General features: G+C 39.3%; 8 protein-coding genes across 9 annotated transcripts in view; 4 read left to right on the top strand and 4 right to left on the bottom strand.

The window, feature by feature from the left end:
• The first annotated feature begins 36,865 nt into the window (after positions 1 to 36,865).
• Positions 36,866 to 53,444, top strand: eya2 (EYA transcriptional coactivator and phosphatase 2). Its single transcript, XM_080495570.1, has 14 exons — positions 36,866 to 36,913; positions 37,181 to 37,292; positions 38,044 to 38,160; positions 42,167 to 42,243; positions 42,364 to 42,547; positions 42,873 to 43,009; positions 43,161 to 43,244; positions 47,844 to 47,933; positions 49,998 to 50,056; positions 50,853 to 51,013; positions 51,396 to 51,510; positions 51,651 to 51,772; positions 51,909 to 52,009; positions 52,474 to 53,444. The coding sequence occupies exons 2-14, from the start codon at positions 37,190 to 37,192 to the stop codon at positions 52,552 to 52,554; spliced, it is 1,431 nt and encodes a 476-aa protein (XP_080351696.1). The 5' UTR covers positions 36,866 to 36,913; positions 37,181 to 37,189; the 3' UTR covers positions 52,555 to 53,444.
• Positions 53,445 to 54,933: 1,489 nt separating this feature from the next.
• On the bottom strand, positions 54,934 to 60,659 carry tgm5l (transglutaminase 5, like). Its single transcript, XM_080495750.1, has 14 exons — positions 60,611 to 60,659; positions 60,276 to 60,458; positions 59,948 to 60,181; positions 59,672 to 59,790; positions 58,806 to 58,934; positions 58,236 to 58,413; positions 57,627 to 57,762; positions 57,405 to 57,508; positions 57,059 to 57,298; positions 56,900 to 56,962; positions 56,602 to 56,811; positions 56,347 to 56,504; positions 56,027 to 56,163; positions 54,934 to 55,448 (listed from the first exon to the last, which is right to left on the bottom strand). Exons 1-14 carry the CDS (start codon positions 60,615 to 60,617, stop codon positions 55,295 to 55,297), a joined length of 2,052 nt encoding a protein of 683 aa, XP_080351876.1. The 5' UTR covers positions 60,618 to 60,659; the 3' UTR covers positions 54,934 to 55,294.
• Positions 60,660 to 62,923: 2,264 nt separating this feature from the next.
• pxmp4 (peroxisomal membrane protein 4) lies at positions 62,924 to 64,812 on the bottom strand. The gene is made up of 4 exons (XM_080495534.1): positions 64,689 to 64,812; positions 64,446 to 64,508; positions 64,119 to 64,317; positions 62,924 to 63,482 (listed from the first exon to the last, which is right to left on the bottom strand). The coding sequence occupies exons 1-4, from the start codon at positions 64,799 to 64,801 to the stop codon at positions 63,219 to 63,221; spliced, it is 639 nt and encodes a 212-aa protein (XP_080351660.1). The 5' UTR covers positions 64,802 to 64,812; the 3' UTR covers positions 62,924 to 63,218.
• A 1,859-nt stretch (positions 64,813 to 66,671) lies between these two features.
• On the bottom strand, positions 66,672 to 82,007 carry itcha (itchy E3 ubiquitin protein ligase a). Its single transcript, XM_080494934.1, has 24 exons — positions 81,920 to 82,007; positions 80,917 to 80,975; positions 80,336 to 80,477; positions 78,956 to 79,080; positions 77,155 to 77,286; positions 76,574 to 76,622; positions 76,258 to 76,433; positions 75,575 to 75,833; positions 75,387 to 75,482; positions 74,979 to 75,153; positions 74,697 to 74,766; positions 74,494 to 74,578; positions 73,655 to 73,783; positions 73,099 to 73,171; positions 72,867 to 72,938; positions 72,681 to 72,769; positions 72,255 to 72,414; positions 71,987 to 72,120; positions 71,332 to 71,472; positions 70,942 to 71,062; positions 70,663 to 70,767; positions 70,365 to 70,461; positions 70,164 to 70,236; positions 66,672 to 69,230 (listed from the first exon to the last, which is right to left on the bottom strand). The coding sequence occupies exons 2-24, from the start codon at positions 80,939 to 80,941 to the stop codon at positions 69,131 to 69,133; spliced, it is 2,628 nt and encodes an 875-aa protein (XP_080351060.1). The 5' UTR covers positions 80,942 to 80,975; positions 81,920 to 82,007; the 3' UTR covers positions 66,672 to 69,130.
• A 618-nt stretch (positions 82,008 to 82,625) lies between these two features.
• Positions 82,626 to 85,935, top strand: bloc1s1 (biogenesis of lysosomal organelles complex-1, subunit 1). Of its 2 annotated transcripts, none has more exons than XM_080494612.1 (4): positions 82,626 to 82,778; positions 82,949 to 83,021; positions 83,532 to 83,664; positions 85,253 to 85,935. In XM_080494612.1, exons 1-4 carry the CDS (start codon positions 82,718 to 82,720, stop codon positions 85,361 to 85,363), a joined length of 378 nt encoding a protein of 125 aa, XP_080350738.1. In that variant the 5' UTR covers positions 82,626 to 82,717; the 3' UTR covers positions 85,364 to 85,935. The 2 variants fall into 2 exon arrangements, with proteins under 2 accessions (XP_080350738.1, XP_080350737.1); XM_080494611.1 differs by lacking the exon at positions 85,253 to 85,935 and adding an exon at positions 83,919 to 84,232.
• Positions 85,936 to 88,404: 2,469 nt separating this feature from the next.
• rdh5 (retinol dehydrogenase 5 (11-cis/9-cis)) lies at positions 88,405 to 90,846 on the top strand (the record flags this gene model as incomplete). Its single annotated transcript, XM_080495531.1, has 5 exons — positions 88,405 to 88,510; positions 89,367 to 89,689; positions 89,794 to 90,052; positions 90,384 to 90,547; positions 90,626 to 90,846. Exons 1-5 carry the CDS (start codon positions 88,410 to 88,412, stop codon positions 90,844 to 90,846), a joined length of 1,068 nt encoding a protein of 355 aa, XP_080351657.1. The 5' UTR covers positions 88,405 to 88,409.
• Positions 90,847 to 92,803: 1,957 nt separating this feature from the next.
• gls2b (glutaminase 2b (liver, mitochondrial)) lies at positions 92,804 to 105,109 on the top strand. The gene is made up of 18 exons (XM_080494457.1): positions 92,804 to 93,072; positions 93,666 to 93,765; positions 94,552 to 94,673; positions 96,240 to 96,369; positions 96,807 to 96,886; positions 97,262 to 97,425; positions 98,187 to 98,245; positions 98,876 to 98,908; positions 99,033 to 99,091; positions 99,225 to 99,291; positions 99,600 to 99,650; positions 99,748 to 99,924; positions 100,024 to 100,155; positions 100,668 to 100,760; positions 100,840 to 100,901; positions 101,534 to 101,610; positions 103,223 to 103,286; positions 104,153 to 105,109. The coding sequence occupies exons 1-18, from the start codon at positions 92,894 to 92,896 to the stop codon at positions 104,307 to 104,309; spliced, it is 1,806 nt and encodes a 601-aa protein (XP_080350583.1). The 5' UTR covers positions 92,804 to 92,893; the 3' UTR covers positions 104,310 to 105,109.
• A 3,345-nt stretch (positions 105,110 to 108,454) lies between these two features.
• LOC308129455 (elastase-1-like) overlaps positions 108,455 to 108,593 on the bottom strand; it is a gene marked incomplete at its 3' end in the record, with an annotated part of 2,571 nt that continues 2,432 nt past the window's right edge. The window contains exon 8 of the mRNA XM_080495399.1: positions 108,455 to 108,466. Coding sequence (XP_080351525.1) covers positions 108,455 to 108,466 — 12 coding nt within the window. The remainder of the gene's footprint in view (positions 108,467 to 108,593) is intronic.

Raw genomic sequence — 108,593 nt, 5'->3', positions numbered from 1 at the left:
GGATGGAAATCTATCTCTTTTATTTATTAGACTATTTATCAGTGTGACTTTTGCCACATTGTCTTGACTTTTCTAAATCTTCTAAACTTACGTGTGAGTGTGTGTCACTATTTGTTTTAAAATGTATGTAGTTAATTCAAAAATAGTATACCCTATTTTCCTATGTTGAGTTCAATAAAACACACATGCATACATAAAAAAAAAACTAAGTAATTTCACTTTAAAAGATGTTTTGGAAGTTGGGACATGAACACTGTTCATAAAGTAAAGGTCACTTCTTCATAAAGTAAAAAAAAAAAAAAAAAAAAAAAAATTGCAACATACTTCCAGAAGGAAGTACGACCTGGCTGCCCAAAATAAAGCACTGGTTAATAAACGCCACTCTTCATCATTCTTCAGTCCATCACTCACAAACGGGATTTTACATTGTCTAACTGTGCCAGAGACCAGGGTCCAAACCCATCTGACATTTCTACAGTTGCCCTTGAAGCAGAAGCAGCAGCCTCCCAAACAGACGTCACTTCCAATCACCATCACAGCCTCAACGGCCTCTGAAAACAAGCAACCTTCTCCAGTTACTCCTTCAAAACCCCATCAGCCGCTTTTGTATTCCCTCTGACCTGCAGCGTCTTCTTCATGTCACCCCAACAATAGCTGAAAAACAGAGAGAAATCACTCTGCTGTGTGTGTGTGTGTGTGTGTGTGTGTGTGTGCGTGTGTGCGTGCGTGCGTGCGTGCGTGCGTGTGCATGCTCGTGTTTTTTATAAGCCATTATCTTTTTTTGATGGGCAATTGACTTTGGGAATTTGGGCGGTGGAGTTCGGCTGCGCTTGCCAGTAAGAGCTCCAGGGCCTCCTGTCCTGTTCTGCTGTGATGCCTGTGTGCTGAGTTTGGCTTGGCTTAAATCTCTGCACTTGATGGTTTATTCATATTCAGCGGTGCAGGACGCCGTGCCATGAGGTTCCTCTCACATTCAATATGTCTGCTGAGAAGTGACAGAGTGGTCTGAGCCTCAGTTTTGCTGTTTGGGTGTTTGAAATGTTTAGCTCTCATCTTCAGACAAGAGCAATAATCATTTTCCTTACTCAGCCAATACCACTACCAATAGACTTCACGATTTCCCTCCAGAAATGGAGATGTTTTACAGCAGTAGAACAACTACGTACATGTATCACATGTAGTCGGGTCATGTCTGCTTGAATCTGCTCTATTCCTTTTGGGTTTTTCCTCCTCTGTGTTTATATTATTTTCTTTATTTCCATCCTTTTCTATTCCTCCATAGTGACATCTTTTTCAGCATCTAACCCATGAATTCCTGTGGCTTTTTGAGACTCCCTTTTGAGCGTCAAACAGACTGAGAAAAGGGAGTTGTTCCCTAATAGAGCCGGTGTTCATCTCACATCAAAGTACATCAGAAGCAACACCGATGAAAAGTTTGGCATTCTCGGAAAAAAAATAAATATTTGTATATGTTACAACCTCCCACATAGTGATCAGCCACGCTTACAAGCACATACTGTACCAGCTCATGGTGACTGCACACAACTACACAAACAGATAAACACTACAGCTACTAAAGTGTCTCATCTGAGCTCGGTCATTATCTCTGTGGATTGTATTCATCAATTAACAGGCCACTTGCCATTCAAAAACAAACAACATCTACTTCCCCTGAAAAGCCCAGTCAAAACAAGCAGCAGAGGCTGGCTTGTCCACACTGCCCCTCTTAATCAAACCCAGATGTCTCCTCAAAAACTATTTCTCTCTTTTCCTCACTGCACCCCTCTCTCCAATCTCTCACTCCCCATCTCTCTCTCCCCCCACATTCCCTTTCCTGTCAGAGATTGTGTTCACCGCCGGTCCCGAGCAGTCGTGATTTTGGCACTCCGGTCAGCTTTCTGTCTTTTTTTTCCCTCCCTCCGTCTTGAGCTTTCCCCTTCCTTTCCCCTCTCTTTAACTATGCTGCCTCTTGAATCAGCATCTTGTCAAGCAGGCATGGGCCTACAATGAACCATCGCAGGATTCACAATCATTCAAGGTGAAAAATTGGACCCACATGGCAGATGTCGCCAAAGAAGTGCCTCTCGCTGAATAACTTCCACTTGATCTGCCAGCATATTTGATGTCGCAGTGATTTTGAAACACATGCCACAGCCCGCCTGTCCGACTAAGCTCTAGACTTGTTTCTGTTTACTTAAGCACCAGCCATGTCCCTTTAGTTACTGCTCTTTGAAGAGAGCAATCTTGTGGCTGTCAACACACCATTTTCAGTTTGTCGAGGCCAGAGCCAGGAACTGAGTGAACGCTAATTTACTTTTCCACCTCAGTGCCGAGAGAAAACACACTTTCCGGGAGATGCTAAACAATATAGGCAGTTCCATTCTGTTAACTGCTCTTTAGGGGAGAAACCTCTGGAGCGGGTCCTCCTACTACCGCTGCTTTCAGCTGGCTATCTCCCTCTGCCTCTTTAATCTGAGAAGCAAATAGCCCCCAGTGTTGTCCTTAGAGCTCAGGCACAGCTCCGAACAGCTCAATGGGTCCTTGGAGAAAAGCAACAAAGGCACAAGTCGGTTTGTTTGAAGTCTGGCTTGTGATTGGCACTAATTTACTGACTCTTTACCCCCCGCCTTTGTACTTTTGTATTACATTATGTTGTAATGCCTTATAGAATTAGCCGTGATTTATCCTGTTCTGGTAAAACAGGAACTGCAATGTCAAAAGTGTCACATACTCTGCTTAGTTAAACTCCTTAGAGTCATACATTATGGAAACCACTGATGAGTTCCAAAAATAAAAAGCGTCTGGAATTCTGATTTTGCTTCTTTCATTTCTTCACAGTAGTTCAACAGTAAATTAAAGAACAAATTTAATTAGGGTCCTTTTTTTTTTTTTTAAATATACAAATAGTCAGTCAGCATTATACAAGACCTCAGCTAAGCACATAACCTGTGCCCATATTCACAAAGCATCCTAAGGCTAAAAGTAGCTCTTAGTGATGTCAGTCTTAAAAAAAAATCTTAGAACTTTAAGATTTTTCTCGGAATTTTAAGCCCTTAAGAGAGCTCCGAAGGTGGAAAACCGTTAAAAGGAGTGAGGAGGACTTTTAAGAAGTCTAAGAGTTTCTTAAAGAGACAAAATGGTGGAAAGACAAAGAGAAAAGAAAGATGTTCTCTGTATGTTTAACAACAACAATTTAATGACACGCTACAGGAATAATGTTTGTGGTCGACCTCATCAGGGATGTGCTAACAGCACTGTTCTTCTGTCCAGTTGAGATTTCTAATACTTTTTTTGGTTTCCATTCCATTTGTTGTTTTCATCATTCCGCCAAATCAAATCTCTTTTTATAAGGGCTCCACCATTCACAGGAATTGGTGACCAAGATATTTGATCGGATCATTTTATTCTCCATTAATTACTCGGAGCACAGAGCGCTTTTTTTCTTTCTTCCTTTCTCAAACAACCCATCACAGCTTTCAGCAGACTGCATCATACGTAGCAACGGGGTCAACTACACCTCCTCACTAAGATAAAAGTTTCTGTCAACTCCTTGCTAAGAGTTACTCTCAGAAACTTAATGAATCACTTTGAAAAAGAAGTAGATGGGAACTATTGACAACAAACTCAAGTCTGGCTTCTTTTAACATTTGCAGCCGCTTTTGTTAGTCCTAGGTGACCTTGCAACCAAAATTACTTACAACATATAACTTTGTTAAAAAATCAGAAGAAAGATATTAGAATCACCTGCATAAACATAGGAAAATCATATCTTTGTAAGTTTGTTGATTAAAGCTACTTAACATGCGCACTGTTCTCATCCTGGCTCTTATCAGGGTGGACTGCATGCCTGACTTGCGAGCAGTGAACGTTGCTTCACTACCTCGGCGTACTGAGAGGATGGAGGAAGGGGCAGCGGATTCTTGAAGGGGACACTTGTGGGAAGGAAAAGGGTCTCATTGCGAGAGATCAGCTTGTGTAAACATTCAGGTTAATGAAGCTCAGTGGGCCTAATCCTCAGCCCTCTTTCTCACTCTCCCTCACCCTGGCCTCAAACCCTATCACCCCTACTTGGACCCCCGGCCCCTTCTACCCCCCATTTTCCACTATAATCCCTTGCAGGAGCAGGCACTGTCAATCAAAAGGACCGCAGGGAGGAAAAAAAAAAAAAGCAGGGGAAGTCATGAGCATGCACTTGTGTGTGTGTGTGTGTGTGTGTGTGTGTGTGTGTGTGTGTGTGTGTGTGTGTGTGTGTGTGTGTGTGTGTGTGTGTGTGTGTGTGTGTGTGTGTGTGTGTGTGTGTGTGTGTGTGTGTGTGTGTGTGTGTGTGTGTGTGTTGGAGGGCACGGGTTTATGTTTGCATGTGTTCACATTTGGGGATGGCTATATGCTTGCATGTATACAAACCACAAGCTTCATCTACCTATACAAACCCATGTGGGTGCTGGGTGCATGATGTAGGTGGGAGTCAGTTGGGGGATTTCCAGTGAGGGAGCCGCTGTGCTTCAAACCGTATGAATGGAAACAGTGGAAGCTCTGGGTCCAGACTTGGACTTTGGGGTAATCAGCAACACATGAACAATAGATGGGGAAGGAGGGAAAGGGGGATGAAGGAGGGAAGTATCGAAAGGCAGTAGGTTTTTCTCGCCTAATATCTCCAAACACTGACGTCACACATTGTGGTCAGGCTATCAGGCAAATGCAGACAAAGGAGAATACTTGGAGGAACATCACAGGAACATGATGTGATGGGTGGTGAAGACATGAGACAACTGTGTGCCAATGGTGCTCATTTATAAGACGACGGCTTATAGATGACATGTTGCAGATGTAAATGAGCAATACTTGGCAGACTTTATGTTTATTTATGTATAGCAAGTTTGATTAGATTTGGATGACTCTCCACGCAAAAGCATTGCTTTGTTATGTGAGTAGTGTTTTGAATACGCGGATTTCCAGAGTTTTAAAAGTTTAAAGGGATGAACGAAACGAGAAATGCTCAACACTGTTTGTCTGAATGATCATTGGCCTGTACAACAACCTGCATAAGTAATTGAGCCTTACATCTCGAGAAAATAGTTCGTATTTCATTTCAGCTGTGGATAAAAAGGCACTGCTTGGAATTTCCCTGTATGTAAGCAGCGTTGTTGGTACCTGAGACTGTGGAGTTGCCCTGAGGAACTATAAACAGCATTAACAAACTAACACCTTCTCCAAGGCTCTTACTGAGTGATTACAAACCAGCTGGATAGTGGCCGCTACGTCAGGAAATAGATACCAGCAAACAATGAACGCATGAGATTGCAGGCTTTCAGGTAGCGAGCGCATGCCAAGAAATGCCGTTTTAACTTCCTCGCAGAGCTCCTGCTACCGTCAGCAGAAAAACAATACAATCTCAGCCATAAGGCAGAGCCTGATAGAGCTATGGACATCAGTCAGAGAAACAGTAAATATTTACCCTCTGCTCACAGCAACTTTTGCTTAGTTTTCTTTGCTTGAAAATGTTTGCTTTTACTGGCATGGTTGTGGGTTCAATCATTTAAAACTTCATGTCTCTTCGTAACCACAATAAATTTTGTGAATGACTCACTGATGCACTGTTAAAAAAAAAAACTAATGAAAAAAGTTGTGGTGTAAATGACAGTTGAAATCTTTAAAACATGGACTGGTGATATATCTGCACATTGTAAATTAGGCAATCTCATTTCAAACACAGGAGGGTCAAAACCATGTTCCACTTTAGAAGATGGGATTGGAGGGTAAATTTGAAAGGCCATAGATGGCATGACTAATCATAAAAGTATTAGCTTACTGGTCATATTTGGTCCTTGGTCGTACTGCTTTTTCTCACAGTTCTCGTTTTCCTGTCGTCTTTAAGGATTTTCCCAACAAAAGGATTGGCCGCTGTTTTATGATAGTGCAGTTATTTGTGATGACGATGATTTATGCGGTAATACGCTTCTGTCTCATTCATTTCTATTCCCTGGGTTCTCATAAATCAATGCATATATGGAGCTGAGCTTGATGCCTCATGGGACAAGAACATACAGGGGCATGAAAGAAAAATCTAACGGTACCTGAATACTATCGTCATCCAACCATTTTTCTAGATTAAGCTCAATGACAGCTGCCATGATCTTTTTTCTGCTCTTCCCATGAAAAATATAAAATGGTCAAAGAAAGGGTAAAAAAAAACTATCTGCTTGAATCCAACTATTTATTGGCAAGTTTCTGCAGTGAGATAAGGAATTTAAATGAAAAAAAAAAAGCTCTGTTAATGCCTCATGGATCATTATGGCTGAGCTGCCTGAGCACTTCTGTCAGAGGTCTGTTCACTGAGGCCAGATGGCAGAAAGAGTGAAGGGGGAGAGAGAGCGACAGATGAGAGAAAAGGCAAAAAAAAGAGCGAGGTGGGAGAAGGACAAGATGAAATACTGGGTGGTTTGGGGTTTCCCTGGCATAGTGGGTTAAGCTAGGAACCCAAACCACACACACACACACACACACACACACACACACACACACACACACACACACACACACACACACACACACACACACACACACACACACACACACACACACACACACACACACACACACACACACACACACACACACACACACAAATACTTAAATACTGAAGTATTCAGTCCAGACTCAAGAGTGCAACTCCTGGCTCTGATCCAACATTAACATTAACAGTCCATGGCCACGTGTGGCAGCGTGGAGCAAAACTACCTCGTCCTGCCAACTTTCTTCTTCTGTGGCAAATCCAAAGTGTGGAACCAATGAATGATGCCAGCAACGTCCCACCACCTCTGCCAAGCCCTCTCTCTTTTTTTTCCCCCTTCTTCTTCTTCTTCTTCTTCTTTTTTTGTGGTGGTGAGACTGGTGTAGTGCGGTGAGCAGGGCAACCCGGGATACGGGCCCCTCCACTTCACTGCATTGTCTCATCAGAGTCCTTTTATTATGAACTCAGCAGGCTTATTATTTTTATTATTAACTGCCTGTGTTTTCATCCTCAGGATGCCAGGCTTCGGTGCACACAGCTGTTTCTCCTCAACTCCTATGTTTTCTTAACTTAAGAGGTGCTTTTGCAAAATACCGTTCACATATTTTTCTTCAACATCCCCCACCCCATGCCTATCTTTTCACTGGTCTGGCATTTTTTTTTTTTCCTGTTCCAAAGCCAGGATTAGGCCAAGTTGAACAGTCATGTCTTCGGGATGGAGTGACAAGCTCGTGAAATTATGTTGAGTACAGCGAGCCAGATAATCATTAAAGTATGAAATAATAAATCCATGTTAGCCTGGTTTGTCTCAACTAAGGCATGTCAATGTTATTGAGCATTCAAAGTGACAAAAGGAAAATAAAGCCTGTGTCTCTCCACAGAATCAGTCAAACCTTTGGTGTGAATAATGTGTCGAATTTGCAATAATGATGAAATATAAATCATGAAAGGAGAATATCTATTTCCAAAAATCTAGATAAATAAGTTACCGGTAACAAGCAATATTTAATATGGATGCACCTACTTTTGTTTGAAATGCAAAATTCTATAGTGAAGATTTATTTGGTATAGTTTGTTATATCTATCATTCATCACACCCCCCACTTCTTTTAGGAGTGGGTCATAAAGTGAATGTGGAGACATCAGGCTGCTGGCTAACAACCTGGAAGTCTGATCAATAGCACAGCTCAGGTTTCCCAGCTGCATCACAGAGAGAAAGTGAAGCAGCAGCTGTTTAGAGGCTCGATCCTGATATGAAGTGCAAAGCTCACACCGAGCAGAAAGGCTTCCTCATTCCTCAGTGGGGTCAAACATATGTATACTTTGCAAATTTAGAAAGAGAGAAAAAAAATCTGCAACATGAAAGACATTCACCAAAAACTGTTTGAGGAAAAAGCTATATCTGGCCTGAATACAGACATTCATCTGCTGGATTATCTCAACTGTTGAATGTCTTTAGATTTGGTGAAAAAATGAAATCTTAAAGATATTTTGAGAATTTTCCTATGAAATATTGAAGCATGTTTACAAGCTAAACCACATTTATGTAATGAAAACAAATGAATATCAAGTAAACAGGTTGTTTTTTTGTCACTGTAAGGTAAAAATAAATTGAATTATATGAGGATGAAAAGCAGTGATTTGTTTGTTAGAAAAAAGCCTGTGTGGTTTATGTGGTTCATACAGGTTGAGATTATTGTTGTTAACTATTGATAAATAAGCGATCATGCAGAGATTCATTGATTAGAAGCATTTAAAAGTAAAACAAAAAACAAAACACATATTACTACACATTTCTACCAGAGTATTGATGATTCAGATGGATTTAACTCATTTCATAGAACAAAATCATATTAATTCAAAGCAGATGAGGAGGTTGAGTAAAACTTGAAAAGTGACATGAAAACAGTGTTGATATTTTACAGGTGTTACAAAGAAGGCAATCTGCCACAAAGAAAGGATTAAAAAAAAACCAAGAAAAGAGAAAAGTTTCCTGTGACCCATGAACACCACATGGAGACTATGATAAAGACAGAGACTACCAGAAACATTTCACACAAATTCAACCCATACAGTGAAGCTCAAGCTGTGTTCAGAAGCAGACAACATGATTCACACATTGAGACATGCAGACAACCCCACAGCCGTCAGGTTTTATGGATCCCAAAAGGCCTGTAATCACAAAACGCCCAGCCAGAAACAAGCAATATTCCTTAAAGCTTCGTCACTACAGGTCCAGTCCGGCTGTTTCATAGTCCTTATACTGTACTCCTAAAACTGCACATTGAAATCTCTGTGTCGCTCCATCACATTCTTATTGTAGCACTGATTGACAATGCAGAATAGAAAAAGTGGAAAAAAAGGGGTTGAAATCTCATGTTTTGTTCACTAATGAGGTTTATCCTGTCTTCAGATGTTATACGAGTCACACATCAACACTTGCTCCCATGCAGTGATCAGTTTTTTTTATCTTGTTTTTATAGATTGTCAATGTTTTAGGGATTGTATTTCCTTTCTTCAAATGGTTCACTTCGACTGGCAAAGACTTTCCCGTCTCCTAAGCGTGATGGCTGTAAGACTAGACTTGGCCAAGCTTGAAGAGGGGGGATGGTCAGAATGGATGATCTGTCACACTGGTGGAAAAAAAACAAAAAACACTCTTAGCATCCATCAGTTGTGCTCCCGAGACAATTGGCTTACTCTCCATCCTGGTGCTTTATCAATAAAGTGATAACCTCGAGAGAAAGAACAGCGCCTCTTAAAAGCCTGGTTACTAGTGAGATAATTAAATCAGCCGATTGAAAACATGTTCCTGATCAGATATGTGAATTATTGATAAGTCGGTTGAATCTTTAGGAGGACTCTTGGGGTTATTAATAATTGATACACTCCATCTGGATTAGTGTGAGATAGTTTTGTTAACGTGAGAAGAATTTAACCTGTTTTTCATCAGTTCGTTCATCACGCAGTATCCGTCGTGCCCCCAGGACTTTGGGAGACCTGCCGCGGCGGCACGGAGAAGCAAAGTGCAGCAACCATGACCGTAAATGCTTGTAGGAACTTTGATTGCATGAACATTTTCCCTCAGTTGTGTGCTGCGTTATTAAAAATCGAGCCTTGCATCCCTCAGTACCCAGTCTGAGTAATAACAGGGTAATGCAGTAAGTCAAACGGTCTTGTTCTAATTAGGTGTGGTTGTGTGCAGCGTTCCTGTGCCTGTCGACTGCTCACAGACGTGACCATAAACACATCGGCCCGCCGAGCTCTGCGGATTCACAGCGCTGTTCGCAAGACTTGGATGGATCCAATAAAACTTTCTCTGTAGTCATTCCTCTTTGGAGAGGCCAACAGAAAGCACAACAATCACGAGGAAAAATGTTGGTACGAAATCAAAGAGGCACACAAAAGTTACACAGCGTGGATGTAAAGAGCGACGAAGCCAAATGTTTCAAGTCACAGGAACACTAACGTGACGTTTTGATCATTCAGTCACTGGATTTAGTGTGTGAAAAAAAAAGAAGAAAGAAAGAACAATTGCAAATCTTTGGAAGAAAATTCTTCACTTTTACTATCTGGTCGTACAGACGATGGAAATTCAAGAAATCACAGTGATTTCATGCAACTGGAGCTCAGCTACGACCGTTGACTGGTGTCTTTTCAGGATTTGTGGTATCTTTGACTGGTGTGGTTTTGGTTTTCATGTGGTCTCCAAAATGACAAAATAACACGGTGGGCTGGAGCTTTGAACTGACATGATGACAAACTGCCCACGGGCCATGTTTAGTTTACAATCATAAAACATTTGTTACATCCTCATATTTAGCAGAATGGATCAGGTTTTATCAAATAAAGACATTTCATTGATGTCTGGAGACGTTTCAGTCATTGGAGTTTTACATTATTCTGACATTTAAAAAGGAAATGTATATTTGACCGAATGATTTAGAGGCTAAATTGTTTAATTTAAACCGCACGGTCATTGTTTAAAAAGTCTAATGAGAAAACATGTGTCTGATTCGTGATATAATACATCAAAGAATTTAAAAGCCTTTCAACAGAATAGAAAAAGCTTGTTTCTGGTTGTTACAATTGAGTAAAATCAATTATGCTTTACATGGGTATAACAAAGCATTTCCCATTAAATTCTAGTAAAATACGTAAGTACATTAAATCTCAAGTACTTACCTATAAAGCCATTGAGGCCCAGCCAGGTATCAGCCGCTTATTGCTGTAATAAATATCTTGCTTGCAGTTCCTTCATAGCTTTAAAAGAGGAAATATAATGGAAGTCACTCTGGAACAGATTATAGGTAAATATGTGACGCTAGAAAATATTTAGCTTGCTGCAGAAAGATCATTCTAAACATGGTACTTTGAAGCAGAAGACCTGTGCATGCATGTGTGTGCATATACACACACTGTACATGCCCTGTTTGTCTTTTTACTTCTGGTTCAGTTTGCTTAACAGTGTCTAAATGTGCAGCTTTTGTTTTACACCACATCAGCATTTTAAACGTTCACGTTAGAAAACTATAAATTAAAAAAGCATTTCACCTGATTGCGTCAATCTGCACCTTCTTGGGTTAAATGTAAAAAAAAAACAATCATCTTTATGATATAAAGTTGCAATACAATATCTATCTATCTATCTATCTATCTATCTATCTATCTATCTATCTATCTATCTATCTATCTATCTCTGTCAGTGTATCAGCATGGCACCAAATCATTAAAGCTTAATTTCCCCCCAAAAACTGTGCTGTTATGATTTGTGGCTTGTTCTTTACTCATTTGTTATTGACTACTGAGTATTTTTGTGTACTTGTGTACTAGAAAGTGTGGACTTAGACCTCATTGCCCTCCCCTTTTTGTGCCTGTAGCTTGTTGTGGGTGGAGTTTTCACACACTCTGCAGGGACAAGACAATGTGGATGGAGGTGAGGCTCTGGTAAAAATCCACTGCCTGAAGCCACCAAGCAGAGAGGAGAGGAAATGAACACGTTCCTTCTTCTTTTCTTTTTTTTTCCACACCTTTACCTTTACCCCTGCCTGTTCCTGCCTCTCTTCTCCCTCTCTCTCTCTCTCTCTCTCTCTCTCTCTCTCTCTCTCTCACCCACCCCAGGCACTGAACTGATAATCCAAAAGGTCACCTGTGGCCTCCTTCTCTCACTCCTCCCTTCCTTCTCTTGGTATTACACAATGAGAAAAAAACGAGAAAACCACCCCGAGGGAGTTTCTCTCCAGATCACCCCAGGCAGGTAACTCAGGGAGTCAAACAAGAGTCTCATCTTCTCATTGTAATTTTCTCCCACACAAATTCCTTGTTTAGTACGCTCGCTTTATTCATTCATGAAGGTGAGAAGGTCACAGAGGTTGTTCAGCGGCTATATTATGCTGCTCATCAACTCAGACAGTCAAAGAGTGGTTTCTTCGTTTGCGTGGAATAAGCACAACTGCCTCTTGTAACATTTGCACATGATGCAAAAAGGAAGACAAGCGTTTGGCAGATTTAACATTTTTTTAAGAATTGCCTAAAATTATGTACTGATCATTGCTAATCAATTTAGTGATGTTATACATCAAACAACAGAACTTTGGTTCAGGATATAGAGTAAAAGCCCTTTGCAAATGCGTCAAACAAAACTCCAACAGCAACTAAATTTATAAACCGGAGAGTAATTCTATCAACCCACTTGTCAAATTTCATATGCTGGCACTTTTTACCACACAAACTACCCAACTAATGCAACCCAACACACAATTATAAACCCATAAGCAAATGAGCTGCTGTTTGACTCCATAAAGCCAAATATCTGCAGTCACTTCTCAAATGATCTTCAGATATCAATTCTATGACTGTGTCTCAGCATTGAGTGGCATGGATGAAAGATCAAAGGTCAAGGGGAAGTCGCCATCCTTCCACACTTAATTCCGAATAAATCAATATCTCCCAACAGATGGGTTTACCCACAACAGCAATTTGTCCCTGTTAGTTTTTTTCCTTCTTGGCAATAATCAATTGAAGGAACCTCTTGATGATACATGACATGTCAAATGTGAAATGTCACAGTTACGAGTTATGTAAATTACGTAAGTAGTGTGGGAAAAAAAGCTTTCATTGAGATTGGAGCAGGGTTTTTATCATCCATTTTCAAAATAGGCTTTTTGAATGCATATTTGTTTGATAAACTGCTAAATTGTACTACATTGTTCAGAGCTTCTCTATTGGCATTTTTATTGGGTATACATTTATTTAGCTCATATACCAAGAAAAAAAAGCTCGTTGACGTTAAACCTCTACATATTTAGCAGGAAAGACAGTATGCATGAGACTTTGTAAGCTTAAATGTTTGTTTTGATTTAGTATGCTGCCCAAATAATATCCAAGTCGATAGTAGAAAAAGTGCTTCAGAGCATTTCTCTGATTCCATCTTACTTCTGGATCTGTTCTACATTTTGGGAAAACAGTTCCACTGTAACTGAAGAATTCATATATTTGAATGAATGCATTTTGAATGCATCCATTCAGAAAAATCCCGATATCGTCTTTTAGTTTGTTGCCTTTCACCGTCTCTCTGTCTGAGCTACCTCATTGGACTTACCCAAAGTTGTCCCCATATAAGACAAAAAGATAAACTCCTTTGTTTTTCTTTCTTTCTTTTTTTTTTTCACTAACATTCAGGGAGGATGTGAAGTGTCCCAAATTGACAATTTATAGGGCTCAGTACTTGCTGGTGGAAGATTATGGTGAAATTTAACAGACTGTTTCTATCATTTCTCTTTTCTACTGACGTCAGCTCATTCTCTAACCTTAATGCTCTTTTTGGTTCATAATTTCCCAGATAGTTCCAATTTTTTTTTTTTTTTTTTTTAGTTCCTTCATTCTTTCTTGTCGTCTGTCCTGATCTTATTACTCTTTCACCCCGACAGCTCACTTCCTTTTCCTGACAGTGATTAAAACTTTTGCCTTGCCTTCCAAACCAGGGCAGAATACACACAGACATGCACACACAGGTCATGTAATGAAATCTTGCTGCCTTTAGCTTTGCAGTCATGGGAATCCAGCACAACATAGGCAGCAATGACATCATGCAGCCCTCCGCAGGTCATGTAGAATCACTTATCATCAGCATGCACAAACTGAACAAAAAAATGTTTGGTTTTACTTCACTGTGTAATTGATCAAGAAGAGCACTTAATTCTTACGAGCAGAATAAATACATTGTAAACGTAACTCATGCTTGTACTTATGAGTTTTCCGTCCGGAGTGAATGCTGATGCTCACGTGTTGTGATGTTTGATGTTTGTCGTCAGAGATCTATTTTGTTCCGCATATAGGAAATCCCCTCTTCTGATTGCTTTGTTCTGTTGAGTTGCCACAACGCCGGTACGCAGCCGCCCATTGGTACTGTCGCCAGAAGTTGTTGGGGTTTTTTTTGGTGGGGGGGGTTTCAAAGCAGATGCGATGTGATTGCACTTGGCAGTGCTTTATGTTGTATTATGAAGTGATGAGTAAGACGAGAACAAATAAAGAAGTTGCCCTTTTGACATATTGAGATGCCACGGGGTGAATTCACTTTAGAGCAATTATAAATACGGCGCATTATGAAACAGAATATTTGTGAGATATGTGATAAAAGAGTGACTGAAGAGGTCAAACTGATTTTACATTGAGTGATAATGAACTTCTGTGCCGGAACAAAGGAGGCTCCTTGTGCTGAGCGACCACAGATCTCATGAATCACACACGGATGGATGCAGTTATGGATTAACGTTTCTGATGCCAGAGGACCGCATGTTTTGTTTTCTGGTCAACATGGCCAACATGCTATAATCCTGCTGTTTATATGTTGTTTATTTACAGTGAAAATACTTTTGTGTGCTTGTGATGATTACTTTACCCAGTTTCCAGTTCCTATTGCTACTTTTTCCACATTCAGCTGCTCTGTGCTGATTTTCCCGTGTCCAACAATGACATTTTTATTTTTTTTTCATTGAGAAGAAATGGCCATATTGTGCTTGTCTGTACAATTGACTCAATGGTTTCTGTTCCTCTTAGAAGAGGAGTACAATGGTTTCAGTGATGTGTAATGATGCGCTTTGGTTCCATTTTACCCTACATAGACGTTAAACTCTGGCAGGCAGATTCCAAATGCATCTGGTCAATGTGGAAAGTTGTGTCCATATAAGACCTGCAAGCCTGACAGACAACGAATAATCAGTTGGTTCAATGAAGCAGTGGTTTGCACTGTTACCTCACAACCGTGTTGGTACGTTTGCTCTCTCTTCCTCCAACAGTCAAAAGACATGCTTTTTTAGTTAATTGATCGCCCTAAATTGTTTGCAGGTGTCAATGTGAGTCTGAGTTATTTCACACTCAGTTTTATGGATAATAGACAAATTATGATTATTTTTATTTTATGTAAAACTTAAAATATTGAAACCTGCAAACACTGATTTTATAATTGTATTTGTACAAGAGCAATTTCTTATGAAACACATAATTTTTCATTGAAGATGGTGTGGATGTATTTTCAATCATTTATAATAATTCTAATTAATATGTTGCCTGATTGGACATATTATGAAACATACTTTTGATCATCAAAAAGACTGAATTTACATATTCATTTGACAGAACAAAACGCATCAATCAACTAAACAACTAACAAGTGAGACAATCTGTCATCACTGGCCAGTTTTCAATATGATCAACCCGAATTTAAAGTGGAGTCGAATACAAACAATATATACATGAACCAACTAAATAGAATCCAATACCTTGACTAAATCAATACACACCCACCGACACTAATAGCCTATTAAAAGTAAAAAAAAAGAAAATAATAAAGAGAAAACATTAAATAGCAAAATTAAATGAATACATATCAACACAAGGCATTAAAAATAATTGGTAAGAAGAATAAAACCATATATCAAATAAGTCAAAGCATTAGAAATACACTTAGTTAAGCAAAAGCAAAAAGGATGGCAACAACAGAAAACAAATTACTATAAAGCAGCTTTTCTTGACTGTTAACAAATTGTTGGAGAAATTCTTATACTGTTTGCAGGAAGTCCACTCTATTATAGCTTATCCTACAAAACATGCTAACTTACACAAAGTTATTATTTGAATATGATTATTACAATATCCAGGGATACTTTACCTTTATTCTGTTTGCATGAATAATTCACTCGACAAACATGGTGAGCAAATGTATGGGAGTTTGCATTTTTCAAAACAAGAATATCCTTGTATTCCTGTTGAATTTGCAACACTGACACACTTAAAATACATTAACCCCTAAAGGTATCATGTATACATTCAGATTAGTATTACAATTTTTCTAAGGGAAAGTATCCGTACACAGATTTAACATTGCTATGAATGCTGGCACCCAGAAGTGGTGATAAGGAAACACATTTTTAACTCAGTTTCTCGTTTTACTGAGTTCCTGTCTGTATTCTTCACAATGGTTCCCTCTCTTAACAAAGTGAAAGCACAGTCCTTGCTGTCCTTCACAAAATCATTACTGAAAGGAAATACAATCAGAGTTGGATCATCACAGCTCAACAGTATCACCCCCAGCTATTCAAAAAATCTTTTAAAAAAAAAATGGGTTTATTATAAAGGCAAACAAAAGGATGTTTTGTTGTGAAACTATTTCACACCATTCCTGAAGTCACATGCACAGAACAGAAATGTAATACTCTCAACACGCCTCTTCTTTGTCGGAGAAAAAGAGGGAGGGGGCGTTTGAAAAAAAAAAAATCCCTACGCTTTCAAACACGGACCCAAAAGTCTGATGCTTTCTTTACCGTCATGGGAATTTGAAAGGGTACGTGTAAACGAGTCTGTCTCACCTCTGAGTCCGCGTTCAGGAAATGGAGAAGCTGAAAGTGTGTTTTTGTGTGTCTGTTCAGAGTGCGGGTGGAGGATTTCAAAAAGAAAAAATAGGTTGCAGAACTCTCTCAGGAGGTCATCCATCATGTGAAAGTGTGGGACTGCCTGAGGTTTTGCTTTATTTGCATTCATGGGGGAATTATAAATCACCATAAGTGAGAATAAGTGTCAATCGTCTCAGCTGACATTTAAACACGAACTGCATTTCAGGCATATTTGTAGTTTGTTTTTTTGGGGAATTATGATAATTTCATGTTGATTCATTGTGGTTTCAGTCGTTGTCTTAAGCCGGCTGCAAACGGCGCAATTTTAACAATCTCACAAGTTCACAGGTAAGCCACAGTGTATGACATGGAACTAATACATTTTGGGCACGACATGAAGTTTCCTGTGTGCAGGTTGCAAGCTGAATCGTAGCCCACGATGCATGTGTGGCGACAGGCCTGCGCAAGAATAAAACATCATAAGCGTGCGCCATCCATTTGTAAAAAAGAAACTAGAGAAAAATGAATGGAGCCTTCGCCCCTTGTGGCATGTATGTGTTTGGAGCAAAATCCCCAGAAAGTTTTTGTTTACATCCCACATATTGTCTTGGAGCCACAAAGCATCTGGGTTTAGCGCGTTGCTCAGTAAGTCAGTTCATACTCCATTTCTATTGGTTAGTAAGTTATAGCAGCCATCATGATCACCCTGAATTTGTGACACAGAATTTTATAGATAACGACAACAGCCGTGCCTGAACCGGTCTCACAGTGCAACAGGAGCATTGATTTAGAGCCAAGACCAAAGACATCACCACCATTCTTCTCACGATTGTTATCTTCCATCTGGGACGGCTGAGTAGCGACCTTTTGAGAATTTTCCTTAATGGTTTTGGTAGATGATGAAAGTTGTGCTGATCCTGCGTTGACTCACATGCCATGTAATACATGCAGCAGAAATGTAAGCTATTTTCACACAAGTTGACAGAGCGGCAGATGTGTTTGTACACATGGGAAAACACAAGAGGGGTAAAACGAATACCTGGCCTGAGGATGTTCAATTCGAGGTATCCGCTGAGACATTCCTTTCAAACTATAAGGCAGTGTACTACAGTAGCTGTGTTTGGTGAGAGAATAGTTACAACCAAACGCTTTCCCACGGTCCATCCGTGACTCCAAAGGCTGGCACGGAGGACGAGTAAAAGTAGTAAGCAAAGGTAAATCAACAGAGACTGATAATGATCAGAAATTAAATTTCCTCAGATATCTTGAAGTATTTTACTGCCTGTGAAAGAGGATTTCCACTTACTGTAACAATAACAATAATATATATATATATATATATGTATATATATATATCACAGAGAGATCGACACACATTTTCACATTGACTCTTCAAGGTCACATAATACATTTAAATGCCTGTTTTCTAACTATAGGAGTACACCAGAGTACTTAAAGGCAATCCACATACCCACAGAAAAGACCCGGACTACAATGACTCTACAAACACTACTCTATATAATACAACACTGCTATATACCACAATGCACAGGCACAGAGCACCTAAAATGAATCATCCTCTCCTTGGCACAAACACGGCATTTATTGTATGGTTGTTTAAATTGTTTGCCATGTCCCATCTGTACTTCATTTATATTATTGTGTATATATCATATTCATAATTTGAGGTCTGTATTATGAAAGGAGTTACTGTTGAGCTCCAAGTTTCTTCAGTTAAATGCAACAATGACACAAGCTGTTTAGAAATCTTTTGTATACTAGTAAATATGTCGACTGTGGGTTTTTTTTTTCTTCAGTTTTATATGTACATTTCTAGCACTGGTTCTCATGCTATACAAACATTAGTCATTTCATACAGTATATCAGACCTGTGGGCGGCTCCTGCAGGCTGAGGTTTCATCCCGCTGTGGAACCAACTCTGTCTGAGGCTTACGGCCTGAAACATCTGTTGTAATTTCTGTCAAATTGAACTTTTATTACCTGGTCATTAAAGCCTCAGCAATGGCAAAACCAGATGGGTTCTTGCTGACCTTACAACTGCTTCTTTTTTATGGTGTTGGTGAAAATTGAACCAAAGGAAGCCGTGTGCTTTATAAAATTAAGGCAATCATTCCCACATTCCTGAGACATGGGGGGCACAGAGGAGGGCGAAGAGGGGTGCACAACAGCAATGAAGAAGTGAAGGGGGGGGGGGGGGGGGGGGGTTATATTCACATGTGTATAATACAGAAATCTATTTTTTATGGCAATATTCTTGTGCATTGAAAAAAGTAATCTCATAACATTGATAATGATAATCATACTCCCATAGCAGCCGATGACTAGCTAATATCAAAAGTTGAAAACAAAGTACTTTTTAAGACCTCACTTCATACGATGTACTTCATTCAATTGAATGGCTTCATGAAAAGCATCAATATTGTACCACACCTTACATTTGGAAAACAACCTCCTTTGGCCCTGCACATGCGTGTGTTCCCGGGGGCCTCTGGTCAGAGGCCAGGGCCGGTTAAATAACACGCACAGCGTACGAGCAGCCTGGGTGAAAAGCTGTCTCATTGGGACTGAACACAGCTCCATCACTGGTCCCAGTGGGGAGGAATGGAGGGATGCTGGGCGTGTATATTAGAGACAGAGGGAACGAGAAAAGGCTCTCGAAGAAGTGAAGTGAGATTTGTCTCCTGTTCTCTAAAAAACACGTGAAGTCCGTTACCTCCAACGCTTTTGACCATTCATGTCGACAGCAGTTCAAACTTTATATACTTTGCATCTGATTGATTGAAAACGGGTGCATACTAAATAGATTAGAAAATGATGTGGCTTTGCTGAAGATGGTCTAAAGCAGTCCAAGGTTATACCCTTAAAGTACAGGATGGTGACTGAGGAAAAAGCTGTATAAATGACTGGAAAACACAATGAATCCAGATGCTTCCACACAGGGTACAAAGGGTCACTGGATGTTTTGTCACGTGAATCATCTGCTTCAGTATTCACAGTCACAGCACTTCCAGCGAACTGAAGTACTGAAGATGGGGTAAATCACATATGTCATCTTTATCAGAAAGTATATTTTCATCTCTTGTGTTGCGAATATTCTAGCAAGAACAAGGCTTTCTGGTGGTTTTCTTTGGAAAAATATGGTAGCCTACAATATAGTGTTGCATTTGTGATCAACCTTTATTTTAAAAGTCGTTTGGCATCAAAAATTATTATCCACAGAGACTGAAGGCTATTCATCTAAAATGTTATTAAAACACCTTAAAGAATCAAAGCAATTTTTTTTTTCCCCCAGCAGAAGAAATTATTGCATTTGCATGGCTGCAAAAACTGGAACGACCGAATTTAATAATATGACTTTCTTGATGATGACAATATGCCAATCACACCCAATTTCCGAGGTGAGAAAGTACACGTGCTTTTATTTGTATAATTAAAACCTCTTTTTGCATGGCCACATTTATGACATTTCAAGTGAAAATCCAGAAGCAATTCCATTAAAACTTTTGAAGAAATAGTCTGTATGATTGTTCTCATTTTTAACAACCACTTTTTAAAACAGCCAGAGTTTTATTCTGACTCCAAGTGTGTCTGTTTGGAACAAGTTATAAACACTTCCTTCTGCCAGTTTTGCTGGTTGCTCTCTTTGCCACATCTTTATGTGCCTGTTTGTCTGTCTAAACTATGTTTGGGATGAGGTTTTACACCCCTGAAAGGTGGTTGAGGATGGAGAATTTAGTCAAGGGCAAACCCCCACAGAAAGTAAAAAAAAAAAAAAAAAAAATCTATTATTGTGGCCTGGATATGATCACTGCCATGTGAAGCTGGAACTTTGAGAAAAAACATAGGAAGTTGGATGTGATGCCATTAATTTGCCTCATTTGTTTCAAAGCAAATTCAATCAGGTCAAATTGACTTGGTCATATGTCATTGAAGACATTTCACCCCGTATTCCAGTGGCTTCATCGGTTCATGCTGTTCTTTGACTGGGCTGGTTTGTCTGGTAGTTTATGCTATGCCTGTCAGACAGCTGACATTTAAATGCAAATCCATAGACATTTCTCTTCTTGCCTCTTGATGGAATTGACACACTCCCATGAGAAACTTCTATCTCATCTTCAAATATTCTGTTTTTCAGCAGTAAACATTTTAACACGGTTTACCAGATGTCATCACGCAAGCAACATTGTATAGGACTTCATTACATTGTGCCAGATCCTGACGTTAAAAACACTTGAATCTGCTGAGAAAAAAAAAAATAGTTTCCTGGTGTTTTGGATGAAATTGGAGAAAGACATGAATTTTTTTTTTTTTTTTTTGTGGGGGAACTCAAGTGAATGTCCCCTCTTGACAGGCACTTCTTCCTGCAAGTACACATCTCTGACATGATTTCTGTGTTATATTTAGATCATCATACACACACACACACACACACACACACACACACACACACACACACACACACACACACACACACACACACACACACACACACACACACACACTACAATAAACAAACAGGATGCACAAAGTGTTTTTGACGGCGAAATTCACCACAAGAGAGGCACGGAAATCCTCGTGGGATCTTAATAAAGTTCTCCTTTCGAGCGTGTTGTCATGCGTCTGTGTTGGAATTCTCCTACACAACAGAGAGAATTAATAAACACATAGAATCCAGAAGCATCCCCTTGACCAACATGACGGGAGGAATGCCGATGACACACTGTGACCGTCACTGTGTGTCAGCAGATAGTGTGACAGCCAACAGAGGCTATCAGAGGAAGACAGAGACAATAGCCTTTATTTATCCACCACACATTCCAGTTAAAGAAAAGATTGCTGCCTGTTGTTTGAACCACCAGCAGCGGTTCATCATGTCTGGGTCACAGTACTTTCCATCTGCCATGGCCAGCTTGTGACTCTTTGTACTGTCATAATAATTTTCCATTATGTCTTCATCCATCTATTCATTTATTTCACGTGTTATTCTCTTATTGAGTCAACATCACATTACCACGTTATTTGTTAATTATTTGTCGATGATGATGGATTACAAAGAATGTGATAAAACTAGAAAGGTTCCTGTGACTCACCTGGATCAACTTATCATGAAAGTTTGCTCTTTTGTCTGAAATACAAACTAAATTACATGGACTTCACTCCATGATCACTAATGGGCTCTCGCTTATCAGATATTTTTTGGACGGCAAACATCTTATACAATTATGTTGTGAATTCTGTTTTAACATGCACAAATTACACAGATACTTTTTTTCTTTCCTCGTTCAGACGGTGTCGTCATACAAAGTCGTAACAGGCGCAAAAGGCCAACCCCCCCTTTTTCCTAACAGCACACCTTTGTAAAGGTAAAGAAAACAGCAGAGTCTCAATGTCAGAGCGAAGTTTCAAACCAGATGATGTCCACCGGTTACATCTAAATTATATTGAAATAATGTCATGTAAGACAAATTTATTTCATATAACTTATCTCTTTTTAATGTATCTAAAAAGGAAAAAAAAACGATACAAAACACAAAGAACTGTGCATATTTCAGAAAATTCATAATTAACTTGCGACTTGTCTTTGAAAGCACTGTGTGACTCTCACGATAAAATCCAACAACATAGTTACTCATCAGGTTCAGCTAAAGTTACATCAGTGAGTTGGAAAAAATAATGAAAGTTCGAGGGTTATGAAAGAAAGAAAAAAATAAAGTAATGACACTCAGATGAAGCTGTAAACAAAGCAGCTGGGATAAACAAGTAGATGGCAGCAGACAGCTGCTCAAGGCAAGATCATGTTCATGTAATGCTACTAAGTAGTGTGACTACAGTTGGACAATATTGTTACTATCACTGATATTACAGCCACATAGAAGAGAAGGCAAATGTAAAAAAAAAAATGTCCTGGTGTCTTTGGGTGTACACCATGGCTTTATGCATTTGTGAATAGAAATCATCATTGTGCTGTGCACTCCAAGGAAGTGTTTCATTAAATACATATTCAGCTTTATGGAAAATAAATAACCGTGTAACTTAAAGTGGAAACGTTTAACATCTAGGGGGTGGAGGGTGCAAACTCTGAGTTTTTGTAGTAAAAGCTGACACTGAATTGAGGTTTATCAGTGGTCAAATATCAAAAAAGGATCATGGGAAATGTTTCTGTGCAGCTCTAAAGGACAAACATGCAGCGCCAGACAGGAACTCCTGTACAACTGGAGTCCCGAAGAAAAGCCCATAATCCAAACCCCGGCCTACTCCAAAAAAAATTAATAAAACATTGGTTTCACATGTTAACAACAGAGGAAAGTCCTTTTAACCACATTCAAATCTCATTTCTGATATAGTCTTGAATTACAGTACGGTACTCGACGCTGAATCTGATATATCTTTGTGGTTGATGTACTCGGTGACAATTTGGCGTGCTGTCAGCGAAGACGAGTTGTTTGTGGTTGAATTTGCCCATCCCTGCGCTGAACGTCGACGTTGAATAACTATAACTACAGGTTTTTAAATGACTTTACAATGAAAGAATGGATGAATGAATGTGTCTCTTTCAGCTCATTATTGCTGTCACTCATTGCACACAGCTGAGATACCAGTTCCTCCATTGACAGCAGCAGTGTCATGAGACAGAAGGATCTGGATTCGTCCTATGAGTAGTGCTGTGTGTGGAGGGAAAGCCGTAAATGATCATCACAGCTTACGTTCTGGTTTCCTTCTCACTGTCATTATCCCCGTTCACATGTTCTCAACGCAGCAGGTTCAGGCTCATGCGGAAAATTACCATATGATGTATTTCTTGATAAGCAGCATTACAGAAAATTAAAAGAGCCGATGATATGAAAATAAAATAAGTCCTTTAAATTTATTTCAATTTTATGTCAATCTTTAAATCCTGTTTTTGTTTTGTTTTGTGTGTAACCAACTAGTTCAACACGTTTGATTGTATATATGACTGAATAAATACAATGTGGTAGAAATAATAAAGTTCTAACAGTTTCTTACAGCTTTTCTTTTTCACCCATGTGTTTCTTGCATTTTCAGTCATTTTACCCTCAAGAATGGAATTTTTTTTTTTTTTTTGTTGGAAAGGTCAGCAATGCCAACATTAGTTCAGACGCAACACAAACCTCCTCCAGGTGCCGTCTCGTATCCATGTCTGTGGGTTTGAAAATGGCGTCAGCGGGCACATCCTGTTGCTCGGCTCAGGAGAACCTGTTTCCTTCTGGGCCGCGGCTCACAGCTCCAGCCCCGCCGTCCTTATGTTACTAAATACACACGGAAACAATGGCACATAAGTTGGACACACATGCAGGCACAAACTCACACATGAAGTACCCTTGTCATCTCAAACAAACAGACAGGCGGAGGGTAAAACCCACGCTTCGAACTTCCTGGGCATCGGGGAAAATTAACGGGTGACGCTGATATCGCACTGGGACGACGCAGTCAGATGTTGTTTTGTCTTAGTTCAGCAGGTGTTGTGAAGACTACACATCCTCATGACCTGTTTTGGTAACCTTGAAAGATGTCTGACATGTTCTTTGGACACAAGTAGAGCCAGGTGATATGCTCCTGGCCTTTGAGGCAAAAAAAAAAAAAAAAAAAGAAGAAGAAGAAGAAAAAGAAAAAAAACTGAATTCATATTTAAAGAAACTGATTTATTAGGGGAAAATCTAAGAAGGATGAAATGGAAAAGAAATCTGCAATATCATTTTTTATAATATTTGAAATAAAGGAATGAAAATATTTCTTGCAATAAATCTGAGTTATTACAGCTCTGAAACTTAATATCAGATTTTATAAAGTGATCTCTGTGACAGTTGTGCGTCATATAAATATCTGTAGACAACACATACTCATCCCACTTAATGTACATCTGTTTTATCCGTGCTTGTGTCACAGAAGGCTTGTATTGAGTCTATGCCAGCCAATAATGCAGTGAGGAAGTACACCATGGTTAGGATGATCATTACAGCACTGCGGTATTTACACACTAAAAGGACAATGTACAACGCTTTACATAACACATGGGTAGCTGGTGGCCACATTTAACTCCCAAGAGATCATTTCCAAATATGAAGAAGGTCCATTAAGTACATTTGAAGCTGACTGGAATTAAGCCTGGCAATATGATCACATTCACACAGGCATGTGTCATAAAATGCTTAGAAACGACATTGATAGAAAATTAAAACATTAAGTTTAAAGAGACTGACAGTAGCTTATATAAATCTGTAAATTCATATTTTTATAATTTAGGTATTATGTTCAGCTCACTGACTTTAAAACTGTATCTAAAAGAGCAAAATAGTTATTTAAACTAACTCCTGATACAACGAGATAACCTGAAGTTATTTACTCACAAACAAATCTTCACATCTGGAGTGCAGAGAGACTCTGAATACTGTGAGGGTCGGTGTGTAAACAAATGTGTAGAAAGGCTATTGACCAAACAAATACTTTAAAGCACAGAAAGAGGAGTGAAGCCATTCTTCTGCAGAGGAGGGCTGCGATAAGAGTGGTGGTGGTGGGAGGGGGGGTGGAGCGCGCGCGCGCACGCACGCACGCAAGAGCGCACAAACACAAACACACGTGTTCGGGCCGTGTGCGCGCGCCCCTCTCAGGAGGAGGAACTAGGAATCTTCGCTCGTTTACTTAACATCACTTCCCCACCGCCGGGAAAGCAAACACGCTCCCGAAGCTGCACGGGAACAGAAGTGAGATCGATGTGAGAGCGAGTGTGTGCAGCGAGCTGTCACCTGGAGCTTCTCCTTCCTCCTCCTTCCTCCTGCTCCTCCTTCCTCCTCCTCCTCCTCCTCCAGGAGCTACGACCTCTCAGGAGCGCTCACTTCAGCCCGGATTCTGCCGGGAAGTCTGAGTCCGCACGGCCTCCTCTGGGCATGGAGAGCCAACTATCTGACTGATAATCGGACTTTTTCCTGAATTATGGTGAGTGACTTCCGATAAATTCACCAGAGGAGGACGGTGCCGCTGATTATTCATCTTGTGCGTCTTTCGGTGGTTTTTAGATAAATACACCGACTTCAGAAAAACACTATCGAAAGTAATTCGGCTTATTCTGATCAGTAACAAACCAATGCAGTTGTCTTAAAACGAAAGCAATATTAAAAGTTGATTTCTCTGACAAAGTATTATTTTATTATTTTTATTATTATTATTTTATTATTATTACTATTACTATTGTTATTATTATTATTTCTTTTCTCTCCTTTGATCGTTTCTGTGGTAATTTTACACACACACACACACACATATATATATATATATATTCAGACATACATCTTGATTAATGTCACGTTCATGACGTTTATGATAAAGTCTGACACATTTTACTTAAAAACTTTAATTAAAAAAAAAGAAAAGAAAGGTTTTTTATTATATTTTGAAATTTATCAGAACATTTTCTTTTCATTTGAGCGAGTGATTTGCAAGAGCAGGAAAAAAAGGTAAACATTCACAGTCATATAAGTGTGTATTTTTGTCTCCTTGGACTATCTGTGGTAGACGTGTGTGAGCTGCCTTCTAGTTAGATTGAGCCTCTTTTTTGTTTTTCTTGGTGCTGGTTGAATCCATGCAACACTCCCCCCCCCCCCCCCCCCCCCCCCCCCCCCTTGGGCTTAAGTACAGAAGATTACACCAAAATCACTGACACCCCTTCAGCAGTCATGCAGGGACCCTCATTACCTAAATTAGGGGAGCCTCGCTAAGCATTTTTCAAAGGCGGGTATTCATATTTTTCAAGGATCCCTTCATGGCTCCAGACTAAGCAGTGACTCCCTGTGTTTTGCCAGCCATTTAAATCTCATTTAAACATTTCTATCCGCTACACAGTCAGGGGAGCAATTATTAATGGGGTTCTTTGGTTTTTAAGGGACCTTCTAAATATATACACTCTAACCAAATAAATTCTGACATATATTTTTGTTAGTTTTTACAATCTTGCTTTTATTTGTGTCAGGGTTTCCAAATATGTGGTAATTCATTATTGAGTTTTAAATGAAGTTAAAACTACGGTAGTTTTAATTACTACACACCTTCTAATATTGACTGTTATTACTTTTACCATCTTGAATAACAAGCCACATGTTTTTTTTTTTCCTTGCACCATCTCTGAACTGTCAGTCCACTTTTTAGATTTTTGAGTAATAACTGGACATGTCTCGCCTTGTCAGCATCAATTACATTTGAAACAAACCTGGAGAGGTACTGGCCAGTCGGTGTGGGACTCTTATTTTAGATCGTTGCTGTATCAGATTCAGATCCTTGACATATTGTAAATCCCTGCAAATCTTCTGATATAGCTGGGATTTTTTTTTTTTTTTACCTCTCACAAATAACATCCAGGGGTCTGACAGAGGTGGCTGGGAGGTGTTTCTCAGTCCACATAGCAAAAGGTGTGTGCTGGAGCGTGTTTGATTTAACACTGTGGTTCGTCCCCTAAAAACATTAGGTCTTGTTTCTCGGATTGCTCTCCACAGCTGACCTGAGACCCTCTCAGTATTTCTACCTACTCACTCCTCAGCCTTCATGGTTCTTATTACTAGCCCTAATAAATTGTGAATAAACAACAGCCCCCCCCCCCCCCTCCCCCCGTCCTCCAAAAAAAAAAAAAATCCTGGGTTGTGGAGAATTCTCCATCCTGTAGCGTAAGGCACCCCCCTCTTAAGAAAACACAAATTAATTCCAAACCCTTCTGTAGCCAAACGTTTCTGGAATGATAAATATTTTCATAGGAAGCTCTGCTCTTCCTGACTTTATCAGCTCCAATTTTATTATATTTCGTCGCGACTGCAAGGCTCTTGATGTCTTTTAGCTTCTGTGCATGCGTTTCTCTCGCTCTCTCTCTCTATCTATCTATCTGGGAGTCAAACTGTTGACTTGAATTTAATGTTACAGCTGAACTCACATTTTGACCCCAAGCTGTATTTCCAGCACACCTCTGCATTGTGAAACCATCTCAAAAAGTAAAAGCCAGTTGATCAATGTGTCTTTTGTTACTCGCTGCTCTGGAGTCATTATTACTCAAAAAATAGTTTCAGTCTGTGGTTTGTCGCGACATAGACGCTATTGTATTTATTGACAGAGCGTCTGTGTCTTTACTCATCGTTCTGCACAGATTTAGGCTTGTCTGTATATAGACGGGTTTATTATCGTCTGCCCGTCTCAAAGAGGAAATATTTACATGCTACAACACTTTGGACTTGTTTGACAAGACAAAGAGGTGACAAGTACTGTCATATATTAGTCTGTCCTGGTTTTGATAACAAGTAAAAAAAAACACGTTGGCTGATATATATATATATATATATATTTAATGAGCTTTATTTGACAGTATAATATTGTTATTGCTGTAAGATTAAATCCTTAATATGAATAACTAATATCTTTCTCTGTATTCCACAGTGTGTTTTCTTGAATTTAGTCTATTTGATTACAATTTAGTCTGCACGTATACACAGTAGAGGCTTGAACACCCCGGTTGGAGAGATATTCCTTCTTTAAAAAAAAAAAAAAAAAAAGTTTACACGCGTGTTGGAAGTGTTTGTACAAAACTGCACATTCTCCTCATGGTGTACAAATGCCAGTCTTTCCATTGGATTATGTGTTAGCCCTGAAACAATTTAAGGTTATCAAGCTTCCTCCTAAATGTCTTCCCCTCTGCTGCCCTTCCCTCCTTTTCTAATTCCCTTAAGTCCCAGAAAACTCCCGAGGAGACTGTGTGGTGATTTGTGCATAGGTCTGTGTGTGTGTGTGTGTGTGTGTGTGTGTGTGTGTGTGTGTGTGTGTGTGTGTGTGTGTGTGTGTGTGTGTGTGTGTGTGTGTGTGTGTGTGTGTGCGTGTGTGTGTGCATGTAATAAACCCTCGACTGTCAGCAGACAACAGCTGTCTCTCCGGCTATCTCCGCTCTCCTTATCTCATTCAGAGAAGCGAAAAGCCACACACATCGCGTGCAGCGATGATTATGATTACTTTTTTCACTTCATGATTCGTGGTATTCTCCATTGAAAGAATGTTATCATTCCCAATGCTCGTTGAGATTTAGATAGACTGAACATTTTTTTCTTATATACACATTTTGAATTAACTATTGTTTGCATTTTCTTTGTGAGACAGTCCCTACTTGCATGTGATAACATCTCTTTAGTTGTCATGCTTTCACATCTCTTATATCTTGGTTGTTTTTTTTTTTTCTTTTTTTCTTTTCTCACACAATAAATCTACCAGTAAAGATGTAATTGGACCGCAGTCCTTCCATAGTGGCTGTGAGCTTCAGCTACCAGCGAGTTCTGTCTGACCAGCTGTTAGCAACCCGTGCGGCCGCTCGCCATTATGTGTTAAGCAGGCTGATCGAGGGCAAACCTTTTTGTACTAAGGACTAATATAGCATCAAGTCTGAGTTTGTGTGTGTGTGTGTGTAGAAATATGTGTGTGTACTGTAGATGCAACCTGATTGTGTTTACATTACGGTGTTGTTCTCTTATAGACTCAGTGGGATTGGGTTTGAGGATATATTTTAATGTTTAATGTGAAGTCAGTGAAGCGTAAAGAATTGTGTGTGTGTGTACCTAAATCTTAGAGGGACTTTTTTCAACCCTGGAGACAAAATTGATGTTCACACGACCAACTGTGTTAAAGTTAGCAGTCACTATGCAATAGTACGTTAATGCGAAGTCCCCACGAGTGATGAAAACATGATTGCGTGCGTGTGTGTTCATTAGAGGAGGCAGGGGCACTCATGCAGTCAGGCGTGTGTGACTTCTGAAAGTGCGTGCACACGCACGACCACCCTCCCATCATTGGACCAGATGTTTTTTACCTGGGAGCCAGACCACCATCTGACAGGGGTCAGCTCAGTCCTCCCACCCCACACCCACTCCTCCAGGCTGCTGGGAGGTCTGCCAGCTGTCCCTCACTCTGACCCCCGTCCCGGGGCACTGGTTCTGGGGGAGACAGAGTCTGGGCCTTTGGGGGTAGGTGGTCCTCCTCGGATTTAGTGATATTAGGGGAGGAATTATATAAGGGGGTATTATGAGCGTTGGGCTTCGAACACAGGCGGTGAACCCAAATGAAGAAAAGGGATGACTTGAGAAGGAGGAAAAGCAACGCGGCACTCTTGAGAGTTGAGCTTAAAAGGAGAAAAAATGTGCATTCAGGAGAAACAGGGAGGGAAAGACACTGGCATTGTCAAATAAAGTGGTTTTTAATTACTTGGACGGGGGGGTGGGGGGGTGGAAGGGGGAGAGTGGGGGTTCTTGGCATTTAAACAGATTTGTTGCAAGAGCTGGTCAAGTGAAAAGAAAAAGGCCACCATGTCCGGGAGGTAAAGTTACAGGGTGCAGACGGAGTCGACAACAGGTTCACTGCTGCCAGAGATTAATTGGAGCCTCTCGTCGAACGACTTCTGTTTCTCTCAAAGGAGCTTTGTATCTGTCATTACATAGCTTCACTGTTCATTCATTTTTATTTAAAACAAGTTGGGTGAAAGAGTGGCAGCAATACTAGTCAAGTGCGTGTGCGTGTGCGTGTGTGTGTGTGTGTCTGAGTCGAACCTGTTCACAAAGAGAATAGCTCGGCGCATCGCTCGTAAACTGGTTGCTCAACTGTCCTAATTTCTGGTTGATGCAGTAAACAAAGCGGCGCCGTCAGTAGACGCTGGGAAAGTTTGCATGCACGCAGCAGAAGACCTGATTGAGACGATAAGAGGAAGGTGCATCCAACATGGGAAAGTCTGACACCTGCGTTTTTGCTTCTCACCTTCTCAGCAAATGTCAGAGTTTGGATGTGGGGTCAGCATCAACGTGACAGTGGGAGTTTTTTTTTTTTTAATTTTCACACTGTCAGATGTAAACTTATTGTCGTTCAGGACTTTTTGCTGATGGGTACAGTTCTCTGTGGATGGCCACAAATATTTTACCTTGTCAGGGAGACTCTTTTGTATTAAAGTACGTTTGAGCACATGAGCGGAAAAAATAAACCTTAACTAGAATATACTTGGTTTCCTTCATCCTTAACCCATCACAGACAATATCTTACAACTTATGTCTTTCTTATTGATATCTATGTTTATTCAAGTCTTAATCAATTGTCACGGCTTTTTTTGAGACATTTTGTGTAACTCGGTGAAGCGATAATAATCAGTCAAAATGTAATCTTATTTTTAAGAACAAAGAAAGATTGTAATATTCAGTTGGTAGATTTACTCTTTTTCTTTGTCTCATATACTGACAAATCAAATCTTTTCATTTTTAAAACCTTTTACCAGAGTAACAGCAAGCAGACAACTTTGTGACTTTAGTCTCTGAAAAAAGTGTGATTTTTAGACCATCTCTATAATTCGGAACGTAATCAACAGTGGAACAGAGGTGATGGATCAGACCTGGCAAAGGGATGATGATTTTAAAATGTATTATTTGAAGACTGAAGCGTTAAAGGATTTGGCTTTCAGTCAGCATACTCCCAGCAGTATACATAATTCAAAACAAATTGTTCTGGCCTTTATAACCATATTTTAACTCATTTTTCAAGGTCAAAAAAGATTTAATGCTCAACACTAATGATAATGATATTTTTTATAGTATTCCAGAAGCATTTTCCACTTGTTTTCTGATGATATATATAAAGTTTCCATTATTCACTTGTGCAATAGAAGATTTTGCAGACTAGTTTTAAGGTTTTTAGGGTGTAACAATTTTTTCTAGGATGAAGCAACTCTTATCAACTTCCTTTCCCCCTAGCTTCAAGACACAAAACCTTCATCTGAAAATTACTTTTCTTATGCACTCTATTATATCTTTGTAGCCTATAGTATCCATCTCACCTTTGATATCTTCTATTCCTCCATGAAATGAAGCAGCTCGACAACATGATACAACCGTGACAATGTTTTACAGTATGTAGGCTGTACTTTTGCTAATCAGGATACTTTTCTAGTCTATAAACTATCTGCTCTGCTTCATTTCTGTGAGTAGTACTTTGCCCTTTTTCCCCTATTGTAGTATTTTCCCTACAATACTAGGAAAAAACACTGTCTTAGTGGCTTCTACTTTTAGAGTCCTTCTTAGTGTTGTTCGCAACATATGATCCAGAATAAAATCAGCGCTCGAGAGTGTTAGACCAGTCTTTACGTGTCCTCTGTTGTATTTTTTTCCATAATCCATTCCATAATCTCCACAAATCTTTCCCACTGAGTTTTTTATTCGCTCCACGTCCAGGAAACAGCAGATCACATAACCGTATAGCTTTTCAGCAACATTACAGATGGTTACAACAGTGCTTTCTACATCTTTAGCAATTACCTTAAAGTAATTTGTGTATTGTAGTAGTAAGTTGTATTTTGATAACAGCATTTCTGATGCTCACAAGCAAAAGTTTTTTTTTTTATTCCATTCATTCGGGTGTTGATAATTAATATCAAATAGAGGATATGCTTTTTTTGTTTGAGGAACTTTTTAGAATTCATCAACTTGGTTTAACAAATTATGACTAGTTTATATTTTTTTGGTTGTACAATTTCATCATATGTATCATTTATGATACAGTATTATAATATATATATATATGTAAATATATATTTTAAAAAAAAACACTAGTCATTGAGATACAATGGCTTTAAATTACTCTATTTGCCACACATTGTGTCCAGGCACACCAAGAAAGATGTGTTAATATTTCATTTCCATAGATGAACAAATAAGAACATTATTCTTACATTGTTTCTGAAGTCATTTTGTGGTGGTGTGTTATACGCATTTTATATCTATTCACAACTGCAGTTCGTTTAATTATTATATGAACAAGTAAAGTAGAGATAGCTTGTTCTTCTAGTTAGTGGAGGCTTTCCTGTTGGTCAGTTTTGTGTCACAAATGGTTGCAGAGGGCAGTAGAGCTGGCAGATGGCACACATATCCACCATGAAAACTCTGGCTGTGGCACACACACGCTAATAGTGAGCCATTGTTCTTGTCCTTTATCTGCAACTGAGAGAGGGGTTTGTTTGAGACAGTGAATCAACCACCCGCTCCCCCCCCCCTCAGGCACTTATGCAGACCGGCCAAATCGAAGCCTCCAGGTGGGGTCCCATATGGCACGATTACAGACCAGCGAGTTACCTTTTTTTTTTAATTCCAAACCACCATGTTTCAATGCCTGTTGGACGATCAGACAGCCACCACAGCGTGTAATCAAACCCTGATACTGTGTGCCATCAGGAGTCAGACAGACACTGACACAACACACATATTGACTTTGTAAACAGAGCTAATATCTTTGCACACACCCTTCACAAGAAATCCAACCAACTGTTGCAAATTCAGTCAACCGCATCTGACAATGTACATAAAAACGGATCATTGATGTGTCAGCTGCTTACTGAACATACCTGTAAACATCGAACAGTTCAAGAGGAACAATATTTAACCAGACATGCCAAGTTGAATCCTATTATTTTAGTTATTAAAGGTTATAGCAGACAGAAAATTTGTAGTTTTTATATTGTTTCTCTCTTCCCTATTCTTTTCTCCTCAAGCCCCTACCACCGCCTCCAGATCTGCTTTTCATTTTCTTGCACTTTAAAGGATGTTTTCCTCTCCAATATTACCGATATTGAGTAAATTGTATGTTGAGAGATGACTGTGCTTCAATTCAAATGAACTTCATTGAATGACTGAAAACAGCTTGCATTTCATCTTCATGATAGACATCTGAGTTTTACAAGTGACACGGAAACAGAAGTGTCAAAAATAATGTAATCCTTTCTTGTTGGTTTTGTAAACCCAGTCATGTCTTTACATTCTATCTACTGTCTTACTGAGCCGCATATTGATTAATTTCTTAGTAGATACCAGAGAAAATGTCCACAGTTTCATCATGCATTTAAGGTGAGATTTGATACTTAATATAGTAGATATATAAAGTCAAACTTTGACACAAATAAAAACAAGTGTGAAGTTATTCTTATGAGCTAGTTTGTTGAGCATGATGACCTATTAAATAAGCTTTATTTTCCATGAAGTTTTAGCCGAATGTGTCCGTTATGTTTTCTTCACTCAGCAGTTTAGCAGGTATATCTGCATATTCCCTTTAAGGGCATCGAATAACATTTCAACTTGAAGCACAATACACAGTACAAAGGCTAGAATCTGATATCCGTGAAAGAAGCGGCGGTCGAGCAGAACCCTGGGACCCAGGTGAAGCTGGTGGGACTGGCCTTGTGGCCTTGAAGCCCCCTGTGGCCCTGCCTGAGTTTGTTTTAGCTTCAGTTTCAGCCCTCAGCCTTCCACATCTCTGTTGAGCTCCGCTCATCTTCCCTCCGGTGTCCCGTCGTTCCCATGGCCTCGGGCGCCCTCCTCCCAGGCCTCGCCCTGAACCAGGAAGTGACTTTGCTATCAATGTTTTTGTTTGCGGGTACATGCATATGTGTGTACACAGGACCACTGCAGCTGAAGTCAAGAGGACTCTGAACAGGCGTCAGATTTGCTTTTGATCCCTGGGAAGTACGAGGAAATGCAAAGAAAAACAGCACTTGCCTTATTTTTCTTCAGTGCTGCAGGATCAGTGTCATCCTCTGGAGCTTTACATTTGGCTGTAAGAAAGGTCAAATCAGGGTCCCCGATGGCTGCAAGGACTTAAACTGAGGTTAAGCTTCATTTCTGAAGTGGAAGACCTCCTTGGATAGTAAAACAGGCACACATTTACACTTATATCAGAAGTCAGGATCTAATATTAAGTTTTAGTACAATGCAAATAATCACAATTTAAAGCCCAACATGGGTCCTTGAGTACATTTTACTGTGGTGGAGCGGTCAGCACATTGCACCCTTTGTGATCAGCCATACGATATTCATGTGTAAACCCAGTGAAGCTTTTGTATTCATTGTAATTTTTAAGAGCTGGATGTTTGAAATATGGCTGCACAGTCATACAGTGGTTTGCCATCTTGCGAGTTAATCCTTGGTTCAGATCCAGCTTGGGCTTGGGGGATTTTGTGCGGAGGTTGCATGTTCTCTCTTTGTGCACATGGTTTTTCCAGGCTGCTCTCATTTCCTGCCTTCATCCAAAGACATGCATTTCATTTCATTTTACTGCACTGGTTAAAATGAAAGTAAAAGCTTTTTTCTTTTCTGATTAAAAAACAAAACAAAACATATCGGAACTTGCCATGTCATATTCAAAGCCTGCATGTTTTTTGTTTACGATGAGGTCAATGATTCAAACCTGCAGGGGAACTTCTGCGGCTTCATGCATATGAAAATACATTTATTTATTCAAAAAACACTGCACGCTGTCTTCGGTGTTTTAAAAGGCAGAAGGGCAGCCGCATTAGGGGGAGATGACATGTTGTAACACGAGATTTGTTTTTCTCTGCTTTCCCGTGTCAAAAAAAGCTGTTGTTAAGAATATGAAAACAACACAAGGGATACTGTGATTCGCTTCCAGATTGATTACGGTGACTCTTTCATATTTGTCTCTATAGTTTTTTTTCTTTTCCCTTCTCTTCTCAGTGACCTATATGTTTCTGCTGCTGTAAGGCCCTGTTGACCCTATAATTCACCACTGTCATCTGTCTCCGTCGCTGTGTTGTCAGCGAGGTTGGAGGTCAGGCAGTTTGCTGCAGCTTTGCCAGATTGAAATGGCCCGAAGGCGAAGAGAGAACCCCAAAAAGCGGCAGAAGGAAACAGATAGAGACATGAAAATAAAATGTAATAGTTTTTCCTGTTGTGTCGTGTCATAATGGTACAAATAAATACATTTGTCGTAATTAAACCTGCCACTTTTTACTGATGTCAATATCTACAAGTCACACAAATGGTGCACCACTATTTTAGATCCAAACCATTGATATCTAACTCTATCCTTCAATCTCTGGAAGAAGGTTTTCCACACTATTTGGGAACTTGGCCACAGGGAACTGCTCCCTTTCCGCCAAAAAAAGTATTAGTGAGGTCAGAATTAATGTTGGGTGATCAGACTTGGCTCTTGGTCTGTATTTCTGTTCTTTCTAAAGTTGGATGAAGTTGAGGTCAAGGTGAAACTGTTCTTTTTATACTATACGCATGGAAAAAAAAAACATAAAACACCCGCCTAAAATATAATTATATGCTGCAGCAGTGAGAGTGATCAAAGTAAAAAGCAATGTAATCCATAGTTTATGTCTTATATTAAGGTGTGCTTTTGATCACAAGCTCTTTAGCTTGCTGAGATGGGCTAGTAACTTGTTTGCATGATGCTCAGCTGCACAGTCTAACCTCAATCAGCAGTCTGCTTTTCACCATCTGTCCACTAACATCTTCACCTTCAAACAATAATAGTCTACATCATAAAATAAAAGTCATATCATGGTTAAAAACCATAGTGAAACAACCACTGTTTAGCAAATTACAATATGAGCAATAGTCTATATAATAGTCTATTATATTACCAGTATCTGATCACAATTTCACATCCCCAATAGCATATTAACAAAAAGCAGCCATGCTTCTTAGTTTCTAAGTGTACAACCACTGACTCAATCAAAAGTTGCTTGACTCAGACACAAAACGCACTCGAAGAACATACAAACTCCATACAGAGAAGCCTGACCCCGAATTCAAACCCACAACCTTGTAGTGATGAGGCAGTAATGCTAACCCTTACATCACTGCGCTGCCTGCTCAGATATTAAGACACAGAATCATGTACCGTCTCATCTTGTCACTGCACTCTTTCCTGTCAAACAAAGGCCTATTGTTCTATAATGTTTTCACCCATAAACACGAGTCAAGGCTGCTGGAGCGAGAGTTGTGAATACACCACTCACTGCAATTTTTGATCTGAACCGCAGTTTAATTTTGGAGGTTTTTCTTGGTTTATTTTCTTTGTAGCTTCGGACAGTTTGCAGGGCAAACGCGCTAATCAGCCAAGTGAGTCAGCAGGGGTTTTGTAAGCATTTCAGAAATAGTGTGACTTATACAGTTCTTCTAAATCACTATTCAGAGTCACAGAAAACAAAATGCTTCAACAACCACACCAATTTAGTTCTTTATGCTTCTTTATTTTTTAAGTCATAGAGTGTGCAGGCAAAACAGTATTTCATCCTGTCTTGCAGCGGCAAGGCTTGAGGCATACCGTTGTGTGTTAGTAAACTACATACTTGTGTTCTGATGGTGCGTCGTTGATATTGTCTCCACAGAAGAGTTGACAACTTTGAGAGGAACCTGACAAACCGCAGTGTGACAGGACAAAAAAAGACAAAGGCAGGTGAGGAAGCAGAAATAAAGAGATGTGAAAAGACTGAAGCAGAATGACTCAGTCAAAAAAAAAAAAAAATACATATATATATAAAAAAAAAATTCCCATGTTTTCTGTCACATTTTCGTTGAGTCTTAACAGCTTTTCTTCAGTTAACAGTTTTACTGACGGTGTCTGTCACTGCTTCAATTCAGGGCTTCTCCGTACCCGTTCACACCTACAGTAGCTCCACTTCCTGCCGGTAAGTTTTAATGGCTTTCTTTGTAAAAATCAAATGAAGAACTGCGCGACATCTTTGACTATGTGTTAGCAAATGTTAACTAATTTCTCTATGGTGGTGAAGAGTGAAATATCCTCTTTGTTTTTCATGATTTTTATCTTCTTTGCCTTTGTTTGAATGGAAAGCTTTCAACTGGCAATCACTTTTAACGTGACCAAAAAATAAATACATTTGGTGACTTCAAAAACAAAGAAGAGCTTGTTAATAAAGATTTCTTCCTCCTCTCAGATCAGTGCCATGGCTGCATATGGACAGACTCAGTACAGTCCTGCCCTCCAGCCTGCAGGACCATACACACCATACACTCACCACACACAGGGCTACAGCATGCCATCGTACAGTAAGTGCAAACAATCTTCAATTATTTTGAAATCAACCCTCAAAAGCAAAACCTCCGTGTACTGTAATGGGAAGGCTGAAATGCATAGCTAAATGTCATACTATTTACATCAAAGATTGTGTTCGTTTAACTTTTTTCCTCTCTCTCTTTTTTTTTCTTCTTGATGTAAATATGAAGGTAGAAAAACAACCCGGTCCTGTTCAAAAGTTGAACCAAATACAGTCGCATTCATGTACCAAAATCACATTACAAAACAACAACAGAGACATGCGGGGTACATGAAGGGGAACGAGACAGATGACTGACATTTTGTTTTATATACAAGAAACTGGCACTTTGTTCCGCAGAGATAGATTGTTATGTTCAGGTCAAAGTTGGCGATCACAGCTGGCACGCTCAAGATTTACTGAAACATGTACATGTAGAAGAAGAAAGAACTTTAAGCTGGCAAACAAACTGGCGGAGCAGAGAGTTTTGCATATTGTAAGTCCAGCATGCCCTGCCACCTTTCAGCCAATCAGCGTGTGAGCTCATGCAAGACACGGCTTGTTGTATCACCTACGCAATCAAAGTGGGGATCAAAGTGGGGGCTCTTGAAAACATTTGTTTCCTGTAATACATGCTTCAGGGACCTATTTTACATCAATGAATGAAATTATACAAATATTATCTTTCAGGACTGAATGTTTGCTGCATTCATCGAAAAGGAAACATAAATCTTCTGCTGTTTTTTTTTTTCCTTCTATTGCAGACATTAAAACAGAGGATGGTCTTGGTCACTCTCCAGGACAGACGGGATTACTGGGATACTCAAACTTCAGCAGCACTCCTCCCAGCCAAAGTCTCTACAGCTACTCTCACACACACGGTTAGTATGAAACACACAACAGCTCGCCGGGCCTTCATGCACGCTGAGCGTCCCCCTGCATCCATCCTCTCCTCTCCCTCTCTTGCCACACCTGTTCCCCATTAGCTGCGGTCTGGACTCCTGGCGTCAAAAGTCTCCACACCCCTCCTAGTTTCTCGGGGTCAGGCCCCCTTTTCTCCTCTCAGACCAACAACACAGCATGCGACCGCTTATGTGTTTCTCTGAAGAAAATAGAGAGTGTGAAAAACACGTAGACAAGTCGAGGGAGGGGAGAGGAAAAGATAGTAATATGTGCGCAGCAAGAGATGGGCAGAAGGCCTTGCTGATAAACAAGTGCATCAAGATAGAGATGTGGTTTGCATGCAAGTGTGAGCAGCTCCCTGCCCACACGTGTGTGTGTGTGTGTGTGTGTGTGTGTGTGTGTGTGTGTGTGTGTGTGTGTGTGTGTGTGTGTGTGTGTGTGTGTGTGTGTGTGTGTGTGTGTGTGTGTGTGTGTGTGTGTGTGTGTGTGTGTGTGTGTGTGTGTGTGTGTGTGTGTGTGTGCCATACACATTCCTCAGTCATCCGGCGCCCAAAGCATGACTCGCTCACTGCAACTTTATGGCTTTGAAAACCAGCGCGAAATTGACCTTGTGTGTGCGAGGGTAGAGGTTAAGGGGCATTTGACGGAGGGGTGAGTCGATTCAGCCGCAGACGAGCCATATTTCCAGTGTATGGACGAGACAAAAGAGACAAAACGGAACAGAACTGTAAGACGGAATCAGTGACCGCTTGAGTCGGGAGTGCAGCGAGTGCAAGTAATATGATAAAATATACATATTGATATATTGGTTCTCTCGTTTATATTTGTCTACTTTTAGAAGTGCTTTTTGCAGCCTCACACCAATTTATGAAAAAAACTGTTCCAATTGACTATTTCTATATTACAACTTAAATGTCTCAATGTCCGTTTCACTGTTCATTGTGACCTGAACATGTCAATACATCACAAAAGATGCATCAAAAAGGCCCAAAAGATTACTTTTAAGTACAATATAATCCAATTTGTGTTTCTTGAATAACTGAGATCATTAAGTGGTTTTTGAATCATCACTTACATAGTTGTGATGATTCAAAAACCACAAGTTGCCTTTCAGGGATTCTCTTTCAAAACCAATATGTGATTTTCAATTCAATACTTTGTAAAAAAAATAAATAAAATAAACAACATGAAACAACTGATAAATAAACACCTGAACACACATTTATTTTCTAATTAGTCATAGTTTTAATTTCATTCCTCACTTGAAAGAGAACTTAAGAAAACTTTTTTTTTGTAGGTGGTCTTTTTTCAGCAGACGATTTTGTAATCTTTTTTTAAAGCTTGTTTGGGGCATCCAAAATGAATACGATCGTTTGATCTTCTTCCAGCCACCCCCTGACTACAGATCAATCAGTTTTCACCCTTCTCCTGCCAATTCTGTTCTCTTTTTTTTTTCCATATTACTTTCTTTTTAAGACAATATTCACATGTGAGACATTAGTCGGGAATGTAAATATTCATGTAAACACACTTTTGATGAGACTTCTTATAAACCGTCAAGTCTTCAGTGACTTAGCTTTGTTGGAGCACCGCTGCTGAACCAACAAACAGTTTTTAACAAAGTGTAGTTTGAGTTTGAAGGATGTTGTTCCCAAACAAAATACATTTGTTTGAATATTTTTATGCATAAATCATTAACTGCAAACTTCAAACAGTAATAAACTGCCACAACATCCAAATGTTTGTAGGATTTCAGAATGTTTCCATGTCATCCATTACACTGTACACAACACACTTCAAATAAAAAAAACTGACTATACCCTCAAAATGTGGACAAAGAAGCCAAATGAGGACTATGGGATCATTTATGTGTTTACTCCAGAGACCTGCTGTATTTCTCCTTTAGTCACTCTAAAGACTGTTGAGTTGTCCAGAAAAGTATCAGAGCGATTCTTCCAAGGAGTCATTATTCTTCTGTTTGTAGTGCACGTTTGTCTTGAGAAGAATTGTGGAGGGGGTAAAAGCAATTCTGAATTCATAAAATGACGGATAGTCGACCTGAGGACATCAATCTTTAGTATAAAAAAAATATCTGGTTGGTTTGGGACACGTCAGCAAAGGAAAAGTCAAGTAATTTGTCGTGTAGCTCGCAGTCAAATTTAGCAAGGTAGGTTTATCACAGAAACCAAATCATCTAATGAAACATCGCTTGTAATTACTGGAAGCAAACTGTTGCTTTCAGCATTTGACCAGAACCACCCACTCAATAAACACTGCAGGTGAAAACAATATAGTTACTTATGAATGCAATTCGATCTGTCTTATGTTTGAATACACTCCAATTACACACAATCATCTCGATCAGTAACTAATCCAATATGTCTTAATAACCACCTCTTGATGCCACTTCAAAAAAAATTAAACGATGCAACATGTACTCAATGTACTTGCACAGCTATGGATAAATCACATCTTTAAAGTTCATAATTTTTACATTCTACATTTCTGTTTTTATTTGGCCAACACATGCATGTGGCTCAGTTCATGTACCAGCCAATACAAAAAGCTGATAACTATTAGGGCTTCATTATATTAGCCTGCAATATGTGATCATGTTGAGTCACAATATGATTTGAAAAAAGACAAACCCTGAAGCAAACAATGTTAATTTCTCTGTACTTTGTGATCTGTACTTCTAAGTATGAGTGCTATGGATATGGTTAAGTTGTATAACAATATCCGTCGTGAAAGCATATCATCTATTAAGATAAAATACATTTTTTGCATGATGATTATTGTAGATGTTGTTATCACAATGACAATAAATTCAGCAACATATTGCACAAGTTTTTTTCCCCAAAGGTCTTCTTTAACTCATGGATTTTATAAACCTGTATGAAATTAAATGATGCAATATTTGTCGATGTATTAATAACAGTATGATAATCTGTCTCATTGTATATGGTGAAAATTTTACAGGAAAAAAAATCTTGATTGGAACTTTTGCAGGAGTCAACCTGTTACTTCCACCTATACAATTGCAGATTTCAAACTTTTTTTTTCCTACACAATGCCGACATTTGTGGTTGAGACTGAAAGATCTGGTCAGATTTTTCAAAATGCTACTTACCACAATCAACATGCTTCATACAACTCTGGCAATTTCGATTTGTCACTCCATGCTAAAGTCGCTTTAGGTCACTGCAAGCTGATGTTAAGACTGTGTTTAAAGCCCCACTGAGCCTCACATCGAGATGCTTCCTGCTTGATACTTGAGTACTGTAAATCATCCACTGCCCGCTTGTGAGCCCTTAAAATGGAATAATCTTACATGAAGCCGATGGGAAGTTAGATTGCCTCTACCAGAAGTCATACACAATACACCCCTTCATGTCAAAAGTTCATTGGTTCCTCTTTGGCTAGTAGCCTGCACTTCTACACATTTCCCTTCTATTCAGTCTGCATCCGTTTCAGACTTTAAGCAAATTGAAATACAGGAACGAAGAGTAGCATTGGATGTCTATTGTCATCAGGGGAGGTGGCGAGATTTAAGGAGAATAAATTAGACAAACAAGTAGTTTACAGACTCGCAAGATGCAAGGAGAGACAGCATCCGTACAGGACGACGTTGCTCCGAGGGAGACATTCCTGCCTTGGCTTGATCAAATTAGAAGCTTCCCAGAGCAGCGCCAGCAGGAGCAGCAGACTTTCCCACCTGTATTGTCGTGTCAATCATAAATCACACTGTAAGCTCCTGCAGCACTGAGCTGTCACAGAGGAAGGAGTCAAAGGTACAGCGCAGTGCTTCCTCCACACACCTTCACAGATCACATGAGATGATAGGACATTATATCTGAGGTTGATCAGTGCACGACGGAACAGAGTTTAATATCCAACATTTCATCCGGATTGTTTTTTTTTTTAATATACTGCTCAGTTATTACCTAGAAATGAGACCTTTTTTTTCCCCCCATGGTTTCTCAGGTGCTGGCATTTCGTCAGGGATTTTTCAAGGCACCCATGCAATCTCGAGTTCAACCCCATTCAACCCCTCCCAACAAGTGAGTAGCAACTTGACACAGATTGTTCACCGTCAACTTAAGGGGTGAAATCTGTTGATTGTGCTGTGGAAGTATTGGTGACACCGACTAATACTGACATGATCCTGTTTTTGTTGTCAGGAGTTTTCAGCATATTCAAGCTACAGCCAGAGTCAATATTCCCCATATTATAACTCCCATCACTACAACAGCCCGTACCTAACCGGCAGCAACATCAGCCCCGCTGCCATCACAGCTCCTTTAGCCTATCAGCACCCGGAACACCCCGTTATGATGCCCAATCACAGCCCAGAGTCGCACACAGGTAAGCTTTCGGCTTCAAGTTACTCTACGTTGTATCTATATGCCAGGAGAACATTTCATTTAATAAAGTTGATGTAGTTAGTAAGACTTTTTGTTTTTTTCCACAAGAGTCTGTTCTTCCACTCAAGTTAAAAAAAAAAAAAAAAAAAAGTTTAAACTTTTTCCATCTCTGTCAGAGACTAATGGATTCAACATTTTTTTTGTAATGAATTTTACTATTTTGTATTCTTTGTTCTCACTCTGTAAAATATAAAAGATAAAGACAATATATTGTCACATAAAGACTGATGAGCATATTTGTTTGTTTTTTTGCACGTATGTTTTAGGAGAGTACCACCCGCCTCCCAGCCCGACCACGCCAGGCAAAGAGGAGGGCGTCCCAACACGGAGGGGATCAGACGGCAAGTTGAGAGGAAGAAAAAGAGTCAGTGACCCCGCGCCACCTCTGGACTCAGATATAGAGGTAAACAAACACTCACATGGTGTTGGAAATTATCAGTATTTTCTCTGCAATATTTCTCTTTCTCTCTCGCTCTCTTTCACAGTCACACACACACACACACACACATAAGCTGTCATGTGGTTAACATTACATATCTGTTTTTTCACTACAGCGCGTGTTTATCTGGGATCTGGATGAAACCATCATCATTTTCCATTCGCTCCTCACGGGAACTTTCTCCTCGCGATTTGGCAAGGTAAGAAGACGTAACCCCCCCCCCCCTCCTGTTGTCATTGACTGTAAGAAGAATGTGCTGCACACAATCGCACTCTGACAACAGCTAATAACAGCAAGCGGGTGGCAGAATCACCTTATAATCACCTTTTGTCTTAGTGGCCAAGGGCTTATTTGACTAAGAGTCCAAGGTTTTGGCTGCGTGAGACAAATCCATGACCTCTGGGTCTCATCCTTGAGCTTTTTCACACGCTGGCTGTTTTGCCTTTTTGCCCTCTTGTTTCTTTTCATAATGCACCGGGGCTGTTTAGCTACCCCGACAACCTGCGGCGTGATTGACAGCCCGCAGGACCTTTACATAACAGACAGGCAGCTGACGAGGGGCGGACAGTGGTGCGTTTCTTGTTTTTGGCCGGGGATCAGTGTTTTGAATTCTCACGGTTCCCCCTGCGGGCTGACACAAGGCTGACGGGAGTTTGAGTGCAGCATTTTCTGATCGGTTCAGCCCCCGGCAGGCTATGCATGCCGTTGTTTCTTTTTGTTTCCTTTCTGCCTCAGATGGGAAGCGAGAGAGTGAGAGGAGTGAGTTTGACTCTCTGGATGTGTTGAAATGTGACTCGTGTGCCAAAAATTCCTGATTCCTCCCATCACCCAAACATCTCACTGCTGGATTGAGGGAAGACCCTTTGGACACACTCTGACATCAAAAGTTAGCCATGCAGCAGGGGAATTAAATGAGTGACAGCAAAAAAAAAAAAAAAACACACAGATTAACAGCCCAGCAGGACAATACAGTTTATGAACTAGTGGTTTTTTTTATATGCAGGTAACTCATCCTCTACAGGCAGTGCACTCATTCCTGTCGTTACCTCTGAACTCCTCCCATTGGATCGGATTTTGTTAAACGCTTATCATTAACAAATGTTGGGACCCATGTAAAGGCAAGTCTGGGCCCAGTGTTGGGGAAGACTAATGGGAGTGTTGAAAGACACTTGTTTTCTCCAGCCTGACGAGCCAAAGGTGAGCGGAGACTCGCATGAGGAGCCGACCCCTCCTTCTAAAACATCTATTCCAAGCTCATCTATCACACAGCACCCCGATCCGCCCTCTGGGGTGTGAATCTTCTCTGCCAGTCCGTCTTTCATATCGAACAGTCCCCAGTATGAACACTTTTTCAAACCTCTTTTTTTCTCTCTCTCTCTCTCTCTCATAGGGGATTAAATTAAAGAGGCTTTATGCATCCTCTATCGTAGCAGCCATTGTGTGTTGAGAGAAAGGTGATTACCAATAATCATTTCAATCATGAGACTAACAGAACAATCCTTCCCTAAGCCTTTAACCCCTCCTTCATCATCCTTTCCATTCATCTGAACAGCCCCCCCCCCCATCCTCTTCTCCCTGTCATCCTTTCACTCCCTGTTACTTCTGCTGAACTTTCTTTGCCCTTTATCCTCAATTACCTCCCTCACACCCTCTTTCGGAGCCAGCCGTATTGTAATTACCATCATTTACTTTATTTGTGTCATTAAGGCGCATTTTCCGCTCTCCAAGTCAGGAGACAACCCTGCTTGTCATTTCAAACGCACCAATCAAACGTTCACCTTTGGCTGACACTTCTCTGCTGAGCCCGTCCTGCTGTCAGAGAGGAGCCAACGCTTCCATCAAAAACAATACGCCTCACATTCTAACACACACCTGCTTTTGTAGTCTCCAACCCCCAACACGCCCACACCGTTTGCCAGCACGGCTGCCTGCACGTCAGGATTAATGTGTTTCTCTGCGTGGTGATTTACAACTTTATTATTAAAAAACAGAAGTGAAATTATTGGAACGCAACACCTGTGTGTTTATTTGGTCGTCTTTCCACCAGAGAGGAGGAGGCTGGGTGGTGTGAGGAGAAAAATGTGAAAGACTAAGATAATTCATTGTGTTGTTTATCAACGGGATTTTTAAATATACCTGTCTGAGTGAATGTGAGAGTGTGTGTGATTGTTTGTATGTAGCCGTCCTCTGATAGACCGTGATCTCTGCAGGATGTACCGTGAATTCACCCATAGCGATCTGGGAAAGTTTATTAAAGTTGGATTAAAAGTGGATGGTAGTGGAGGTCGCATTTTAACTGTCTTTACTTTAGATTTCTTTTTTTAGATTTTCATTGCAGGAAGGGATATATGAGCATGGAGAAGAAATTAGGTATCGACTACAACATATGATGTTCTAAGGCAGGTTTATTAATGGTCTATTTATCCAGCTCGGTTTCTCAAAGAATTAGCGTGGGATCATTAACAAATTTGTCGTGGCTATCCATTTTCGTACGTGTTGTACCTTATCTGCATGCTTGAGTCTCGTCTGCCTCTCCGTTATGGAGAGAGACAGCGTAACGGCTCCTGTGAAACAGACACCAGCTTTCTTGTAGACATCAAACAAGAGTAGGCCGATTATAATATCAAAAATAGGAAGGAGACTAGTAAATCAGGATGGTATAATAAAGGTGGTGAAAACCAGCTTGTCCTTCAGCAGACATGTTGCTGTTGTTGTGATGGGGGGTATTTTCTCAGGTTGCTCTCTGTGTCTGGTTTTTGTGGACTTATTTATCCTTTTTTTGTGTGTTTTACAGGTCCTCTCCCATTTTGCATTATTTTACAATGTCCTCCACCAACAACACCTGCATAACACACATAAACTAAAAGCACAAATTAATTTCATATGCATGCAAACTCCATGACAATCGCACAGAAAAAAGACTATTATCGTAAAATATTAAGAACAAAAAACACTGCTGCAATGTAGGCTAATAAGTAACGGAAGGCTCCAAGTGAATAAATACATTTATGTTGATCACTTTGAATTCCGTGGAATGAAACAAGGAAGAACACCAGAGCAGAGCAGTTGGATGACAAAGAGCCAAAGCAAATAAGTCTGTACAGACATAATGAAAATAAGAATAAGCAAGGAGTCCGATTGACAGATAAATAACCACTCTTGCCTCTCCCTCAAACCTGTTTACGTCAATCCAGTTGACAAGTTTGCAGAGGAAGTCGATAAAAGTCATTCAGTAACAAAAGCAGGCAGCTGCTCTGTCATAATGGCAACGGTGATGATGTTCAACAATTCAACTGATGCCAGACATTTTAAACCCAGACTGATCTCATCATTTCATATGATGTTATCAAATTTGAGAATATATAAAAAAAATTTTTGAAAGGTGCTCTATTAACAATGTTTATTTTTGTTATATAATTATATTCATTTGTTCAACAAACTGACTGTTTGATTAAACCACAAATGCAATTTGTCTTTTAATTTAAATCTGCTATAGTCAATGATACCAAGCAGCATTCTCTCAGGTTCCCCCCTTAAGAGTTTTCACTTGAATACAGTGTTAAAAGGTTTAGATTTTTATTTCATAAACTTTTATTAATAATTTTTAGGATGAATGAGATTTTGTTGTGCCTTCTGAACATCAATAATTGTTTCATTTAAATTGATGAAGCGCTTTTACTAATTATTACATCGATTGTCATGACTGTTCCACGACAAAGAAAGTCAATATTGACTTACCTGGAAGTGAACTTGATGACATTTTGAATAGAGCATATTCACTGGAAAAACGTCTCTATCTGTATTTATTCAGGATAAATATTTGACTTTATCAGCTGTAGGAACCGACACTATTCCCTAATTGACTAGTGTCTACTTTCTTGACTTAAGTAGAAGTAGAGATACTCCTGTTAATAAAAGTAGATTTTTGTTTGAAAGGAACTTTTTACCAAAGTAAAGGTTCTGAAATGTGCTAAATTATGAAAGGAAAAAAGTTCCATTTAGTTTTATTAACTTTATAACTGTAAGGCATCTTGAATATTTCTTGGTATTGATGATGGTTGGGATTAAATGCACACGTTTTAACTATTGTAATACTGATATTGTCCTCGTGGAAATACCAGCTGAATCAACATGATTGAAGTTGTGTCATATTTTTAAGTTAAAAGTTTTTTTTTTACTTCAGTGAGCCTTCTTAGTTTTGAAATGGAAAGATTTAGCTTTTTTAAAATGTGTTTATGTAACTTAATCACTCAACTCGATTGTCAACTTCCGCAGCTTAGATACAGATCACTGTTCATCTGTAGAGGTTGAAACAAGTAACGCGGATATATCTGGAGGAGAACGTACAGATATTTCCGATATTCAAACGGTAACCGTAAAAAGGCACCAGAAAAATAAACATTCAAAGAATTGACACCTGCAATATCGACTTCAGTATTAACCTAATGGAGTATAGATACTATGCTTAGTTTTGCTTTTGAATCAATATGCCAATTGTTCCATTTTTTTTTTTTTTTTGCAGTTTTTATAAATCTATACCTCTACTGAGCTGGAAAATGTGTACTTTTGCCACCACTGCTTGTGTACTTTTATTCAAATGCATCAAAGACAAATAGACTTGCCAGTAATTGTAACCAGCTGCAAGGATTTTGTTCCTCTTCACAATGCCACCTCATTTCACTGCACCAGATCTCTGGAAATGGATCCAGTCCACAGAAGGAACAACATTTTGCATGTTTGGATTGATTACAGTTAAAACTCATTAGTGTTTGTTTCACTGTGTCGTCGTGTGCACCAGGACTCTTCAAAGGCCGTGTCTCTGGGTTTGTGGATGGAAGAAATGATCTTTAATCTTGCCGACTCACGACTCTTCTTCAACGATCTCGAGGTGAGTTTTTAAAAAAAAAAATTATTTGAATCATCATTTGTGACCCATGCAACAAAAAATAAAAATCACACAGAAGCCTTGTGTGATTGACAAATCATTTCTTCCAGCTGGATTCTTCAAGCCTACTTCAGAAATCTTACCACCTAAATACTTTGCCTTGTCCTCACATGCCACTGAATCTTACTATTTTTCATTATTTGTGAAAGTTTTCCAGCGAAAGCTGGAAAACTGCCGCAGTCTGAACATATTCAGCAGTGTGCGGCTGGCATACTGCGAACCAGAAACCCTTCCCTGCAACACCCGAGCGGGAGGTTTGACATTTGGGTGCTGTTTTCGTACCTGGCATAAAGCACACTGGCAGCCGTTGTAAACGTCCCCTCACACTACATCTATCCTCTATTAATTCTTTCTACGGCATTTTCCTAACTTTCTTTTTTTCTTCTTTTTTTTCCTGGAGTGACAGCACAGCACAAATATTAAAAGGACAGAGTCGGTGGAATAAGTGCTCCACATTTAGACCTTGCGTACACTCTAAACAATCCACTAAAATAGATCTGCATATCAATGCAGCTTCGACAAGCGAGGACTACTGAAAATAAAACTGAAAGAAACTCATTAAAATGCAGTTATAGTACCTGTGAGCCACTCAAATATGTTTAACATTGCTCGTTCCTGTTCCTTGTACTGACAAAGGGGAAAGAAGAAAAAAAAAAGATTAAAGGGGAACATGGAGAAACAGAACAAGTACACTTTGTGCTGTAATTGTAGGTGTGTGTCTGAGTATCCAAGAGGAAAATTAGTCAAATGGGAGGGGGAACAGTCGAAGAGAAGGGAAAGGAGCCAACAAAGCCATTTGCCAATCTGGTTTTTATCCTCTCTTTTGTTGTCAGAAACCCGTAAAGCTCTAAAGCTTCATTCTACAGCAGGTTGACGACTCCCTTTAAGTCCTGAGGTACAATTATCTTGTCCCTACGATGTCAGTGGCTACGCCAGTGGTTACACATGCTGTTGCCATAATTCTAGGACCTTAATTATCAATACAATCTTGGGCATTCAATATTCCTGATTAAAAAAAAAGAAGAAGAAGAAGAAAAAGAAAAAGAAAAAGAAAAAAAGATGGATTTACATTTCCAAAATTCACTTGGTAGATGCTGCTCTGTGTTTCCGTGCGGTTGTGCTCTGGAGTCACTTGCACTGTGATGGTCAGCCGTTGCAGCTCTAACACAGGCAGATGACACCTGAGTGGGAGGTGGGAGGTGGGCCGCAGCCCCAGGGAATTGAGTTATGCCGCAACGTAAAGAAGATGAGGTAGCGTCTCTGTCTGGGCGGAGTGAAAGGCGATAGGACACGCTCTCTGTCCTGGGTCACTTCGTGACAGTTAGGAGTTATACTAGGACTAGGACTGTGTGCAGCTACGTGCGTGTCACTGTATGTGTGTTGCATGCACATTAAGATGGAATTTTGAGGGTTGAAGATAGACGTACAGAGACTTTTGTTAGGAGTCCCATGGTCTTTTTTTTCCCTGTGTTTTCTATTAGCTCATGCTGACTTGACATCTTTTTTTTTTCCCCCTTCCATTTTAAATCTTAATTGTTTTAAAGTCCATACTTTAACTGTTTGCTAGAGATGATTTGTCTGTAGCCACATGTTGCAGTGTGGTTTAGACTCCTGAAGTTTGCTTAGCTGCATGAACATCCAATAGAGAGAGAAAAACATGCACACTGCTGCTCTTTGCTAAAGACAATGAGCCATTCTTGATCTACGCTATATATATATATACTATATAAACAATAAAAATGCAGATTTGCTTTATAATTACTTTGTGGTTATACGCCAACATGTTGACTGTATTGAATCTCCGGCGCCTCACAGTCCCGTGTCATAATATCTTATTTCCTCCTTCCTTGTCTTTTATTTTATCTCTTTCCTTTTTTTTTTTTTTTTTTTTTATTTGGGTCGTGCTTTCTCTCCCGGAGGCTCCCTTACAGAGAGGGGACCTGCCTGTACAGGGCTTCACTCTGAAATGGATCTCTTGATATATCCACTCTCCTTTTCATTTCCCAGGAATGTGACCAGGTTCATATTGATGACGTGGCATCAGACGACAATGGACAGGACCTGAGGTAAAGCCCCCCGCTGTGTTACTGTACTTGGAAGCTCTTGCTGAGAGACGGTGACATTTCTGCTGTGGCTCGTGAACCAGACTTGCCCTCTGGGTTTTAGAGAAAGAAAGAACAAAAAAAAAAAAAGCAGGGAGATGAGACGGAGAGTGTGAGCATTTGTGTGCCTCCGTGTGTGCTCATGCATGCAAGCATGTGCATGTCTTTTATTTTCCCCAACTTCCACAGCCATATAATATGTCACGGGATTATCCGACGCTTTCATTTCTCATCAAAATATCTCTTCCTCATTCCCTCCGTCTCCCTCGGTCCAGACGTTTTATTGCATAAACTTGTTGAAGCACTTTAGGATACTTTTAAGAGTGATTTGAGAAAAAGCCAGACTGTACCAAAGTACTTTTTGACGTATTTATTTTATTGAACTTGGCCCATTTCATTCAAATATGTTTTTCTATTTATCCAAGTCATGCTCTTCGCATGTGCTTTTTTTTTTTTTTTTTTTTTTTTTCAAAGACGGCCTCATCCACTGCTTCAATCATATTTTAAAGGAATTTTTAGTTTGACCTTATTGGTTGCTCCGACATTTCCCCTAAGTTGTCTGAATTGCTTAACTTTGATCTTTTTTTTTTTTTTTCCTACAACCAGAAGATTTTTTTGGGGGGGGGAACTATTTCTCAAGATTCTTATAGAGTAGGTTTTTGAATGACTGATATTAGTGCTGTAGCATAGTAGGGGGGGAAATGCAGACGTTGACTTTATAATCTATATCCTGGCCATTTCCTGTATTGTGATCCTTCAGCACTTACAACTTTGGGTCGGATGGCTTTCAGAGCCCAGCAGGAGCCGGCTCTCTGTGCCTGGGGTCTGGAGTCCACGGAGGGGTGGACTGGATGAGGAAACTGGCTTTCCGATACCGCAGGGTCAAGGAGGTCTACAACACATACAAGAACAATGTTGGGGGTAGGTTCTTGGTTTATACAACAAAAAATAGCCGAAATGTTTGACTCAGTTTTTTTTTTTTTTTTTTTAATAAGACTCTGAGCTGGTCCATGTGTGGTTTCCTTGCACATATAAACCACTAATAGTCACAAGAAATTAGTAAGTTGATATAATTAAAAGCTCAAAGAAAGCAGTGAGGTTTGTTTGTTTTGGTGAGTCACGGCGAAGTTGGGCGCTCGCATACGGACCGCTGATTACTGCCGGCTGCTTTTACTCTGCGTCTGAGGTTTAGGACGCCGTAGATACATAGCCTGCCGAGAGAACGAAATTAAATCCCGCAAAGAAAGTCTCAGGCCTTTTTTCTCGTTTTGCACACAAAACTGACCATTGAGCTCGCATGCAGGTTTGCTGGGCAGCCCCAAGCGAGAAGAGTGGCTGCAGCTGAGGAGAGAGATGGAAGTCCTGACTGATCTGTGGTTGACTCATGCACTCAAAGCTCTGGCTCTCATTAACTCAAGGTCAGTTTGCCTGCTTAAATTTATTATTATTTTTTTTTTATTGTTACATCAACACTGTAAGAATTAAAACAAAATTCCCTGTACAATGTATGTAATTAAAGATGCCAAGGCTTTATTCTGTGTGTCTTTTTCTATTCCAGGCCTAACTGTGTGAACGTGTTGGTGACCACCACACAGCTTATCCCAGCCCTCTCCAAAGTGTTGCTGTATGGTCTGGGCTCAGCCTTCCCCATAGAGAACATATACAGTGCCACCAAGACAGGTGAGGAAATGTTACCTATTTCTTTTTTTTTGTGTGTGTGTGTGTGTGTTTTGTGTCTATAGATTAATTTTCCTTTCTGTACGATTTGACTAAAGCTACTTAAACCTAATAATTCCTCCCGTTTGACTTCTCGCAGGCAAAGAGAGTTGTTTCGAGCGCGTGTCTCAGAGGTTTGGTCGGAGGGCTGTGTACGTAGTGATCGGAGACGGAGCCGAGGAGGAGACCGTGGCCAAAAAGGTATAACTCAATCTGTTTTATTTATGGCTTCGACTTCTGAAAAATAGTCCACAACTAATCAGTTAACCTGACGACACGCTCAGTCTCTGGAGCTTTTATATCAGCATTTTTTCAAAGATAATGTTTGCACTGAAATCTGATATTTCTTTTATGTGTGTGTGTGTGTGTGTGTGTGTGTGTGTGTGTGTGTGTGTGTGTGTGTGTGTGTGTGTGTGTGTGTGTGTGTGTGTGTGTGTGTGTGTGTGTGGAGCTGGCAGTGGGAAGGGGCGAGCTTTTTCATGCCGTCCAGATGTACTTTGTCATGTGTTAAAGTCTTCATCCTAACCATAAAACATATTTCACTTATGCGCCGCAAGCTTCTGTACTATCGCCACTTTGAGTTTTGCACGTTTTTTCCTTCACCCCATGAAACGTCTAAAGGAGATCGTGTCAATGATGAATACACAACAATTTTGTTTTCTTAGAAGAACATGCCATTCTGGAGGGTGTCCTGTCGGGCTGACCTGGAGGCCCTGAGCCATGCACTGGAGCTGGACTACCTCTAGAGGACGCTAGCGGCCAAATGTTGGGAACCCACTTGAACCAGGAGAAAGTCCTGAACTCCTGAGTGCAGCCAGAGGGTGAAAGTCACCCCCCCAGAGACTGATTCAGAGTCAGTGTTTTCATTTTTGAGTGTGCACTCGGGCGGACAGTTTTACACCACAGCTGAGCGACGACTGTGAGGCATCTGGAGCGAGGCTGCAGAATATCTTTTACTCCCAAACATGAAGCGAAACGTGTCGGACCAAATTGAACAATCAGAGTAAAATAAGGGAGCAAAAGCTTCATAAATATGGTTAAAGGTCCTTTTTGTTTAAAAAAAAAAAAAAAGTGTTCATCTCAACTTTATATAAATGGTGTCCCACTTTAGTACACAAAGGAAGTGTTGCACTGAATTCTTAAATTGTGTTTGCATTGATGTTTTCTTTTTTCTATCTGTTTTTTTTTTTTTTTAGAATAAACTGGCCCATATTATTAAAAAGAAATTTATAGAAAAAAATAGATTTGCCTTCACTATTATTTTAGAATGGCCTTATGCAAAACTGATTGACATCAGCTATTTTATTCATAGTTAGAGGCTATTAGGAATAGCCTGTATTGTGCCCTTAAAACAAAAGTTATTTATTTCGGTATGATTTCTAGCACACGTACAGGTTTCATTACTTTTTGGAGCTATGCATTAAAATGAAAAATCATCCAAATTTTCCCCAAATTATGCGCTTGTAAAAATGTTTGATAAGACGTTGCCTTGAGGATCCTCTATTATCAGGTGGTGCTCTTTACCTTTGACACTTGGTTGTATATTGTTTCCTTTCTGTCATGGTTCAATTTCCTAATATCCTGTTTGTAATATAGATGACCTGGTGTGGTTGTGCATGTGCGGATTACACTTCCTGTCTGCTTAGCTATCATTTGTATATAATGCTTGATTGTCAGTTTGTTTTGACAGACAGTTATGGTAGATTAATAAAGATAAATTAATTGCATTGTGGGGAAAGCTGAGTTGAGTGTCGTCTCATTGCACATAGTTACAGAACCCAGAGGCTTGTTGATAAGACAAATTGAATGACAAATATATGAATGATTGATGAATGATTGCGATGTAAATTACATGTAGATATGAAGTTTGAAAAGCATTTTCAGACATTCAACACAGGTGACATTGAGGTTTTTTGTGTAGAAATGTCTCTCTCTAGTGGGCATAAAACAAACTGCAATAACAAAAGTTCAGAATCACACGAAATAAAGTTAGGGTCCGAGCACTGACAGTGCTATTGAAATTGTAAAGATTATTATTATTATTATTATTAATAGGGTCCGAGCACTGAAAGCGCCAAAGGAATCTATTGAAATTGCAAATATTATTATTAACTCTTATACATTTTCATTTTGGAAAGGCCTTAAAGAGCTTATGACACTAAAACATTTTGGGGGGAAAAGCAATACCACATAAAAGTATTTTCATTATAAAACATTTTTGTGATACTGCCGTCATCCGCTTGTAAAACAACTACAAAAAAATAGTGAAATTAATTAGTGATTCTCGAGAGTGTTCGCAGGAGCGTTGGAGGTCAGACCGAACAGATTCAGGGGGGTTTATTGACGATCAACCGAGCAACTACAGCACAGATTCAGACAATCTGAAGACAACGCTAACAACGATTGTCAAGGCAACGTGATTGAGTCCATATCACTCCCAGTAGGAGACAATGAAGACTAGATCTGATGTGATATGAGAATACATGTTCCACTCACCACGTCCTGACTCCACAGCCTCTCGCCTCACAGCCAGAAGGTCCCAGTTCATTAAAAAAAAAAAAAAAAAAAAAAACTATTAGGGGGTCCGTTTACACGACACCGGTGTGCAAGTCTACTGTCTGCGTGAAGTTATTATCCCAGCTCCCAAGGTAGAAATATTCTCTCAGGGTCGCTATTCCCTCCCTGCAGACTGCCGGAGGTTCTTACTGCGCATGCGCACACATCTCCCACGCCCTCACCTTCACTCTTCTCATCAAGTTGTAAACAAACATGGCCCACCCGTTGTGCTGTGACTCGCGGTCTGTATTCTAGTTTTATCGTCCATATCAGTAGTTTTATAGTTGAGACTCACCCCTGAAAGCATCCGACGTGTCCATATGGATGTCGCGTTCTCTCCATTTTCTTCACGTTTTTTTTTTTGCACACGTCTGTGTGGTTTCATTACATAATCAAGCAACAGCGCACTCCAGTGGCTTGGCATACTACCTACATCGTCGCCAGTGTGTCCGTTGCTGCAGTGTAAACGCACCCCCCCCCCCCCCCTTTTTTTTTATATATATATTAGGTGTTGTCACATGAAACGTGGTGTAAACGTGGCTGTGTCACAAAGAAAGGAGGCTCAAGGCTTTTACTCAGCTGACGTGTTAATTTATTTTTGAAACATAGCAGAAAATACAACAGATAATTTAAAAAGTGATTTTTGTGACTTAGAAAAATAGAATGACATTTTTACAAAATACAAAATGTATCTATACCCTTTGTGCATACATGAATATCTATAAACAGATGATTAACACGGAACCAGTCATTTTATGTTTGGCTCCTCCTGTAAAGTTGTTGAAATGCACTTTCCTTTTTCTCTCAAATAATCATCATTTCAGGCAGCAATATTTATTTATTCAAATCTTTAAAATAATATAAATAACATAAATAGTTAAATAACATTAGTATAAAACACAATAGTGCATGTGGAAGTGGCTGCAGGATCTATTCTCCCTGGACAGAAATCATCTTGAAGCCTCTGACATTGGTGTTTGTGTTGTAGAGTGACAGGCTGGCCTGCAGCATCCTCATTCCCACTTTGCTGGGGGTGAAGGCGATGCACTGCTCCACTCTTCCGCCTGGACGCAGGGGAGGCATCCTGCAGACAGACAAAAAAATAAATAAAAAATTTAACATGTGCAAAACATTTGAAACTGCTACAATAGTTCCTAATTGTCTGTCTATTTTCTCGGGGAAGTAAAAACTGTTACGATCAAGCTGCTTTGAATAACAATTCAGTGCTCGGAAATAATTACTAGTCTATCTTTGGTATGTGACAGTGGAACATTGGCCTTGGCATGCCAGTTTCATTTCATTTGTGTGCATCAAGGCAATCAAAAGTGATCACATGAAAGGTGAATACTAAAAGCAAAAAATAAAACTTTATAAAAACAAACCAAAACAGATAAACCAGACAAAAAGTGCATCAGTGTCGATGCATTGCAGTGCACAACACAACAAAAACATAGGAGAACAAAACAAGATAGCAACAGTGACGAGCCTAAATTCCTTTACCAGACACTCTGTCCTGTAACCTGCTGTTCAGAGACACTCCTCTGTTGTTTTTTAGCTGAAGCCAGTCACATGTCCATCGTAAGCATGATGCAGGCGACATGAAAGAGTATGAGCACAACAAAGTGATGCCAAAAGAAGAAGAAGAAAAAAAAAAGCTCATACCTGTAGTGCAGCTTCCCTTGCATGAGCCCAGCCCCAGCCACAGTCAAGACCCCACTCACAGGGTGTGAGAAGGGGTTGGTGAAGGACACGACGGCCGACTGCTTATTGTTTGCCACGACAGTGTTGTCTTCATCCATCTGGAGGGAAAAACGCTTCAGTGAGTCTCATATATCGACGAAACAGCATCACAGTGAAAAGATGTCACATGTTCTGCACCTCCTCCACTCAGCGGATACATGCAGGATAATTTGATTTAAGCTTAACTGAAGTAAACTATTTCTGTGGGTTATATTGTGAAAATATGTGTAATGCTAAAGTACCTGTATAATGAGCTCTGGGCTGGCAATGTTGAACTCCTCTGAAGCGAGGACTCGCTCCTGACTGGACGTGTCCTCCAGGACAACAGCGAGGTTGATCAAGTCATCTCCCACCACGTCTTCATACTGAGCGGGGAGAATCTGCTGCTCCAACACTTTGACTGAGGAGAGAGAAGAAGGAGAAGGAGAAATTCATTGTCAACTCTAGTTAGAGGGGGGAAAAAAATGTTGCATTCGACATGAGAAATGCTAATTTACCTTCCATGGGTGCCAGGTGAATGATGCCATGTAATTCCCAGAATGTTTCTGAAGGGCTGTGGTTGTATTCTTTTGCCTGAGCATTGAAATGCACCTTCATGGACTTGGCCACTCTGCGCTTGTTTATGACTTGCACCATGAAGCGGACCGGCTCCCCGACAACAGGAGATTTATCCAGGGATAGAGACACAAACACTCCTCTAGACGACTCTGTCAAATCAACATGAAGAAACCAGCTCATGAGATGTGTTTAACAAACTGAATTCATTCTCCGATCAAATTAAAACTTTGAAATTACCACTTCTCAATGTTGAGTTGTCTGTGCTGGATGAGCTTCTCGATGAAAGTGTCGAAGTCGGGCCTTTTTTTGGGAGAAAGAAAACACAAATTTTAGGGGGAGCACTTTGGTAAACCCGCCCGGATTTATTTAATTATTTTTTGTTTTGAGGGATCATACTTTTGATTAATTTGTAGTCTCCTGTGATGTTCTGTGGTCTGGGAAATCCAACCGCCTTGGTGCAGATCAAAGAGCCAACTCTTTCGGTGTCTTTGTTGACGCTGAGCACGCGACCCTTGCTCATGACGAATTTGTGTACGTCTGCGTTCACCTCAGCGTAGACAAACCGGGTGTCGTAAACCATGTCGACGCGTCGATTCTTGATGGCTTTGACAGGAGCCGGGCCGCAGCAGAACACTCCTGAGATGATAGGGGGATAATGAAAGAAGACATGGGTAAGTTCAGAGATGGATCAAATAAAGGACAAAATGATCCTTGCTAACACATTTGAAGGTTTCTTGCACACCTCCACTCCTCTCTTGGGGAGTTGGGTCGAGAACCTGCCAGCCATTCATTTCTGGTCCCAGATCACTGCGAGCCATCCAGCACTCCACCCACACATGGAAGTTCCTGTTCAAAGAAAAATGTAATAAAATTATATTTACAAATAAAAACTGTAATTTCATTTAAAATGAACAAAACAAAAATAATAACATACATGCAAAAAGTATTGACTGTCTCTACTCACCATATGCTGTCGTGTCCCTGCTTCAGCTTCTGCCCTGTTTCACTGTAGAACTCCTCGATCACCAGGTTGTCATTGGTGTCGTGAGCCGAGTTGAAGTTTGTGACAACACGACAAGGAATGCCGAGAACCCTCATGACTGAAAGACACAATGACAACAATCAAGATGCTGAGTCTGAACATTGTGTCATGAAAAAAGGGATATGGTGTTTTAATAAACAGAGAGGTTGTCAATGATTCTGACGTATTATTAAGGGCGTTCGGCACTCTGGGCTTGTATGGGGTGACGTAAGCACCATATAATTTAATTTGCTGCTTTTAGAATCATGATTTACTATTCAAACTTCTTGAGTTGCATTTTTGTAGCAAATATGTTTGTTCTTTGAACAGAATACTACCCAGCTTTGACTTTAGGGAAATTTATTTAAAAAAATAAAGAATTCATAAACTGAATGCATGATTTTGCTTGACTTTGAACAGGTCCTGCTAGTACTTTTACATATATTCAGGCAATGTAATAGAGTGAAGTCAGGAGTTCATGCCTGATTGCTTTGTGGATTATCTTATTTTCAAAGGTTTTGGATATATATACATAAATATATATATGCATACCTGTGCACATGACAGCTGCAAACACCCAGCACTGCCCGTACTTGACCGCACTGTAATTGGACTGAGCCCACTGCTGCAGGATGTCCCCGCTCCCCGTCCACATGGAGGGATTCACCCCATCCTTGAAGTCCTTTGACCAGTTCCCTTTCAGCACGCCTCGATCGTCCTCGCTGTTGATCTGCACAAAACAAACACCACCACCCAAAAAAAAAAAAAATTACGAGTCTGTTCCCAACAAGTGATGAAACAGGTTCAGGCAGTGTGAATCTTCAGCTATTATTTTTTTTATTTTTATCACAGTGCCAACTTAATAACTACTCCGACTGACTTTTCTTTATATAGATAATTATAATGTCCTTAGAAAACCTCGAGGTGGAATGTTTTTTATCTTTAATATTGGCGGGACAACGTGTAACCGTTCAAGCTGTGACTTGTTTTAATGAGCAGTGATGATGCTCACGTTGGCATAGAGAATAAAACAAAAACACACGCTGGCGGTGAGAAAGCATGGTGGTAAATATAGTTTCCCCCTCTTCTTGATGACTATGGAAACGTTTCGTCAATGCTCACCATGGCTGAGACGACCCGGCCGATGTAAATGGGGTTGTTTCGTCTCAAGTAGTCCTTTTTTCTATTCCGCTTGTGCTGAGGGCTCACTCGGAGCAGATTCAGGCAGGTCTCCAGGACACCAGGCTCATACTTGAAATGCAGAAAGAAAGAAAGTATAAGAAATAAATTGATTTCTCAATTAGGAATTCTGAACGAACACTTAATAAACACTGAATGCAACCATCATTCATCCGACGTCAGATTTGAGGACTGAGGTGCAAAGATATCAAATGTTTTACAGCATTTACACACATTCCTAAAAAAGAAAAAGAGAGAAACAATCTACTAATTTTTTTTACTTTTTAATGTGTTATAAAAGATGTGGGGTGAGTTAGCCTCAATGATGGAAAATAAACACTCTATGGCCAATTACATCCAATGCAACAGTACAATTTAACCTAATTGGGACACCAGTCTTACTTCTCAATACATGGTATGGCACTCTGGAAGACATTCCCTTCTAATATGGAAACATTGACAAGGTTTTTAACAAACAAGCTAAATGGCTAAAAAATTAAAGAAGGCTCACTGACTCTTCCATACCACATTCAGTTGTGTTGTACTTTTTCAGATTCCTGCTTTCATTTGTTTGGTGTTTTTTTTTGGCTTTCTTTTTATCTTCATTTAGTCTGCTTTGTTATTCAACATTTTGTGATATTTGCAACTTTAGTTTCCACAGTAAAAGTCTAAAAAGGGACAGTATTTGCAAACCAGTATTTTTGTTCACCTGCCCAGTAAATACCAAAGATGACTCGGAAATCATCATAAAATGATGTACTGAAAATCATCTATAAATAATCCATTGGTGGGTTTTCTAACTTTCTTACCTGGTCAAAAGACCACGGCCTGGACACCACGTTCATGGGCGTCCCCAAGAACAGCAGCCCCGAGTCACTTTGGATGTATTCTTCTCTCTGGTCCTCAAATGGAATATAAACCACATCATCTGCAAAAGAAACAACGTATTTATTTCAATGCTCATTCTTTTTGTTTTTATTCTACTTTAATCAATATCACAATACCTAATATCAAGAATCATGACTGCCATTAAGTTACTTGTTGACCTTCGAGATGTGATGATCGCTGAGTGGTGTTAAACTCACCAGAGCACCAGGGGTTGCAGAGCATGATGAACTTGCCCGTTGCGCAGCTCCTCCCGTTATTCTTGGTGAAAACGTACAGCTGAAATCTGTAGCAGCCCACCGAAGCCGAGGCAGGAGAACAGATGTAGATGGAAGGCGCCTGGGGATTCAAGCCCTCGGGATCGATGTAGGCCTTCCAATGGGAAGATGAAGGCTTTCTGGAGAAAGTCATTGGCATGATCACATACAGGCGTCCTGAGGAGAAAGAGGAGGAAAAACTGTTAATTTAAAAAAAAATGGTTTGGTAACAGTCATGAATATGTTAAACTGTACTGAAATCTTTAGATACCCAGCATGACTTTAATCCTGATGGTGTCGGTCCTGGGGTTGAAGGGTCGACCCTCCAGCCGCAGGCTGATCCTGAACGGCTCTCCTCGTCGCACCACCAGAGCTTCGGAGTTGCTGAAGCCATCTGTGTGGTGCCTCTCCAGGTTTTCAGATTGTTCCAGGTTGACATTTTGTATACTCAAGTCTGCAGAGAGGAATGGAAAACATATACACATATAGATCTTGCAACAATAAAATTCAGTCGCTAATCAGACCTGTCACGGAAAGTTAATTCAGAAACGACAGCTTGAAGAGAACGAGAGAAGCAGCACTTGAATTCCTGCAGCCAACGCTTACCTTCCATTTGTTAATGTCTCTTGTTCACTGCTGTACTGTAATGCTGATACTGTCACTCTCTACCTCTATATAAACCATTGCCCCACCCTCAGAAAGCCTTTCTCTGAACTGTTTTTTTTTTTTTCTAACGCTTTCAAGAGATGTGTAATGAAAAGCACAAGAAGAATGTCCCCGCCTACAAATGTCTACGGCACTTCTGCAGACTCGTGCGCAAACAGGGCGACAGGTGAACAATCGGACTCACCTACTTGAATCAGACGTGAGAGACATTACGTTCATCACGCCTGTTCTCTGGGCGTGAGCTCCTGGAACATGCTGCAACATTCATGAAGCATGAGACCGCCTTCAAAACAAAAGATGTGATTTTTAGTTGGCGCCAGCTAAAAGCAAACCCCATAATTATCACAAACACGAGTGGTATTACAGTTTTGTTTGTTTTATATCAGTAGCACGTGGTATTACATTAAGATGTAGCAAGACATGATTCTGTTTCGGGATCACAATATGTTGGTGCAGTGGTTCGCCCTCTCACCTCTCCGTGAGAATGCTACTGGTTGGAGTCCATGTTGGGCTTTAGAGGCTGTGGTGGCGGATCGGATGCTTTCTGCCGGGAGTTTCCATGTTCTCCCTGGAGCTACTCTTAGATGTTACATCCCAAGCGATCAAGGCTGATCAGTTCAAATCAATTGCCCTTAATATCAACATCTCCGTTGATATTCATATTCTGTCAATAAGAGATTTCATGGCTTCATTGTGCAGTGTAATGACATGCATGACAATAAAATAAAACTTGACCTCACAATACTAGCAGCTCTTGACTTGACCTATTGAAATATCTTTTCTTACTTACTTTGTGTAAATTATATTGCTTTTTTTAAATTTCTTGCATTTTACTTCTGCATATTAATTAACAATACTTGCATATCAATGCAAATCACATCTAATGTCCTTGAGTACAAATTGTGCTATGCAAACATACTTGCTTTGAGCAGAATGTTCTGTTTTTGTTTTTTTTTCTCTATGTGACAGCCTCCACACAAACACCTTCTGCTCCACTGCGAACAGTCTTGGAAAAACTGGAATGAGGCACAGTAACTTTTCCTCCAGAATAGAAGCATGGGCGGTTCCCTGGGGCTGAACAGTCTTCTCTCTGTTTGGGCTTGCGTCCAAAACGAATGAAAATCTATTGCGCAAACCATGCTTGATGTTGAGAGGATTCATTTCCTCACAATTTCTGAAGAATATTGACCCAAAGTCATGACAAGGGTTGAACTATCTAATGCTTCATTGTCACTGTGTTTAAAGTTCAGCCATCCTTGTTTGCTTTGATGACTTCGAACGTTGACTTTTCACTGCACATGCTATTATCAGTGAGCTGCTGCAGTTTTGGGAAAACTTCAGGACTCCAAAGAGTTCACCGTCTGCAGCGGCACTCGGACCTGCTAAAACTTGCACATCAAAAAGCCAAAGTCAGCATTAATTTAAGTTCATCAAAAAAGGTATGCTCGCTGCAGAGATTTTAAATTACACTACCCATGTCTGGATAAACTTTCAAAAAAGAAAAAACTTTCCAGAAACAGACTGAATACTCAATCATTTTACTTATTAATTAATATTAACTTATATTCCCAGTCAAAAAAAAAAAGAAGGAAAAACAGTCATTCTTGTCCATCAGGACTAGAATATAGTTATAGTAATGTATTTAATAATAATTGATTCTGCAAAGAAAATATGTATTAACTCAACCGCATCTCAATGCTTTTTCTACGGAACATGATGTGTCAACGTTCTGCCGTCTCCACGGATGCCTAACAATGACTCAACTCATGGGAGTAATTGAGAAGACACACGTCAAGTATGCAGGGCAGGGGACATGCTGGTCCCTGGGTGACAGATTAGGCAACATCTTTGATGATTCAGCAGCGAGTGGAAAAAAGGAAACCGGTTTGAATCAGAATGCCATTCAGTAACTGTTAACCACATACTTCACCACTGTCATTGACATAAGTGCCAATGTGCACACCTGGCTTTTCTTGTGTGTGGGCAGTCGATAGGGGTTCACCATCACGACGATCCAGCTTCGAGAGGTAATCCTCAATACATTACCACACACACCAAATGTGAGTCACAGTGTTGTCATATTCATCTGAGCGCTGCTTTGAAGCAACAAAAATAAAACCTCGTCGTTACAACTAAACAGTTGCAACACAATCTCATTCTAGGTTTTAGTGATGGTACAGCAAGAAATACTATTGATAGGGAAAAGCTTTATTTTAAACACATAGGAAATTAAATGAAAACACTGTTGATTCAAGTTACATCTTGTCAAACATGTATAACAGGATAAAATAATACGAGGTTGATAGGTAGTATAAGATACTGTTTGAAACACTAGTGTGCAGATGTTCGAGTTGGGCTATTTAACAGGAAACTTGGTGGAAGTTGACAACAAAAATACTTATGAAACAAACCTTTTTAGAACTTGAAACTCCAATCTCGCAATAAGTTCAAAAGGCACAATTTGATCACGTTTGGAATATTGATCATTTTAAAATAATTAAATATCAAAAGAAGGCATATTCATACAGAAAAAGCACGAGCTTCCTTTCTAGGAGGAAGTCCTCGGTTTATTGTGCACAAGGAAATCTGAGATGTCGTGCCACACGTTACTGTCGTGGTAGAGGTAGTTCATCGAGGACTGCAGAGACGGCTGCAGGGTGTGTGGGTAATACTCAAACAGCCACAAGACGATGCCCCACACCAACGTGGCAAAGAGGGGGAAAGGGTCGTGTTTGGGCTGAGGGATGAATCCTTTTTCTATGGCCAGTCGGGACAAGGCAAACAGGATCCTGGACAGCAAGTACATGTTGATCTAGAATGGGAAGTCAATGATTTATTTTATTATTATTATTAAAAAACTTAATGTCAGGTATAACAATACAAAACAAATATCAAAACAAAACCTTATCAAAGCATCAAAAGATGAAGTAATAGACTGTGTAGACAGCATGAGCAAGATGAGGCTGGTGTCAAATGACAAACACTCAATTTTTAATGTAGGTACCGTCAGCAATATTTGGAGATGCTCATTAAAACCTGACACTTATGGTAGAGTGCTTTTACAACACAAAAAGTAAGAGTAATTTGTTTCATATGAATGATTTTGTTAAAAATTGATAACAATAATAGCTTATATATATATGAACGGGTGAAGAGGTCCAAACTTTAAGAGAAAAAAAATGCCGGGAATGTGTGTGATAAACATAATTTATATATATTTTAGGGATAACAACAAGAACAACATTATATCAGTGTATTGATGAGATGACCAGGATATTCAACTTCTGTGGAATGTGTTGTGTTCAGGAAATACACGTGTACATAAAAAAAAAAAAAAAAGAATAATGACCATCACACATTGTTTATGTTGCTGGAAAACGAGACACAGATTCTTAACATATAATTAAATCATAACAGTGTAAGATTTGCAGGCTTAAGTTCATTTCACCTGGCTATTGATGTTGTTGTTGTCTCCGAAAACCAACCATCCTCCAACACAGGCAGCCAGAAACGAGTGAGACTGTAAACTTTTCCCTTGGACCTTCTGCTGTAAAGTCTGCAGACCTTTGTAAGTGAACACAAAGTATGCCAAGTTCCGAGAGTGGGTGTATGTGGCTTTCAGAATGGCTTTCAACTTGTCCTTCAGACTAAGAAATGGAGAGAAAAAAAGAAGAAAAAAACCCCCCAACGAGATCAAAGTTGTCACATTGCATAAGAACCTATGACTGTATCTGCAGGGCAGTGAATGCAAGTTAATGATTAATTCCATTCTCACCTGCCACTTCTAAATAGAAATGTCATCACCAGGGCGTGTGGTGCCCTGATTTTAGCTCCATATCTGAGAAATAAACACATGAAAAAAATGTCACAAGGAGAATTTTCAGAGGGCAGAAGTGAATGACATCCTTGTGGGAAAGCTGTGGACACAGCATGAAGCTGCTGCTTCCAGGTGATAAGAGCTGCTCAGGTTGAGGAGCTCCAGAAGTAGCACGCAGATTTCACGGATGTTTTCACTCACACGGCGCCGTTTCTGAAGCCCTTCAGCACCGCCAGCGCCGCTCGGTACTTCTCCTGCTGCAGAAGGTGATTGATGGTGTACACGAGAGTTCTGATCAGATCCGGTCCGGCCATGACTTTCAACCGAGCCGCGGGACGCAAATAAAGGACGGACTCGATCCTGACGCACAGCGCTGTGTGTCGCACTGAAAAGCCGCCGTGATGCCACGCAACGTTATTGGTTCCTACGTGTTTAAAATAATAATAAAATAAAAAATATTAACAGAAATTAAACTGATAATTAGCTTCTCACAACCACTTAAAACCTATTTGCTTGCTCTGGTGGAAATGAATGTCAAGAGTAAAGAATACCCACCAAATATAGGTGTCTCAAGTATTCAAAATTGTGTGCAGAACTTTGAGGAAAAATATGACTTTAATCCATTTTGGAATAAACTCGTACCATAAAGTGTAGAAAAACTGAAGCGCTGTGAATTCACTGCATGCAGTCAAAACAGTGCAATTTAATGAAATAATGGATGGACAAAATATTGAATGTAGACAATCATTAAAGATGCATCCAAAGGTACAAAATGATATTCAGAAATATAACTTAAATAAAACAGGTCAAGTCCAATCCAGACTCAAAAAATGGACAATTTCACTGTGAGGCAGGGATGCTTACCACTACGCCACTGTGCAGCCTTAATTAGATGAGCGAAAGAAAAATATTTCAGATCTGAGTTAATCCACAAAAAGCCTATCTGAAAGGGAGCCTGGTGCAAAGTCATCAAATCCTTTGAAAAGGACATCTAATCCTTTGAATAGGATATTGTTTTTAAATGTTATGTTAAATGTTAAATATGCACTGGACTGTGTTACACAACTGCATGAGTAGTTATGATAAATTTCACCTTCAGGCCATGCGGTGCAGGTGAAGCTCATACAAAATGCAAAAATAGATTTGAGCCGCCTTGATTGGCCGCCGAGGACAACACCCATATAGGCCACTCATCATCTCACCCAGACAATCATTCAGACAAATTAAACAGCATAGTGTAACAAACCAAAACTGCTCATTCATTATAACTTTAATGACAACTGTTCAGAAAAATTATCTCACAGCTTGTGTTGTGAAATGGGATGTCTTCACTTTAAAATGCTGTAGTAGTTTCTGCAGCAAACAGGAGATGTTGAAAATCCTCTTCTATATCACTTGGTCCAATTCGGGGTTGCTGGTCCTCGCAGAAAATGACGGGGGGGAAAAAAAAGGTCAAGCAATTCTAAATTCCATGGCAGTATTATTTTTGGCGATTGGAGAGCAGGTTTAAGTGCAATAAATCTTGAGACAATAACAGCAATCAAATTTTCAGTGTTTTTTATTTTTTTATTACAGTTTTTTTTTCTCCAACCGATCCAATCCATTGTTACATGAAATTCATCCTCCTAATAAATAGTGTTCACCCATTTACTTCCAATTATCAAAAGAAAAAAAAAATAGACCTTAAAAAAAAAAAAAAAACAGTGATCACACTATCAACATGAATTGCAATCAGAGCAACCAAAACACTGTCTTGCATATTTGTAAATGTTTGTATGTCCAACGATCTGGAACACAGTGGTGATAAGACAGAAGTGGTTAATTCAACCAGCTCAAGTGTCAAGGTGCTATTTATTTGTTGTGACCTGTTAAAGTGTTCAATAGTCAACATTTCTATCACAAAACCCTAAAAGAATTGAAGCTTTACTAATTTTTGCTTGACGGCAAGCTTGACTTGATTTCCTCCACTAGTCACGAATAGAGAGCTGTAGGTGTGTGAATTGTTGCCAGTGAGGGAATAAGTGTGACGTTAGAATCAAAAATATAGTGAGCAGTAAAGAGACTGTGAAGGTTTAAGATAAAGTCAGTCAGGTGAGAAAGAGCTTAAGCCGGTGCCCCCCCCCCAGTGGTACCAATGCTGAGAGCATGAAACAACATAGAGCCACCTGGTTCAAAGATGGGATGAACCCCTAAAAAAAAACAACAACAAAAAAAACCTAATGTCTTTGATACTTTTTTTTTTTTTTTTTTAAACTTCTCAGTTCTCTGGGACACATACTGAAGTTACAGCACATGATTAACATCACTCGGCCTATAACACACTACAACCGCTCGATGCATGTACAATTCCTCAGGAACGGTCACATCCAAGATTTGAACCTGCTTAAACAAAGCAACATTACCGGGGTACACGCCGTATCAATGTGAGCCGACGCTGTGCATACACAGAATTAAAGTAATAGGCCCATCACCATTCAAGTCTGTTCGATGTTTATTATACTAAACACAGAAGTGACGTTAACTTGCAGGTGGAATTTATGGTGCAACTGACAATGAACGCGTTGGCGCCTAGTTTTTGTGGAGCAGCTTACATGGTCATGTAAGAGCTTGCCTCTTCACGGTAAGCGCAAGTACAAGAAATTCACAAGAAACTACACACAAAGTTGCCAAACTCTATTTTCCCCACTTCGCTTTGACTCATAATCAGGTCCTTTTGTAACAGAATTGTGTAACCTTGGATTATGAAAGGCTCTTGCCAGTATTAAAGATTATAATTTTGAAGAAACGGCTGAAATCCGAAGTGAAAACCGCTCCAACGATAAGACTATTAAGGGGTTTCCTTCACGTGATCTTAAAGCAAAATCAGCGACCCCATTGTTTTAAGATTTCATCTCATTATTGTGAGTAAAATTAAAAAGAAAATATGTTAATAGTGTCAAGTGTGTAGTGATTTAGAGAAAAGTGATTGCTCCTTTGGCTGTGCTAAGGTTATTCTGTTAAAGTGATACTCTTACCTATACTAAAAAATAAAGAGGCGTTTTTGGACAAAGACAAGAAATACACTATTACTGTACAAATCCGAGAGCTTTACACCCTATACAACTAGGGCCTCTTTCCTTTTTTGTTTTTGTTTTTAAATCTACCTTTAAACCCCACTTCCCATCTTGTCCGCTGCTCAAACGGGTCCACTGTGTAAATGATTTCAATGCACAGAGATACTAAACACATTATTTAAAACTTTTAAAATATATTTACATCCACCGCATTTGTCTTTAAACCGTCAGGATTCAACATCTTCATTGGTCATCTCGAAGAAACGATGGTTCACAGAGCTCCACACAGGAAAACAAACAAATCTATTTCCACTAGTTTGACTAGCATGTTTACAAAATGCTGTGTGTGTGTGTGTGTGTGTGTGTGTTTGTGTTTTTAAGCAGATGAAGAGCTTTTCTTTTGAGCTCTCTGAGCTCCCGTAAAAATAAAACTCTGAACATCTAAAAGGAAACCAACTACCAATCAGTGGGTACACGTCATCCCCACACAAATCGCCACTTTCTGGTATATATGACCCTATTATGCTCCCCACGTTATCAGTAACAGCTAATAACTATGAAGAGAAGCATTCACAGTTTAAGTCTCCCCAATTGACAAATTAAGTGAGTGTCCATGGTCAAATATGCTGAGAAAATACAACAATAACTGTTATGGGAAGGCAAACCTTGTCAAATCAATTCACAAACAAAGAGGTTTCATTAAATTCATTTGAAAGAATGCTAAATTTAAAGAAACAGTAAATGCAAAACCTTACCAAAGTGTTATAAAAAAAACAAAAAACGATCAAACTGTTTGGCTCGAGAGTTGGCGAAAACGGGTTCTGTTACAAAACTATTGCACATAAAAATACAGCTTATTTTAAGAACAATCAGACCCGCCTTCATGTTCGTATCATCATGTGCAAACTGCCTCCACGTTTTAACTCAATGAGTTGAGAAATCAACCGGTCAGAATGAAATAAAACTATCATTACAATTAATATGGTTATATTCATCAAAATTAATACAATAACTGCAAAGGAGCTACAGGAGTCAGTCCAATCTGTCAATTGTTGGAAAGTTTTCATTCATTTACCATTGAAAAAAAAAAAAATTTGTAGTTTGAAAGACCAAAAATAAACATATGCTAATATCTGATGTTTAGACTTAACACTTCATTATTGTAGGTTTAAATGCACAGAAATGGTTTGTCCTCTGAATTCTTTTATTCTACTGCATAAACCCAACAGGTTGTCTTAAGAAGTCACTATTTGCACAGAAACGGGCGTGTAGAAACTAGACTTGCGCAACAAACAGCGAGTGCAGACACGACGGGCTACGGAAGGCTCATGGGAGGGCGAAGCAAAGTCAAGTAGATCAGGGAGGAATTGCTCAGACGGGTGAGACTTGAAAGAGGGAGAAGACTCGATGAGTTTATGATCATACCTCTTAGACCGTTTTGTGTGAATGCAATTGCGAGAGACAATAAAGAGTCGTAAGTCCATCTACCGGAGTGTGAGCTCTTATTAAAGGTGCTTTTGGCTGAAATGGATATGGCTCCTCCATCCAACCGCTGCTTTGTCCCAACTTGCAGGTGCCCCTCCTGTGGCATTACTCCTGTCCAAAGCCTTCCGTCTCCTCTATAGCAAACATGAGTTTCTCCTTCAGTTGCTCATAACTCTTGTAGGGAGGAAGGTCCAGACGATTAAAGCTGAAGGAAGAATTAAGGAAAAGAGCAAAGTCAGTCTTTACAGGAAGCTAATAAATAAATAAATAAATAAAAAACATCAGTGGCAACATGCCCTTAAAACACCAAAAAAAAAAGTTTTAAAGTCTTTCCATGTTGATTATGAGACACTGAATTTAACAGTTGTCACTCTGTTCCATTACACTAGAACCTCTAAAGTGGGTGTGCCAAACCAAATTCCATTTAAAGGCCACATGGACACCAATGTAATATCTACAGAGCCAGACAATAAACTGATGTATAGTTTGATAACCGATAAATAAACAACTCCCCAAATGTACCTTCAGAGTTAATGCAAATGACAATATTTGCACATTTCAATCAAATGTTGAAAAACCTCATATAAATAAACGTACGTCTTGAAAATGTTCACATTTAACACACTTTCTACAAGACCTATAATGAAAAACTTGATATTTTCTTGAGAGAATGATCTGAATTCCTACCAGTCACAGCTGCTGTGTTCAGAAGCTCAGCGCTTCCCAAAATACAGAATTTCTGAAGCTTTTCTCTTTTTTCATTTCCACAAACTCACCGATTTCAATATGGCTTTAAAATTCATGCTATTTCACTTGCAATTGGCTAGCCAAGTATATTATCCAAGGCATTGATTTTGTTTAAGCTGAACCCTTGCCCACTCCTTTGTCTTTGGTATTTTTACATTTAAAAAAATGATCCCGCATGCTGGATGAACAGCTTCTCTGGCCTCGTTGATACTGCTGCTCGCCACACATCAGGTGATTATGTAACTACACAGCAATACCTTATTACAGGATGGAAACAAAGGAATGCTTTTAACCCTTGAAACAGAAATGACTCAGAGGGTTTGGCCTTGAAAGTTTAATCCTTGACTGTCAAATGCAAAAGGACAAAAGAAAGTAGAAAAACTGGCATTACCATGTGTGGCTTCGTGGAAGCCAGTTTTCTTTCCCCACTTTCTCAATGCAAAACTTCTGCGGACCATTGCTTCCTGTATTGATCAAAAAAAACAAAACAAAAAAAAAAAAAACATTTTTAAAAAGCAAATCTGACAAGACATAATGAATTACTGCCCAGTTGGTTGGTCTGTGTGCGTCCGTCTGTGTCCACTTTACGTACCCATCAGGTCGGCGAAGCCTCCAACAGGAAGACGGCAAGTTCCCGTGACAAACTGCAGCAGCCTCATTCGTTTTTCGTTGTCCATCTCCTTCACAAACTGTCAGCAGATCAATTTTGATCAATAGAGGAATAACAAACTACAGAAGAATAATCTATAATCTCTACAGTTTTTCTCATTTCAGATGGATTTTGACCGTCGGAGAAAAACCTACATACATCACAGCAATAGCAGATGCCGTTTCAGTACCTTTCGATGCCTCAAAATCAAATTAAAGAAACAATAATGAAACGTACAAACCTGCCAGAACCAAAGAATTTGCTTGCTACTTCTGGCATAATGTCTATAGATTGCGTTTCTTTGCCAGTCCACCAAATCGATCTCCTGCATTCCGCACAGCATCACCTGAAGACAAGAAAGACGCTTGTATTCCATCTACAATCTCAGATTCATTTAAGCTTTTATCAACACTAATACAACTTCCCTGCAAAAAAACAAGCAAAAGACCATGTACTAAGAACTAATAATACCTCAAATAGGTATACAGATTATACCGAAAAGCTTTAAAGAGCTGTTCACCTCTAACTCCTTTGCATCAAAGTACTGAAGGTATTGCTGTGGAAGAACTTCATTGAAGCCCTCAAAGAATGCCTGAGTCTGCTCCTCCACTCCTCTGGACAGCCTCCACTCTGCCACCAGCCTGTGGACATAGACAATTAAAGCACATATCAATTCACTGAAAAACATCAACTCACATTAGATAACACAAGGCAACGAATGTCGTTTGATGAAAAATTAAAAGACTTGATCTGTATGTGCAGTTTAAGTAGTTAATTCCCATTGTCTGTAATAAGTTATTACCACAGCAAAACCGTATCACTGACAGGGTTGTTTTTATTGTTTTTGAAATGAATAGGACTGTAGTTACTGGCCATGAATGGTATTGAAAGGAAAAACATACGAGTGTACCTGATATACTCCTCCTTATTTTCCTCAGTCACTGGAAGGTTCCCGCCATCTGGCTTCAGCTCGTGAGTGGTGACCTCCCCGAGGATCTCCTTATCAACCGAGAAGAACATCTCCAGACCGCACTCCTCTATATCATTATCCCTGGAGGACGGAGACATTTAATGTCAGAGATGATGGTCAAATTCACAAAGAGGAAGAATAATTGTGGAATAATCAAAGTACAACTTCATGTTATTTGTATGCCAGAAAAGTAGTTTGCGGGTAATACCAGGAAAATGTAAGCATTGGATCCTGAAAGTTTGGGCCTCCGCAGATGCTTAAGTCTATAAAATTGGATCAGGGTCTAAAAAGTGAATGAATGAATATATATTGGGGCAGCAGCAGCTGGTAGGTTGGTATAGCAAGCAGTTTCCTCAATCCGGAATTTGGTGTTCACGATTCCCAAATCTACCTCAATGCAAAAGTTCCCTTGGTGGAGACACTGAGGCCTGCATGGCGGTTGGTCACCATGAGTGTGTGTGCAGAAATGAGTGAAGGTAAAACAACAGTGTAAATCACTTTGGAGATTGCTGAATTAGTGGAAATGCTTAATGTAAGTGAAGTCAATTGCTTAAAACCACCAAGTATGCATAAAGCAACAAGACCCTTGACCTACTTGATCCAAATGAGTGAGTTGTAGAATTCCGGATCTATGGACTCCAGATCTTTAAGGGCGAGGGGTTTGTTCAGAATACGCTTGTAGAAAGGAAGTGAGAAGCCTGTGTCAATGAATTTTCCATGGAACAAGGCCTGGAGAGGGAAGATACAGAGTTGTCATGGAAACAGATACTTCAAAAGCAGTTTCAGTTTTTTTTAAAGTTATTTCGAAATGTTATTTTCCATCTGTGAGGCCACAATAATCAAAAGATCTGATTTCATTGTACCATGGCGATGAAGCGCCCGATGAACTTGAAGTATTTGAGGTGATCAGGGTTGATGTAAGAGGCGGGGTTGATCTGAAGGCAGTAGTTGTCCTTGCCAGCATACTCAAACAAACAGTACATGGGGTTCAGCACCTCGTGGGAAAGCAAGAAAAACCATTCCCTGAAAATGTACAAACACAGAGGACAAAAACAGTCAAGAAAAAGTATTGATAAAGGATGAATGAACCAGTTCCCCAAAAATCTTGATGAACAGGATTTCAATTAAAAATTCAGGACATGTTCTACTGTTGTTAGTGAAGTGTTTGTGCTTTTGAGAGCCATGGGTGGTTCTAAAAGACACACGAGAACAAAACACACCTTGAAAGTCATACACCGCAACAAAAGCAGACACACACACGCACACAAAAAAAATCTGCTAGAAATTACCTCGCCACACCTCCGTAGTCCAAGCCCTCTTCTCCAGGGAAGATAATCCAGAGTCTCCGCCTCAGATCTTGGGGGTGAAAACTCATGATCTTTGTATGCAAACAAAGAATTAAGTCAGTCACACTAGTTACTCTGCTGCAGATACAGAAACAAAGCCAAAGAAATGCAACAAGTTCACATGATTACCTGCTGAAACGAATCCTCAAACAAGGTTTTCCTTGAGACGGTCATTTTAATGTGCTGAGGCATCGACAATTGCTAAGAGGCAAAAAAACAAAACAAAAAACCCAACAAACTGAAGTAAACACTCTGATTCTACTAAAAAAAACAATCTTTAATACACAAGCATCAACATAACCTTTGATGTTTGCATCAAACAGTAAGTGTGTGGGTACAACAGAGTATGAAGTGCAGGTACCTGACACCAGAATCTAAAGTATTGCACTTTGGCTTTGAAGTCCCTGACATAGGTTATCTGTGGTCCATTTTCACTGCAGAAAAACAAAACAGAAATAACACAAGTAAATGTCAAATTAAAAAGTAAATTCCAGAAGAATCAACATTTGTCATTATTACATCAGTTAATGGAATTTGGGTTTGCAATTCAGGGATGTCAGGACAATTAAAACCTAATTAAGATAAGATAAGAAACACTATATATATATAAACATACACAGATATTTAAGAGCCCTGAGTGAGTGGCATCATGATCATCTGAAATTAAACCAATCTTTTATTTAATTGCATTGAGGTCAGCATGAGCTACATTTCTTATAATTGTAATTAATCTAATTAACAATAGTATTTTTAAGGCAAGTGGTGTTTATTGCATTCAAATGAGTGTGTTTTCAAGGAGTGCTCATAGTCCTGCTCCACTGCAAAGATCAGCGTTACAAATTGTGCTGCTCTCTTATTCTTTCTTAAATCTATTCAGCTTGAACATTTTGAAAAAAAAAAAAAAAAAAAAGTCTTACAGAGACGATTTCCCTGTGCGAGGGTCAATGTAGGTGGTTGTTCGCCTGTTGTGGTCCACGAAATAGGGAATGCCGTCCACAGTGAACCTCATCTCCCAACCCTCTGGCAGAGGCTTGTCATTCAGCAGCCTGAAGAAAACAGACCAGGCATGGACGTCAGTATAGAAGCAGAAATAATCGGATACACAAGACTAGTGTGTATCCGATTATAGTATAGTGTACCATGTTATGATGGCCAATTCAGTTTCAAGTGATGCCAACAAATAAGATACAGAAACACAAAAAAAGATCATTTTAATTAATTCAATGAGCCATTATTACTCACAATATCAAAGTAATACTCTAAAGATACATTTTTACTGGATACAACAATAAATCACATCATTATGTTATGAATAACATTTAGTACAACTTGCAGATATGATAACAAATGGTAAAAAAAATTGCCCTACAAAAAGACATTATTAGATGTTTGTCCTTATTATGTAATTAGAAGTTTAAAGTGTTGCGTTACAAAGAATAATGTACATTTATAACCAGTAAAAAAACACTCAATTATCCACAGTGCAAAGACCGTTACAAAGTCTGGCACCTGGTTCCTGAATCCAAATTATAATGTTGTTGAAAGCTTGCTTTCTTTCTACGACAAACACTCAACAACAAATTTAGTCCAACACTTTCTTCTGACGTCATATCTGAAAGCATTAAGGCTAATTCAGACTCCTGATTTACTCCAACACCGCTGAAAATGAAACACGATTGATCGACATTTCTCTTTAAATGACAATGAAGCAGCACATCACCATTAGACACGCATATATGTGCCAGAATACACTCACCCCTGAGTCCTGGGGTCCTCCCATTGAGTTGCCCGAGTCGGGTGATGTACAAAATACACTCTCCCGTTCGTGTCTGTTCGTTTCTCTGTTGTGGGTCAGACAATGTTCATTTAATGTGACGCGTTTCATCAAGGAAAGCAACACTTGAGTGAACATAGTAAAAAAAAAATAATAATAATAATTTTATATTCCGTGATATTTACCCCAACCATGCGGCAAAGGTCCGAGTGGGTCAAACTCTTTGTTGGATGTAGCTGCCAACTGATCTTGAAGCTGAGTTAGAAAGTAAAAAAAAAAAAGGACACACGTTAAATCTAAAAACATTTTTTCGCTCATAGGTCCTTTGAACAGAGGACTGTAGTAATATAAAGATTGTAATCAAACACAGTAAAACGGGGATGATTTATTTCTTTTCCCACTTGGTGCAAAGACCTTCAACGACAAAGCCATTCAGTCCCGCGAGCTCAGAAGGGGCCTGCTCTCACCCCGTAAATGAACCTCTGGTTAAACTGATGCATGGCTCCCTGGAGTTGGCTGCGTTGGTGCTGCCATTCCTCGTAGTTGCGCACCGACTCCTGTGTGGGGCGTTGCCACGTGGTGGTTCGAGTGATGTGGTCAACATAATAAACTCTACCCATTGGATCCACCCTGCGCTCCCACCTGCAGAAGACAGGAAATAAGGAAAGTACGGAGTACAGATGTTTTACTTGACACACACAGCCATTTATACACAGAAAAAAAAACACATTTGACTTATTTATGATCAAATTGTCACAGAAACATAAGTAGTTAAACATATTTTTTTTCTCAAATAATAAATATAACAATGTAGCATCTCAAGGACTTGCATCTGCAAGCAGTATGAGGTCGGGGCACATCATGTGTTTATGTACCCAGTCGGGAGAGGCTCCGGTCTGTCCCAGGTTGTCCTTTTTTCAATGTGATCCACGTAATACACTCGGCCATTTTGGTCCACCCTCTGCTCCCAGCTGCAACCACCAAAACAGACATTAGCTGCACAAATAGAGGAAATATGACAAAGCCCTGTCTCTATGAACGTGTATAAGACAACACTTGTTACCCTGGCGGTAAGGGACAGTTGTTCATGGGAGTGATTCTCGAGGTTGCAGGAGCTGGTGCGGCGGGGGCTGCGAGTGCTGGGGGCGGCGCGGCCCCTGGTTTGGGCCCAGTCGCCGTTTGCGTGGAACTTGCTGTTGCTGCTGCCGCTGCTCCACCCGATTCATCCTGCTGATCTGAACAACCACTTGCCGACGCGAGAGAGGAGCCGTCAGTAACGGGACCTTCACTTAACTCGCTTGGGGACGAACTGCTGGTGGAGGCTGAAGAGAGACGAGGGAGGAGATAATGTAAAATATACTGCAGAGGTGTCACTGCAAAGAATCAGTACATTTAGCCATGCACATGCTGTGTCAAAATAAAAAGGAAAATGAACGTGATTTCACAGTATCTTTCAAATGAGGACCTGGGCACTACTTCTGAGGCCAGATCTTTTCAATGCATATTTGATTGCTTTTTTTTTTTTTTTTTAAATCATAGTTGCAGTGTAATACAATTAGCACAAATCTTTAAGTTTGATGACCCACATTTTGTCTTGAAGATATGTGCTGCTGTAAAAACTCATGAGAGGACAAACTTAATTCACCAATAAGCCTCTTAAAAACTACTCTGAAAACAACATGTGCACATACATTCATTAGTGTGAGCTGCAGTATGAAATGTTTGATGCACTCGAGTTTTTCCTACTTGGAGAGGCTGCAAGTCTGTGTGGCATAGGGGGAGGGGGTCTGGCAGGTCTGGGAGGACGGGAGGCGGACGGACCCCCTGGTGACCGGGAGGGAGACTCGGTGCCGTTGACAGCTTGGCTGGGAACTATGACCCACTCCTCTGAATCACTGGAAGGTGACGTGTCTCTGCTCGACCTACAAGTACAAAATGATCACTTACAATGCGCTCGGAAATAAACATATACAGTTTACATCACAAAAACACTGGAACTTTGAATTAGAAAAACTACATTTTTGAAGAAATGTTTTCACATTACATTAAAGGTTTACCAGACCTGTTGCCAGTGTCTCCATTTTGTCTTGAATTTCCATTTGGAAGAGCAGCTAAAACGATATTGAAAACCAATGATTAAATGAAGTATGTTCTTTGATTAAGGAAATTACAACAATTGCCGGACTGTATGAAAAATGGCGATTTCAACACATTTACAAGTAGTAACAAAGCAGAGGGAAAGGTGTCAATATTTTAAAGTGTATATGACTGAGAATAAAGGCGGTTATAAGGAAATCTTACATTTAGTGAAACTTCTGCAATACATTCCACATGTCTGAATTTGTAATTTTTTTTTTTTAATGTGGCCTTAAAAAGGTAAACCCATTACAGGTGCGCCAAGACATTTTCACTGTTAAACATTTCTACTGCTCTCTGGTGGACGGTTTATGCAATGCAATGCAGAAATAATAATACGCCTATGACAAAACTAACTATATACAGAATATGTAATGGATTCATCTTAGATAAACGGCTTTAAGATTATTCAGGGGGAGTTGAAGACTGACTTGGGAGCAACTAAATGCTTCCTGCACTTCTGTGCTGCATGAATTAATGTGTTCACGTATGTGTACGCTGTCTCACCTTGTTCTCGCTCTGCAGATGCTAAAGCTTCTGGGTCGACCTGCATGCCATCCAAACAAACAGACAAGTCTCCAACAACGTCTCGGGGGTCTCTGTCAGAGCACAGCTGCAGCGACTGCACCACCTCGCACACTAGGACAGAATACAGCATGAAACAGATGCTTCACACGCTCAAGACAAGGACACATTTTGGATCACATTTCTTGTATTTTTATATTACCTCAGCGAGGAATAATGAAAGCAGATAACAAGATCACACTGAGAAAGTGGGAACAGTATGCATGAAGTCATCCATTTCCCCAGTAAAAATATTAAAATGAACCAACGCTACCAAGTCTGTAAATGGTTTCATCTTTGCTGCAGTAGGAAGATCAAAGATGGCAGGGTCACACGCTGTCAACTTTAAGCACTTCAGTCACACAAGAGTGCAACAAGGACCCCGGACTCAGCAGTGTGGTTCGGTGTTTTCAATTAATCTAACAAACTCTGGTGTCACATGCTGTGTGTGCTGACCAGATCTGGATGGAGCCTTCGTATTAAATGAGGCGTTTATTGAAAAATGAACCAAGTGAGTGGTATGGATTTTAGTTGTAAAGTTTATAGAGTCTTAACGAGAAAATTTCAGAGGAAATATTTTTTGTACCTGCTTCTGATCTCCTCCATTAAGTGCCTCTCCCATTCACTTTATAAGGGAAATTTTCTGTTGTTTTTTGCGATTCATTCGGAAACGGTTAGCTGAATGGTGGACAAAAGTCATAGTGATCTATTCCAGATCCTTTTTGCATGTCTTGATGTGCTTTTTGTATCCGTGTTCCCAATGTTGTGGGACGGTAGAAAAATAATAATGATGATGATGATAATAAAATTAAACTGTTGCCAGGGATAGTAATCTTTGCGCCTTGCCACTGAGGGTGGCACAAGAATTAAACATTACCATAGCAAACAAAGGTTGATCAACACCTGTGTAATGTGTGTACAAAGTGCGTAGCATTTGCCAAATACAAGATACTGCAGGAAGACATGGATACTCAAAATGAAGGCCACAAGTGAGATTAAAAGGGAAATATCTCAACACCATAGGAAAAAGAAAAAGCCTGACAGATTTTGTTTTGCTATGATCATAAAGAGGAGAGAAAAAAATCTAACCAATCTAATACTTTTGTTTAATATAAAACATAACCTACTACAATCAGCAAAATGAGGCAAAACAAAAGTTTTGTCATCTCTTCAAGACAATCTTGTAATAAACCGCAGCTAGAACTTCCCAAGTCAGCAAGTTATTGATCATGCCACAGCCTGTTTAGTCGAGCAAAGCAAGTTTGTACAACATGATAGTGCATGACTCAGTCTTTCACAACACCTACAGAGGAAGCAAATAAATGTTAAAAAGACAAAGGTGATTTAATCTAAATGTCCTCAGAACGATTGGAACTATTTAACCACAAGCGATTGGAGTGAAACCTTGAAGTTTCTCCCTAGTCTGAGTCACTGATACTACCAACCAAAAACAAAGCTAAACTCCAATGAATCTGCAGGCGTGGCAAAGGACATTCTGACACCCAAGTGACCTGATGTACAACAGTGTCATGACTTCCATTATACACATAGATCCTTTAATTTTCGGTAGGAATCTCAATTGTCTAAAAATATAGTTTCCATATACAAGTTGATTAAAAACAATTGACACAATAAACAGCTTTGAAATCAGTTTGAGGATGACCTTTGCTAGTGAATGATAAATTGTGTAAAGTCTGTAAAGTAACAAAGAAAGTAACAAAAAAAAAAAGTACTATAGACTTACATTTCAGGTCATTAGCCTTAAGAGTCTTGCTGATCTCCAGTGTGGCTATTCCCAACAGGATGTCTGCTTTCAGTGTCTGATGGCTCCAGACACGGAAGATCAGTTTGCTGACTGGAGTCACAATTCTGCAGAAGTGACAACAAGACATGGTACGGAATGTGCTTCCAGCAAAGACCATAACAATGATAATCTGCACCAACTGATGCCAGACAATTCATCAATAATGCTTCTTCTCTTTCATTACCATAAGAGAAAGTGTACAATCACGTCATATTATTTTTTATTTACAACACCAACTTTATCGTGGAATGAAGCATAAATACACATTTGCTCGGTCATTCCTCTGGGTGAAGGTTTGTTTACTTTGAGATGTTCAATATCACTCGGGCCATTTCAGTCCAGCGATTAGAGCAAAGATGCCACAGTTTCACCAATAGGTGGTAAAAGTCATAACGTTTACCACCTATTGGCAAACGTTATGACTTCAAAATACACTGGTATCTTAAAGTTATAACGTTTGCCAATAGGTGGTAAACGTTATGACTTCAAGATACCAGTGTATTCAAGCATGCCATAAAGATTTAGACTGCAATACAACTAGACTTCTGGTGGCTAACTAGTTTTACGAGTCATACATGTGTTATGGATGTATGCTGGGCTTTTTACTGATGCAAAAATCGAGTGGAACTGTCGACTAAGCATTATTGCCACAAAGACAATACATATTGATAGAGAAGAATTCAGTTTTACTTTATTGGCAGGTTCACTAAAAATGTAATTGAGGATTTTAATACTGGAAGCAGAACAAGCTCTATGATTTCACTTCAAATAACTATACATTTCTGTTTCTTTGACAATGACTGTAAAAAAAAGAACAGAAAAGAAAAGGTGATTATTCTACGTTATGTTCATTCGATTTTCTTTAAATAGCACCAAATACAACACACTCTTTTTTAAGTTTCGATATCAAGTTTATGCAGGAGGTGGATTGCACATAAGTGAGCCGTACTCCTACATAAGTGTTAGAAAAGACCTCTGTATTAATGCTGCCCAGTTCATGGTCATTCTGCAATGACAATATTGAACACATTGGTAAATTATTATCAATATTTCAGACAGTAGGATGTAAAAATTAACTTTGGCTGCTTTGTTTTGGATGACACTGGTTTGCAGAAATGCACCTACGAGAGTGGCAGTAAGTGCAGACAACAAATGCGCAACTGAAACGTATACCATGTGTCTAAAATAGAAGTGTCAAAACAATGTTCTATGTGGACATTATCATTCAGATTGATGATACTTCATGACATCAACATGTAGAATAATTTCAGAAATAGGTATCTAATTGGTTCTATGACAAACACACCCAATTGTACTCACATTGTGAGCGCCTGCTTCCATTTTGGACTATGAGTGTTGTTGCACTTCTCAGTCCTTTTTGACTGTCCATCCACAGCGACTTCGACATACGGACTTGGGCCAAACCAGTTCTTTTTATTTTCCTTCAGCTTGGCAGAAAGGACTAAAAGGAGGAAAAACAAAATACCACCTTATTGAAGCTTCCCATTGTTCCATTTAATGTCATTTATTACCCAATTCCTTACAACTGCAGGTTACTAATACGTTACTGTGACAATTCCTATTTTGAGGATAGTAATGACCATTATTTTCAGGATGCCAAGGACATTGCTAAAGGACAGTAAGATATATGGCAAGGTAACATCCATATAAAAACATTTGTGAAAAACAAACAAGATATTAAACCCAAAGGACAAATAACATCTCCACTGTCTCTCCTGAGTATGGGCTAAAGTGACTGGTTACTGTACCCAGTGTTGATAAGACAAATGTGGAAGGCAAAAAAAACAAAACTGTTTTAAATGTGCTGATCCGTTATGTTAAGGATTTTGTGCAATGAAGTGTTAAATTACAATCCTCCAACTGTGATAAAAGTAACTTACCAGTGACTTGCAATTGGGCCTTCATGGTTGATCCATAACACTGGAGGCACTACTTGAACCTGCAACCAAGTGACACATGACGTAAACATGGGCGACTCTGAGCAGGTAACCTACTTAAAGAGTGATTAGGCTATTAGGTTGCTTCAGTCAGTGAAAAATAAAACCAGCCTTCACAATCGCCAGTCATGATTGAGGGATATAAAAGAACGGAGGTAGTTTCAGGTATCAGGAGGAAATTAGTTGATGCTCTGATCCAACTGTCTGATATAAAGAAATATCAATAAACGGGGGTGATTAACGAGTGCTGTTAAAATTAACGGCTTGCACTGTACGTAGGTACGTTTTAGTCCCCCAAGAGAGCAAATGTGGGGTTAGCAATATAAGATTAGCGTTATTATTCATACATATAATCGGTCAAAATACATGCCATCCATTGACTTTAATCTCAGCTATTTCAAGTAGAGGTCCGAGCACCTTCCATAACTGGAAATCCCATTCTAAACTTGTCTAAGTCTCACTAAACCGACCCTGCTAATCATCCATGATCACCTCAGACACCACAAGTTACGATATACATTATTACACTATAACTGCGCAGACAGTTATTATACCTTCAAATAATAATGTATTTAATAAACGGAACTTTTTCCCCGCAGAGAGCAACACGAAAAGGCAGTAAATAGTCGCCCTTTTGCTTTAACGGTGAGCATAGCGGGGACATTAGCTAACGTGTTTGTTTTCAGCGAAGCAATAAATACTCGTTTCGTGGCATTCGTAACACATCTAGGAGGTGCCAATACACAAGACGTAAACAGATAACAACTAACGGACGCTAGTCAGTAACACCACACGGGGCAACTTTGCCCTCCGTCGCTTTAATCATTGAGGCTTCAGCTAACTACCAACTCACGAAAGTACCGCTAACACCAGCCGCCCAGCGGGGCTGCCTTGCTGGGGGGAAATACTCGCAGCTGCTCCTCAGCTGGAGACTGGGTGTCCATACCTGACAAAAGCAGTCGATATGAAGCCAACGGAACTATAGTTTCACCAAAGTGTTGAGTGTTGACAGGTAGCTTTCAGCCATTAAGCCCGTGTTCCGCTAGCTAGAGCAAGTGCAGCTTTTCCGGTTTGATATTTTCACAATAAAACAAATCACTCTTACCGTCGCGCTTTAATTTAACACAATTCCCCGTTTATTTCAAATTAACAATGTCCCCCAGATTTTTTAAGTACGACTACCCTGTACCATTCACAAATACCAAGGTGACTAGTTTGCAAACTTGAAAAATCCGGAGGAAATTTTGTGTGCGTCGGGTACAAGAATAAGAATATCCATGTAAAGCTAATTGTTTTTATTCTTTATATCCTAAAATAGTCTTGAAGAAGTAACCGTAGAATACAAATACACACTTTCAAACTTTTTTTGCAGTAGAGCCACAATACACGTCGTTCATGAATATACCTTTATTTTGAAGATCATAGGAAATAACGTAATATATTAATAAGGCGTCAGTGTGCTGCACACTCTAATAACGACATGAAAGGAAAACCTTTCAAATACAATTCAATATTGTGTTATCGCGCTCTTATCAGAAAATTCATTGTCACCACAATTGTCAATAGCGTTATGGTAGTGACTATCTGATGGACACGCCCACATGTAATAAGCTCGAGGTTCCGGTCTCGTGACATCAGTCCTTCCAGCCAGCTGGTGACAAAGATAGTTGATTCATGACATGTTCATTTGTTAATACAAGCAATATTTTGGAGGATAAACAACTCTCACGGCTGCCGACACAAGATGCTGTCTCGTTTACTGAAGGAGCACCAGGCGAAGCAGAATGAACGAAAGGAGCTACAGGGTGAGAAAGACTCCACAGCTGTGTAGCTTTGATGCTAACCAATGCTAAAAACAAAGCTTTGCTGAAAACCCCAAAGCCTCCTGTTTGATCCGCTTCTACTCACTGCTGTAGATAATCGTTCTTCTGCAATTTATTGTATTTTATTTTATCTTTTATTTTTCCGTGCACAGAGAGACGCAGACGTGAAGCTATCGCTGCGGCCACTTGTTTGACAGAAGCTCTGGTCGACCATCTAAACGTTGGGTAAGACACGTTCAGAAATAGACATTATTGAATAAATGTACACTTCCCAATTAAAATCCAGTCATGTCAATATTATAAATGAAGATAAGATAATCTTTTATTTGAATTTGGACATTTGCATTGTCGCCCGTGGGATCTTCTCGAATATCAGCAAGTGCAAGTTTGATTTTATATTTGTTCTTTATTTTTCTGATGGCTGAAGTAGAGGAAACTTTCAGGTGGTTTGGGATTTTGCAGCTGTGAGCGGTGTCTTGATGAGATTTTTTTGGTTGGCTGGATGTACATTTTTCCCAAAGGCCTAGAAAATATTCAGTGTCCATTTCTGCAGACCCTTTGCAGTGCTTTCTTTTTTCTTTCTTTTTTAATCTGCAGCCAGTATACACGGATAGGAAGCATGTGAGGATGCTCACAATGGATGTTCAGTGGAGTGCTACCAGAAGCTCCCCCTCTCTTTCCTTTTTGTTGACCTAAATCATGTGAAGCTCATTGTTGTGTCCCACTTCACTTCAGAGTGGCACAGGCATACGTAAACCAGCGCAAGCTGGATCACGAGGTGAAGACTCTTCAAGTGCAAGCAAGCCAGTTCTCCAAACAGACGGCTCAGTGGATCAGTATGGTGGAAGGCTTCAACCAAGCTCTAAAGGTGGGTAGAGTGGCACTCTACTCACATAATCAAATAATAGGCATTTATGACAGATATGGCATTTTCACTTTTCAAATATTGTGTTAACTTTGTTCTTTTGAAGCCACAGTTAAAATGTGATTTGCTCCATTATATGTCATCCATTAGGTCTTAGTAGTCATCTATAAATGGGGCTGCAGACTCACTTTAGCCATTTTGTACTTATTCCTCACTATTTCAAATATTCACTTATCTTTCCTCTCTCTATCTTGAAGGCAAGATTCCCACAACAGACTGATTGGATTGCAATTGGAGGCAATATTTGTTATGAATATCTTTTTCAATTCTTTGTGGGAGTGACCGTGAGGCAGGAGTTCTTCCAGCAGTGAGATGAACCTGATATATGCGATTTCTGAATAGTTGTCATTAAAATATCTGATAAGGTTCTTTCAACCAAAGGTTCTCCATGAAGTCAAATGTGTTATTTTCCACTGGAATTCACTGTATCTTTTTCCTTGAGTTACTGTGTTCAAATGTTTAAAATTTTTCAGATATGACCAAAAAAAAACCCTCCCCCAATATTTGTTGTTTAATTATAACATGGATTTGTAATTTTTGAACACTTAAAATAAATATAATTTCCATCAAGTCACGCTAGGAGACACACTGTTGGACAACCTTATCGTTTCCACCCGTCATGGTGTCTGCATAAGTCAAAAGTTCATTCAGTGTTTTCATGCCAAAATTGGAACAGCTTTGCAACATCGCCATCTCGTGAGGTTTTTATTTTCCATACACACAAAAAGCCCCAGTGTCATTTCTTGGCACATTCTAAACTGTGTCTATAATTAATCCACTAGATTGTGCATGAACTATATTAAGACCGTTGGAGAGTATTAGGTGGTGCAAGGTGCATCTGTTAGGCTTGTGTGGCTGACTTGTACTGCTGACTTGGTTTGTTATACGTCTGAGCCAGGCTCAGACAGCATGGCAAAGTTCACACAGAAGTATCCAGAATAAAATGCTGTTGTTGGTTTGTTTAAATTTGAGTTTTGTTTTGTGCCTTGATTCATGTCTGTGTGTCACTGCTTATACTATTACCGTTCAAAGTGAGAAATGGACACAGAAATTATGTCAATACAATAAACACAGTCCAAGGAAACTGGATTGCGCAGTCATAATCAATGAATGGCTAAAAGTTTTGACAGGCTCTCATGAGAATCCACACTTTTACATTAAAAGATCTTAGTTTAACTCAGGTTTTGGCAGGTGGAACATACTTACTCAAATGAATATACTTCTTTCATCAGAGTCCTTCGGGGGGACTTTCACAGGACAAAAATGACTGCTCATAATAAAGATTTGTGTTTGATATTCTTTTGTTTTGGCAATATGAGCTTGTATGTTGAGTGAAAGACTAAATATAATCATAAAGTCAGGAAAAGCCTCACTTTAAAAAAAAAAAAGCTAATATAAAGTACTTCGTCAAACCCAGATTTTGTTGTTCAATTAGACTTTTCCTTTAATGCTGCTTCTAATTGTAGATGAGTTTGATATTAATATTTAAGGTGGCAGCTACTCACTTTATATTCTCTGTGTTTGTCAACAGGAAATCGGGGACGTGGAGAACTGGGCTCGCAGTATTGAGATGGACATGAGGACAATCGCCACAGCTCTGGAGTACGTGCACAAGGGTCAGCTGCAGTCCGCTTGCTCATAAAGTTGCGCGACATTTTTGTGGGATGTTTACAGCTTAAAGTGAATGCACTGGAACAGAAATATAGATCGGGTCCAGTTGGGCCTTGTCAGCACAAGATCAATGTCTGCGTTTATTTTGCTCTCTGCACTCGGCCGCGGGTGGACAGTTACTGCCATCTGAAGAACGTAGAGAATGTTGTCATGTTCGATACGCCAGACGATTACATCTCTGCTAAAGTTGCTGTGTTTGCAACATTATTGACAAATTTACAAGATGTTGCAGATGCTCAAAGGTCAAGCTTGTTTGTAACATTTTGATAGAGAGGGCATTCTCCTCTAACTGCAACATTGTGTTAGTAAATGATTTATCATGAAATATGGGTAAAAGTCAAATCGGTGTGGCTTTCTGAAGGTGTTGCACGCACAGTTTTAGTTGTAGTAAAATACAGATGCATTCTTGTTTTTTAATGTATTAAAAAAGTTTTCCTTTATTGTCTGACGCCTGTCCCTTAATGAGTTGTGACTGTGTGCACACTGAGGACTGTACTTGGCTTTTAATGTTGGTCCAATGTATTAAAGGAACTTTATTTTTAATAAAGATTAAAAAACAGTACTCGTGTTTTCTTTCAAATTAAATTTGTTGTGTTAATTAAGCTGTTAAGAAGATAACCACATAGAAGAGTAAGGTTATTCAAAATAGAGCTGCTTCCGCAGTTTTTTTTTTTGTTAGACATTATCTCATCTTGGCTATTCTTTATCTGTCAGCAATGGGAGGACAAAGATTGAAATTCAGTCACACATGGAGATGATGTGTGAGAATTGAAGATTTGAGGTGAACTCTTTAATTAGAAGTGTTAGAATGCAGAAATATTTGCACTCAAAAACTCCACCATAAAGGACTGGCTTTCATCTGGTGGCTTATTAGTATCTGTTATAAAAGTGGAGGGATTTACAGGATCTTACAGTTTATGTAAGTTTAAAGTTCTTGTCAACCATAACTGGATAAGCCTTCACCTGCTGTGGGTGATTGAAACATTTCTGGAATGTGTGACGAGAGAGGAAATAATTATTCAGTGCGTGTGACAAGTTCATTCACATGATGACAGGCTCACTTGGCAACTGTTTGCCTGTTTATTTCACCACACGAGTAAATATCTGGTAGAAACTCATCCCGATATTCACGGTAAAGACGCCTCATCATCAGAAAGTATGTGCATTAGTAAATTAAAATACAAGCAAAGCTGCCACATCTTATGTATTGAGAGTTGATCTGCCATATAACGTTTATTAGTTTTGCACTACTATTTAGGTTATGTCGCTGTAGGTATGGAAATACATATACTGTAGATGTCAATAGATAGAGGCATACATTAAACATCCATTTTATTTAGGTCCTCATAATGTAATGTGATAGAGTAGCTCTGCTGTATATTCTGCTTTTACAAAGATAGCACTGTTAAATTGTACAGTATTTGAGTTAAGAGAGAGGTCTTGATTTACTTACTGTCTATTAGAGTTGTTTTTTTAAAGAAAATTAACATATTTGCATGTTGATGTTTTTTATTTTAAAATGCAATTACAATAAGATAGTTCTCTTGAGTGATTATGGAAATTAATTTAAAAAAAATTATTATGAGGTTGACAATGTGCCAGTGGCCCATCTCGAGTTCACATGTGAATTTTTTTTTAGGTAAAAGTTTACATTACTGTTGAGCTGTTTCAAAAATTTTGGCCATCCCACCAAAAACATAAGAGTGAGGCAAGTTGAGTGAGACAGGACTTGTCAGATGAATAGATTTATAAGCATTGATGTATAAAACAAGGGTCAAATCTTGAAATGTTATAAGAAAACTGTGAATGAGGTCACTAACGTGACCCATGTTGAGTGCACACGGCTTTGATATGTGGGATTTTCATATTTTAACAATCTCATAAATTCCTTTAGCGTGAATGAGAACTACGACGTTCTGAAATAACAGCAAACTTTCCAGCCTGCTACTGCATAAAGCGTTATGAAATTCTATAGTTGTAAAGTTGACTTTTTTTCCCCTTCTTTTTCTTGAGTACACAAATGCAGTGGTTACGGAATAGGGATTATCAGCAGCGGACTTGTCTTAAGGGATAAACCACAGGAATAAAGCTTCTCTCTGACCAGCCCCTCCGAGCAAAGACAGGAATAGCCAGAAAGGGAAAGGAAAGCTAGTGGAGATCCATCCCCTTTAATCAGAGAAATAAAAGGTAAGATGTTGCAGTTTTTATAATTAGGCCCTTGTCTTTCTAATGAAGCTCCTGTCTCTGCCATGCTTGTTCTCTGATTCATTTATTTTTACTCTGATTCATCTCCGTGTTATTGGTATTAAATCAGTCCCTGTCGAATGTTGAATTTGATTTGAATATTTTTCACAGTTGTTCACAGCAAAAAGCAGTTCAGTATTTGTATTTGCTATAAGTTAGCTAATTTCTGTACAATAATAATAATAATGTTTATTAGACTTCATTGTGAGACTAAATATAGAAGCAAAATTGTATTCATAAATCCTGACACTAATAATAGTTTTACTTAGGTTTTAATTGATGTTCTTATTCCAGTTGCAATAGCATTTAATTCCCATCTTGAAGCCTTTTCCATATTTTGGACAATCCACAAAAGTTTTCTTGTCGTGTTACTCATTAATAACCCTGAAAACTAATTGGTTTTCAGCCTGTAAGCAGCTTCGTCACGGGTATTAAAACTGTGCCTCAAAACAATGCACCCCCGTCACTGAGGCTCACCCCCTCACAAACGTCGTTCTTTCTTCTTTAAGAGCATTATCCAAAGATTTCTCATGTGCCTAGAGCAGCCAAAGCAGTGGTGTAATAAATGCACCTCCCATACAAGGGCTCCTCAGGGAACAAATTCATTGTGTGCCCCAGCTGTAAAAAAAATTATAACATGTAATATACGATGACATTTGGCAAGAATTTGATAACTGGAGGATTCTTGAAATTAATCTAATTTTTACATTTCATTCTATTCCCTGAATTCTTTGGCGGCTTGCCTTATCAGTGCGGAGTAACCTTTGATCAACATGTTCTTTTTTCAGCGAGCAACAAGTCCTCCAGGTGACCAAAAGCCCACTTCAAGTGCCGAGGGCAACATGGATACGCAGTTTCTCTACGACCTTTTAGGGTAAGACATGTCTATTCTTTACTAGATTTCATCTGACAACAGCACCACAACTTTGCATTCAGTTGACTTGAAAGTTTCTCTGATATTATTGAAAGCTGTACTATATAAGATAAACACAGTATTGTAGTTGTGCGTAAGAAACATTGTGAATGACTGGTAACCATTGATAAAATATACTGTATAGAATGTTATTGTATTTCTTTTCTTATTTCAATGGCTTTTATGAGGTCAGATGAGGTGACTGTGTGTGTAAACGTCTGTGTGGATGTGTGTTTTCTTACTGTTCTTCTTCATGCTTGAGTTGCCTATTCTTAGATTTTACTTATTTTATTCTTACAACTTGGGTTAGGGTTAGAGTATCACTTTTGATTGTTTTGATGGACTGGCTGATTGAAACGTTTATTTCGGACATGAGGGCACAACGGAGAATATTCAAAACGACAACAACAAAATTAAATAAAAACACAAAACAAATAAACATAGCAGAGCAAAGAAAAGCCAAAAAAAAAAGTAATTAAATAAATAATACCAAACCATAGTCTTAACATTTTAAGAATAGTGTTACATTATAAATATATTGCAAAAAGAAAATATTTTTTTCTCCAGGTTCCAAAAATGTTTGTATGTACTGTAGTTTTTAGTTTGTGTTATACCTGAATGAGTTTACTTGGTTGGCGTTTGGAAAGAATTGTGGTCTCATTTCCAGATGCTCCCACATTATAGGTCAACACATAACTCAACAACTCGCTACTAGAATAATACATGTGTTTGATAATGCCTCTTCCAACATTTATAAGTAAAACTTCTGTGTGTTTTTAGATAAATATATAAATGGTAATTTCTCCTCTTTTCTCAGAGAAAATGCTTGGTTGTACATCTGTTCCTCCTTCGTGGTGCTGTGGGTCCTCGTGTGGCTGTACAGAGACAGCCTTGAGATTGAGAACATCACCGACAAGTACGTCTTTGTGACCGGCTGTGACACTGGGTTTGGAAACCTCCTTTGTCGGAAGCTTGACCGAAAAGGCTTCCGTGTGCTGGCTGGCTGCCTCACAGAAAAAGGAGCCGATGATTTAAAAAGAGTGGCGGGGCCTTATTTGAAGACTGTGCTACTTGATGTGACCAGTCAGGACAGCATACAAAAAGCTATGGAGTGGACCAAGCAGGAAGTTGGTGACAAAGGTGAGAGATGATCCACACCGTGGGAACAACTCTGTAAAGGACATCTCACAACATAGGTCTCTCAAGCACTCTTCTCACACTTTGGTGTTTCATTTTCTATTGAGGACTCTGGGGCATTGTGAACAACGCTGGCCGCTCATTACCCATGGGTCCTTCTGAATGGATGAGAGTCGAGGATTTCCACAGCACACTCAAAGTCAACATGAATGGAGTGATAGCCATGACAATGATATTCCTGCCCCTCATCAAGAAGGCTCGTGGACGTATCGTGAATGTGGCGTCAGTTCTGGGCAGGGTGGCTGCGAATGGTGGTGGCTACTGCATCTCCAAGTTTGCAGTGGAGAGTTTTTCCGACTGCCTCAGGTAAAGACCAACACACTCATCAAATCATCCAGAATGTTAATACATAGCAATAGACAAAGTCACCTCTGGCCCTCGTTAAGACTCACATAATGATTATAAAGAGATGCAACAACAAAACTTCATTATTAAACTGGCATTTGCAGACATAAATTGACTATGGAACCAAACGTGAAAGAACAGTTGTGCTCCTCAAAGCCTTTCAAAGCATCCCATTCCCAAGCTGGGCCTTTAATTGGCTCCCAATTTAACTATAAAGCCAAAGATGCAAACATATTTGGACATATTCAAATACCATACTCAATATGCAGTCTAACTCTACATAACTATTCAGGAGAGATATCAGCTACTTTGGGATCAACGTGTGCATCATAGAGCCTGGGTTTTTCAAGACTGCAGTGACCAGCCTTGACCCAATTGAGAGGGAGCTGCATCGCCTGTGGAACCAGCTCACACCTGAAGTACAAGCCAGCTATGGAGACAAGTACCTTGACAAGTGTAAGTTAAGAATCAACATTAAATGCAATGAACATTTTATCAGGCGTAATGCAAAATAAATGCACTTCTGCTTTTCAGATATCAAGATCCAACGTTTGATCATGAACGCCATCTGCGACTCTGACCTCAGCAAGGTGACAAACTGCATGGAGCATGCTCTGACTGCCGCTTACCCACGGACCCGATACAGTGCCGGCTGGGATGCCAAGCTCCTCTGGATCCCCCTCTCTTACATGCCTTCCTGTGTAATTGACATTGGACTGAGGCTGGTGCTGCCACGTCCTTCAAAGAGCGTGTGAATTGTTTTGTGACTTCAAAGAGACTTCTTCAAAGTTATCAGCCTTTTTTAGTCATTTTGATGCGGCACTGAGATTGATATTTAAAAGAAATCCTTATCATCCTTATATATGTATGTATATGTATCATGTCACTGTTACCATATTTATATACAAATAGTATACACCTCTGTGATGTCTACTTCACTTTTCCAATTAATTTTTCGCCAAATTATTAGTGCAACTGCCTATAAATGTACAGTTTTGTTTGCTGACACTTTGCTGTGCCTTTTATCTGGGTTATTCGTTGCTTGATATATATGTGGTCCACCATCAAAGTGTATTTTACTATCAATAAACTATTTTTCTGAATTAAATAATGATCGCAAAAAACTGGTGGCATGGCCTGTAGTATTTTAAAGCAATATTGTTGATGTGACGGTCTCTAATATCCTTGTTAAATATGATATGAAAAAACATGCACATTTGGAATGTACATTTTTTTTACACCAGCACCATGCATATGTGGCAGCATGTGTATGATAGAATAAAATTGGCTCCAGAAGGTCAGTAATATATTTATAGAAACTATGACAGTAAGTGTGTCAAACCCATTTTAGGTGACCAGATACAGCAAATGATATTAATTGGGCTGGAGCAGGAAAGATATAACATAATGGTCTGAAAATACCAACACAGCTTTTTGCCTTATTACAATCACAGGCTTTTAGAAGCCTTGATGGATGCATGATTTCACACACTCATCACCATGGGATGACTTTGATGCTATTTCTGTTTAACAACGAATACTTTAGGGAGTTACCTCTCTTCATCATATCAAATCATATCTATAAACATTGCTGCCATCTGTTGGTCAGTTATGGGTTTTAGTGTAGCACTGTATTATGATCTCTATTATTAATGAAACAGTAGGACTCCAAGTGGACCAATACGGAACATCAGTTATTTAAAAAAATGTGTCTTGCTTTTAGATATAAATAAATATTGAACTTTTTTTTTTACAGTATCTAAACAAAGCATTTGAACAGTTTTCAAATATTACTTTATACAATTATCAAAATTAATGTTCATGCATATTTTCCAGTTAGGAGGAATCTCATTTTAGTTTGCATTGAGATATCAAAAGTCATACAAATTATGTCAATACAATAATATAATAATTCGATTATTATTTTTTTTACAATAAACATTTGGATAGGAATAAACAATTAACAGAAAGACACTACATGCATAAAGAATATTAATATCACGTAAACAACACTAATAGAACAATCAAAGACATTTAAAAGAAGATATGCATAAATATTCCATAGTACAATTCTTACATTAATAGGATACTACCAATATCACTGTAAGAAATCTGTTAATTGCTCTTTGGGGGCCCCTAGTGTCGGTGGGGCCCTAAGCAGGATTAGTTTGCCTATACCTTGGGCCGGCTCTGCTCAAAGGTCTGGATGTTTTATAATCTACAAGTAAATCTGAGATGTATTTATAGGCCCGAGACTATTCAAAGCTTTATAGACCACAAGTAAGATTTTGAAGTCAATACTTTGACACACAGGTACCCAGTGCAGGGATTGGAGTAAAAATATAGTATTTTATACACTCTTTCGTCTCTAATTGATAGCTAGATCTGTGTGAATACTGAGAGACATGTAGACGAGATGATAATCATTTATTATTATTATTATTATTATTATTATTATTATTATTATTATTATTATTATTATTATTATTATTACTACTACTAGTAGTAGTAGTAGTAGTAGTAGTAGTAGTAGTATGTATGTATGTATGTATGTATGTATGTATGTATGTATATATGTATCATAAACACAAAAATCTAATCTCTTTACAGCTGCTCGGCAGGAGCACTGTACGGGTTCCTGCCAGGAGTAGTGTCATTTCCTACGGGCCCTGAAGGCAGCGGAGTTTTGAGACAAGCAGTCAGTGACCTGACCTCGCGCGCCGCGGGACGTCAGCTCAGAGCCCACCAGCGCCAGCGCCGTGTTCCCTGTCCCGCTGCCAGGCCAGCCGCCAGGGCGCCGCCATGCACTGTCTGAGGGCGCTGCGTGTGTCCAGCTCCGCACAGATCGTCATCGTTAAGAGCACAGACGCGGCGAAGAAGGCGTTCAACAACGGGCCACCGGCATGTTGTCTGAGCACAAAGTCAACAACCGAGTCCCAGCGACGACCACATACGCACGCGGATCATTCCCATCTCAAAATGTAAGTGTGTGTGAGTGTAATCCTGTGCAGAGTGTCATCATCCTGCTGAACCAGAGACAAAGTATAAATATTTATACATGTGCTGCAGTTTGATGTGAAACTCGGACATTTGGGTAAATAATCACCTGATGAGTATTTACTCGACCTCCATGATATAAACAAGCTGAGGTGTCAGCCTGTCCGCTATAAATAAATAAAGCGACTTTGATTTCAGGAGGGGTTTTTTTGTTTTGTTTTTTTTTAATAACCACTTGAGACGTGTAATTGAGCTGCAACGAGGTCATCTTCACCTGCTGATAAACCGCAGGCACCTGTCAAAGTTGGAACAGTTCCAGAAAAGCAAAACGTACAAGGACAGGAACACCATTTATATTCATTAAATAATGTTTTATTGGTTTGGTTTGATCCATCGGCATGGATGTTTGCACGATTGCCTGTTGACATGACTGATTTCTACTGTTAAAAATAGTTTTATGGACATTATCTTTCACTTACCCTTTTATAGAGATTGATCTGACACTGCATTATGAAGAGAATCACACACAGGTATGACTGCTTTTCTCTTTTCAAGAGTTTCCTCTTCACTTCACCAGGAACACCCAACCAAAGTGCCCCTCTTTTGGAGTGGAAGACATGCTTTTTTACACCATCACAGAGGGAAAAGAGCAAGTGCCTATCTCACACTTCACAGCGGTAAGCAGAGATTTGCTTTTTTTTTTCCCCGGTTCATCCTGTATCTCTGTATGAGTGCTTTTCAAAGTGGATTCCCTGGAAGGAGCCAGAAAAGTTATGTGGGACTCAGAAGGAGAAAATCCTTGTGGTCAGGAGGATGCCGTTTGAAATTTTGAATTAAAGTTTTGAATTAAAGCCAGGAGCATAGTTCCTTCTTCGATGCCATATAAGCAGATGTGGCGTGTAACCAAGTATTTAGGTTACATTTTCATTCAGGGGTCTGTATTTTACTCCATTATTTATTTTTCTGATATTTTTTCAAACTTTCACTTTATTGTATCGTTCTTCTTTCAAGCTGTACAGACAGTGAAATGATCAAAGCAGCTGATGATGACAGCAATCTGTAGTGAAGCTGCAGGAGTTCACACATATCAGGCAAGTTCAGAAGTTACGATTTCTGAACTTACCAGAAAGTAATTACATTTGGGAATAAATTGTGATCAGTGTATTTACTTGTGATCAAGCTGGTGTATCGCTTAGTTCATAACATAGCAGTAGTTATCATCTGAGTATGTAAAAGAGTTTAATCGGTAGAAGTGTAATCGATAATTTTATTGAAGTTTCCTTATTCACAAATGTCTGTACTTCAACTTAAGTAATGCTTTTGAGTGTTTTTTTGTCGTCCAGTCTAGCTCAAAGATTGAAAAGCCCTGCCCTGTATTCAATAATAGTTTACAATATCTTACTGTGTCATGCATTTTTGTACCTGCAGTGTGCAGTGACAGTCAAACATTTCCTTGCTTGCAGGCCCTGAGAAAAACTGGCCTTCACCCGTCAGACCCCCGGCTGAAGGACTGCATGGAGAAGATCCGACGGGCCATGAGACAGTCTGTCGGTGAGGTGATGATGGACAAAGATCTGTTCCACAGGTCAGACAAGAAAGAGGGTGTTTACTCAACAACTGCATGATGCCGTTTCTATAGCCTTTTAAGACATGGCGGCTTTTCAGTCAGGCAGTTACTCCTACCACCACGTGCGTACTGCTGGACGTCATGGCGACCGCGTTAAGCAAACAAAATCAACAACAGGAAGAAACATGCGAAATCTAATAAAAGTTCTTGAATTCAGTTTCAGTGTGCTTCCATATTGTACCTTTATGACGTCCTGCCATTTAATCCCTGTATTTTCTAGTAATCAGCCAAAAAGGCCTGTAATTTTACTACACGGGCAAAACAACTCTCTTATCACTTGTGCGGGCCATAGAGAGTCGACTGGAGTTGGTTAAAGTTCGACTAGCTGGACGTAACAGATTGGCGATTTGTGATCTATATTGCATGCTTTTCCAGTTCGAGAAACGTGGCTATTGATGACGATCGGCCAACGGATGTTCCAGTTATTCAGCTCTCTGTTCTTAGGTCTGTGTATCTTAAGCAGGATTTCTGACTTTTAGTCTATTCAGCTCATTTTATGAGAGGTTTAGTACATTAAAATTTAAAACTCATGTCTTAATCATGAAGACTGTTGCAGCGTGTTGTAGTTTTATTTCTCGTATTCCCTCGGCAGACTCACCGAATAGATATAAAAAAAATTGGTTTTAAATGAAGTGTGAGCTTTAATGTGAGTCCAACAGATCAATCAGTCAAATAGAACTGAACAGGAATTTTCAGTGAAGTGGAACAGGAATTGTGTTTAGGAATTTTGGAACTTTAATAAAGGGGAATAAAGCATTTTTTTTTTTTGTAATTATCATGACCCGGTGAGTTTTACTCTACTTCCCAGCACATCAGATTGCACTTGTGGCTCAGTGCTACTGCTCTCGGGAGTGTTTTGTTTTTCCGTGCAGCGCCCGGCATGAGGCAGGTGCGGCATAACACCAAACTATTTATAGTTTGACCTTCTAACAACAGGCCGTTATAATGCAGGATTTGTTGACTTGCTGCATAATTTTCTCTCTCTCTCTCTCTCTCTCTCTCTCTCTCTGTCTCTCTCTCTCTCGTCTTTTGTCTTTCTTATTTCTTCACTTGTCTTCGGCACGTGCTTCACGTTTGTACTATGTAATGTAACTGCTCAACTCCATTGTTAGTGCCAGGTTAAACTTCCATTAATTCATATAATACTAAAATAATTGAGAAACCAACATAAATAATGGTCTTCAAGTAGTTTAGTTTAGTATGTCTTGGGGAAAAAAAGGCTTCAGCTTAGGTTAACAAGTGTAGAGGCAGTCAGAAAGTGAGCTGTGAGTTAGAAAATCTTTCTTTTCAAGTGTTTATCGAAACGATCTGCCAGTGTCTCAGAGTGTGCATCAGTACATGACAGCATTATTTATGGTCATGTTGATCAAAGCGAAGGCCTGTCATTCAGACTGAGAGCTGACAGCTGCTGCCATCCGCACACAAGACTGCAGGCGAAATACAATGAAAGTGTTTTATTTTCAGTAAATGCTCCTGAGTCACTCTGCATCAGTGTAGTTCTTTTTTTTTTTTATCTCCTCACAGGTGTGTTGGTGGAAACATTTTCTTGATGATGAAGGCCTTCAAGAAGAAGTTCATCATCCCAGAGTTTGACGAGTTTACAAGGAAAATAAATGAAATCTACCAAACGGTGTCAAACGAAAGTGATGGAAAGGTATTTTTCCTCATACCTATTGAGTTACAGCTCTTTTAATTACTATCACTTTTCTCTATTTCACCAAGAATGATTGGCGCTTATTAATAATCTGCGTGCAGTAAATGTGCTACTTTTGTATTCAATCGTGTTAACCACTATCATTCTGAAGAGGAAAGTATGGTGTTTTCTTTAAGACCTAAATGTTAAGATGAAAATTAATGTATAAAGGTCAGAGTAGTCGATTGCAGCTAGAGGGTCTTGTTCAGGGACCCACAGTGGTGACTCGTCGATCTGTGGGATCCAAATCATCATTTCAAGGTTGCTTCTGCTAGTCTGCTATCGATGTTGCATACCAGTAGGAGATGCAAAGATCATAAAGGAGGAAGTTTCAGCCAGGTTGCGGCTCACGCCTAAATGTCTCTGACTTCACTGTATGTCTTCTTTTATGGCTGCAGGTTGCAGACTACATCCCGCAGCTGGCCAAGTTTAGCCCAGAACTGTGGGGTGTTTCTTTGTGTACAGTTGATGGCCAGAGGTAAGAAAGTATTCTGTCAGTAACATGAGATTATCTGGGGGGGAAAAAAAAAAAAAAAATTCTCCATTCAAAGATAAACAAAGAAAAGCTTCTGAACAGTCACAAGGAAGAGTGAAGATTCAATCTCATTTTAATTAAAGTTATAAATCTAGTTAAGCTTCAGGCCGTTAAGTCATTTTCCTATTTCATTATTAAATATTTTTAACGAAAGCATTACTTGTTCGTAAGTTTCGATTTCAGTCTCTTACCACTAGACCTATCTGAGCTCTGACTCTTCCACAATAAAACGAGTCAAGTAAATCTGTCATTTCAGTACAGTTTGAAGCATGCCGTATTCACGTCCTTCTGAACGTCCAATCTTTCTCTTTACTCCAGACACGCAGTGGGCGACATCAAGCAGCCGTTCTGCCTGCAGTCGTGCGTGAAGCCCCTTCAGTATGCGATTGCAGTGCACGAATCAGGAACCGACAAGGTTCACCGTTATGTGGGCATGGAGCCCAGTGGTCTCAAATTCAACATGCTCTCACTGGATGATGAAGGTGTGTAAGACCTCATTACTCCCAGCAGGACTGCAAAAGCATCTGTCATTCTACAATCAGTGTGTGGAAATGACACTTGGAGTTCAGACAGTTAAGAAATCATGTAGATATGAGTTGCCACGTGTTACAGCAGATTAAAGGCTTCTTACTCTCCATCAGCCCCATATCAGGGCTGATTGTATCTGTCACTGGATAGATTATGTTTTCCTTTGCTCGTCATTTCTTGTTTGCAAACTATTCTCTTGCATCAGTTCTGAGAGCTGACTGAATGTGTGTCTGAATAATTTTTCCTCTAATATTTATGTTCTTTAGCATTAGTATATGAGCGCAGAAACCCTAACCCTGACTCTAAGCAAATAATAGTGTTTTAAATCCTAATTTAATTTAATTTAATTGTATTGTGTTGTATTATATTGTATTGTATTGCATTGTATTGTATTACATTTTTTTTTTACATTTTATTGTATTTTAATATTATATTTTTAAATATTTTTCTTTTATTGAATTTAGTGGCATTCCTTTTGTAAGACTAAAAACATTTCATTCCACGATGTACAATATATTCGGACTGCGGTTCGTGAACATCAAAGTCTGATATCTGTGATATCTTTTTAATTAAGCAGTTTTGTGTGAATAATTCATGAAGCTATCAGTCCAAATCTCTCAAGTTATTGGTTTATTGATTAAATCTAGTGCCTATGAGAGACCCTTGAACAAATGCATTGTTCAGATAACTCACCAGCTTTGTGTATTATCTCCAGATAAGCCTCATAACCCGATGGTCAACGCTGGAGCCATAGTGATCAGCTCTCTTATCAAGGTAAACAGGTGAAAGTGGTAATACATTGTTGAGTCGTTTTGGAGAAAGTCAGTTAAAAAAGCGGTTACGGTTGTTTTCACAGTCACATAAGTGTAAAAATTTTTATTTTATGTATGTATATATATATATATATATATATATATGTATGTATGTGTATATATATATATATATATGTATATACATATACATATACATACATTACAAGTTTGCAACAACTTTTGCACATCTACATTTATTTATTCATCGTATTCTTTACATTTCTGATGAAGAAGCTGTTGCAAGTTATTCATAATAATTCACAACATCCATATGTATGTGTTACATGTTCCTATGACTGTATTTCCTCAAAGATTTCACCAGGAAAATCAGGATCGATTGGAGGTTGTTTCCACTCATGAATGCAGTGTTGTGTTGAGAAATCTTCCTGAGGTGTGCGATTTAAAATCACCGCCTATCATTCCTTGCGCTGTGCCAGCTTATAATGGAATACGAAGTCGTGCAATCAGTTGTGCATTCATGTTTTTATCCACGCTGTTATTATTAGTAGCTCATGTCTGTGGAACCAAATGAACAGGGCAATTAAAATCAACATATTTTTATATGAGCAAATGACTCTCGCTTTGTTTTCAGCCGCGCTCCAATAAGGCAGAGAAGTTCGACTATGTAAGTTGTGTTGAATCGATTTCGTCCCCCATGTTGACTCCATGAAATCGCAAACATGTCATAATTATCTCAGTGGTCAAGGATATCATGTGACGCGTCCAAATTTAGACATTTGTTTTCTCAGGTGATGGAGTTTGTGAAAAAGATGACTGGACAAGAATTTGTGGGATTCAACAATGCCACGTGTGTATTGTAGAATATGTTTAGTCCAGTATGCCTGCATGTTCAGCATGCCCGTTCAGAGAATTGCATGTCCACTGCCACTGTTGCATTATTAATGGCGCAGTATTGACCTCCTCCTGCTACCGTGTCTCAGGTTTCAGTCAGAAAAAGAAACCGGTGACAGAAATTTTGCCATTGGATACTACATGAAAGAGAAGAAGGTCAGTTATAGAACATTTTGCTGTGTTAAAAATTTGGTTTTACTTTCTGGATCTTGTTTTTCTAATGACACAGGCGTTTATGTTCTATGTATGTTTGTGGGTCATGTATTGTTATCGTTATTTTTTTTCCTCCATTATGCTCATAAGAGAAGTCATCCTTTAGTGTTTTATCATTATTACCTATATTTGTTTTGTTTACTGAACTCATAAAATGTCCAATTTTGTCCAGCCATAAAAAATACCTAATCTTATTGGAGTATTTTTAAATAAATAAATATTGACTTACATTTAATTTTTTTTTACACTAGTGTTTTCCTCCAGGAGTGGAGATGATCGATGCCCTCGACTTCTACTTTCAGGTGGACCACTTTTGTTTTATTACACGGTCTTAACCAGCCATTTGTTGCTATTGTCTTGGAAAATAGTTTTATTGACAACCGGACCTTTCGTTTCCAGCTTTGCTCTATCGAGGTGACCTGTGAGTCCGGAAGCATCATGGCCGCCACTTTGGCCAACGGAGGAATCTGTCCGATCACAGGCGAGCGTGTTCTCAGTGCCGAGGCGGTGCGAAACACCCTGAGCCTCATGCACTCGTGTGGCATGTATGATTTCTCCGGCCAGATGGCCTTCCATGTGAGTGATAGCATTATCACTACACGGCTTCGGCACAACAGAAGGAATATTTTTTTTCCCCTGAAATATATCGGTCAATTCTTTCTCCCTTTTTTTCAGGTGGGCCTACCGGCAAAATCAGGGGTCTCGGGTGCAATTTTGCTTGTGATTCCCAACGTTATGGGAGTGATGTGTTGGTCTCCACCACTGGACAGAGTTGGAAACAGTGTTCGGGGAATTCTCTTCTGTCAGGCAAGAGGAAAACTGTTATTTATGCCTCTGCACAGCTGTGGCAAGATAAAGTATTTTCTTATTGGATTAGTTTCTCATATTTAATGATATTAGTTGAATTTTTCTTTCTACAAATGTGCTTGGTCTGATTTTGACCTTTCACAATGATTTGTTTTTGTATATAAGCCTCGTTTTACTCATTTGAAATATGGCACATATGTGAATGCTTCTTTAAGTCCATATTGATTTTTTTTATGGTTAAGGTCACTGTAATTTCCTAAATTCAAGTCACAACCCCCTGGGATTTCATCATATTGATGATAATTATTTACATTTAATTCAGTACAGTTCCATTTTTTTGTGTGTGCCAATTACAACATCGAAGTTTTATTCACTTTAATTGAATAAAGACAAACTCAAACACCATCACAAATCAGCCACATAGTTGACAGTGGCAACACACGGTTTGTTTTGTGACTTAAACATGTTTCCCTCTCCGAATCATCACCCACTGCTGTACCTTTTATCTCCAGGAGCTTGTGTCACACTTCAATTTCCATAATTACGACAATCTGAGGCACTTTGTAAAGAAGCAGGACCCTCGCAGACAGGATGGCGATGACGGTGTAAGTTGTTTTTACTTTGTTTGACATCTGGAATCCATCTTAAACTTCTGTGTTGATGCGACTTTATTGTATTTTGCAGATCAAGTCTGTTTTCAAATTGATGTTTGCTGCATACAGTGGAGACGTGTCAGCCCTGAGAAGGTACATTTACCAAAGCTCTTATCCATTCTGAACATAAACATAACTTTATAAGTCATGCTTGAATTAAAAAAAACACAACACTCGGACAGGACAAATGAAATGTCGGAAGGTGTTGTAAATAGTCTCAGTGCTGCGTGACATGAACTTTCAAGTAGTTTGAAGTTTATAACTCAAATTTTCTTACTCTCAGATCATGGTTTGTGCAAAGATAATCACCAGCAATTCATTTTATTTTATTTTTTTTGCCATTTAATATGTCAAATGGACATGATTAAAAATGAGCAGATTACAGAGACAGCTGAGGTTTGGCAGTTTTAGTGATAAAGTTCCAGAGGCCATGTTGAGATGCTCAGACATGCACCGAGGAGAGAGAGTAGATATATTGGACAAAGGAGAAGAGGAAGACCTCAGGGGATGTTAATGTAGCGAGGGAGGACATGGAGGTGGTTGGTGTGACAGAAGAGTATCAGCAGATAACTGCTGGACTTGATCAGATGAAATGACTACTGCTAAGACAATATACCGTAATATCGAAATGTTTTATAGTTGTATAATAAAAACAACTGTCATTATGTAATGTATTCATTGTATAACTAAAGTGGATTTTCCAAATGACTGATTACATGTTGCAGATTTGCACTTTCCTCCATGGACATGGATCAGAAAGACTACGACTCTCGAACGGCCCTCCACATTGCTGCAGCAGAGGGTAAGCCCCACCTGTTCAGACCATCTGTGCTCCAGGGATCCCCCGAAATCCAAAAATACACACCTCAGGCCATATGTGAATCTGAGCCATGTTGCTGAACACCGAAGAATGTGTAGAAAGATTCAGACGGTCTCAAAATGTAATTGGAAAAGAAAAAGAAATTTGCAGACTATTGGGGAATCTTGTATACTGTCATCACTATGGAAACGTGGAAATGTGACAAATGAAGTTGCTGTACTGCAGTTTGTGTTACTCATTTCTTTTGAGATAGCATGGTTTAACTCCTTAAGTGTTAAGGAAGTATGTCTTCGTGTTTATATATATTTATATGCAACAAACAGAGAAATGTATTTATTTCAGCCTTAGTTTGGGTGTTCTCTCAGATTGTTGAAACTTTTTTTTCTCCCTGAGTGTTAACTGTTGTGCAGCTGGGCAATCAATCAATGTGGGAGTCGTTCTTGCCAAAGCACGAACATGCAGCCTACGTTGTCTTGCTGTATTTTCTTCCATCTCCTCCCAGGAGTCGCTTGATGTTATCATGAATTATGAAATGTCTTGGCCTGAACTGACATTTCTTCTTCAAGAAAACAAACAAACCTCTCTGTTCTTGTGGATTATGTATCGACGTTCACCCGGTATCTCCATCTCATCTGAAGTAGAGATATGCTAATGACATTAAAGCAGCCGAAGCATGTTTGTCAGTATATGTGCTGGCCTACTTATTATACCTGTCAACTTGAAATGCAAAAGATACAGATCTCACCTCACTTTTAATGAGGATTGCTGTTGACATAGCAACCGCAGTTATTACACACCAACAGACGTCTATAAAAGTCAGTTGAAGGAATGATTGTGTCTCACTTGCGTTGAATGTTGACATTTAATATGTGGCTTCATTCCCATTTGGACATTCAATTGCCGTCTGAGAAAAAACAAGGAGCTTTAGTTTATCTTTAATCAAACTTGATCAATTGTTCGTCAAGTTGCTCACAGCTGTAATGAGTGGACATTTGGTTCCTCGCTTTATTTTTAAGATTAACCGTACGGATTCATTTCCTCTGGCTTTCATTATACTAACGACTATTGGAGGAGCTTTATAAAGCCTTGCAGAGCACCATATGGTTGATTATTCCTCTTTTGTTGTGATCCAAGTTCATTTACAGCACAGATTTAATGCTTCGCTGTCTGGTCTTTAACAGGAACGTTTTTCCCCCCAAAAAAAGCATTGGATGCCAGCGCGTTTTATGTTTACTAGATAAAAATAAGTAACAACTGCTCTCTCCCAAATGTAGACATGCTTTGCTTTATCAAATCTGATTCTGAGCAGGAATTCAGAAGGGTGTTTTCTCACACAGCTTGTATTTTTAGCTGCTTTTTTTCCACTCCACCCACAGAGTGTCATGCTCTTAGATAAACTTGTGAGTCCTGAAAACTTTTCCAGTTTGTGTTGTTGTTTTTTTTTGTTGTTTTTTTTTTGTCGTGTTTCTGTCATCGCACTGGCACTTCTCTGAAAAAAAGTGGCTTCTGAATCAACTCCAAAAGATTGTCTCATTTTGACAGTCCCTGTTAGGAAACTGAAATGTGTCTTATTTTTATTCTTGTTTCATTTCAGGACATATAGATGTTGTGAAGTTCCTCATTGAAACCTGCAGAGTTGATCCATTTATAGAAGACAGGTGAGCTTGACTCCTGTAGTTTCTTTACAATTTCTATGCAGATTTTTTTTAATGATAATTGCACTGAGAATATAACTATATGCTGGTTTCCCATTTATTTGCTGTGGCTGCAATAACTAATTACACATATTCAGATAGTAAACCTTAGATACAGTTTCTACCATGTAATCCACTTCATTACTTTTAAAATACAAAGTCATAACTGAGTAAACCCACAATTTGAACTCTTGTTTCAACTTTTTGGTCTGAAATATGTTTATATGAGAAAGAAAAAATCTCCATAAAAAAAACAGGAGTAAATGTCATTTTTATTTATTGTATTGTTTGTTAAGAACATAGATATTTCATAAAAGTAAATTAAATTGAGTTCCATTTAAAATGCCATTACTTGTGGAAAGCAAATTGCTGGTAGTTTATGAGAAGTGTACTTTGTTTACTTCTACACAAAAAAAATATTTTTTATGTCCAATAAATTGGACAACTAATCACTATACCTATTTTGATTGCCAAACTGCACAGAACCTCAAAAAACCTGTTTGTTACCAGGAAATGCAGTCCTTGGCAGCAGTTATTACATTTTGAAAGATAGTTTAAAAAAAAAATACTCCTTAATGTAATTACATATTAAATTATTGTAAAGTGTTATTATGACAATGGCTTAACTATCCTATGATAGTATTGGCAAGTTCTTACAGTAGTTACATTTGGAATTATTCTGTTATTGGCTATTATTACATTATTGGTAGTTACACACTACCACCTTGGAAATATAGCTTTTTTAAAGGCGTTCAAAGATAGAAACTTATGATTACACCACTGACAAAGGTCCTTTATGATATAATCAACGCTTTCTGCACCACATGCAGGTGGGGGAACCTGCCAGTGGATGATGCCCTGCAGTTCGGACATGACCAGGTGGTGAAGGTGCTCAAAGATTACCAGCAAGACTACAGGCAACGGCAGGAGCAGGACAAAGAAGCCGAGCACCCCCAGAAGCTGGACACCATCGAGGGCATGGTGTGACGTCTTTCAGAGTTCAGACTGAAACATATCAGGGAATCCGTGCAATCCGTCATGAAACTAGGCCAGAATATGGCTTGTAAATATTAATCAACTATGCAAACTATAGCAAATCCAAAGACCAATTGAAAATTTGATTTTGTGAAGCAAGAATGATTACTTTAAAAATAAAAAACACCACATTTGATATTAGGCAGTGTACAATCAATGCTACTGTAAAACATACATGCAATGGATGTAAATGTACATGAAACCAAGAATTCAGGCATTGCTTTGATGAGTTAAAAATGTGGTGTATTTATGTCTCTTTTGACTGGCCGCAATATATTCTTCTGTGATTTTTTTCTCTTATTTATTATGTATTTTGAACCTTTTAAATAATTGAAAATAAAAAGCGATGGAAAGTGTTGTACTTGTAGCACTTTTCCACCACTTGACCCATTCATACACACTCACTCACCAATGGATGTGGCTGCCATGCAAGGCGCTCAATTCATTCATTTGACAGGAGACGGGGAATCGAACCTGCAACCTTCTGATTGAGATACCTACAATTTGAATTGATAGTTTATCAGTAGGTGCTTTTCAGAACAAGGTGCATCTCAACAAATAACTTGTCAGTTTTTTTCTACACTCAACAAATGAGCTAAAAAGTTTCAAGCGTTTATAAAAAAATACATTTTAATAGTGATAATTTTGGGCTGCTTTAATGTCACTGTTGATTTTCATGACTTATATGGTGAAATTATAAAGAATAAAAATATTTTTCTTTATCCATTTCAATGTTTAAATAACCCTGTAAACTTTGCATTTTATTGTAATTCCTTTTAGATACACTTGCATCTGATTTAAATCCCATAAGCAGATCAATACATGGATCTCGAGAACTAGTCTGTGTTTTCATTTTGAAAATGATTTTCTGCGCAAGTTTGTTCTGCTTCTATTTTCAGGAGAAAGGCGATAAGATAACGTGAGGTCTGTTCAGCTGCTCCCTTTTACAGAAGTGGCATCTAATATCACTGCAATTTGTGCAATACACTGAGATAGTTATATCTCAGCGTATAGTTATATATATATATATATATATATATATATATATATATATATATATATATATATATATATATACACTACATAACAACCCCCCCCCAACACTAAATGGAAAAAAACTGGAGCTATTGCTACAGAAGTGTATGCTGACTCAGGGCTGGATTATTCTCACAGAGTTTCTCCCTTCTTTGCAACATAACATTTCATTTATAAACGTGGAGTTAACCAGTAATGACAGGTTGTCCCCTTTCTGACCCGACTCATGCAACTCAAAAAAGGCAGAGATAAGAGGCAAATGTGCTTCAGTTTGCCCCAGTTCCACCAGGTGGCACTGTGTACCCATCCATCTCCACTGACCACTGGAGAAAACCAAAGCTTGGTTATATTGAACACGGTACCTCAGATCCCTGCAGGAAAAGAGCACAACTGAGCAATGAAGAGCTTATGTAAGACTGGCCTGACATGCAGAGAGACAGCTGCCACCTGAACACACCCTGGTGGTCTTGACAAATCCTTCAACCCTAAAGGCCTAAAGAGCTGCAGACAAGCACCGCCAGACAATAAAATTGAATCGTTTCTGCAGGTTTTTCCCCGTCCTTCAACTGCTTTTCAGACGTTTTAATCTGGCAGAAACCAAACGACCTCTGCGTGGAACAGAGTAGATGTGGCACAAATACTGACGTCCAAAACATGTGATGTATCGGGGCCTTTTTTCTAAATGAGATGCACTTTCTTCTTGCCTTTCTCAATTACAGCTTTGAACTCGGGACAGTTCCTGGATGAAATAAACTAGGTCTCAATCACTATTTCTCAGGCTGGCAGACATTAATGCTTCAGAACTTCTACACATTCAGGACGTCTAATGAACTCAGACCAATAAAAATGACATTAATGAGTTGGACGAACTTCACTCCGGCACTGATGACACATCGCACTCAAGAAAAAGAAAAAAAACTGTGGGTTGATTGCTTGTATTTAGAGTTATTTTTGAAATGCTTTAATTTGTAGTGTGTTAAATCATCTTGACTTTCCCAAGACTACAGTGTTTGTAGATGATTGATGTTGATATTTTGAGACTTGCCAGCAGCAGTGAGTGCCTGGGGATTTTGGTTGTCTGTTTTGCTGGGCCATCACTTTAGTTTCCTCTGAAATATCTCAAACACGAACTCGTGAATTTCCATTATGTTTAGTTTTGCAATTCATGGTACTTAAAGGATGGCACGGATGGTAATGTGGTGTTTAGCAGTCTTGCCTCACAGGCCAAACACTCGGATTTGTGTCCTTCGTTTTTCTGTGTTTGCATGGCGTCTTTACATTATTTCAAAGTGGGAATGTTTGTCTATCTGAGTGATTGCCTTTTTTCTCAGTGTTAACCCTGTAATAGACAAACAATTTTCCCAAGGTGTACCGTACTATATTCTCAATGTCATATTGGGGGAAAAATAAAGAAAGAAAAAATGTAGAAATTGGATGGGATAGATTGGGATGTGAATCAGTCCATTTCAAATCGGTGTCCATTGTTCTCTCTGGGAGGAATATGACATGCTCTGTTCATGCAGGTGGGGAACACTTTCCCCAGGTGGAGGAGTTTAGGCATCTCGTGGTCTTAGTCAGAAGCGATGGAAGGAGGCATCGTGTAATCAGCCACAGATTCAGACAGGCAGCTGCAGTAATGCAGTCACTGTACTAGACTGCTGTGGTGAAGAGGGAGCTGTGTCGCAAAGCAAAGCTCTGTTTACCGGTGAGTCTTCATCCCCACCCTCACCTGTGGTCATGGATTTTGGTCAAATCAGTCGCTAAAAAAACTGAGTGGGCAGATAATTCTATGCCAAATGTAATTATGGTTACAATGAAAATGGTGAAATTTGCTTGTTTGCACAATATATAATTTCTATCGTGCATATATTGAAACCCAGCAGTAAGTAGGTTTCAATATATACCGGTACACACACGCACACGCAACGACTGACATATTTTTAAAGTATTATTTGCTTTCCTCATACAAAGAGAGGAGAGGAAACTATACAAGATTAATGTAAAGGACAGTGGGTTATGCGGATCTCCCGTATGTCAAGAAAACTAAGTTGAAGTGAGTGACTGGATGACAGATAAAGCAGCTGATAGTGTGACAAAGTGAAGGAGATAGACAGAGATCAATAATGAATAGTTATCCAGAGTCTCATGTGCTATCATTTTATTATCCACTGCTGCAAGACTTGTCAACAGAAACCTGAGCATGTCTGCAGCACATCAGTCTCCTGCGTGGAGTGAATCCTTGTCTCATTTTTTAATACATGGACTTAACCTTTGGTTGATGCAGAGAAGTCACATTTTCCCCAGTGACGAAGCACAGCAGGTGCTCTGTCCGTGTGAATATTTCTATACCCCAAATAAATAAAAACAGCAGTAATTGTAAAGTTAGATATTGTGTTGCAAGTTAAACTTGGTGAAATATGGGTCACAGAAGTAACAACTGTGAAAAGCCTGACTATTAGTCTGAAGCTGGAGGAATCTGGAGGAATATTTTGTGAATTTGGAGCACTCTCCACACAAACATCAGATGGGGAGACCTTGGGTCATTTGTGCGTGGCGAGCTCATCGGATTTTCAGTGTCTGTACCTGCAGAACTAAAACAGCACTTAGCATTCATATAGCCTATGCATGACTGTCTGTTGATTGGATGCTGTATCATCCAAGGCCAGGATGTGTGATGCAGCACTGCGTCACCACCCACAACTCTGCCTGTGGCACTGCTCTCTATGTCAGCCCCGAGGCACATAGGAAACTCATCATATACATTATACAATATGAATTCATTCTGGGATGAATTTATTGGTCTGTCATTGCCAGGCACATACAATATGAATACATTCTGGGGTTCTATGCAAAAAGCAAAATTAATGTACAAATTTAACATTAATGATAACACTCGTAACAGTGGTTGCACAATATTCCAACGACAATGAATGAGTCATCTCTTAAGATTGAAAAAAGGCTTTTTTGTATGGAGTGAGACCAGAAAAGTAGGCTGGTGCAGCAGATGGTAACCTTTCCATGTGATCTCTGTCGCTGTGCTTCTTCATGGATGTTGCAGTCACTTAGTTCATGATCTAGGGAGCAGAAGAACGGATTAAGTATCACATGCAACCACAATGCTACAACAATGTGTTGTTTAATGATAATATAACAAAGTTCAATGCAAAACGGTGAGTTTTCTCCCATACGCTCTATGTCACA

Source organism: Blennius ocellaris, assembly GCF_963422515.1.
Source record: "Blennius ocellaris genome assembly, chromosome: 4".
Taxonomy (NCBI): Eukaryota; Metazoa; Chordata; class Actinopteri; order Blenniiformes; family Blenniidae; genus Blennius; species Blennius ocellaris.
The sequence above is the reverse complement of the archived record's forward strand: the minus strand, read 5'-3'. Positions and strand labels throughout refer to the sequence as shown.

Excerpts from the sequence above, each read along its gene's own strand:
- eya2 (XM_080495570.1), top strand. The coding sequence starts at position 37,190 with ATGGCTGCATATGGACAGACTCAGTACAGTCCTGCCCTCCAGCCTGCA. Across the intron at positions 38,161-42,166 it reads CAGCTACTCTCACACACACG|GTGCTGGCATTTCGTCAGGG; the intron begins GTTAGTATGAAA and ends ATGGTTTCTCAG. Across the intron at positions 42,548-42,872 it reads CAGCCCAGAGTCGCACACAG|GAGAGTACCACCCGCCTCCC; the intron begins GTAAGCTTTCGG and ends CGTATGTTTTAG.
- tgm5l (XM_080495750.1), bottom strand. Across the intron at positions 58,935-59,671 it reads GGCCGTGGTCTTTTGACCAG|TATGAGCCTGGTGTCCTGGA; the intron begins GTAAGAAAGTTA and ends CTGCATTTCAAG. Across the intron at positions 56,164-56,346 it reads GCCCAGAGCTCATTATACAG|ATGGATGAAGACAACACTGT; the intron begins GTACTTTAGCAT and ends TTTTCCCTCCAG.
- pxmp4 (XM_080495534.1), bottom strand. The coding sequence starts at position 64,801 with ATGGCCGGACCGGATCTGATCAGAACTCTCGTGTACACCATCAATCAC. Across the intron at positions 64,318-64,445 it reads TTTCTATTTAGAAGTGGCAG|TCTGAAGGACAAGTTGAAAG; the intron begins GTGAGAATGGAA and ends TCCATTTCTTAG. Across the intron at positions 63,483-64,118 it reads ACAACAACATCAATAGCCAG|ATCAACATGTACTTGCTGTC; the intron begins GTGAAATGAACT and ends TTCCCATTCTAG.
- itcha (XM_080494934.1), bottom strand. The coding sequence starts at position 80,941 with ATGAAGGCCCAATTGCAAGTCACTG. Across the intron at positions 72,939-73,098 it reads ACTTTAGATTCTGGTGTCAG|CAATTGTCGATGCCTCAGCA; the intron begins GTACCTGCACTT and ends TTTGCCTCTTAG. Across the intron at positions 70,462-70,662 it reads AAATTCTTTGGTTCTGGCAG|TTTGTGAAGGAGATGGACAA; the intron begins GTTTGTACGTTT and ends ATCTGCTGACAG.
- bloc1s1 (XM_080494611.1), top strand. The coding sequence starts at position 82,718 with ATGCTGTCTCGTTTACTGAAGGAGCACCAGGCGAAGCAGAATGAACGA. Across the intron at positions 82,779-82,948 it reads TGAACGAAAGGAGCTACAGG|AGAGACGCAGACGTGAAGCT; the intron begins GTGAGAAAGACT and ends TTCCGTGCACAG. Across the intron at positions 83,665-83,918 it reads GCTTCAACCAAGCTCTAAAG|GCAAGATTCCCACAACAGAC; the intron begins GTGGGTAGAGTG and ends TCTATCTTGAAG.
- gls2b (XM_080494457.1), top strand. The coding sequence starts at position 92,894 with ATGCACTGTCTGAGGGCGCTGCGTGTGTCCAGCTCCGCACAGATCGTC. Across the intron at positions 93,766-94,551 it reads CTATCTCACACTTCACAGCG|GCCCTGAGAAAAACTGGCCT; the intron begins GTAAGCAGAGAT and ends CCTTGCTTGCAG. Across the intron at positions 99,925-100,023 it reads CCGGCCAGATGGCCTTCCAT|GTGGGCCTACCGGCAAAATC; the intron begins GTGAGTGATAGC and ends CCTTTTTTTCAG.